At 52.1% G+C, this 123,816-nt stretch overlaps 3 protein-coding genes across 14 annotated transcripts; 2 read left to right on the forward strand and 1 right to left on the reverse strand.

Moving 5' to 3' along the window:
* The first annotated feature begins 522 nt into the window (after positions 1-522).
* Positions 523-54,205, forward strand: AIFM3 (apoptosis inducing factor mitochondria associated 3). Of its 10 annotated transcripts, XM_056325241.1 has the most exons (22): positions 523-739; positions 12,428-12,550; positions 20,542-20,755; positions 25,209-25,318; positions 27,214-27,323; positions 28,647-28,691; positions 29,984-30,080; positions 32,218-32,330; positions 35,056-35,142; positions 35,690-35,781; positions 37,716-37,846; positions 38,878-38,993; positions 39,296-39,367; positions 39,703-39,766; positions 40,709-40,785; positions 41,510-41,627; positions 42,203-42,301; positions 42,731-42,806; positions 44,690-44,749; positions 48,119-48,223; positions 49,264-49,284; positions 49,924-54,205. In XM_056325241.1, exons 2-22 carry the CDS (start codon positions 12,520-12,522, stop codon positions 49,961-49,963), a joined length of 1,878 nt encoding a protein of 625 aa, XP_056181216.1. In that variant the 5' UTR covers positions 523-739; positions 12,428-12,519; the 3' UTR covers positions 49,964-54,205. The 10 variants fall into 10 exon arrangements, 9 of the variants coding, with proteins under 9 accessions (XP_056181216.1, XP_056181227.1, XP_056181234.1 ...); XM_056325252.1 differs by lacking the exon at positions 49,264-49,284 and having other exon boundaries at positions 49,924-54,204; XM_056325259.1 differs by lacking the exon at positions 44,690-44,749 and having other exon boundaries at positions 49,924-54,204.
* A 1,123-nt stretch (positions 54,206-55,328) lies between these two features.
* Positions 55,329-64,141, reverse strand: LOC130143912 (sodium-dependent serotonin transporter-like). Its single transcript, XM_056326865.1, has 13 exons — positions 63,922-64,141; positions 62,053-62,187; positions 61,686-61,905; positions 61,268-61,406; positions 60,845-60,979; positions 60,062-60,165; positions 59,635-59,762; positions 59,215-59,327; positions 58,821-58,952; positions 58,586-58,685; positions 58,262-58,362; positions 56,967-57,134; positions 55,329-56,488 (listed from the first exon to the last, which is right to left on the reverse strand). The coding sequence occupies exons 1-13, from the start codon at positions 64,133-64,135 to the stop codon at positions 56,408-56,410; spliced, it is 1,770 nt and encodes a 589-aa protein (XP_056182840.1). The 5' UTR covers positions 64,136-64,141; the 3' UTR covers positions 55,329-56,407.
* A 7,423-nt stretch (positions 64,142-71,564) lies between these two features.
* Positions 71,565-120,770, forward strand: SGSM1 (small G protein signaling modulator 1). Of its 3 annotated transcripts, XM_056322578.1 has the most exons (26): positions 71,565-71,645; positions 71,742-71,785; positions 85,089-85,164; positions 94,137-94,299; positions 95,126-95,278; positions 95,825-95,892; positions 96,440-96,585; positions 97,072-97,203; positions 97,790-97,914; positions 99,901-99,968; positions 100,401-100,564; positions 101,097-101,226; positions 102,372-102,551; positions 103,672-103,810; positions 104,197-104,261; positions 104,653-104,798; positions 105,423-105,551; positions 106,037-106,219; positions 108,622-108,693; positions 109,462-110,046; positions 110,241-110,365; positions 111,700-111,782; positions 112,146-112,255; positions 112,553-112,649; positions 113,053-113,220; positions 113,732-120,770. In XM_056322578.1, exons 1-26 carry the CDS (start codon positions 71,627-71,629, stop codon positions 113,818-113,820), a joined length of 3,459 nt encoding a protein of 1,152 aa, XP_056178553.1. In that variant the 5' UTR covers positions 71,565-71,626; the 3' UTR covers positions 113,821-120,770. The 3 variants fall into 3 exon arrangements, with proteins under 3 accessions (XP_056178553.1, XP_056178537.1, XP_056178545.1); XM_056322562.1 differs by lacking the exon at positions 102,372-102,551; XM_056322570.1 differs by lacking the exon at positions 102,372-102,551 and having other exon boundaries at positions 100,404-100,564.
* Positions 120,771-123,816: the final 3,046 nt, after the last annotated feature.

The following is a 123,816-nucleotide window of genomic DNA, read 5'->3' on the forward strand; positions in this document are numbered from 1 at the left end:
GACGTAATTGGGGCACACAATAAGATAAGGCTCACAGAGGTGCAGACACTCTGCTGGAGAGAGATGATGGAGAAGGAAAATAATTTACTGGGGAGAACAGAAAGGTGCCAGGCAGGCAAGAGGAGGAAGAGATCCCTGCCTCCAAGGGGAGAGCAGAGGAGTGTAAAACCAAAGAAGGAAAATGTGAAAGAAGTGATCTGGGAAAGGATGAGGCAGGTTATTTCCAAGAGGGCAGGGATGACCGCGGCTGCCGGCGGCGATGCGGTCCCTGCTTGACCAGGTGGGAGCAGAAACGCCTCTTTGGTGCCCGGGGCCACCATGGCCACCCACGCCACGTGTGCCCTAGCCGTGGGACGGGCCGGCGGGGACACCCGCGCTCCGCTGCCGCTGCCGGGCCCCGCCCCTCCGCTCCCCCGCCCCGCCCCTCCGTCCCCCCGTCGCCCCGCCCCGCCCCGCCCCGGGGCGGCCGCGCTCCCGCCCACCGCCCGCCCCTGCCGTTACAGCCCAGGTAAGCGGGGGGGGCTGCAGGGACCCGTCCCGGGGGTTGTCCGCGGGGGGGACGGAGCGGTGGTTGGAGCGGTCCCGGTGTGGGGCCGCTGCCCGTAGCTCTGCCCAGGACCGCATCCGCGCCTCCGGGCAGAGCGAGCCGCCGCTGCCCCCCGGCGTGGGGGTACCGGGGGTGCCGGGGGCGAGGGGCGCCGGAGCGGACCCGGAGGCTCGTCTGCAGCGGGAGCTGCCGGTAAGGCCGGGGCTGGGGGCGAGGGGGCCGTGGGCCGCCGCAGCGGCGCGGAAGCGCTGCTTGTTTTCGCATCTCTTGGGATGCAGCGATTGCTTAAGGATTCCGAGGGGGAAGAAAAAAAAACCCAGGGGCTGCGATTGCTGTAGGGGAACAGCCGCGTTTCTTCTGAACCTCCGCTTTTGGGGTCCCTGTCCCCCTCCCCCAGCGTGTATTCCAAGTTTGTTTGTCCCAGTTTTGGGGGACTGTCATCCCACCGGGGCAAACGGCCCCGGTTTCACAGCCCAGCAGCCGCGGGGGCTGGCAAGATGCCGGCAGCCCGAGCGGTTACAGTGCAGGTGCAGATCTGCCTTCGCGTGAGTGCGTGGGTAAACGGGATCAGCAAAAGTGTGGGTAACTGCACGGTCTCCTTTGAGAGGGAACATCCAATTCTGAGTGCGGTGAACAGAAGCTGAAATTCGGTGGTGGTGTTCTTTAGCTCTTAGTCTTGGAAAGCATTGCTGTGATAAACTTCTTTTGCACTGCGTGCAGCTTCCGTAGGGAACACGGTTTTCTCTTGTGCCGTCATGAACTGGCAGTGAGAACCAGCAAGAGGAGGACTTGGCTGCCCATAATAGAGCGAATGAGAATTAAAACTCGTTTGTGTTGTGAAATGTTTTGATTTTTGCAGTCTGCACCTGGGGTGAATTTTCAGCATTTGCACTTTTTATTGCCATAACTTTGAGATCTGAATAAAATCTCATGTTTAATTATTTCCAATCGAGCTTGCAGAGGACGTGTTTGGAGGGGTGGCAATGACAGTGCTGCTGGGTGAGCCTTTAACCCGGAGCCTGTGAACTGCTGAAGCAGCAGCCAGTAAAGCAATAGTGGCTAATTGTAGGCTGACAGTGTTCCTGCTGCGCTTCTTCGGGAGCTGGCGGGGCACGTTAAATGGCAGCTTTGTAGCTCTCTGTGCTGCTGCTGACACAAACTCCTGGTGACAAGGTGACAAAGTGAAGTGTGCCAGGACGCATCCCTCTCTGTCCTCCGTGAGAGTGAGCTATGCAGCTCACTGGCGGGGCTGTGAGCGGCTCTCAGCTTCCTGCAGCTCAAGTGAGTTTTGTTTCTGTTTCTTGAGGCCATCCAAAAGCAAATCACCTGGCAAAGCCAAACCCACTGTTTGCACCAGGGGGGTGCAAAGCAGATCTTGGTCCTCGCCAGAAAGCAGCTGAAGAGGTAAAGGTTTGGTGAGGAGGGGTGTGCTGAGGAGTGGGCAAGGGCTGAGGACTCCCAAGGAAGCAAGGTGGTGGAAGGAGCAGTAGGGGAAGGAGGAGAGCGGTGGGGCACTGGTGGTGTCAGAGTCGCTGGGTGTCAGCAGCTGGGGGACCCCCAGAGTGGGGTCCAGGCAGCAGAGTTGGGTTGAGTGTGGAAACGGCAGGAACCTGAGAGCAGGAGGGGTGGGCAGAGGGTAGGAGGAACTGGCCGGAGAGCTGTCCAGGGGGAAAAGGGGGAGTGAAGACCTTGATAGGTAAAGGGGAGGCTGGGGTGCTGGGGAGGGGAGAGAAGGGGGCTCCTGTGCAGCAGTGTGACAGTGTGGGTGCAGCATTCTCGAGGTGGAGGGATGGGAGGCAGCTACAGTAAGGAGGGTGTTTTCCTCCCTGCAGGGCACCCCATGCTGGGCAGCCAGTCTGTGCAGGTGCTGGGGAGTTGTGGGAGCCCCGTGTTCATCCTTTGTAGTGCAGTTCCTTAAAAAAATGATAGCTTCAGGATGGACACCCATCTATTTTCACCCCAAAATTATTTTAAAAATACAAGTTTTCCCTGCCCTGAAAACATCATCCTCTGTCATGCTCTCTTTTGTGTGACTTGGGTGTCTTCCCACTGACTCTTTCCAGGCTTTTCTTGTGGTGGGTGAACCCTGTGCACCTCCCCCGGGTCAGGGCCACTGCATTTTGTCCTGATAACAAAGAGCACATAGCACGGTCCGTGGGGTGCGGGGAAGAGCCTTGGGGACCCTAGATGCTCTGGCTATGCCTGAGCTGTGCTCAGAGTCCCGTATCCAGAGGAGAGACCTGCTTTCCTTGGCAGCAGAGCCCAGTTTATCCTGGAGATGGGGCAGTTTGACTCTGCTGAGCCAGACCTCGCAGGGAACTGGAACTCCTGATGCTAAACTGGGGAGTTTCTCCTTGTTGTGGGCTGTGGCAGCTTGGCTGTGCCCAGGGTGGTGCAGCAGGTGGAGAATAAACGTGGGCAGAAAGGGACACTGCAGGCAGCTCAGGGTGTCAGCAGGACTTTGTGCCAGCAGCTGCCTTGGTTTTTACTGGAGTTGCTCTCTGCAGGTCGGTGGAGATGGCAGGAAGGTGCCTGTAGGCTGGGTGACACTGTAGATGCGGCTGTGCTCAGGCAACAACCAGACCACAAATGCTGTCTCACCACTGCCTGCTCTGTGCTGTGGTGAACGGAGTCTGTGCACTGTGGAGTCTGCGCTGGCTCCTGCTCTGCCAACCTGTGCTGGGATGCACTGGGACTGTTTCCAACCGGTGGCCCATGAAGACTGGCCGCTTTTGTGGAGGGAAGCATGTCAGCTGTGGGAAGGTGCTGTTGGGCTGGAGCCTGGTCCCTGGCGTGGCTAGGGAAGCATGGCAGGGGTACTGAGGGTCATGCCAGGGGTACAGGGGGCCAGGAAGGTACTGGAGCAGAGGCAGGTGTGCTGGCCACTGGGCTGGAGGGACTCTTGGGATCCACCTTAGATATTTTTATTAATGGCCTCAGCCCACAAAGCAGCAGATGCTGCTGAAACTTGCTGAGGGGGCAGAGGTGAGATGCATCGCTGGTGGCTGGAGTTGCCCCACTGATACAGATGGAGAAGTGGAGCATGAGGCTGTGCACAGGAGGACAGAGAGTGAAACAGGAGCTGATCTTCAAGATATGATGGAAGAGAACAGTCTGGATGTGCTCATCAGACACAGGGGGACGTGCAGTCACCACTCTTAAATATTTCTAAGATTGCTGCACGAGCCATGGGAGGATGTGGTGGAGGCTGGTGGCCCACTGCATAGTTCTGACAATCACCGGTGGGAATCAAACTAGAACAAATCCCCAGAAAAGAGAAACAGGCAGCCCTTACCATAGGAGGACACCAGGAGTGTGATGTGGGGGGGCGGCTGGCGGGGTGGGGGGCGGTATGTGGTGAGCCAGGGTGTGTATGTACCTGGCTGGGATGGAGCCAGACAGGGTGATGCATGGTGCAATGATGGGGCTGGGAGTCGGGTCTGCTGCTGGCTGTCCATGCCCAGGGTAAGGAGGTGGGTGGGAAATAAGGGCTCTGGGTCCCAGGGAAGTTCAGGACCCCGTGGGCAGGGGAGGTGCCCTGCGCCCAAGGGGTGGCTCTACGGGGGCTGTGCTTTGTGGGACCTGCCAAAGAGGCTGTGGTGGGGTTTGTGCTTCACTTTGTAGGGTGTGTCCGAAATAGGTCTGTTGCTGGGACTGCTCCATGGCTCCTCCTGGGCCTCATGTTAAAGACAATATTTTGCATGTAAGGAGAACTGGCAGGGAGGCAGCTCTGCGGTAGATAGGGTACGTTTTTAGGATCAAGCGTTGTTATTTTCCACAGCGGGACCAGAGCCGGAGCCAGCTCTTCCCTGCAAGTATGGAGAGTGCCACCAGATGCTCTGAGCCTGCAGCCGCCCCCTCCCCTTGTGCTCCTGCTCGGGAAGCGCAGCCTGCAGAGCCAGGTCTCACTGGCTAGAAAAGGCCCACGGTCCTCCTTGCTCTGCAGAGCAGGCGAGGCTCTGTGCAGGCAAGCAAGCCTTCCAGGAGATGTGGAGCTGCTGTGTGTCCTCTGTTCCCTGGCATGCCTGGTGTACATGGCATTGCATGCTGGTAGGTGAGAAACCAAGGAGCACAGGGCAGATTGTGACCAGGCTTGCAGATAGGAGAGTTTTGTTTTCTTATTTTTGAAGATCGATTCTGTCCAGGATGAAGCGTTCAGATGGATAACCAGCCATGTGCGACAACCAGCCAGAATCTCTCACCTGAGCAGTAAGTGTGTTAGAAAAAGGCTGTTATTGATAGACATCAGGGACCTTCCTAAAACTCCAGGTGTCTGGTTGGGATGGTATCCCCGAGTACAGGTGCCTCCATTGATGTCATTCTCCTGGCCATAGGGCCTTCTCTCAGACCTGGGTGCATTGCGGCAGCTGGTGCCATCTAAGTGTGCAGAGAGCACAAGGGTTTTGGTGAGGCCTATTTTAGGAAAGAAATGACTCTGACATGGACTCTTCAGAGACATCCATGAAGGATGTCCTGAGAAGAAAGTGATGAGTTCTTCAAACAGTGATAACATCGTTGTGAGTCCCAAAATTATCTGCAGTAATTGATAATGCTTCTGAAGGACAAGGTTCTTGAGGCAGACATAGGCATATGTTTGCAGATGACAAAACTTGAGATACAATGAAAAGAAAATTTTATTGTATGCAGGGGCAGTTAAAAAACAACAGCTCCTGTTGAGAGTGGAGCTGTAGGACATTGCCTTAGAAGACCTACGCTACAAATGTCCAAAAACTAGAAAAACAAAGCTGCCACAGAGGAGAAGTGGGAAGATCATGGACACAGCTGGACTCCTGGTCCTGCAACAGCAGGGAATCTCTGGCAAGAAATGGCCCTGAGGAGCCCTGGCAAGGGGCCATGCTCAGTGCTACAGAGGAAGGGAAAAAAAAATCCCAGGGACCTGTGCCAGTCTGCCCAGGGCAAAAAATTCCTCCTTGACCTCAGAACTGGGTATCAGCTGTTTCCTGAGCATGTGAGCAAGACCTGCTGCCCAGACCCCAGGGTTGCTGTGGCTCCACAGGACACCAGCACTGCTCAGCCCCTTCCCTCCCTCCCCTGGAGGCATCTCAGGGGCTTCCAGGCATGGCAAAATACCCGAGAAGTGACAGGCCTGGGAGAAAAGATGTCATTCCCAGTCCCTGCAGGAGACCATTGGGTGCTCCAAACTGTTGAGAGAGTGAACATCTTTGAACATTTCCACTTCCCATTTCTAATGGGTGCTGCATCTAGCAATGGGAAAGGTGTGGATGGGGAGATCTGGGGTGGTCTCCAGCTGCCAAGAATGGATTTTCTTGTTCTTTGTAGACCATCATGTCTCAGCTTTTTCCACTGATACTCATTTAAAAAGGCCTGGTACCATTCCGGACCCTCAAATGTTAGTGGGTTTTATCATGTCATGAATGGCATTGGGTCCATTCTCCAAAGCTTAGGGCAGGATTAATGTTAGATCCAGGTTGGTATCACACCCTGTGCAGAGCTGGAATTGGATTAGATGACCACTGGTGACCTTTCCCAGCCTAAACTCTTCCATGATTCTGTGGCTACACAACAGCTCTTCAGTGCAGTGCTCTCAGGTGTGGGATTCAGCCTATTGCCTGCAAGGCTGAAATGCAGCCTGTGATGCCTGTTATTAACAGCTGCAGGACCTCCTGCTGCAGGCACATCAGCCTCCCAACCTCTTCCCAAGTGTCTTGGTGCCCTTTTGGTGAATGCTGGACATGCCGTGTGTATGGCAAGGAGGACATCTTTGAACGGCAGAGGAGTGACATGCAGCTGCCTGGGCAGAAGGTGCAGAGCAAGAGGTGCCATCCTGATAGGAGATGAAGGCCAGCGGGGTCATGACCACAACCATATTGGGGCTGCCATATTGCCCTCCCCATGTTAAAAGCTGCCGAGTGGGGTCAGGTCTCTTTGGTAGGTCTTTTATCCCACTTTTCTTGGGAAGCAGGCATCCCAGGGGCCCATCGTTCCTGCCTTCTCCATTGTGGGTTTATTCAGTCCTCTAAACTAAGTTCTTCCTTGACCTTGGGGAAGGTCTCTTCCTCATCCTGAGGAAATTGCTTCCTTAGGAGGTAACTCTTGCTGACATCTGCTTTGAGATCCTGGTGTGTCCTGGAAGAGATCTTCTGCATCCTCACTCATGTGAACTTTGGCTTTCCATGAACATGCAGCCCTTTTCCTCCAGACTGCTGATGTCAATGTAGAGACAGAAGTCATCTCCTTGGGAACAGAGTGAGTCCCAGACATCCCACTTGGTCACAGTGAATTCCAGTGGCTAATCAGAAATCTCCTCAGAGATCTTCCAGGCACTCTCCCAGGTTTCATCCTAGGGCTCCCTCCAGGTTTCCTGCAGAGCACTGCAAAGAAAGCAGAGTTGAGCTGTGATGGAGATCTGTGTGGAGCAGAGAAGCCTGTTGATCCCTGCCAGCACACAGGCCTTGGAGCCTGGTTTGCTGGACCCACAGCAGACATCATGCAGGCATTTCCAGCTGTGGGAAGGAACACGTCCAGGCAGTGGTACCTGGTGAACCTGTCCCCAGCAGAAATCAAGAGAGGAGGAAGTCTGGCTGAGCACGTGATCCTGAACTGCCTGGGAGACTGGAGGCTGGTTGCTGGTGGTGGCAGGATGCTCCCATTGTTGCCTGGCTGCCTTGGATGGATGGTCATATTCTTGAGCTCTTAGAACTTGGGAACCTGAGCTGTGCCCCCGGCAGCCCCAGGGTTGTCTTGAGTCTAGCCCAAGAGGAGGATAGGGCAGTGGAGGAGATGCAGCTGTGGGAGGACTGGGGGCTGTGCCCCTGCAAAGCCTTGAGGACCTGGGATTCTAAGACCCAGAGGTCAAGATGTTTCTTGTTCTGGTAGCCACAACCAGTATCCTTGGGAGCTGTCAGCTGTTCTAGCATCTTTGACTCCTCCATCCTCAGGCCCTGTGGGCCCATGGTCCAGCCCTAGTGCAGGCTCCTTTCCCTGGGAGCAAGCGGTGAGTCAGCACCACAGCCCTTGCCTTCTCTGGCCTCACACCCACCAGTCCCTTGTGCAAGGACATCACATCAGTTTTCTTCTTGCTGACATTGTGAGCCCTCACATCACTGAGGAGAGAAGATGGGATATGATATGGGGAGGCAAGATGTGGGGGCCAGGGCTTGAGAGCAGGGGATCAGTAGGGTGAGGAGGGGGTAAAGCTGCCCTTGGAGGTGGCAGGACCCCCCTCTCAAAAGATTGGCCAGGGTGCTGGGGAGGACACCAATGGGCCAGGGGTGGGGGCTTGTGCTGGGCAAGTGGGAAAAGGATGAGAAGCAGCCCTCTCTCCCCACTTCTCCCTCTGGTGGCATGCGGGGCTGACTTGGCCAGGGTCAGCCGGCAAGGGGCAACTCGGCTCGGAACAACATCCATAAAAATTTGAGGGCGCAGCTAAAAGCTCAGTGTGGAGATCTGGAGGAGCCAGGAGGGGCCACAGTGGCAGCTGGTGTCCGCATGTACCAGGGCCTCCTTCCATAGCAGGTGAATCATGGCTGAGGTGACCCTGTGAACAGTGTCGTGAGTGTCCATGCTCAGTGCTCCAGGTGGAGAGGTCTCCAGCTGACACACCCAGCCGGAGCTAGCTTGGATTGCAAACTGGTATGTCTGGGAGATGCCCATGTCACTGGGCACAGCTCAGTGCTCAGACACGTGCCAGATCTCCAGGCAGGCAATACAGAATTAGTCACAGCAGCAAAGCAGATGCTGACTGTGAGATGTTGCCGTTGAGTATGATGGACCTTGGTAGCCAGGTGATAAAATGGCACTGTTGCAATAAACACAAACTAATGCTCAGGGGAAAAATACTAGTTTTACCTATGACATATTGTATACTTACATACTTAACCATGTTACCATTTGGAAAAGATTTTGGAGTCACAGCAGAACATTCAATTGAAATAGGAGCCTGGGGCTTTAGCAGCGAGCAGAGAGTAAATACAGCGCTGTTAATAGCACCGTCAGTACTGCGCTGTCTTTAAAAAACTGTGCAAGCTCTGGATCCTGATCTGTGCATGGGTTGCCTGAACCTGGCAGGAAACATGGGCTAGAGTCACCATGTGTCTGCCTTGTTCTTGCCTGCTTGTGGCACTGTCAGAGTGCTGCTGGCCACTGCCAGAGAGGTGGACATCTGGGCTCAGCTGCATGGTCCTTCTGGTTTTATGTACCTTACCTGCAGTGAGAACTTGATGTTGCAATATTGCAGTTTTACTGCCTTGCAGTGGAAGCGCTTGAGGTTAGTAGCTCTGGATTGTTTTCTACATTTCTCATGTTGGATCGGTTTCCATGTTTCTTCTGTGTGGGAGCAGGGTGTATGCTCTTAGGCAGTGCTCTCTGTGGGTGATGCTGGAGCCCTGTTTGCATACAGCCTGTTGCAAGGCTGATTCCCCATTCACGCAGGAGTTTTTAGAGATGGGATAGTATGTTCCTCAGCACCACAACCGTTGCCTCATATTTTGATGAATAGCTCCTTGTTGCCCAATTTGAGCAGATGCTGAAAGTGTTCTTGTACAGCTGTGAAGCACAGATCGATTTGTTCAAGGAACAGATTATGAACTGGTTTACTGAGGCATGAGCATGACCTTGTATAGGTCAATCCATTACCCTTCAAGAGCTAGCAAGGTTTTACAGGTGATCCTGGGTTCAGTTACATCACATTGTGTATGAGCTTTTTTCCCTTTCCTAGCAAAGGGGGGATTTTGGCTATGACTCTGTCAGGATCCAGCTCCAGATCAGTATCTCTGGATGCCGCTAGTGGTGACACGATCCTGTTGTGTCTCATGAGTCAGTCTGGCAGGTCAGCTTGGTGCCTTTCTGCAACCAGCTGAGTCTTGGGTGACTTTCTGAAACATCTCTATGTGCTTTCTGGGACTGAGGCTGTGGGCAGCCAGACAGCTTCTCCTTGGGTAGCAGCAGCTGAAATTCTACCAAGAACCTTTTGGCTTTTGCCTGGTTAACTCCAGGAGCAGAGGAGGGACACCCAGAAACTGTCCACCATGCTCTGCTCTGCTCTGACCTGCTCTAGGGGGTTGTGGGTGGCTCAGTCTGTAGGAGCACACTGGGCAGGCATCACCTTCAATACTTGTTAGGCTGAAGGCTATGTTTTTGGTAAACAGTCGGGCCTTGTACTTGCTAAGTTCCTTTTACAGATTTAAATCTTTCTGGTGGGCACACTTGGGTTAGGTTAACAGGGTCTATTGGAATGTTTGGTCTTGTTGGAGTTCGGACGTTAGTTCGTCTGTTAATAATGTTTGGATGTAAGCTTGTGCCCGAGAGGGAGTGGGCTACCTAGTTAGTCATTTTAGCATTAATTCTTCTATTGTTGATAGATTAACCTGCTAGGTTGTAAGGGATTCATGTTGGTTTGGGATTTTTTTGTATGAAGCTTTGACGCACTCTTTGTTGGTGGCTGCTTGAAGGCCCAGGGGGACCATCAGTGGGGAAAGTAAGAGATGCGAAGTGGGCCTGAGGGAATGGCTTCAGATTGCCATCTTCAAGGTCCAAACAAAGCAAAGGCATCTCAGGGAGGGAGCTTTGGCATCCCTCCAGAGTCCCTTGTAAAACCAGCCAGACCAGCTGGAAACCAGTCCCAGGGCCATCGGACTGCACATGAGCATCTCTGGGGGGTCTGGAGAAGATCTAGGCATCCTCTGGTGAGGCGCATTTGGGAGCAGCCCTTCTGCCATCTACCACACTGCCTGCCCAGGTAGTTAGGGGTCCTTGCTGTGCCTCCCCTACGTGTGCAGCATCCCCAGGGCTTGCTCCAGCGCTGCTTGGGCACTGCCTGCCTGAAGCATAGCCCCATCCTGCTGGCACAGCGTTCACGTTCTGCTGCAGGAAACCCACTGCCAACGGCTGCTGCAGCTTAGCAGGGGCTTTGGTTGGCTCCTGGGCTATCGTGGACCTCAGAGCAGGCTGGTTGCCTTCCAGAAGAAAGCCCAGCCCCTGTGTAGGTGACATTTCAACTTACTCTTCACTCTCCTTTGTGTGGCTCATGCTGTCTCATTGGCACGTTCCTCTCACAGCGGCACCTGATTTTAGTATGGACTTACACAGGTGCAGGTTTACCTTTCCTTTTGGCTTGAGGCTGAGAATTTCCTGGATGTGCCCTCCAACTCATCCCCCCTCCCCCACCTGCTCCTTTTTGGCTCTCACCTCCCATCTCCCTTTTTGCCAGTCTTTGCATGTTTTTTTATTGTATGTTTTACACTAAATTATTGTCCTGTATCACTGACACATCAATGGCTTGAGATTCTGTTTTTCTGATACAAAGCTGTTTTTCTTCCTGCCAGTTTTGGCAAAGGGCCATACAGCAGTTACTGCATGTGACTCCTCTGCTCCGTTTTCCCCCTGCGCTCCTAAATCTCCGTCTGCATTTGTGCACCTTCTTACATGGCATTTTTTTTGCATTTGCTCTTGCCTAAATTTTGGCGTGCTGCTTTCCTTGGATGCTCTCGTGAGAAGAGTTCTTGGCTCTTCCCTGCTGCATTTAATTTTCCCCCTTTGCAAATAAGCTTGTTTGGCAGCTCCACACACATCTCATCACTCCTTGTAGTCTGCAGGCAAGCCTGTGTGGTTTGTTGTCCTCTTACTGTATTGTCTGTCCCAGGCTGGTACCCCTCAGTGCCCATTATCAAATGGCAGGTGTCTGGTTTACAAGATGTGGTGAGGCACCACTCTCCTGTTCCTCTGTAGCCTGGGGTACTTATTCCACATGCTTCAGGCTTTGAAGGTGATCCTGCGATTCACCTGGGACTTGGTGCAGGTCACGCCATATGCAGCAGAAGGGGAGGTTGAAGGTGTGTGGGAAGGACTGTGTATGTTTTGGAGGGATGTAGTTGAAAACAGGGATGTGTCCAGATGCTTTGCATTGGTGCTTAAGTAAATGGGAGGAACTGCAGTGTCTGGTGTCTGCTTGCTGGCAGTTGTTTTTCCTTCTCATCAGAAAGATCTTGAGGCACTTTCTAAGCTGCAGAAAAGCCTACTTTGCCTGTGTTAAAATATCCTTTGGAAACGGTTTTAACTTCCTGCCCAGATCAGAAGGCTTTGTGAAAAATATACGACAAAACCATAGTAAATTGATTCGAGTACAAGTATGAATGGGTAAAATTAATTAAACATTCTATTTTGTTGCCAGTTGTGTTGTATGAATCTTTGCAGTTTTCAGTCAAGGAATATAACCAAAAAGGTTTATCCTAATTCTTGGTCTGTGCCAAAGCGGAGAGCACTACTGGTCAAAGCTTATGAGATAAACGGTTTGAAGTGGACCGTTTGCCTGTCCCACTTAAACATAAAAGAATCTTGTCTTAATAGTATAAAAAAATTGCATTTTGGTACAAAACGGCCTGACAAAACCCTTTCTCAAATCAGTAATTGTTCCAAATCGAATGGGGTTTCTGCAGGAATGAGCATCACTGGAAAGGGGGAACTTGCAGGACTGCGCAATACAGTAGGTTTCTTTTTTTCCATCACCCAATAATAGAAGCAAAAAACCTGACTGAAATGTATTTACAGTTTAATCGTCACATTTGGGCCGTGACCTGTGTGCTCAGATTCCATTCCCAAAGGCAGGGCGCTGGGAAGTTACGAGAGTCCGAACACGAATGACAGGAGGGTTTCTGTCATTTTAAACTCTGAAAGGCCGATTGCGTTTATAAACTTCACAACTGCATTTACCAGCGCCTCCCGAGCACGGTTACCCCAGCGTCACGTTTTCCCCTCGGTGTTACCGGGGGGTGCGAGGGGCCCGGCGGGCCTTACCGCCCCCAACCCCCGCCGGCGCGCGCCGCTGCCCGCCGCCTCCCCCCGCCCCGCGGCGCCCCCCCGCCCCCCGCCCGCCTCTCACCGAGCTGTTTCTGCCCGGCGCAGGTCGCCAACGACGCCTGGAGCCCGCGGCGGGGGTGCCACGCCGGGATGTGCCCCCGCTGACCTGCCCGCCGCCCCCCGCCCGCCCCGGCGCCATGGGAGGATGCTTCTCCAAGCCCAAACCAGGTGATGCGCCCGGTGCCGAGCCCGCCCCCCCGCCGCCCCCGGGGGGAGAAGTAGGTCAGAGCGGGAATGTTAATGCTGGGCTCCCGCAGGGAGGATTACCGGCCCGTTAATCCCCCCAGAGTCCCCGGCGCTCTCGCTCCCAGGCAGGGAGTTGTGCGGGGCTGCGTAGGGGAGGGGGGGGGGGGGGGGGGGGAAGGAGAGGGTGGGGGGGAAGGAGAGGCGGGGGGCTGCGGTGCCGGGGGGGCGGGTGGGAGGTGATCCCAGCCTGCACCCCACAGCCCCAGCCGAACACACGCTACCGGTTCTTTCCCGTCCCGTCTTCTCATGCCCCCCCCCCTCCCAGCAGAACTGCCCCCTCCCAGCAGAACTGCTCCCATGGCGCCCCATGTCAGGTCTGCACAGCTCCAGCACCTTCCTTACTGCTGCGGCTTTGCCACTCGCTGGCCAGCACTTAACTTGGTCCCTGCCAGAAGGGAACGACCAGGGCAGGAGCAAGACCACCTACTGCTTGGTCTGTCACAGCCCCACCACCCAGGTCCGGTCCTGGGGCCACTCCACTCTCTGGATTTTATTTCCTTCATGAAGCTTGTCCACGCGTGCTGCCTCCGGTGGGGAAAGCAGCTGCTGGCCCCTGACCATCAAGGATGCTCCCCCAGCCCTGTGCGCTCCCACCACAGCTGGGCTGGGCAGGCTCCCTGCGCTTTGCCTTTGGCAAGGGTGGGTGCGCAGAGGAGAGGAAGGGGCTGCACAGGCAAAACGGTTGATGGAGGGAGGTCTGGTGTGAAAGTGTCCATGTTAAGCCTTGTCCTGAGCTCCTGCCGGCTGCGTGGGTGCGAGCAGGCACCACTCGCCATAGCCGGCAGCACCCGCATTGCCCCAGCCCTAGTCCCCAGGGCCCGGTGCTGGTGCACGAGGGGCTGGTGCAGTCGGTGTTGCTGAACTGCCTTCCAGGAGCTGCCATCCTGCGGCTTGTTTTGGGCATCAAGCAGGGAGCTGGGGTATGACCCTGGCCTTGTTCCCTGCTCGTGCCCACGGGCAAGGGGAATCAGATAGTCGTGCTGATCTATCGGATCAGTCAGTATCCACAGCTAGGTGGAAAAATGTCTTTTGGGGACCTTTTATTGGCAATTTATCTTCATTGCCTCAGGCAATGGGGATTTCAGGTTGAGGGACCTGAAAGGTCAGAGGGGACATACAAGTCCTGTCGGTGACCCACAGAGCATCCACTGAGTGAGGTCCTCTGTCTTTGCTTTGCAAGGCACAAAGAAGAAATAAAGGTGGTTTTCTGCCCTTGACCTGTACTGGATTATTTTACAGGTCATTGCAGTGCCAGGGTGATACGGCATTGAACGCTGTGAACTGCAAGTTTTCTTTTGTGAAAACCCACGCTGTTTATATCCTTCCTTGAAATGTTTAAGGAGTGAAAATGCATCCAGGATTAAATGTCTTTGTTGACTAAACTTGTAACAAACTCTGCTGGCAGTTCCACTTTATTTTGTATACCATCAGCAGAATTGTGTTTAATCTTGGACTGGTGGAGGAATAAAAACGCTCTGCAGGCGTATTTCCTGAACTGCAGATGTAGAGTTGCATTTGCATAGCAAGGCCAAATGACTGAAAATGCCATCCTGCAATGTAGCACTCTCTCTTCAGCTCTGGTTTTGATTAGCAGTCTTCAAAGGCTTTTGACAAGCCTTTCCTCAGCCCCTGGTTAGCACATCACTGACTGTGGTGTTTCATCTCAGTGGTTATAAACCCTGCAAATGCAGTGACATAAACAGATGCATTTGCAGGTACCAATTGTTCTGGCAAAGAGGTTTCACAGTCTTTTTATGGCATTTGTCATTCCCATTTCTTGTGGGAGCTGTGCACCATCAGAGCTAAATAGTGGACTTTCCTGTTTTGAAGAATACACCTATCCTCTCTATGAATGAGAAAAAAATCGTGCAGGGACAAAACAGAGCTATTTTCTCCATCAGTGCTGTTTCAAAATGAAGGGAGTCTTTACATGCAGCTTGAAGTCAATAGAATTTGTTTAGACACTTTTGAAAGATGTATACAAACGAGGTCCTTATCTGCTCCATCATCTTATATGCAAGAGAGACCCTCAGTCCTCCCGAGCACCCTCAGCATTTCTCCAGATAACCTTGACGTTGCACATGCATTGCTGTGTGCCAGGAAAGCCTTCTGATGAGCAGATCCCCTCTACAAGAGCTTTGGGGACTGGAGTCCTGCAACAGTAAATAACTGTGCTGGTTGTACCGGAGACCAGCCCTGAAGTCTGGCTGCTGCTGCAATGCCCAACCCTGTTCTGATATTTAAGAGTTTAATTAAGAACTTACGTTCAAGCAGTGAAGTGATTGTCTGTTATCTCTAGTGCTGCAGTCCTGTGATGCTGGATCCTCTTCTGAAGGCCCAGTTCTCAATCTCCGCATAATTTTTTTCTCCTGGTGCATGATGCATATGCGATGAGCTGCCAGCTGGCAGTCTGTGTGGGATCCCAGCACGCTCTCCAGGAGCAGCAGCCAGGTCAGGATGATGGGGAAAGGGAACCACCAGTGACTGCTTGGTGTGAGCTGCAGCAGCACCATCTCTGCACCAAGCATGGGAGAGCAGCTTGCAAAACCTATAAAGTTGTGATTATCTTTCTTTGCACTCTCAGCTGTGCTCAGTGCTTGATGGTGGGGCAGGGCAGCAGCTCCGGCACAGGACGGCATGTCTGTGGGTGAGCTTTGCCCTTGCGCAGTGGGTGCATTTGGCTCTGAGCACCCTGTGTCCCCTTTGCAGGGATGCTGCTCACTGCTGAAGGGGGTGCCATGGGCTGTGTGTCCTTCCGAGCTTGGCTCTGAGGGTGCCCCCAGGCTTGGCTGGCAAGTCCTACCTCCTGGTTTGTGGGAGCGTGGCATTTGCTGAATGGGGCATCTGGAGAAGGAGGGTAGAGCTGGGCACGTTTGATGCAGCGATTTTGTCATTAGCTCTTGTCATCTTTAATGGAAATGGTTTGGTGTCTCTTTGAGACCACCTAAAGTAGTTGTCATGGAGGTCTGCACTTATGAGGCAGCATGGGCGAGCCTGGGCGGTGCCTGGAGAGTGCAGCTCCGGCAGGGCAGAGCGAGACCCCAGGACATGTCCTGCAGCAGTCGATTTACTTAGTGCTGCCTGCAGGGAAATAATCCCTGATGGGGTAAACCAGGCCTTCTGGCTGTGCTCACCAGCAGGGTATGGTGAACACATCGTCCTCCATCATTGCCACCCTTGATGCTTTTCTGGTTTCCACTGCTCTTGGAACTGTCAGCACTGTACAGCCAGTACAAGGCTGTTCCCTGCCCTCAGTGTTCATTTGCCCTATGCCTGCAGCCCCTGTGCAGCAAACCCTGAGGCATCGCAGGACTTTGTGGTTGGAGAAGCTCTCCTCTCCGCCAGCCCAGCTCCTGTGGCCAGGTGTCTTCATCTTACCCAGATTTCCCCAGATTCAGGCTAGCTCTTGGCTCATGCCAATTCTCTCTTCTCCTGCACTGCCATATTAACTTAGTATTTTCCTTGTTTCTACCATTTTAAGTATTATACTTTAAATGGCCTGAAACCCATAGTTTAAATTTAGCCTCTGGAAGGGCACTGAGCCATACTGGGAACCTAATCCTGTGGTAAAGAAGCCTTGGGTCATTTAATTGCCCTAATCTTTTAAAATAATGAGCATGGCCCTGCACTGCAGCCCAGCCACCCTCCACCTGCCAGCACCCTGCCCAGGGGTTGATGTCAACATTTCCAGCCTCGTGTCTCAGGTACCTGTCTAAAAGCAGGCAGGGGCTTTGACTTGTCCCACAGTGCTGTGAATAGTGATGGAGAAGGAATAAATTTACAGGAGGTGTAATGGGGTGTTAATGACTGACTGCCAGGGGTTAATGACATGAGGCAAAGCACTAGAGCATCATTAGCACAGTGTGAAAAATTAACCTGAGCCAAACTGATAAGTGGGGCTGGGACACAGTCCTTGGGTATGCATGTAGGAGTCCTGGCAGTGCTCCAACCTAAAGGCTAAAAACCTGGGAGAAAAAAATAAAGGGTCAAAATGTATAGTCTTGTCAAGAGTCTGTATTTTAGCAGTTCTATGATTTTGGGGAGCTGAGTCAGGATTTTTGAACACTAAGAGCTGGCAGTGCTGAGGTGTACGTGGATGTGTGCTATCAGCACCTGGTAATGTTCAACTCTTTCATCTGCTTTTTTTTTTTTTTTATATTCTTATAAAATACTTCCAGCCCTGACCTCCTGGTCCTTCATACATATGTATTTGTGTATATAAATAGAGAAAAAATACATGTATATTAAAAATGTACATGAACACACAAAACCACATACATACACATATATCATAAAATCATGGAATGGCTTGGGTTGGAAGGGGCCTTAAAGACCATGAAGTTTCAAACCCCCTTGCCCCGGGCAGGGACACCTTCCCCCCCCCAGCCCAGGGTGCCCGCAGCCCCATCCAGCCTGGCCTTGAGCCCAGCCAGGGATGGGGCACCCACAGCTGCCCTGGGCAGCCTGGGCCAGCGCCTCGCCACCCTCACAGTGGAGAATTTCTTCCTGATATCTCATCTAAATCTACTCTCTTCAGTTCGAAGTCTTTCCCCCTTGTCCTATCCTTATGTTTCCTTGCAAAAAGTCTCTCCAGCTTTCTTGTAAGCCCCCGTCAGGCACTGGCAGGCTGCTCTAAGATCTCCCCGCAGCCTTCTCTTCCCCAGGCTGAACCGCCCCAGCTCTCAGCCTGTCCCCACAGGAGGGGGCCTCCAGCCCCCTGATGTGTGTCCCACTTCTGGCCCTGCTCCAACAGGTCCGTGTCCTTCTTATTTTGGGGCCCCAGAGCTAATGTATGTAAGTGATGTTGGTCGCACAGGGCAAGCAGGCATATCTATCTCTATCTCTTATCTCCATCTTTATATCATCATCTATATCTGTCTATAGATGCATACATATATGTGCTCAGAGCGCAGCGGTTGTTCTGCTGTGGAAGCTACAACCATCACCCTTGTTCCCACCAGCCATGGCTAGGGCAGTGCTGCTGTGTGACAGTGGTGGCCTTGGCCAGTGCCCGAGGAGTTAGCCACCGCACAGATTAGTAGGCATGTGCCTAAAACTTTCCAGTTTGCTCTAAGGTCAGGAACCTTTTCTAGCAGTTAGAGAAAATGACTGTCAAAGGGATGGAGTGTGCTGGACCCAGCCACACTGTGCCAATCGGATTTCAGAATTAAACTTGGGTTTATAAATATTTCATTTAAATGTCATTTTCCCTGATGAGAATTGAAACAGTTTGCTGGATCAGCTCAGGTGCCTCTGAGCCCTGGATTCTTGGAGGGATCATCCTTTGGGAATGCAGGTCTCTGGCCAGAGGGACACCTCATGCGGGGCTGGAGGGGGTGGTGAGGAGGAGGAGGGGAAGGAGGAGGAGGAGAAGGGGGGATTAAAGGGCTGGGGAGAAGTGAATGGGAATTGCCCCCCACAGAGGCAAGGGGTGAAGTGTGGGGCCCGACACAGGAGAGGGGGAAGATTTTATACCTTTTTCTGTTCCTCTGGACGTTTGTCCAGCAGTGTTGGTGAGTGCTGAGTGGGGACGGCTGGGCATGCTGGCACACACTGGTGCCAGAGACCTGCTGCTTTTTGCATATGTTTTTCTGACCGAGAAAGAACTAAAGAGCTCAGAGTTAAATTTCTATCTTCATCTCCTCAGGTTCATACACCCGTGGATCAGCCAGCACTCCAGGTGCCCACCTGACCCAAATGCAGTTTGGAAAACAGAGCTCTGGGGCATTGGGCCAAGTGGGAGATGTGGGTTGTTCCCTGCAGGGTGAATTCACCGGCATCAGTGTCACCATCAGGGCTTGGAGCTGCCAGCTTTGCCAGTGCCAGCCTGGGCTCGTCCTGCACCACGTCAGCAGCGGCAGCAGCACATTGCCCAGCGCCGGGGTCTGCATGCAAGGATGTGCAGCAGCGTTTGCTCCAGATAAATGTCGATTGACTGCATAATTGTATGAAACAATCCTCCTGTTTCTTTGTATTTCGCAGGGACTGGCATAAATTAACATTTCCTAACTCTGTCCTTGGAAAATCCATGTCTGCTTTTCCAAATGCCATAGGAAAACTGCTTACGGAAAGCAGCCTCTTTGCTGGGTACCTGCAGGGAGCTGGGCTGCTTCTGTAGAGCTCCAGTAACAAATTTGCTCATGGCAACTTTATTATTTTTTAATGCAGGGTGCTGGGCCTATTAGTTTGCAGTAATTCCTGCAGCTGGCAGCTGCAATAATGCAACAGAAGGTCACATTTTATGTTGATTCAGCATGGATACATAGCAAATTGCTTTACTGGATCTGTCTGTCCGAGCCCATGGTAAATTCTGCTCCTGGTGAGTCTGAGGATTTGGCACTTTGGCAAAAAGCCACCCCGTCCCCTGCTCTGCTGAGCTGGCACAAAAAGCAGGAACTCGCAGGACCCCTGAAACAACTGCCTGCCTCCAGTGCCTGCATGACCATGGCCACTTGCTTTTCTCCCTTCCTAAATGAACAGCTGTCCCCCTGACCTCTTCTTCTGTCCTCCTCTCAATGGACTGTCAATAAAAGGTGTGTGGCAACAGGTGAAGCTGGGAAGACCCAGCACCCTTCTCTTGCTGCATGGCTCATCCCGCTCTTCCGGGGCACATTGTTCCCCTCTCTTTGCCTTTCCTTAGCCTATTTAGGTTGTGAGCTTTTATTTTTATCTTCTGCACAGCTTTTCCTGTTCATGACATTTATAAGGTGGGGAGATCTCGGCAATCTCCCATTTGCTTGAAATACTTATTCAGTCTCTGGCACTTACACCCTGGCTTGCTACAGAACTCTCCTGGAGCTTATTATAAATATTAATGGCTTTACTTTCATGAAATCCCTAGGAGCTAAAGTGGTGTTTTCCACTTTATGATGTGAAAGATCATCGCTGGCTTCCTCTGGTGCTCTTGTGTCCAGCCTGCTCCCCCTGGGCATGGTGCGGTGGGTGGGGGTGTGGGTGCACGGCGAGGCTGGGTGAGTGCTGCCCTTCGGCGGGCTCAGAGGAACATCTTCAGGTGGCCAAGGAGAGCCCCTGTGTTCCCTCTCCATCTCTGCATGGGGAGGACAGGACTGGCAACACATCCCAGTTGAGGCAGGAGGAGCAGGGGGACACATGGTGGGGCAGCGCCCTGGATGTGCTGGGCTGGGGGCTACCTTGCTCCATCACTGCCCCATGACAGCACCCATGGTGGCAGTGGGGCGGGGGGACCCACTGGCTCCGATGTCCCCTCTGATGGTCGGGGGATGCACTGTGCTGGCACAAGCCGCTCCTGTGTGTCCCTGGGTCCCGTGGTCCCCAGGCCAGGGATGCTTTCATTGTTAAACCTGTTCAGTGGTGTACACCTAGGTAAAATGGACAATCCTTGCTTTTCTCAACGTGGAAGATTCACTTTAGGCTGAAAACCTCATGCCGAAAGAATTTTGGATATTTCTAGTTCCATATTAATTGGTCTTCATGTAATCCATCTTTCATCTAATGTAGCAGCTTTATACACCATGCAGTGTTTGCCTTCTCTTTCAGTTAATGTTATCTACAAACCATTACTGGGTTTTTTGAAGTCTGCCTGAGTCCTGGAGGCCTTGGCATGCCTCACATCTAGCTGTTCTGAAGCTGTTTTCCACTAAACAGGACAGCAACTGTGACTGAGGGGTTCTTTTTCACTGATGACTAAGGTCTGCTTGCAAGAGTATGTACATCATGCAGAGATGCCCAATGGAGAAAGAACAGTGCAATAATGGGCTCAGATAATTAAGCCAAGTTTCATATTAAGTGTTTTTTATCTTCCCCAGCAAGCCAACAAAAAATGTCTCTTCTGATGTCTGTCAGCCCCTTTCAAAGTCCAGGGAACGAGGGAGAGGCAGAATGGCAGCAACAGCTCCAGCTTCATTTTAATGAAGATTTCTCTGTTCCTGCAGTTGAAGTGAAAATTGAAGTTGTGATACCCGAGAAGGAGAGAAGCAAGGAGGAGATGTCGCCCAATGGGAAAGCCAGCCCCCTGATCTACAAAGTCAATGGAACTGCCCGGCATTATCATCTTGAAGAGCATCCCATTGCTAGCAATCCCTACCACAACCCAAAGGATGTGGTGGAAGCGTCTGTGTGCCATGTGAAGGACCTGGAAAATGGACAGTAAGTGCCTAAAATTTTTGCAGGTGAAACTTGAGAGACCTTATAACCTAAACCAAACCCCCTATCTTATTCTTCAGAGTTTCTGGAGAGGAGAATTTAACTTAATAAAATATTAATTTGTTTTTAATCTTTAAAAATTGCTTCATGGACAAGTGACAACTGTTTTTTTACCAGAAGGTCTGCTGTTCCCTGCACAGTCTGCCCTGGGACTCATCTTAGAAAAATGTGACGTTGTGTGGCAGAATTTCTCAACAGGCTCTACTCAGCTTGCATTAGACAACCCCGACAATTTTTTATGAATTTATAGCCTTAGTAGTTTTAGTAGTGCATGGGTGGAGCTGATGGAGCAGATAGTGTGGTAAGCCTCTTCTGCAGTGCCTTGCTCTTCTAGCTGAGTTCTTCTCTTTCAATTTGCTCTTTCACCAGGGATGCAGTTTTCCAAATTTTTTGCTAACTGCAACACACTTCAGCTGTATACAGTTTCGCTACTCTGATTTAAAAGTTTTTTCATTGTGATGGGAATTTTTGTGTTAGACCGTTCTACAAAAGGATGCACCAGATTGCTGAATTAAATCTTCACATGATGAGATGTGGCTGATGCTGCAAGCTCTGCTGCAGCTCAGAGTAGTGCTGGGGGGACTTCAGGACCTGGAGGCAGATGGCCTCCTCCAGTGAGAGATGGGGGTGAGGAGTCAGTAGAGATGCACTGGATTGGAAGGCAAGCACAGTGGCTGCAGGGAGGCTTCTAGGAGATGATGGGCAACCCACTACCTCCTGCACAGTGAGCAGCAGCAGCAAGGCTGGGGAAGAGGGAACCTGAGACAGAGCACAGGCAGTGGCCTTGAAGCTGGAGTGAAGTAGAAAGGGGAGACGATGCTGGGAAATACTGGTTGCACAAGAAGAGTCCTCCTCCAGTGTCATGGCTGAACACTAAGTGTTCCTGGAGGCAGCTTCTGCTGACTTCATGTTTGAGATGTTACTAGAAGAGTGTGCTCTGCTTCAGTGCCCCAGCGCAAGAAGGATGTTGGAAAATTAGGGCTGCGGTAGATACATTGACTGGAAAGCATGCAATATAGTAGATGGAAAGATCCAAAGAGCTCTGCTGGTCATGAGGAAGGTGAGGAGGGATCTCGCTGCAGTCTGTGAGAACATACCTGGCTGCAGGTGGCTGTGGCAGGGAGTTCCTCAGCTAAAGCCAGGGCTAGAAACTGGCATTGGTCTGGAAACTGACCTCATGCTTCAACCATGTGTGCATTCAGCTACTGAAACATGCTACCGAGTATGGCAATGGATTTGCCATCACTAGACATTTTAAGTTGAGAATAACTTTTTTTCTGGCAGGCTAAGTCTAGCTGAAAAGAGAGGTGCTGTGAGAAGGGCCTGTGGCTCATGTAAGCAATGTGCCAGACCAAAGGAGTCCCTTCTCACTCTGATACCCAGAGGGATTTTCTAGGATGCTTCTCTCAAGGAGTGTGCTGGGCACAGATGTGCGTGGACACAGCAGCAGTGCAGGCCACTGGCACAAGAGTTTGGGCACTTCCACGTTGTGTTAGTGGAGTCTGCAAGCACAAGGTACTCTTTCTGCCCACCCTTTCTATCCTTCTGGTACCAAGATGGTCTCAGCAGAACCAGTAATAGATAATGGAAGATAAGCTCTGGTGCTGCTGTACCCAGCCAGCCTCCCAGCAGGCTAACTGGGGGAGGTCAATGAGCTGCAGACAGAAAACAGCCCCAGCGCTCCCTCAGCTCCTGAGCAAAGGTCTTTTGCAGGCCAGAGCTGAATTCTAGCTGGTGCTTCTGAAGTGGGGAGTGGAGTGGGGCAACAGGACAAATTCCCAACTGAGTAAATAGCTCAGTGGGGAGCAGTGCAGCATAAATCATCCTCTTGCTTGCTGTGGAGCGAGTGTGGGATTGGGAGCCTTGCAGGTGGCTGTGTGCTGCCTTGAAGACATCAGGTCTTGTTTTTGACTCTCTCAGATCACACAGTTCCTTGGGTAAGTTGTAAACTCTTCCACTTATCTTATCTTCCCATAGAGTTATGGTTGTCATTTAACCTGAAGTGCTGCACAGCTGAGGAATGCAGTAGGACTTGTACTGCTCTATTCCCTTTGTGCTGATGGAAGAACCTCCAAGTGCCAAGTGTCCTACACCGGGAGGGAGCGGAGCTGCATCACTTGGGTGTGGGGCTGCCAATTTACTGGGACAAAACAGCTCCCAGGGGCAGGCATTGCAAGCTCTGCTGCTGTTTTCACCTGAGGTAGCAAGGAAATTGAGCATTTGACCTTACTCTAGTGAGACAGTTGATGCAGGTGGAGCAGGCGCCCGCACGAAATCTTGCCCAGGGTGGGTCTGGAGGTGTTACAGGGATGCTGGTGGACTAAGCCCTGGTCTCAGCTGTGTTGCTGTGATGCAGCGAGTGGGACAGGTGTCTCTATAGGGATAGAGTTGATCTGTCCTAAAGAGCAATGAGCATGCAAGGTGAGTGCCATTCTTCTCAGACCCTGGGACCTATTGTGCATGAACAGCATTCAGGGATCACACATGCTCAGTAGCTTTCTTGAGCGTGTGGGGTTTGCTGTGTGCACAGTGGTGTATTTGGTACACAAGATGCAACATGCCAGGTTTGCTGTAGAGATGGTCCACTTCATGCAATGGGAACAACCAGGATTTCCAGATAAACATCAAATTGTGCAGGGACATGCTTTCTGGCTGGTAGAGGGGAACTTTCCATGCAACAGCAGCTCTGTGCTCTGCACCCAGCTCCCTGCAAAACCAGGGCTCATTTGTCTCTCTACTTTCCTCCATGGTTAGCTGGAAGGCTCTATTGTAAGGAAGCAGCTGCTGCTAACTGCATTGGGTCATGGATTGCACAGGGTGTATCTGGGCTGTTGGCTGGAAAGAGAGCACCTGATTGGGGAGAAAAGGAGGTGTGGACAGGACATGTTGGGATGAAGATCTGGTGGAGGCATAGTGAAAGAGCAGAGAGTAAACATCTGCTCAGTGCAGAGCAACATCAGGCTCACTCAACAATGCCTGAGCAGCCTGCAGTGCCCCTATGGTTGGAAATCTGCAGAAATCCCCTTGGCAAAGATCTGGGCAGGTGGAGGAGTGGGGGTCTCAGCACTGAAGCCTCTTGCATTCTAATCTCCACACTCTGCAGAGAGGGGCAATGCGGGCACCCTCTTGGAAATGATGAATGGTTGAAAGACTTATTTCAGTGGATAGTGCAACTGCCCAGTGTAATGCAACTGCCTAAACGCCAGTTCTGTATATGGTCTGCAGGGCTTCGAAACTCTTGCAAATAAAAGCACGTTTTTGCATTGCAAAACCTGTGCCAGGCCAGCCTGCAGCAAGCAGAGCAAGGGGGCACAGCTGGCTGTGTGCCACTGAGCACTGGGGAGGCTGCACGCCATTCCCGGGGAGACCTGGGCAGCCAGCTGCTGTGGGAAAATGCACCCATGGGAATGGGTGGGATGTGGGAAAATTTGGGATGCTGCACCCACACTGCAGCCAGTGCAGGGGTGTGTATCTCTCAGCACAACCCTGCTGAGCCGGAAGGCTGCAGATCTGCTCTCAGCCAAGCCAAGGGAGTTAGGAAGGATTTTCTAAAATGCTGCTTTCCAGTACTAATGGCATCATTAATCACTCATTTAGCAGATGGGGATGCAGACAAGGTGCATGATCGGCAAGGAGATGCTTTTGGCCAGGACAGGGCTGGCTGGTGCCTCAGGACCTCAAGACTGGCTTGGCCAGTCAAGGACCAGGTGACTGCAGCTGGGGAGTTGTGACCTGGAGAGCCTAAAAATTTCAAAGCTTTGTGTGCAAAGGATTCCTGCTGTGCTAATCATGCTTTTGTCCAGGGTACCACACAAGCAGCTTCGGTCTTTCAAAGAGCACCTGAATCTCTCCAGGGGAACGGCTCAAGGGTTAAGTTGGCTTCTAGGCAAATGCAGGGCTGAGTGCCAGCAGTGGCAGGGAGGCAAAGCCCCTCTGTGATGCAGGGCTGGGGCCAGCAGCCTGGAGCAGGCGGGCAGGTCCCTGTGTGAGCTTTACTCTGCAAAAACAGCTGAGGGAAACAGCAAGGTCACGGGTAGGTGCTCCTTCTACATGCTGAAAGGATTTATTCTGACCCCCTGGACCTGGGTGGAAATAACCAGCTGCCTCCTGAGCAGCTGAGGAGTTGGTTTGGGCCACCTCTTGTCACAGGGATGGATGAAGAAGCTGCCATCAGTGGCCCAGCTTGGATGTGCCTCAAGCTGGGACCAGTAGAGCCACCTCCAAAGCTGGCTTGGTGGCAGGAGTGTCCCAAACCTGTAAGTCACCTGGAGCCAGTGGTGAGCAAGTTGAAGGAGGGGGAGCCTGGTGGGACCAGAGCGGGGGTGCAGGACAAGTGTGCAGTGTTTGCTGCCAGGAAGGTGCTCTGCCATGTGTTTTCCTTGCTCCTCCTCCCCAGGATGCGGGAAGTGGACCTGGGCTGTGGGAAGGCTCTGCTCATCAAGGAGAGTGGTGAGTTCCACGCCGTGGGACACAAGTGTCCCCACTATGGGGCTCCGTTGGTCAAAGGTCAGTCTGCATCACATCCTAGGAGACTAACCGAGGGTATCAGTGTTGGCAAAAGACAGCTCGGTGTTCATCCAGCTGTGCTGTGGGGCATGGGGCAGTGCCAGGTTGCACACTCAGCATCATCTTGGCATGTTCCTTGGGGGAAGGCATGGGCAGAAAGCTGGGGGTGCTCCTGGGAGTGCTTTGCTGCGTGTCTGGTTTGCTGGTGACCCCAGCTTGCCACTGCTGGTCACAGGGCCGGGACTTCTTTGGGTGAGTTTGAAGAACAAAACAGCATAGGCACCATTGAATTCGGCTCTGCTTCATTCCTCAGCTGGAGCTGAACTTGTGTTGGGTGGCATGAAGCAGCTGCAGCTTGCTGTCCCCATGCAAAGCCTGGTTTTATGGGGCTTTTCATATTGTTCTGTTTATCAGTTCCCAGCCACAAAGGAATTAAAAAAAAAGTCTTAAAGCGGGGGCAGGGAGGGGAAAGGAAATCACCTTATGATTTTTCAGGCCACTCAGTCTTCAAAAAACCCACAAACCCACAAAACCACAGCTCCTTTCAAATCAAAATCCTGTTTGTGGGGGAAGGAGAAGCTCTTTGGGCTGATGGGATCCTTTCAGTAGCAAAAAGAAGTGTTGCTGGTGTTACTGATTGAAGTGGGATGAGGTACAGTGGTTTCCTATCTTGGCACTTTGCTGGAGGTGGGATCCTGGAGAAGACAGCAGAGCATCCTGCTGAGTATGCTCTGGCCGCTGCTGGCCCAGCAGCAGTGCTGGGTGCAGCCAGCCACGCTCTCTGCCCCTTGCCTGGGGCTAGCAGCCTGCTGAGCAGGGCAGAAGAGCCCCATGCTGCTTCAGTGGCCACAGAGGCAAGAACCTGCCTGCCTTTAAGAGACCTGTGGGTGCACCCCTGAGACTGGCCGCCCGCAGGGATCTCACTGGGGAATACAGGCTTTGCTGCAGAGGTAAGTGCAGGGGCTGCCCCTGTGTCCCCACGTGTGGTGGGTGATGAGATGCAGCACTGCTGTGCCTCAGCAAGTGAAGGCAGAAGCTCAGGACCGGCCTGGCATGACTGAATTGTAGCTGTTCACTCTGCCCTGGTGGTGTGAGCCAGCTCCTTCAGGCAGGGAAAGCCAAAGTCCAAGGTAGCAGCCTCTGAGCAAACACTTGCAAGGAGTGAACTCATGGCTTTGGGCATGCCCCACGCTTTCCCGACTCCTTGCTGTGACAGGATCAGGTCTGAAACACACTTGCTCTAAATTAGTCATGCTCTGCTTGAGGCATTGCTTGCTCGGGGTGCTACTGGGGCTTGTGGAAGTGACTACGAGACCCTGGGGACTGCAGCCCCAGGCCCTGCTGGAGAGCAAGATTATATCCCAGGCAGAGCAGGCAGCTTTGGAGCTGTGCTCAGAGGCACTGGAAGGGCACTGTCAGCGAGGACATTTTAGATGGGATCCGTCATGCAGGATGGGAGCAAACCCCAGTTGGTAACTGTTTACCCTCTGTCCCAAATGGCTGGACCATCCCATGTGCAAGTTAAGAGAACTCCACATCAAGTAGCCAAGATGCTGTTGACCATCCAGGCCCACAACAGCTGCCATGTGTCCTGTAGGAGAAGTGACACCTCTGGGTGAAGAAGGAGTGCCACGGGGGCATGCTCACAGAGTTCGAACTTTGAGGTGGCTCTGTGTGGAGCGGCACAGCTCCTGCTGGCTGCTGCAAGAGGCTCTGGGCAGCAACCTGCAGCCTTCAGGAGGTCAGCCTCGCTCAGATTGTGAAGAAGCCAAGAAGCCCACCGTCACCATCACCTGCCTGGTCAGGTCATGGCAGCTTGATCTCAGTGGGCTGCAGGCAAGGGTGGAGGGCAACTGTAGGGCAAAACCAACTCTGCTCTGCCATGTTCACTGTAGGGGTTTTGTCCAAAGGAAGAGTCCGCTGTCCCTGGCATGGAGCTTGCTTCAACATCGGCACAGGTGACATAGAGGACTTTCCTGGCTTGGACAGCTTACCCAGGTTCCAGGTGAGAACTTTGTTCTTGAAGCAGCAGAGGAAATCACAGAATCACAGCATGGCTTGTGTTGTAAGGGACCTTTAAAGATCTCCTAGTCCAACCCCCAGCCATGGGCAGGGACATCTTTCACCAGCCCAGGCTGCTCCCAGCCCCGTCCAGCCTGGCCTTGGACACTGCCAGGGATGGGGCACCCACAGCTTCTCTGGGCAACCTGATCCAGTGTCTTACCACCCTCATTATAAAACATTTCTTCCTTATGTCCAATCTAAATCTCCCCTCTTTTAGTTTAAAACGGTTGCCCTTTGTCCTATTGCTACAGGCCCTACTAAAATGTCTCTCCAGCTTTCTTGTAAGCCCCCGTCGGGCACTGGCAGGCTGCTCTAAGGTCTCCCCGCAGCCTTCTCTTCCCCAGGCTGAACTGCCCCAGCTCTCAGCCTGTCCCCACAGGAGGGGGGCTCCAGCCCCCTGATATGTGTCCCACCTCTGCACTCACTCCTGCCCTTCTGATGTTGGGGACCCCAGAGCTGGGCGCAGCGCTGCAGGTGGGGTCTCACGGGAGCAGAGCAGAGGGGCAGCATCCCCTCCCTCGCCCTGCTGGCCACGCTGCTGGGGATGCAGCCCAGGACACGGGTGGTTTTCTGGGCTGCCAGCAAACCCTGCCGGGTCATGTCTGGCTTTTCATCCACCAGTACCCCCAAGTCCTTCTCAGCAGGGCTGCTCTCGAGTCCCTTCATCCCCCAGCCTGTATTGATACTGGTGAGTGCCCTGGCCCAGGTGCAGGACCTTGTGCTTGGCCTACTTGAACTTTTTGAGGTTCGCAGGGGCCCACTTCTCCAGCCTGCCCGGGTCCCCCTGGACGGCATCCCTTCTCTAGAGTATCAGCTGCACCGCTCAGCTTGATGCCATCTGCAAAATGGCTGTTTGCACTGGAATAAGCATGTCTTTGAAGGTGTGGAGCACACATTTTCCTAGCAGATGCTGGGGTGGCCAGTGGAGAGCAGCACCTTACCCAGCTGTCCTTCCTCCCCTGCAGCTCCCCTTGCCACCCACTCACAGGCATCGAATGCCTCCTGGGAGCCTGACAGTGGAGGTGCGCGCTCGGAGGTCTCTTGAGCAGGAGTGGGGTGGGACTGAGAAACCAGCCATAAGCCTGAGAGAGAAATCAGGTTTTACATTGACCATCAGTGTTCAGCTGGGGTGAGCTCTGCCGCCTGGGCCACTCTTGCAGGAGACCTGGTGAGACCTGTTCATTAGTTGCAGAGGGTGTAATCAACCTCTGCACGCCAGAGACTCTCACTGTCCTACAAAACGCTGCTCTCCTGTCACCCTTAGGTGAAGATTGAGAAGGAGAAGGTGTACATCCGAGCAAGCAAGCAGGTGAGGGACCACTGGCATCCCAAAATCAAGGCCCATGCTTTTGTGTTTTGCTCTGTGTGCATGGGGTTGGGGGTGGGGAAATGCTTTTCTTTTGGTTCTCTGATAGGGGCAGCAGTGCCTGAACAGTGATGTGTGAGCATCCAACACGGGTAAACCAAAGGTCGGCCTGGCCTAGTCCTGTCTCAAGCAACAGCCCAAAGTCTGTAGAGAGGCACAAGTGGAGCAGGGCAGAGGTGTTGTGTTCCCCTCCTGCCCTGCTCATGCACCCCAGCCTCCCTGCAGCTGCCACACACCTGAGCTGGGGTGTCCATGGATTCAGGTCTTACTAGCTGTTTGTCCTGAACTTGTCCTATGTTTCCTTAAGCTCACAGCAACTTTTCATTCAGCTGGCCCATGGAAACAGGTCTCTTCCACCAGCCTTCTGACCTTGTCTGTTGGGTCTGAATGTGGCACAGCGATGACAGAGGTTGTTGTGCTTCGTCTTGAGCCCAGACATCAGCTCTTTGCTGGAGAGGAACCTGGTGCATGGGCAGGGAGGGCTCTCATCCCCCCAGGCAGCATGCAGAATGAGGCCCATTCAGGCCACTGCCATCTTTCTTTCCATGAAGAGCTGCCTTCTGATGCACATTTGCCTGTATGTGTGTGTGAATTCAGTGGCTCAGAGCCAGCTAGACCCTTACAGCACTTGGTTTAGATCCAGAGAGGTCACCTGAATGGCAGAACTTCTACTCCAGCTGATTAGGGTGGAATATGATAAAAAGGGTTGAGCCTGTTCCCTCTACCAGAAACAGATTTTGGCCTCAGATGCCTGGTGACAGGGGGTCTGTGCAGCAGACCTACAACAGCATATGTCCTCGGGTGTGCTCTGGTTGGTTGGACAAGTCCATCAGCTTCTTTGGGTATCAGAGATATACAGGCTTTGCTCAGGTGCAGGATGAAGTTCCTGATGGGACTTATGCATTTCCATCTCACCTGTTGGTTGCAGAGTTGCGCAATGACACACCTGAGCTGCTTTTTTCATTTTTTTCCCAGCTCTGTGTACCTGGATGAGTTTGCAGAAGACAATGGATTTATTTTTCTTTTGCACCTTGTAAGGGGGTGGTGGACTGGATGGTGGAGAGGTATTTGGTTGAGCGTGGGTTTGGGGTCCTTGTTGGGCACAAGGATGCAGTTGTTCCCTTTCTATCCAAGCTGGTTTATGACAGTAGTGTAGTTGTGCCCATTCCTGCCTGGCTACCCAGGTTAAAGCTGAGAAAAAATAATGACTTTTCTTCTTGTTGTTGTTGGCATAGGCTCTTCAGACACAGAGGAGGACAAAGATGATGGCAAAGTGCATCTCCTTGAGTAACTATAACCTGAGCAGTACCAACGTGCTGATCATCGGTGCAGGTATTGGGTGGCATGTGCTGGCATTGCCATGTGTCCTGTCCCAGGCGAGTGTGCAGAAAGCAGGGTGTCTGTGTGCTGTGCACCTTCTGTCACCCCTCCTGTGTCCCTCCCTGTGCAAAGGGTCAGACCAGAGGATCTTCCTGAGCCTTGTCCTACACACTGATGGTCCAAAGGTGACCTGTACCTCTGGTCTTTGGGGATTTGTAGTTCCCTGTCACAGTCCTTTGCAGTGGGTACCCTGAACCTTCTTCCCTCTACACCCTCCCCAGATAGATCAGTAACCCCTGATTTCCACAACTGATAAGTGTAAAGTCCTCTCAGTCTTGTGATGTGAATATACCTTTTCTTCTTGGAGCCTGCACATCTCTATCTCATCCCCTTGCAGCTGCCTGCAGCTCCAAAGTTCTTACCTCAAGGTGCTTCTTTGAGCATAAACTCTTCCATTTTTTCCAGAAAATATTAAATCCCTGCATGAAATAGCAAAACTGCCAACCTATCTTTTCTTATCTCTTGTCCCAGATCCATTTGTGTAATGCATTTTTTGTAGAAAGCCTGATGGAGTGAATCCCATCTACCAAGTCTGCCTGTTTCTGGAATGGGTTGGATGCCAGGCTGGACCATGTGGTGGTGAAATGGAGGGTGGGAGGAAGACACAAGCCGTCTGGTGTTGGACATGGGACTTGGAGGGAATGGCTGCTCTTGGCACATGTGTTCATACTTGATTAAAGCCCTCAGGTCACCAGATCTAAGTTGTGGAGATGGGGAGCACACTGCTATCTCTTGCTCCTGCCATATAAGTTGCAGCTCACAGCCTGAGCAGGGGGGAAAACCAGCTTGGCTGGCTTTTCCCTTGCTGCTGGGTAACATTTTTTCCCTTCCTTGTGCCCCTGCTGTTTGTTGACTGAAAGCCAGAGTGTGACACTCTTGCTCCCTGAGGTCAGCTGATCCGTCCTAGTGTTCAGCAGGGCTGGACAGTCATCAAAATCCTCAGCAAAGTCACGCCATAGGCAATGTTAGCCATTGCTGAAGGAACTTTCTCAGGCTGGACCAGCTAAATTTAGCAGTCTATTGAAGACCAAGATCTGGTCTGGTGGATGGGAAAGGAGATTTCAAAGCTGGGGTTGTGAGGAAGAGGTGTTGGGAAGAGACTACATATCCAGCCCTGCATCAAGGACCAAGATCCACAGAGCTGAAGCGCAAGTGTCCACAGCCCCTTCCTCATGTGAGGTCTATCCTGGCATCTGTGCAGCATCAGTCCTGGCTCAGAATGCCCCAGGCAGCATGCACAGGATGTCAACCCACCTGTCTCTTCTTCCACTGTCCCCCTCCTCCACCAACAGGAACATTTTGCTGACAGACCAAACCATGCTACTGTCCAGGTCCATCTTCTTTATTGATATCACAGAAACTGTGGCCCTGAAAACATTCATCATTGAGCAGGGCTTCCTTCGTTGAGAAGAGGCTCAGGACTTCTCACTTGAGCTCTCAAATTGCACCAGTCTGGCCAGGGAAGAAGAGACATGCCCATCAGGCTGCCTGGTTGCAGGGACGCAGCATGCCCCAAGACAGATTCTTGTTTGATTTATCCTTTTTTTTGTGGTTAAAACCAAGCAAACAAAAAAAAAACCTCAAAGAAATTGCATGCAAAATACTCTACAGTGAAGCACGCAACCAACACTTCAGCCATGAAGGACTCCCTGCCCTCCATGTTCGGCTGTAAATTCACCAGGAGGTGGTCGAGTGTGCAGGGGGGAAACTGTGAGACCCTTCCCTGACTAGAGGAGTGCAAGGGTCTGAGTGGCTGCCCGTGCCCCTGAGCTTGTGAGAGGTGTGTAGGCATTGGCAGCACTCCTCAGGTGTGCCCTTTGTGGGTTGTGTGAGTTAAGGACAGGCAAGTCCCGCAGGGTCTTGATGTCATGCCCCACAGACAGAGGGTCCCTCCTGCTGCCTGGTGCGCCCACCCCAGCTGGCTTCCCATGCAAGCTGCTTGGCTTGGGAAGGGCTGTAAAAGTAAGGCCAGGGCTAGCAGAGATTGTGATTTTGGAGTCAGCCCTGCCTGGTGGGTTTTAGGAGCCAAGTGTGCAGACCTTGAAATGCCCCATACACATGGCTGCGGCTGGTCTTCCTTCTCCTTTAGGGGCAGCTGGACTGGTGTGTGCAGAGACCTTGCGCCAGGAGGGTTTCTCGGACAGGATTGTGATGTGCACGATGGACAGACACTTGCCCTATGACAGACCAAAGCTCAGTAAGGTTTGTATCACTTTGGGTATGTCACATTCCTCCCCTGTTTTAAAATTTGCTCTAGGACCTTTCCCCATTGTTACTCATTGCAGAGGCACGTTTGTTCCTTAATTGTCCTGTCTCTGTTTTCCCTTGAATTTTCTTTTCTGTTGATGACTGAAATATGAAACACAACAGAGGAGTCGTTCAAACTCTGAACTAAGAGCACTCCAGCACAGAAACAAGGGCGTTCCTCCCTGTGAGGGTGGCGAGGCGCTGGGACAGGCTGCCCAGGGCAGCTGTGGGTGCCCCATCCCTGGCTGGGCTCAAGGCCAGGCTGGACGGGGCTGGGAGCAGCCTGGGCTGGGGGGGGTGTCCCTGCCCGGGGCAGGGGGCTGGAACTCGATGGTCTTTATGGTCCTTTCCAACCCAAATCATTCTATGATTCTGTGATTCTTCATACATCTAGCAATAGCTGTCTTGGCCAGCTCATACATTCCTGTTATGTTTCTGGATCAAAATCTTTAGGGCAATGAAATGGGGCATGTGAACAAACTGTATTGTCTACCAGCTTTTTTATTAGTGCATGGTTCTTACTGCCCAGTGATGCTCCATGCCATAATTACTATGATTATCGGTCATAATCACAACTCGGTAACTTGATCTCAGTGCAAAGATCACCTTTTCTGGTACACAGCCCATTTTGCATTCCAATTTGTAGACACAGGATGATCTTCTAATAACGTTTTTTATTGCTGACCCCTGACCCTTACTTGACACCAAACAGCAACTCAGGTTGGACAGCAGCATTTAATCTTGAAGCTTGGGGATAACATAAGAACAGGTGATATATGTATTCCCCTTTATGTCAGGGATGCTTATATATGGGGGCTGGTACTTTACAATCGCAGCACCTAACTCTGCTTCCAGTCCCAAGGCAAAGCGATTTTCAAAGGAAGGCAAGTATACATGCAGCTTTTTGAGAGTGTTCAAGTCATTTCTGTGCTTGGACAAGACCTGCTTGAAGTTGGGGTGAGGAGCAGCTGGCTGAAACCTACATCCAAGAGTCACAGAGGTTGTGCTGGGGAGCTTGGAGAAGCTTGCAGTCCCTGTCCCAGCCAGGCAGCTCTCCGAAACACTTACCTCTGCCGTGTGAGTCTTAGACTGCCTTTTCCACTCTGTTAAATAATAACAAGCCAGAGATGTTATGTGTGGTTTGTTAAACCTCCACTAATCACCTCTGGCTGTAGTTGCTTTTAAAAGGTGCACAAAGCCCATGGAAGAGAAGGCAGAATTTTTGGGAACAGGCTAGAAAAAAAGGCGAATTTTCTTATTTATATTGTGAGTGGGACTAACCCTGGAAACAGTCATTAGAGGAGGAGCACACAAAGCTGTAAGCAGCAGACTTCTTGCCTCCTGAAACTGCAGCTTTGCGCTTCCTCTGCCTTGCTGAACACCTGTTCACGTGTTCTCCATCTGTCCCGAGGTCCTGCTGGAGTGTTCCTCTTTGTCCTCTTTGGACCATGACCCGCTCCCTGGTGTGCTGCAATGTCTCCATTATCATAGCTGGAGCACTGAGCAGCAGCCAAACCCGTGGTGGTTGTGTACTGCTCTGCGCTGCCCTCCCTGTGCACTGATGTGGGGGCCGCCGCTTCCAAGCCATGGAGTCAGACATTCCTCTCTGTAAATGTTGGGTGTTTAAAGAATTTGCAGTAAAACCTGTATGGCTCTGCATGTGCCTTCAGTCCTAAGGCATGAGTCTCTTCTGAGCACAGCATTAACTGAAGTCACGCTAAGGGAGTGTCCTGCAAGGCTCATCCCAGCCCCTGACTGAGCCTCCTCCGCCGAGAAGGACCTTGCACATCCATCCCCAGGGGCAGTTGGTGAAGCCCTTGATTCCTGCAACCCCTGTCCCCCTTGTGTCAAGCCCGAGTGCTATGCCTGTGTGGCACGGGTGGGTGTTGCTGTTTGCTCAGTGCAGTGCGATATGTTGTAGGGCTTGACCGTGGCATGCATGTGGCCATGCCTGTCCCTGCTGTACTGCAGGCACGGAGCATGCAGCAGCCTGCACACAGGTCACTTGATGCTCAGCTTGTCCTCAGCCTATGTCTGAGCTTGTGTGCACAGGTTTAGGAGGACAGATGAACTTGGGGTCAAATGTGAGGTCAACCTTGCATGTAAAGATGATGTAGGTCTCACCCAAATGACCAGGGAAGGCTGGGAAGAGCAAGAACCTTTATCTTGCAGCTAAAGATGAGCAGATATGGGCCGCATGCCCCTGCATCAGCCTTTGAGGGAACTTGTGCTGCGTTAACTTGGGTGCTTTTGAAAGTGTTGCCCTTGCTGTGTTAACGCTGATTGTTCTTGTTGCTCTTTTAGCTTCCATTTCCCCTGGCAACTGATTGCTTTCCAAATGACATGGCTTTTCTTTTGCTCCTATGAAATTGTGTGTGTTATGAGGAGCTGCAGGTACAGCTGCTTTGCAGACACTCCGAAGCACTCACTGTGGTCCTGCCTTAGCCGGTGAGCACCAGCCCCATGCTGAGCAGGCAGAGAAGGAACCAGAGCCCAGTCCAGTGTCTTGTGATGACTTTGACTTGAACAGGCTTTGATTCCAGCTCCTGTAGGGCAACTCTCTTAACCCATGCTGTAAGGACTGACTTCAGACTACCGCTGGCTTGTGTTGGTGACAGGCATTTCTTCATTCTCCTGTTCAAACAACAGCGGTTGGCAAAAAAAATGGCTTTTTTTGCAGTCAATGGATTCCCACCCAGAGCAGATCACCCTGCGCCCCAAGGAGTTCTTCCGAACCTATGACATCGAAGTCTTAACTGAAATGCAGGTAAGGAGAGACCTGTGTATACTTGCAGGCTGTCTCCTGCAAGTGCTAGTACGCAGAGGCAGTGTTTAGCCGTTGTGGCAGCTCTTTCTGTTCTTGGCTTACTGGATGCCATTGCAGAAACCATGCGGCTCCCCCAGCCCCTCTGGTTTGTGCTGCAGCATGCAGGTTGCTGGTGTTTGTTCAAAACCACAGTTAATGCAATTCCTCCTGTGGCAGGAAGGAATCCCTGTGCAAATTGTCATTTCTTACCTGCCATTTGTGAGCATCCTCATGTGGATCTGGAGTGACCAGTTGGCCTCTGATTAGGATGATGAGCTGGCAAGCAGTGCAGAAAATAATGGTTTAAACATTTCTCCTCATTATTTTATTTATACTGGGAGATCTTCAAGGGTTTGTGAAAAGGCAACTAGGAACACCCAAGCTCTGGGTTGGCTAAGCTGTGGACAGAAACGCAAGGAGCTAAAACCTAACAGACAAGTTGGTTGGGCTGGGAGCTTGGTGAACGTCTGGGATTTCATCCCTTAACGTTATCTAGGAATGATTTCAGGTTGCGGCTGTGGATATCAAGAACAAGACAGCTGTGTTCAAGGATGGATTTAAGATGGAATACAACAAGTTGCTGATAGCGACTGGGAACACGTAAGCTATGAACAAACATTTTAAAGATCAAGAGGAACTATTTTGCCTGAGAATGTGAAGAGCTTGTGCCTGGGGATAAAGAGTCAAATATGGCAGTTGAATTCAGACACTGGATTTGTTTGCAATGGTGTTTGCCGAAAAGGCAAAGAACACCTATTAGATACATCTGTATATACCTATATCAGTCTATATCTATATCTGTCTATATCTGTGCCATATATATCTATAAAACTGTGCTAAGTGTGTCTGCTCAGCCAAAGCTGGAAAGCCTCAGCATCATTCAAGAGTCATCCAGAAAGCAGGTATCCATCAGACATAGGAGCTGGCAGGACGGCTGCAGGATTTGCTACCTGGGGTGTTTCATGGTCAGCATCAAGGTCAAAAGGGTGTTAACAAAAAGCAGTTGGGATGCATGGACTGTTTAATGTTAAAGATATTGATAGAAAACTGAGATTTGAAAAGGTGGAGTTAATTTGCCAGCAGCACCCTATTGCTGCGCTGTTCCCTGGGGGCTGGCTTGAGACTGTGTGGGAGAGACTCGGGAAATTCCCAAGGTGTTCATCATCTTAGGATATGGAAATTAATGCCCAGGACCTTGAACATACTTGTTTTAACAAAAGTCTCCAAAATAGTCTGAATTGTTGCCACACTGCTCTTCTTTTCACCCCTCAATAATACTCAACCCTGACAATCTGATAATTCATCCATCCAAATTTCCATCTTTCATTTCCTGCCAACCTTTTAAGATCTTTCTCAACAATGAAAGCTTAATATTTCTCTGTTGCAGCCTTAAGGTGTTGCTGTTGACCCAACCTAACAGATCCCTTTGTGAGGCTTGCTTCCAGGAGGGAAGTTTTCAAGACTGAAACCTGGTCCAGCCCTAGGGAAAGGCAGTAGCAATGTGCCTGTCCTGCTCCACACAGCTGCTGCTGGGGCACAGAGCATCACCTGAGATTGGCATCATCCCTAGCACCCTGGAAGCAGTGGGTCGGTTTGTTTTCAATAGCAGATTTGTCAACACTGGCACTTTAAAATGAGGCATCCTTGTTCCCTTTCCTTGGGCTCTAACACCAAGGCACAAAATGAAGTAGGAGGAATGCAGCCCTGGCAAAATTTATCATCTGGGGAAGGGATGTTGTAGAACAATCCCTTTGCAACCCTGTGTGCCACTTATAACAGCAACAGCCCCACCAGTGATAACTGCTGGTGCTGGGGTGTGCAGTGCCACAGCCAAAATACCATCTGCACCAGCCACCTGAATTAGGTTCAAAAGAGGATTAAGCCTTTGGCAATAATTTCAAAATCCTTATGCACAATCTCCAGGAACACTGAGTAAATGTTTTTGAGGTACCTAAATTATTTAGGCTAATCTGTCCTATTTCCAGATGTGAGCTGGGTATGCAGGGGCCAGATATTTAATAATACATAGGCTCCAGTAAGTGCCTGGGGAGGAGATGATTAAACTGGTACAGCATGCCCTTAGGAACAGGTAGTAGAACCTGCATCTCCGAAGGTTTATGAAAGTCCAAATGGCTCCAAAGCATCTGCTGGAGGATGGAGTGAGTTTTCTGTGTCCCATTAAGCTTCTGAAAATTTTACAACATGCCAGCAGTTAAGCACAAGCTTGCAAAGCAGTACCTGTCCTGCACTGTGCTGTGTTGCTCCAGAAGGGAGCTCAGGCCCACGGGTACTTTGGTGCATGGATGGGGTTGGGGTTGGCCACCGAGCAGACCCTGCTGTGCTGCTGTTTGTGGCTGTGCTCTGGCTATTGTGCACCAACATTTGGGTTTTTCCACGTTATGTCTCCAGCGAAGAGAAAAGTGAAAAAAGGAAAGGCTGAGGTGCTGCTGGAGCCCAGGAAAGGGGGTCTGTGGTCCCAGTTGCCACCACAGGGTTAAGAAAAGTACCTGTTCACCCTCAACATGTTTTTTCAGGCCCAAAGCTCTCAGCTGCAAAGGCAAGGAGGTAGAAAATGTTTTCAACATCCGAACACCCGAAGATGCCAACCGTGTCGTGAAGCTGGCCACGAGCAAGAATGTGGTTATCGTGGGAGCATCCTTCCTGGGTGAGTGCTCATTCTGCGGGTGTCCACATCTCAGCTGTCCACATCTTCCTGCAGATTATCCCAGTCCCTTGCCCAGTTTTTCACTGCCTGCTTAGAAGTAACCCCCCTACCAAAGTGGACCTTGGGGTAGTCCAGCCTCCAGCTCCAGGGTGGGTGATAAGGACATCTTCTTGCTAAAGAAATTGATTTTACTGAAGAGGCTGAGCTGTTAAGCTTGCATGGACACAGATATTGCTGTCCCAGTCTGAAAAACGTACAGCAAGTTGAGTACTGGTGCTTGGGTGGTTTTAAATCCATTGTGCCTAGATTTGGCTTCAATTGGGAGGGTCTTGTTCGTAGGTGAAAGCCTGTGGGTTTATTTCCCTTTTTAGCAGGGTGGTGAATTTTTAAAATACACAGGAAAAATCTTAGAGTTTCTTTGATGGTCATTCTTTTTGCTTTATATTCTTCTAACAAAATTATTGTGGGCCTGCAAGCCTTAAGCTCAAATGGTTATTAGTCAGGGAATTTATTATAAAATGTTGGTATTTGTTTTTCTTCTTTTTTTAAAAAAAATAAATCCTGGTTTAATTGTTCAATCAATCCCATCTACAGAAAAGCATGTGGTGTTGGGGGGGCAGCTGCAAAATGCAGGTCATTGAAAAGATCCATTTCCAAAACAAACCCCATAGATAGAAAGTGTCTTGGTGAAGGTTCCCATGCACTTGCCAGCACCAAAATTCTCCCATTCAGATCAAAGAAGATAGCTGGTCACAAGGGCTGGTTTCAGCCCACAGCTCATTACCTCTGCTGAGACAGTCCCAGATGTAAGAGGAAGGTTTCCCTCATCTGAGGTCCACTGCTCCAAGTGCTACGGCTTCCTGGGCACTTTGGGACTTTGTCAGGGCTGATTCCTCCTTTCAGTCTTTGAAACCTGCATCTAAGAACAAATTGCCATAAATCATAAATCTCCCTGAAATGGTGTGGCCCCTTGCGGCCACCAGGTCTGGTGGCACCCCAGATCTCCCAGTAGAGATGCTTCTGTTCCCCAGGGATGGAGGTGGCTGCCTACCTCGCGGAGAGGGCCCACTCAGTGTCCCTGGTGGAGCTGGAGGAAGTCCCCTTCAAGAAGTTCTTTGGGGAGAGGGTTGGCCGCGCTGTCATGAAGGTGACCTCTCTTTTCCATCTGGGAAGTGGTTTAGGTGACAGAGTGGGGGGGTCTGCTTGTTTCGCTTAATGCGCTAATTCATTTGTTACTGGGCATTTATTGACTAAGCTGTGATGGTAGCATTCACTAGAAAGAAAGAATGGGCTGCGTCTTCCCACTCGTGGTCCGTGTACTGGGACTCACCTTCTGCTGGAGTCAAGCCCAGAGGGTAGGCAGGGCAGTGCAGGGGGCACAGGGACACCAGGAGCAGGGATGGTTCAGGGTCCTGATGTCCCCTGCTCTGTCCCATGTCCCCCCTCCAGATGTTCGAGAGCAACAGGGTGAAGTTCTACATGCAGACAGAGGTGTCGGAGCTGCGGGAGCAGGAGGGCAAGGTAGGGTGTGGGCAGAGGCTCCCCAGGGGCACCACCGCAGCATCCCCCCAGGCTGCCATTCCCTTCACCGCCGGGGTTTTGCCCTCCACTCTTTCCTAGCTCCTGAAATTTAAATTCCTGGACTTGGCAAACCCAGGAGCTCCCAGGAGCAAGGCACTCCAGGCAGTGTGCGGTGGTTTCATGGCTCCCACCCTCCTCCTCCTGCCTGCATAAGGAGTTACAGGCAACCGGCATGGCAGCAATGACTCGAGCTCCAGCGCGGCTTGCTGCCGAGGCGGGGTGTCGGGGGGGTTTGTCCCTGAAATAACACTGATGCCCCCCTGTGTCTCACGCAGCTGAAGGAGGTGGTGCTGAAGAGCGGGAAGGTCCTGCGGGCCGACGTGTGTGTCGTGGGTGTCGGTAAGGGGCTGCCGCGGCGGTGCAGAGCGTGGGGACGTGGCACCGATGCGTCCCCGGGGCCAGGTAGCTTGAGGTGCTAGTGCTGATGTGCCACCCCTGCTTGGTTGTCACACATGAGTCTGCGTAGCAAAGCTGAAAAAGGCCTTTCTAGAGCCCTCACCCCAAAATGCAACCGAAAATATATTTGGAAAATAGTAATGGTTTTGATTTTTTCAGAAAAAAAACCCATTCAAATCAATTTCTTCCTCTCAAGTTGTTTTTTTTTAAATCCTCCCCAGTGTGATTTTTTTCCTGTTTTTTTGTTTGGTTGGGTTTTTTTTTTTATTTTTGGTTGTTTGTTTTTTTTTTTAAATTGCTGCCACTGCCATAGAAGAGGGTGGTTTTCTCCTTTACATTTGGGGAAAAAAAGATCCCTTTCTCACTTTCGAACTTTTAAAAATGTTGTGGACCAGAAGAGTCACAAAATTAGCTTAATCTGCTTTTGTTGTTCTGTTGACTACTCTGATTCGTGAAGGCTAGAGGAAAAAAAAAGATCAAAAAAGGAAAATAAAAGCTGAAGAAAAGGTAGAGGTTGTGAAGGAGGCAGAAGAGCCCTTTCTGGAACTCTGAGGGCTCCCTTTTAACTATTTCCACCCCCCCCTGCCCCCCTCCCAAATTTAAGAAGTGGATTGAAAATTATCTTCAAGCATAAAAGGTGATGGGCAGATTACAGCGGTGCACTGATGGCTCGGAGAGCGGTAGGACCCAAGGGGTGTAGAGGGTGATGTAGTGGGAGTAGTGGGGACTCTTTAGGGTGCTCCTTGCTCCGGGAGCAACCCACTGCCTTTCCCTGGGACAGACAGGTGGCCTGGGCAGGGGGAGATCTGCTGGCCTCAGGGTCAGTCCCCTGGGGCTGTGGGGACACCCAGCTACCACAGCTGCAGCCCTTGCTTTCTCCTGCAGGTGCAGTCCCAGCAACAGGCTTTCTCAAGCAGAGTGGCATCAACATTGACTCCAAAGGCTTCATTGTGGTCAACAAGGTGGGCCTGGGGGGCAGCTCCTGCCAGGGGGGAGAGCAGGAGGAGCTGAGTCTGCTGTCCTCCGAGATGAGCTTCTCTGGGGCTCCAAACTGCTGTTGCACAGGCTTTTCATCTGCCAGGATGCTGAGATGCTGGGAGCATCACACCAGAGTGCCTGGGACCCCCCTGCAAGTGAGGGGTTTGTAAATCCCAGCCCTGGATGCCGTGGCTTGGGTCTAGCTCTGAGCTGTCCTGGAACGGCATGGATATTTTTGGGGAAAGAAATGCAGAAAGATCCATCTTTTCAAGGATCCCAAAGGATCTCTTCCTTCCTCGCCACCGGCTGTGACTCCAATGGGAGCAGTGTTGGTGCTGATGGGTGGTGTGTGTTGGGGAGGCTGGGCTCCTCGCCACCCACCCCTGTGCTTGTTGCTCATACGTGCAATAAGCCAAGCTCTATTTGCAAACACTGACAGACCCCAGTCTTCTAAGGAGGGGCTCCAGGACACCAGCCCATGTCTCTTTTTACCAGGTAACCCACCGGCAGAGGGATGATACAGGTCCCTGCCTGCATGGTCTGCTTTGAAAGTGAAGAATCCTAAATCAAATCCCACCTGGGAGTCCTGCAGCCAAGCAGAGGTTGTCCATGGGTTTCTGGGGACCGTGACAGTTCTAGAGCAGTTCCCTGTTTCTGTTCGTGTAGGGTGCAAACCCCACTGACACACACTTCTGCTTCCCCCTGCAGATGATGCAAACCAATGTCCCCGGAGTCTTTGCGGCTGGTGATGCTGTCACGTTCCCGCTGGCCTTGAGGAATAACAAGAAAGTGAATGTCCCGCACTGGCAGATGGCCCATATGCACGGTAGGTGCTTTTCAGTCCCTTCATTTTGCAACAGCAAATTGGTGAAAAGAGCCTTTTCTAGATCGCCAAGAAATTTCTGAGCCTTCTGGTGAGAGAATGAGATAACTGTCAACTACAGGGTAGTTGCATTAAACATTTTGAAGCACGTATATTTTATCCTGTTCAATACGATTTCGTTTGTCAGCCTTCTTGATGTGCATGGCCTAACAACACCTCGTTACAAACACAGAGGTGCCCAAGGACAGGCTTTCCTATACAACACTGTGTACTCCCTGGCATCTGCAGTTGCTGCAGGAGCCTTATCTCCTTGCCCTGGGACACTTAGGAGCTCACATCCTAGTGTTAGCTTGGGCACAGGTCCTAACTTGGGGAGGACCCCAAGCCCAGCCTCAGATGATGCAGTGTGTTTCCTTGCTGGTGCTTGTTGCTCTGTTTGTTTTTTTAGCCTAAGCACAAGTCCTGGTTTCCCTCTGCTCTGGGACTAGAGATGTCGCTGCACTGTGACCTGAGGGCAGGCCACAACGCTTGCCCCAGCGTGGAGCTTCCTTGCTTATTCTGCTGCTTCTCTTTTCCAGGCCGTATAGCTGCGCTCAACATGCTGGCCCACGGCATGGAGATCAGCACAGTCCCGTATTTGTGGACCGCTATGTTCGGGAAGAGCATCCGATATGCAGGTAAGGGGTTCCCCACGTCTGCTGTAGAGTTTGTGCCAGTGGAGGTGTCCTGTGGTAGAGAGGCCACAGTCAGCCCCCTTTGCTGCGGACCCTCCACACCAGCCTCTGCCTTGGTTTGCTTCCCTTCCTGGCTCCTGAGGGTATTGGTATCTCCTCCAAATCCTGCCTGCTCATGGGCGTGGGGTGCATGGCCAGGGGAATGGCTTTGGTCATGAGGAATGGCCCAGCATGAACAGAGACAGTCTCCCTGAACTTGCACTTCTCTGAACAAGAGATGTGCTCTTTGGTACCCTCATCTTCTGGTGCTGGTCTCTTGGTGACTGCAGGATGCTCTTCGTGTAGCTCTGGACTGAAACACTCTGGTTTAGGGGCTAGAGCTGGATCCAGGGGAATTGTTGCTGAATCCACTTCTTCTTCTCTGCGTTCCAGGCCATGGGGAAGGATTCGACGATGTTGTCATTCAGGGAGATTTAGATGAATTGAAGTTTGTTGCATTTTATACCAAGTAAGTGTTTCTCTTCTCCATGTTCCTACACAAGCATTTGTCCAAGCTTGTTCCGCTAGGCTGGAAAATATTTTTGCCAGAGCTTCTGTCAGTCAGTCCCTCTCTGGACACTGAGGTTGTAGGACATTAATGAAAGGCCCTAGAGAAACCATGTGCTAAGCATAAAGCAAGTTAAACTGGTGTTTGGACCTAATGTCTCTGCCAGATGTAAGCACTTTGTCTATTCACGTATTATCTGAGAGCAGATAATGGCTTCTATTAATTTGTTGCTGGCAATTCCCATCAAAGCTTTCCTCCCCCACCTCATTGCTGTGTTAATGATTTGTGACCAGGGCTGGACTGGGAGCATCACTGTCTCTGCTTCTGGTTTGACAAATTAAGCTCAAAAAAGCGGTGAAGGTTAGCAAGAGTTCAGGAGCTTTCATCATACCTGTCCTGAACCAAGCTCTCCCCCGAGCTGGGAGACTATCTGGGAATATTTTCCTGAGGTGTGTTGACAGCCCAGGGTGTGTTGCCTCTGCTGTTCTTGAGCCATGCTGGCTGTTTAGACCAGCAAGACCATGCCCTGTGAATTTCTCCCAGAAATATTTGTGGCTGTTTATTCTTTTGTTGCCTTAGTTCCATCCCATCTTGAAATCAATGGCCACAGAGCCTCCTCACACCTGGAGATGGAGGGGATCTCTTGAAGTGCTTTCTAATATTAAGGATGGGGAGAATGAAACCAGGGAAGCGAAGGTCTGCCTGGCTCAGCAATCGAACTACTTGGCAGCAGCGTTCAGGCAGGGACTGGGAGATGATCTGCAGAGATCTTCTTACCAGGGCTCACTGTGCCTCTGTCCCCTGCCCAATGTCCCTCACAGCCTCCCCTCCACATCCCCCTCCCCGAGGGTGGCCACTTGCCCCCATTGCTCCCAGATGAAGCCTGGCATTAGATGTATCCATCGGGCTTGCAGAGGCACAGGGCTCGCTTTATCATCCCATGGTGCAAGCCAGCCAGGTCCCCAGTGCTCACCCTCCTCCTGGTGCCTGTGTACCCCAGATAAAAACCTGCTGCAGGCGCTAAGGCTCCAGCATCTGCCAGGACCCAGGGGCCCTTTGCATGTGGATGCACCTCTGAGCTCACTGGCACTTTGGCCAAAATTGCCTACAAGGGTGGGTTTGTGCCAAGGCACCACCTGTGCTGGGCAGAGCTGCTGCAGGGGGACATTCCCCTTCCACAGCTGCAGCCACAGGGCTCTCCCTCCCGCCCCCCACCCACCCCCACCCCACCCCCCCAGCCCCAGGGTTCTGAAATGCATTCAAATCACTTAACTGCCAAAGCGGCATTTTAAAATACACAGTTTGCTCAGTGAGTGTCAGACAGTGGAAGATAAAAACCTGGTTGTGGTGGGTTTGCTGCAGTGGTTTGCAGAGTTGTGTGCACTTCTGCTGCTGCATCCCCTGCGAAGCCGCTCTGCAGCCATTGCATTGCCCCGTCTCAGGTCCCCTGGCCTTGCTAGCAGTCCCTGGCGTCCAGCACATGCAGCAAGATGGGGCTGAGCATCCACGAGCTGCACTGACATGCATTTCTTTCCAGCATCTAATCTTCTTTGAAACCTGTATTCTTCCTTTCCATACATGAGCATTTAGCTATTTGTCCCAATCCTAATTAGAAAGGAAATGTCAGATTGCTTTAATTGAGTGTCTGTAGAGTCTGTTCAAAAGGAAAGCCGTGAGCAAGGTGCATAATCCCTGTTCTGTGCAGTGGCCTGATGCTCAGCATGCCACAGTGTCTGCCTAGGCAGACTGCCCAGCGCAGGGAAGCCAGGCTCCGTGGGCAGCAGCACACCAGTGGGTGGGCGTCCGGGGTCTGCTGTTAAGCACTGTGTTGTTCTGCCATCCAGGAGAGGCTCCTGGAGATGGTGTCTGGGTACCAGGATGGCATCCCGCGCTGAGAGCCAGAGGTACTGGAGGAGCACTGGCTGGCAAGGGGCTGGCCAGTGCATCTCCCAATGTTTTGCTTGACTGTAATCAAGTCCCCATCTTGGCTTTGGTGGGACACCACCGGGAGCAGTTCTTTTTCTTGTTTGGTGGTAGTTCTTCTAGTTGGTGCTAATGCTTTTGGACTGAGGACACTGTCCCAAATCGACCATCCCCTCCTGCTTCCTTCTGCTGTGCCCACCCAATGGTTTGGACTCTTCTGGTGCGCACTGTCTTGGTTGTTGCATGAATTGCTAGTGGTTCACACTCCTGGAGCCTGTCCTCAGCACTGACTTTCACAATAACACTCTTCTTTCCTCAGAGTTTGAAGAAAGCTGTTTACTTATCCCCATTCAGAGCTGTGTGAGCTGTGGAGGGGTCAGTGTGAGGCCCTGTGCCAGGAGGTGTATGGAATGGTGCTCTGCAGATATCCTCATGGGACACTGCATTCACTGCAGCACCTCAGCCAAAATAGACCAAAGTCATCCCACCCCTAGGACCTTGGAGATCTTGGGAGATCCAGGAAGTTGCTGTGGTTGTCTTCTTCATGGTGCCCTACTTCCATTGCGTTGCACCCTCCAGAGGAAAGGAAGACCCTGCAGACACAGTGCTTGTCCACAGTGCTCCATCTTCCCTCAGCCTTTACACCAAGACTTTTGGTGGCTCCAAATCCCAGGTGCAGGAAGAGCACTCCTGTTTCCTCTGAAGACCTTGTGAAAAAATAAGAGGGGTTCCTCCTGGCTTCCCCATCTGTCAGAAGAAATGTTTAAAAGGCACTGCTGATATGGGATAAGGCTCCAGCTCACCAGTGCCCCATGAGTTATTTTGCAGAAGGACCACCTACCCTATGTCTTGCTGATGGAAGTGTTTGGGCTGCATCCACCTTCCCAGCTGGTTGTGTCGGGCACTGGCTGGGCTTGAGGCTGAGTTGGTGGGCAGCTGGTGGGATTGCATCTCCCTTTCCTTTCCCTTACACCCCTTGGTTTTTCATTCCCTTGGAACAGCACATCTCCCCCTGGTTTTGATGGATAGGTCTCTCCAACCACTTTGTGTTTCCCAGCTGGGAGCTGACTGTACCCAGGAAACCAAACACAGAGGAAACCACAGAAGTTTCAAGACTGTGATGTGTGGTGTGAAGCTGGTGCAGAGCCACGCAGGACTTGTGAAGCCTCAGACCCTGTTGTGTGCTGAGCATCAAGCAATGGTGAAGTAGCCAAGGCTGAAGCCCTGTGCGATGGAAACAAATGCCTGTAGGGTCTCCCCAGACTGTGGTTCATGTTGGGATGGGGTTATCATTGGCTGTTTGTGTTTCTGAGCTTGGGACAACAGGAGAAGAGGAAATCTGCACTGCAGTGCCTTCAGGTACTGCTGTAAGCATCTTGGGAGGAGGCTGGCTGTCTTTTGTAAAGAAAACTCATGAGTCCTTGCACATATAATTGGAGTTACACCCCTAGGGAATGGGATCCTGTCCTGGGGAGGGTGGAGGACCTTCTTTACATGAGGCAGGATGTCAAGTGTGACAGCAGAGAAGATGCAGGCTCAGAAAGTGAAGAGCTTTTCTAAATCACAGCAGCAGCTCTGAAAGGTGACAGCCCAGCAGGCAGTTCAGCTGAACACATACATGCTTTGTAATCTTCTCGGGTGGTTAATTACCCTCGCTGCCTGCCACAGACACCTGCTTTCCAGTGGGAATGTATTGCCCGTCAACATCTGTATGTTACTCCTTATGCTCACCTCACCTGCTGGATGGAAGAGCTGCAGGCTATCAGAAATCCCCTCTGCTGTAGGTACACATCTCTGCAGTGAGCTAAGGATGCTTGAGATGGGATTTCCAATGGCAACCAAGTCTTGCTCTGCAGCTCCTGGCAGTGCAGCAGTTCCCCCCTTCCTGTGACTGCTCCCATGAAGCAGCAGCTGGTGCTGGAGCTGCTGTCGGCCCGTCTCTGGGTCTGGGTGGTATGGACTAACCAAGCTGTGGACAAGCTCTAGTGGTTCCAGAGAAGATTCTGGGCTCCTGGTCTGCTCTGCACGCCTGTGCTCATCCATGGGATGAGGAAGCCAGACCGCCGCTGTTTCTGACTTGCTCTCCCTTATTTGTAGTGAGCTTATTTAGGAATCGGAGCCTTTTGAAATAGTTAGTCTTCTGAGATGGAGTTACCCTGTGGCTTTTTGAGGCAGCTACGAGAGATTACTTCAGCTGTTCCACAGAGCTCAGCATGGCTCCACAGAGATGAAATGTCTTCTGAAACATGGCCTCTGCTCTCTTCCTCCCAGGAATGAGGCATATGTTCCCCCTGCCTCCCCACCTCTCCCCTCCGCCCAGCTGCTCTTTGCTGTGTTGGTCGCAGAGCTCTTTGGCAGTGGATTGAAGAGCAAATCTTGATTTGCTGAGTGCCTCTACTCTGCAACTTACTCAACAACATCACCAGTGTTTAATATCTTATGCACCTTCTCTGATCTTTGCATTGTCTATTCTGTTATCTATTTGTGAGTCATCTCCTGGGTTCAGTCTTCGAGGATTTACACTCATGTTGGTCTCTGCAAACATCAAAGCAGAAGACCCCTTCTTGTTTGCCTTGTGACTTTTAGCCAAAGCTCCTCCAGCATTTTTGCATCCTCTTCCCTTCTGCTTCATTTGTTTCCCATTCAGCCTTTGAGGTTGCATTGTGCCACCAGCATCCTGGTGGGTGATGGTCAGCCAGACTGGGATGCACTGCTGGACATCCCATAGATACAGGGGTTTCATCACTGGGGCTGATGGGACTCTGGCATTGGACACCCCAGATGTCCCAGTGCTTTGGGGAGGAGCATGCCTGTGAAGCAGCTTGGGGATGGGCACTCTCCGCCCCCTTGGAGGTGGGGATCAGGAATGAGATGTGGAGCAGCACAACTGAGTGTCCCACAGGGAAATCTTGACCACCCGCTTCTTCACTTCCTCGGTACAGGGCAGCAGCGCAGGGATCGCCTGCCTGGAAGGCAGCACCCATTGGGCATGCCTGCTGTTGTCTAGGTTTTTAACCACCATCAGATCCACCATTGTTGATGTTTTCCCACAGATCCCACAGATGCTGTCTCTGTGCCCTGGGCACCCCAGTGATGTTCACCATGCCAGCATGTGAGCGTTGGTTAGAGCAACAGTGGGACCAGCCTGCAGTGCCAGCTCTGAGCCCTCTCCTGTCCCTTGTCCCACACCACTAGCGCAGTCCCCATGGTGCTCGTGCCTCGGAACGGGTCCTGACCCTGGAGTGGGTGTTTATCTTTGCTTCCTGCTTCTCTCCAGCATGTTGCTTTTTGGGTGATGGAGCTGTGGCCACCTGGGCTTGTCCTAACCACTCTGCTCTGCCTGGCCCTAGGAGCGATGAGGTGGTGGCTGTGGCCAGCATGAACTACGACCCTATTGTATCCAAGGTGGCTGAGGTTCTGGCTGCTGGCAGGAGCATCCGAAAGCGTGATGTGGAGTAAGTAGACGTATTGCAGGAACTGTCAAGCGCAGCAGTGGGGTACAGGGCAGGGCTGAACACCCCAAGGGAGGACCCTGATGGACATTGGGCAACTCTTTCTTGCTGCTCCCCACTCCATACCCTTCTCGTATCTCCCTTCCTGCCTCACTCACTCCATCCTCACAGTGCTGCCTCCCAACCACCTCCAGGTCTGGCCGCACACAGGAGGTTTATCTTAAACACCAGGATCCAAATCCTTGCACAGACTTGATGGGACAGTGGTGCTCACTGCCACCAGGTGCTGGCACATCACCAAGGCAGCACTGCCTGATGCTGGGGTGCCCCTGGGCACCCCGTCAGTTGAGAGGACCCACAGAGAGAGGCTGAGTGTGCAGCCTGTGCACAACTCTCTGCAAGAGCAAAGCCCGGAGAGCTTGCAGTGCCAGGACACCGGCCCTCAGTGTCTCAGCCTCTTCTTGGTTCACTGGAGTGTAGCTCATAGGCAAAGTGCATTTCTCTCCCTTTGCTTTGTGTTTAAGACTTTCAACAGGAGAGCATGTATCCCTGCATGCAGAGAGGGAGGACAGAACATGCTGTGCTGGAAGGCAAACGCCAGAGAAGTGATAACAGCTGGTTAGGAGCCTTTAGAGTGGGAGTCACAGCTGAGGGGGAAATGTGGGTTCCTGTCCCTGGGGTGTTTCCACATCTGGAATAAAAGCAGACTTTTTCAAAAGCTCAGGGAGAAAAGCACTCCTAGCACCCAGGCAGCCCAAGCCAGCTCAGACACCCTGGGCATCCCTGGGATGGGGAGCATGCTGAGTGTCCACCCAGCCACCAGTGACTGGGGCAGGGCTGTGTCCATCATCTCCAGCACATCAGGAAATGGTTGCTGGCTGCCTGGTTTTCCGCTGGGAGGGATGTGGCATCTGCTGGGCAGCCCAGCTGTGAGGGGAGCTGCTGGCCCCCATGGTGGGGTTTGGTGAGCCTGGAGAAAGCCAGACTGCCTAAACTTGAATGTCTTTTCTCTCTCTGTCTCCTGCTGCTTTCGTACCTTTTAGGCTGTTTGTCCGTCATGGCAAGTACGTTCAATTTGGGGTCCCGGGTGCACTGGGGGTGAAGGTCTGGCAGGAGGGACAGCCAGCTCCCTGCTTGGACCATGTCCCTAATTCCAGTGTGAGGACACTGGTTATGGCTGCGTGCTTGTTTTGCAGCCCCTCCCTGCAGGGGTGCGATGCCACAGTGCTGGGTGGTGGGGCTGGGCGTGACAGGGGCCACACCGGGGGTGGGCGGGATGGCTGCTGTGTCCCCTTTGCAGGGTGCTGGTGCACAGATCTGCTGGGAGCAGGCAGCTGCCTTTGGGCTGGGACATCACTCAGATGGGAAGGCGCCTGCTGTTTGGTGGCTTTCCCTGAATTTTCAGCTGAATGCCAGAAGGGCTTGTTTTAAGTTAAAAAAATAGTTTGAACTCAGTTTTACATGGAATTGCGGATCCATATGTGAGTTTTTGGACAATTTTAGTGACATGTGAGTGAGGGCAGAGGAAGGCACACTGCTGTCCTGCCTGGGCTGGCTGTGCCTCTGCGCAGAGCAGCACAGGTGCTGGGATGGGGACCAATGACCAGACTAGCGCCAAGGGCAGTGCCCAGGCACACCGAGAACGTTTGCTTGCGCGTGCTGGGAAACATCTTACAGCACTGCTGTTTTAAAATCTTTTTTAGAACTGGAGATATGTCCTGGCTAACTGGGAAAGGCTCCTAACGCCGCTGGTGGCTGCACCCTCCTGATGCTGCACTTGCCGTGGGGAGACAGGATGGCAGCTCCACGGACAAGCAGGACCACAGCTGAGCCATTTCCCTTTGAGACTTGGATGAACCCAGTGCCTGTCACTGCACACTTACCTTCCCGGCAGACTGCCAACAGCTCCTCTGCCCCAGTGCCTGCTGGGCTGGGGCTCTGCTGTTGCAATTCCTGTAGGATGCTGGAAAAGCAGCCCCCATAGAGAGCGGGGTTTGGCACTGGCAGCGGCCGCAGGTGCCACGTGGCTGCAGATGCTGCTGATGGGCTGGGGGGGCCCCAGGCGGGTCTGCCCCAAGCACGTCCCTTGCCCCTGTAAACAGCATGAGTGCCTTTTGTTGCTCCCTATGCTTTCAAGCATGTTGCCTCTTCCCAAATCCTTTTTGCTTCTGGCAGACCTCTGATGCACATCCCTGTGGAGCCTGACATCTGCTCCCTCTCCGCATGGCTGCAGCACTTGCCACATCTCTCCCTGTGCCCACCCACCCCAGGGAGCACCTGGGGGGGGCAGGGAGACAGGGTCATGCCGGATGGTCTCTGTACAGCCTGTATTTGTGTTTTGCATTCTCCTTTCTCCAGGCTGGTTGCCCCATCCAGCCCCCCTCAGTAGAGGTGGGTCTCTGCCCAAGCCGAGGGCTCTGGAGCTCATCGGTCCCCATCCCAGCACCCAGAGCGTCTCCCCATCCCGGAGCAGAGAAGGGGCTGGAGTGCTGCTCCCCATCCCCTGGGGCTTGGTTTGGGTTTGGGTACTGGCAGCTCTCAATCCTGGGGTGCAGAGCAGAGGCTCCCTGGAGAGATGCAACAGCCAGACTGCAGCCCTGGGCTTGGTCCGTCCAGTCAGCCTTGTGATGTCTTTTTCCTTAATGATTATTGTGGCATTAGTGCTGCTGCTGACGCATTTCTCAAGGAAAAGTAGCCAGAGGAGTATTTCTGGCTGTCCTCCAGCCTTCAACACTCATTCCTCCTGTCACCTAGTGACAAGGCTACGTTTCTCATCTCCAGGTGTCATGTTTTTTGCCCCTTGCTGGAAGAAGAGCTTTATACACCTCAGAAGTGGACAGGGCCAGTCCACAGCCCTGTGTCTATCAGCCCAGCAGAGCTGGAAGGCAAGAAGCCCCCTTGGAGAGCCTCCAGCACTCTGTCCTAGGGGAGGTTTCTTCCCCAGCAGTCAATGTATTACCATGAGTCCAAAGCAAGAGGATTTATATTTTTTATTTGATTCACTCCCTCTATGAATTAAAGCAGTAATATTCTTGGATCTGGGCCATCTCTGATTCCTTCCAAGGCGTTGGGTCATCTCTGCAGGTCAGCCGGATGATGCAAGCACCTCTTCTGTGCAGGCTTCCTACTTGTGTCCAGCTCACCTGTATTCCGCATTTTCTGATCTTTGCTGGGTAGAAATGACACCAGTTGTCTGTCACATCTTTGGTTGGTCTCTTATGGTTTCACTGCAAGGTTTTTCCCAGGCAGCATGACCAGAGGGGATGGTAGGCAGGGATGTGCATGCTTCAGCACGCAGCAATGAAGAGGGGCCTCTCCTTGAGCCATTACATCTATCTGCCAGATCCACAAAGGGATGTGAACTTGCAAGTCTCATCTTAGGTCCCAAAAGGCAAACATTTATGTCCCTGTCCCCAGTGCAGTGTGGGTGAGGGCTTTCTCCGTGGGCAGGGGTGGCTGGGGCTGCTCAGCTCCTGGTGGCCCAGGCAGGGCTCTTGCTGTGCACACTGGCCAGGGAGATGTGGCTTTGCATCCCGTGTCTTGCTGGTGGGATGGTTGGATTTTGCTTTGGCAGATTCTGCGGGCACCAGGCTGGGGATGCTGGGGCATCACATAGTGGCATTCCCTGGAGCTCTGTGGTTTTCACCCTGGGATCTCCAGCACATCTTCTATGCTGTGTGAGACTGGCAGCACTTGTGCCACACCTGCTCCCCTAGCACAGCTTGGCTGAGCTTTTCCGAGGCCTTTGTCTCTCTGCTGACCTGAAGTCTTGGCACTTTCTGGAGTCCTGGGCACACCAGCAGGGTGCTTCATTTTTCAGGAAGATGCCCTTTGAGTCCTTTGCCTCGGCTGGGACCTCACCCAGTGTCAGCCATGAGCTGTGCACAGCAAGCATCACCCCCATATTCTTGGGGCTGAAGGCCGTGCAGGGGCTGAGGAAGGATCTTCTGCCCTAGCTTACAGCTGAAGTGTGGGGAACAAGTTGCATTCCCCCTTTTTACAGAGAAGCTGTTTCAGCCAGGGCTGGGAATGTCACCTCATGACATGAGAAACCCCAGGCACCACTGTGGCTTTCCTTAGGACATGTGCCGGGTCATGGGCAGGATTGCCAACAGAGCTGGGCATCCTGATGCTGACCTGCAGGCATTGCTCCTCCACATGGATGTGGGCACTTCTTGCAACCTCCCATGCCAGGACAGAAAGTTTCCAGCTCTTAAGAAACCACCTGTTCTCATTGGGAGTGGGCACCATCAGCTAAGCCCAGCTGGCATACATGCACCTTGTTAGTGATCACTGGCTGCATTGCCCCATCACATTTAGATTCACCAGATTGCCCAGGTATCTTCTAGGTTGCTTACCTGGGTTACCCACGCAGACTTGATGACCCCAGACCCCGAGCTCTCCACTGCCTCCTGCTCCTTGGATGCTGGGCTTTGCGTATTGCCCTGCCCCCATCTCACCTTGTGTGCTGGCAGGACCCAGGGAGCTGTGTGTTGAGCACAGCACACCTCCCCTTCCCACACACCTCAGAACCCATCTGGACAGCTTGTGGCATCACACCAGGTGACAGGTTTATTTTCAGTTTCTTCATGCCGTAAGCCTTTGTTTAAAAAAATCAGTGCTCCTTCACAAGTTGCTTGGATGAACATTGCCTCTTCATGTACTGGCATTTACTCCTCGCTTTGCTCTTTTTTATAGCCCCCAAGGATGTGGTGGCAACACAAATAGCTTCAACATCTTCCTTTCCTGCAGTGGCACGCTTGTCCCCCTGTCCCTTGGGCTGGCTGCCCTTGTCTCGGCTAGAGCTGGTCTGAGCTGAATGGTGGTGGCCAGCCATCTCCAGGCAAGCCTTCCCAGTGTCACTTCTGAGGCTGGGAGGTGTTCAGTGTTACAGGTGTTTACCGATAAACACCCTCCCTGATCAGCAGTGGAGACTCTTCTCACCAGTGGCATCTTCAGGTGACTTGTCCAGTCATGGCCAAAGAGACCAGAAGGACTTGATGAGCCTTTCTGCTCGTCCATCGTCCTCCCTTAGCTCGCTTAACTAAACCATCTTCTTTCTCTTGTTCATATAATTTTAAGCATCTTTGTCCTATATCACAAGCAGAGCAGCACCTTTTCAAAGACCTGTTCTTACCCTTTTCCAAAGGCAAGACAAAAGGATCACCAGGAGGTAAATTTATACCACACTCTTTTTGCCATTCAGGCTGGTTCTTTGAAGTGAAAAACATATCGGTGTATAAAACTTTGTCCCATTACTTTTCCCCCCTTAAAATCAACATCAGCTGTAACACTGCATTATAATTCAAAGTGCCATTCATTGGCCATTTTTCCTCATCATCCAGTTTATACAAACGGCCACCACTGATTACAGTATTTAACTACGTTGCTTTTAGTTACGTTTCCCACAGAACCAGTCCCTGTTTGTTTCCAGTGTCCCAAAAACACATCCCAACAAGAGATTTCTCTGAAATGCCCCTCCACTTAGACTGACTAGTGCCTGTTTTCTTTTAGTGCGCCTAAGATTTTGTAACAATCTACATGTATATAAACATGTTCAGAAGTTCAGAGTGCACTATACCAGATAGAAATCTATATCTATATCTATACTTGAGTATGTCAGGCGGAAATTTTACCAGATTGTTTCCAGGAGAGCCCTCCGTAACCCAGGCTGGTGGGGCTTTTGCCTGGACTTACGGGCAGGTTTCCTAGAGCCAAAAGGATGCCTTACATCTGACCAGGGGAGCTTTACTTTGGAGCCTTTGGTCTGGGGATCAGAGGTCTTCCCCAAGAATCCCTCAGTGCTGGCTGGAATTCCTGCAATCCCACAGATCCACTGACACTCAATAGCAGTGTCCCATCTGGGTTGCCAGAAAACAACACCGTAAAGTTGGTCACGGAGAAAAACCCTCTAAGACTTGCTTGGAAGTTTCAGAAGGCCGGCATTCTTTATGGCAGTGCTGGGGGCACGGGGGAATGTTTCCTCTGAGCGTGCTCACCCAGTTACTCGAGGGTACGCACTATGGACAGCAGAGCACTTGCACACTCAGTGCATTACATATGCATTTTCAGTCAGGCACAGGATGGGTTACAAGTTTCTTGCTTTAATGCAAACGAGCACACACCCTCAGACAGCACTGCTGAGGTTTTTTACTAGCTCCCCACGCTCCCCAAGCAGGGTCTTGCCCTCTCTCGGGGGTCTATCTGAGTCAGAGGTTGTGATTTCCCCCCACAACAATTACCTTTGTCCGACTTCCAACCAACGTTCTGCGGATCGCAGCACTCTATCGGCTTGTCTCCTCCTGTGGCCACAACGTCCTCACCCAGAGGCTCTTTCTGCATCACTGAAGAGAACGGAGATCTTTTCCCCATCCATTCTTTGTTCCCCATCCTTCCCAAGGCTGACTCCCTGGATGAGAGGTCCCTTAATTTGTCACTTCTAACAGCTTTAGAGAGTCAGCTTGGCCTAACCTTTGTGCGCAGGTGTGTTTAACGTAGAGCTAAACACCAAATCAGAGCGTGGTAACTGGGGAGCTCAGACATCTTGTCCCTTCTATGGCAAAAGTCTTTCAACAGATAAAGGTGAAGGCCTTTTGCTGAGCCAGCCACCTTCCCTTACTCTGTCATAAATGTGTATGTAATGGTATCTATACCTCATCCCCAGCCCCAGCCTTGTATGTCCCTGCATGTCCATGTGCCCCCCCCGCCCTGTGTGCATCCCCCCAGACCCATATGTCCCCCCCATTCCCATGTGCTCCCCCAGCCCTGTGTGTCCCTGCACCCCTGTGTGCCTCCTAGCCCTGTGTGCATCCCCTCAGCCCCATATGCCCCCCCAGCCCTGTGTTTCCCCTGTCAGCCCCATGTGTCCCTGCACCTCCATGTGCCCCCCCAGGTCCCATGTGTCCCCCCAGCACTGTGTGCATCTCTCCTCACCCCATGTGCCCTTTCAGCCCCATGCGCCCTCCCAGCCCCATGTGTCCCCCACCAGCCGTGTGTCCCTGCACGCCCTGTGTGCGCACCAGCCCATGTGTATCCCTCCCAGCCCCTATATGCTCTCCCCTCCGTGTCCCGTCCCGTCCCCCCCCCATCCCTGCATACACCCCCAGCTCTTGGCTGCACTCTCCTGGTCGGTTCTGCATCACCCCAAAGGAAAGCAGGAGCTGCCAGGAGGGCACGGTGAGGGGCACCACAGTAAAACCAGCACATGGCTGAGGCATGGGGCAGGAGCTGCTGTTCCGCCTCCACTGAGCTGGACCCGGCTGCTGGAACACATTCGACGGGCTAACAACTGTGGAGAAATGGCGAGAGCATCGGAAGCAGCGCAATGTTATTGGGAAACTGTGACAGGTGGACAGTGGGTGGTTTATACCAGCGCCGGGGCTGCTTCACCCTGAGCCTGTTTGTTTCTAAAATGATGTATGTGTAGGTCTTCTTCAAGATGACCTTCAAGATGACGGGATGGGGTGGCAGGAGGGACCGACCTGTCTTGCCGCAGCAGTATGTACCCGAGGGGCCACACAGTTTCTCTCCCAGACTTTTGATCTTTGCAATGGAACAAGGTATTTGTGTGTCAGGACAGTGGCAGCCCCCCTCCTCCCCCAGCCCAGCCCTGTGCTCTCAGCCGCACCACAGTACTGCATCAACACGGCACAGTGAGCTCTGGCTCCTCTCCCTCGTCCGATCTTCTAACAATTGATAGCAGCTTTATTTTCCACATCACTCACGGCACGGCTAAAGGCATGCACTACTCGTGCCAAGCAGGTTTGCACAGCAAGGATGCGAGTGTCTCTAAGCAAGGCGTGTTCACAGCTTGTACAGTCGGACAGCAATCCCTCTGCAGCGGCACTCCTCCGTCTTCACCAGGAGTCAGGGTTCACCTCCAAACCGGAGGAGTCTGGCCCCTTCCAGCCCACGGGACTCAGCGGCGGGTCCCATTCTCCCTGCTGGGGATCAGGTTTTCCTGCCTGCAGAGAGAACGGGCTCCGCGCCGCTTCCGACGAGATGCTCTGACACAACAGGAGCCGGTAGCCGGGGAGCTGCCGCCAGCATGTGCAGCCACCAGGGGAGATGCGGGGGGCAGTTGGCTGTGAGGAAGGTGATGGCAGCTTCTCTTCTGCCTGCCCCAGTGCTTTGTCAGGGCACGGGCAGGAAGCTGAAGCAGTCTGTGCCCCTGGACATCCCACTGGGCTACAGGACAGGTGACGCGCACACCACTTCTGCTTGCAGGTCTCGTGTTATTTTCTCTGGCCAAATGCAGACAGCAAGGCGCTGGAGAGTGTAAGCAGGTAGAGAAAAAAAGACAATGGGTTTCCTTCCTGCACTGGTGCCATGTGCAGGGCTGCCTGCCCAGCGTGCCAAAAGCCATCCCCACTGGAATCTCGCTCACTGTGGGGCCAGAACTCTGTGAGTCTGCAGCAGAGCACTGCAGGCAGGATGTGTCCCTAAAGTGGGCTGCAAGGAGGGGTGACAACTGGAGATGGTCCCCCGCCTACAGGACTGTGCTGACTTAGCCCTGCTGCCTCCTGGCACAGCCAAAGTCACAGCTTCAGAAATATAACTTAAAATGATCAGGTCATCGAGCCTCAAAGAGCCTCTGAGCCCTTTTCCAAGTGGCTCTTCAGGTGTGATTTAATTGCAATGTGAACAAAGATGCTGAGGATACATAAACCATCTGCCCAGCTCACTGGCCCTGGTCTCAGGCTGACCCAAGCAGGGGTCCCTGCCCACCCATGGCTCTGCTCCTAACCTGCTTGAAGGACCCTGGCGTCCAGACGAGCTTGTACACCATGTAGAAGGGGATGCAGATGAAGGACGATGCTCCTATGAGGTACCCCACCAAGATACTCCACTCAGGGTACTGATAGTCAAAGAGTGTCAGAGGTGGCTGGTCCAGGAGGGAGCTGATAACTATGAACTGTATCGAATGAAGTGGAGCCTGTTAGGGAAGGATGCTCATGGGGCCAGACCGTGGCAGGACATGCCCTGCTGCTGCTCACAAGCAGGCACAGGGCAATAGTAGGGCCATACAGCCCACAAAACCCACGTGCACATGACATGGGTGCCAGGAAAGCTCTTCCATTATGGCCAAGCATAGCCAGCAGACCAGACCCATTGGCTCCCCATGGAGAGCATATCAGCTGTGACATCTCCACAGCCCCGGCACTGATGCCAGCTCATCCCATAGGTTAACAACATCCACGTCCCACTGCCACTGCTGCTTTCCCAACCATGAAAGGTCAGTGTGGACATTGCAGTGACATTTCCCAGACTGCTGCCTCTCACTAGGTGTGGGCTAGAAGGTCTTCGTCTAACAAACCCACTGAGACAGTGGCTTGCAAAGGCTGCACGTCCCCATGCTGAAATGAAATCATCTGCTGTCTGCTTTGATGATAATACTTCTCTCTTAATAACCAGGGCAAAGCGCTTGGAGCTGTAATTAATCCTCACAAGGCCTCTTCTCCTGGAGATCCGTCGAGATTAGACCCCTCTGCCTCTTGCAAACGGCAGCCTTTGAAGTGCCGGGGGAGCTGGCATTTCAAAGGGGATGGATCCAGCCTGGTGCACAGTGCCACAGTGCTGTCAAGAGATGTACCTATGCCTGGCCATGCCAGTGCAAGCGTGGGACACTGCCGACCAGGAGGATAAAACAAGGCTGCACTTGCATCCATGTGAGCACCCAGCTGCTGGCTCCCAGCTTTGCCCCGGAGCTGCAGAAGAGGCTAGAAAATCTACTTCCAGATCCCTTTCGTGGTGAAACCCTCTGTCCCAGGGGCTGTGGGCAGCTTGTCATTGCCTGTGGCTGGAGGAGCAGTACGGGGAGCCGGCAGGGCAGGCTGGCACAAGGTCCTACAACCTCGGCCAGGACCCCGGTCTACCCTCCCAGCAGCTTGTTCACCTCATGTGAGCAAGAGGGGAGTAACCAGCACCGTGGCTGCCCAGGGAGCTGGGCAGCAGCAGCAGCCAGTGAGGGAAGAGCAGCTCCTCTGCAGGGCACTCGGGGGGAGGCTGGCATCTGTCTTTAATCTGGGCTGTAATACTCACCGCTAACAAGGCAGGGCTGATGGCGACCCAGCACACCTTCCAGAACATCCCTGGCATGAAGCCCAGCATGGCTTTCACATCGTGGGAGAACCTCTGTATCCCTGTCAGCGGAGAGAGCTGTCATGGCCCCAGAGACCCGCGGAGGATGTGGGTACAGGGAGATTTATGGCTACATGGCCACAACACCCTCTGTGGCCCATCCCAGCCTTGCCAGGAGTCACACGCTTCTGCCCCTGAATGCCCTGGCATATACTCATGAGCATAAGGTTAAACACCCACGCAGGTACCTGCAGGATGATTTTTATGAAACAGGCAGTTTCTTACCATAAAACCAGGAGACAGCTATTGTTTCCAGTAGCACCACTGCCAGGATTGAGCAGCCAGCACCAAACTCCTCCAGCAGCTTCACCACGTAGGCTCCCCCCTGGAACAGCACAAGAGAGGAGAGGGAAGCTGCAGACCTTGCAGGAATGCGAGGCAGGTTTTTGGCACCGGCAGTTGTTGGAGATATAAGCAGATGTGTGGTGGGGATGGGAGCGGAGTAGTGCCCGGTACTCACGTAGGTGAGGGTGCTCAGGGAGCCCAGGAAACAGACTGTGATGAGGCCGAGGACAAAGAGCTCCCGTCGCCCAGCCAGGACCTGGGGGTACTCATCCATCACAGCTGTGATGACGGCCTCCAAGCCCCCAAACTGCAAAGGAAATACAGTGTGGGGTGGAAAAATGAGACATGGGGATGGTTCTGCTCCCCCCATAGCCCCCTCTGCCTGTGAGCAGAGTGGGGACATCCCATCCCCTCCCTCCCTCCCTGCGCTAGCCATGCTCAGAGGGCTTGGCAGGCAGCCCTCCTTCCCGAGGCCATAGCTCCCCTTGTCACCCCACTATTAGCCATCAGACACAGACATCCCCAGTAACTGCTGGGGACACAGCCCCAGGCTCCACTGAGGTGCCTACCGTGCTGTCCAGCCCCAGCGTTATCATCATCAGGAAGAATATGATGGCGAAGAAGGTGGATCCCACCATGTTGGCGATTGCTTCAGGGTAGGTGATAAAGAGGAGGCTTGGTCCTAGGAGAGTACACTGGTTTGGTTTGCCATTCCCTGCTCTGGCACAGCTCTGGGCACTGGGGAATGCTCTTGGGGAAGATGCCCCAAAGCCAGAGTGGCTGTGCCTGGTCCCAGCTGTGATACAGGGGCTGGACACCTCGCTGCTCTCTGCCCCTGGGAATGGCTCCTGGACACAAGCCCCCATGCCCCAGCAGACCTCAGGGCTGGCCATCACCCCGGCCTCCCTCGGTCATGATGGGCTAGGGGGGGCTAGGGCAGCTGGGCACCACAGGCTGGGACTGGGCAGTTGCACTGGAGGGGGGCGAACCTTTATCTCTCGCGACATCCTCCACTTCCACATCCCTCATCTCAGCCATGTAGCCCAGCACAGTGAAGATGACAAAGCCTGAGAGGAAGCTGGTGAGGCAGTTCACTGCACTGGTGACGAGTGCGTCCCTGGAATGCCGAAAGCAGAGACATGTCCTGCAGCAGAATTCCCCCTCCAGCTCAGCTCTCACCCTGGTTCAGCTGCCCTGGTTGCCCGCACCCTTGCCAGTTCCCTCTCCTGGCCCTGCACACCAAAACCGCCAGTAAAATGGGGAAAGATGCTCAGCACATGGCTATGCGGCACAGGAGCTATCGGGATGTGGCTCCACTGCAGCCATGCTTGGTGTAGCCCCCATGCCCGCAGGCTGCAGCCCCCATGCCCAGCACAGCCCCTGTGCCCACAGGGACCCATGGCTGTGGGAGCTCACCGGTAGCAGTTGTTGTGGAAATGGTTGTAACTGGCCAGAGCAAGAAGTACACCAAATCCAGGGCCCAAGGAGAAGAAAATCTGTGCAGCAGCATCAACCCAAACCTGGCATGAGAAGCAACAGGCAGGCTGGAGAATGGGCAGGGCAGGGGTTCCCTGGGGCAAGGATGGGGCTGGGAGGTGCCCCACAGTGTGCCCACCCCATGGCACAGAGATGGGGTCTGTGCTGGCACATGCTGCCAGACCTCCTCTCTTGCCTGCCCCATCCCCCCTTGAGAGGTCCCTGGAGCATGGGACCTGCTGCAGGATGGAGGGAGCTTGTTTCCACCCTCACATCCTGCAGCCAGAATTAAGCAACAGCATCTGTGTTTGCCCATGCCCAGTGTGGGGACAAAGTCAAGGGGAGCCCCAAGACCCCCATTCCCACCCCTGCCTGGGCAGGTTCAGTGCTGGCAGCATGGTCTTTATTACCTTTAATGAGAATTCTCAAGTGCTGCCTGGTAATTACCCACAGAAAGCCTATTGTCAGGCCAGGGTGAGAACATGGCACAAACAAAACCCAGCAGCAATGAGATGGGTGATTCAATTATAGATTTACATTTCCAAGAGCCTGTCTGGGATGTCTTGTTTCTGTAGGAACTAGGGCCCCATCGCCCTGCAGCACTTTGACAGGGCCAGACCTGGGCAGGGGGGTGTGTGTGTCCTGGGGAGGGGGTCTGGGTGCTGCCACCCCCACACTGGGAGGCAGCCAGTGCCAGGGTGGTGTGTCCCACCGCACACTCACCGCGGTGCTCAGGAGCTTGCTCCAGTCCGGGCGCAGGTAGAAGACAACTCCCCTCCAGGCGCCGGGCAGGGTGGCCCCCCGGACCAGAAGCATGAGCAGGACAATGTAGGGCAGCGTGGCTGTCACCCACACCACCTGGAGAGAGGCAGCTGTCAGCCCGCAGCACCGGCAAAGCTGCTGCACCAAGAGCTCAAACCCACTGGTCGGGCATGGCCAGCTCACTTGTGGCTGCCTGGGGTGGCTCAGGGGGGGTGGAGGCAATATCCTGTGTTTAAGCAGCCAGGTGAGCTGCAAGACCCCACCAAGGCTCGGTCCCTCCTGCCATAGAGGGGAAGCGGCATGCCAGGCTGCGAGCCTCTCCATGCTGGGGGCTCCGGCATGTCTGTGCCCGGGCAGGGCTGGCGCCAGAGCCCTCTTTCTTACCTTCCCAGAGGTTTTCACCCCTTTCCAGAGGCTGAAGTACACAATCGTGAAGATGAGGAAGAGGCAGAGGAGCAGCTGCCAGTGGATCCCCCCCACGTCGTACAGACCCCCAGACTTCTGGATCTCCAGGACTTTCCTCCTGCAGGCAGGGATCCCCACGGCCGGGGAGGGGTCTCAGGCCAGCGTGGTGCTGCTGGCTCTGACCTTGCAGGCAGCCGGGGAGCTGGGTCAGCTCTGAGCAGGCAGTCCCATGCTTACCTCTCCCCAGCACACCAAGAACAGGGACAGCTCCCCAAGAGCGTCCCCCTGTGAAAGCCTGCACCCAGGCACCCCGGTCCTGCTCCCCATGCAGCAGACCCAAGTGCCTCCATGGCGATGTGCACCAGCTTAAACACATCATCCACGTATGTGCACTTACATATAAAACTCCTCAGCAGGGGACCTGGAGAAGTTGGTCCAGGTCACGTTGCTCCTCCCAAAGTAGTTGGTGCAGTTGGGTGTGTTCCAGGGGTTGTCGCAGCTTGCCCAGGGCAGCGTGCCCGAGAAGGACGAACAGAAGTAGTAGAGAGCCCAGGCGATGATGGTGTTGTAGTAGAAGGAGACGTACAGGCCAATGATGCAAATGGCGAAGCCGATGCCTGGCGAAAGAGGGGGACAGACTCAGCAGACCATGCTGGTCCAGCCCTCTTGCTGCCCCCCGGGACGTGGCTGTGGGGACCTGCACTGCCTGCACGGCCCCGCTCACCAACACCACGGGTCCCCAGGTGTGCAGCAGTGGCCCTTACCTTTAAAGATGGGGCAGATGCGCTTCCAGATGGGGATGGCACCCATCCTGTGGAACTGCCCCAGGGCCAGCTCCATGTAGAAGAGGGGCACCCCTCCAAAAACAGCCATCAGTGTGTATGGGATGAGAAAGGCTCCTGTGGGACAAGGAGCAGAGCGGCTGTGAGCACTGCAGTCCCATGCAGCACAGGCAGGCTGCAGGTGGAGGTCCACTACAGCTGTCCCTCCCAGTGCTGCGGGGATGTGTCCCAGAGCAACATGTTTGGGTTTGGTTGTGTGTTTGCAAGATGCTTCGCAAATTATCTCCTCAGAGGGGCTCACAGACATGAGGACCCCACTTGGTGCCCCAGCTTCCTGGGCTGCTGCATCAGTCCCTGCTGGCATCCCAGCCTTCGTGGGAAGGGATCGTTTGGCTGGGATGGTACAAAGATCAATACAAACCATCAGGGTGCAGGAGATGGGGCACGAAGCACCTCTCAGATCTAGAAGGGTTTTGGAGAAAATCCTGCTGAATATGCACAGCAGCCCCAAGACACAAATAATTAACACTGTAATCTGCATTATTCATAACAATGTCATCTTTACCAGGACTATGCTTGTACCCCATGGAGGTTTTGGAACTGGAGTTGCTCTCTGCACTCATCAGAACAGCCTTGCTGGGATTAGTTCGTTTAACCCCCATGGCTCCTCTCTCTGAGAGCCCTACATGTGCTGGGGCAGGCGTGCGGGATGGCATCCCCAGCATCCTCCCACAGCCCCCCATTTGCCTGACAAGGCTGCTGGCCCAGAGGTGCTACGTTCCTGTTAACAGGACTGCCTTGAGGATTTCTCTTCTAGGAGCAGCTCCAGCTGATGAGTGAGCCCACCATCAGCCTGGATCAGCGCTCCTGCTTGTGTGGCTCATGGCTGTGCTTTCCAAGAGCTGCGATGGGAACTTCTCACCTCCTGTGTGCATGGGGCTGGAGAGGAAACCATCTGCCTGAACCACATCAGTGAAGAGTGGCTAAAGTTTGCTCCTGGTCCCACAGGAGTAAATCGCAAATAACTGTGCTTCAGTGTGGGCACCTGGGATCCACAGTTTAGCCTTGAGTACGGTACTAATTATCTCTTCCTCATTTTCCCAAGCAGTAGAGGACGTTACCCAAATGCCAACTTTGGCAATTAAATCCACTGTGCTTTTGCGAACAGCACGAAATTTTCATTCCTCATTTTTAATTTCCATGCAAGAGGTTTTTCTGCTCTGCTCTATTTAAAGCAATGTATTTAAGCGTCTTTTACTCAAGGTTTTCTCCTTCATACAGCTTTTGTATCTTAACTTTCTGTTGATCACTCACAGGATTGAACACCCTGAGCCCTGTGTGGCACTGAGCTGCACGTCCCGGGGAGCCAGGATTGCTCCGCAGGGTCCGGCACTGCTGGCTGCATGGCTGGGATCTGCGGCAGGCAGATGGGATGCTTGTGAGGGTTATTTTAAGTAATCAGAAAGGGTTTTCACAAAGTCACAAGATCATGAAGTGTATGAACCTCCCACCCCAAATTTACGGATTCTTAATCCTTTCATGCAGTTTGGACCACGCTAGTTTTGTCTTTGTGATCCCAGAGCTGCTAATGCACTTCTAACTACACCAGGGAAGGAGTGAATGATGCCGGGGAAGGAGCAGGTGGAGGAGGATTTCAAAAGAAGAAAGACACAAAACAGAAAAGAGACAAATGTCAGGAGAAGTTGGGTTGGTCTCTAAACTGCCCTGTCTGGAGAGGAGCAGCTAGAGACAAAGAAAGAAAAGAAAAAACAATTTTTTCAGCATTGGAAAGATGGAAACCAGGTTTCTTTTCTCCGAAAGAAGACTTAAATAACCCTAGTGTGTCCTTACCCCCTCCGTTTTGGTAGCAGATGTAAGGGAACCGCCAGACGTTGCCCAGATCGACAGCAAATCCGATGACCGAGAGGAGGAAATCCATTTTCTTGCTCCACTTGTCCCTGGGGTGGGTTCGGAGCCCCAGGGGTGTGGGGCCAGCCAGGGGACCTGGGGCCATGCCCTGCTGGGGAGGGCTGGTGGCAGGTGCTGGGCAGGGCTGCTCTGCCATCCTGCTGCCCTGGAAAATCCTGCAGAATTCAAGCTGAGTAACTTGGGGCCGTGAAGGATTTTTCTGTTGCTGATGACAGATCCAAGGAGGGGAGGGTCAGGCTGATGCTTCCCCACCTCCCACTGGAAACCCACAGCACTGAGAACAGCCGGCGGAGAAACCCATCCTCTGATCAAAGGCAGGAGGGGGGAGAGCAGTTTTCTCAGCACAGGGCTGAGGCGTGGGGACCAGCCTCACTGCACAGCTTTCTGTCCCCTCTGCTCCCTGGGTCTGCACCCGGGCAGCTGCATGTTGAGGCTGGGGTGGAGTGGGTGAAATGGAACCGTATTTGCACACAGAGGTGGTACTCCATCCTCCCGACAAAGAGTTCTTTCTTTTTCCTTGGTGTATTTTGCAATTACTGCTCTGCGAACGGTGACCCACCAAAGGGGGTGGCTGCTCATTCTTGCAAAGGATGCTCTGTGGAGTGAGCGGTGCCTGGAAATCTCCACTGGCCAGGAGGCAAACGCCAGGCATGAACTTGACTGGTGCTCGCCGTGAGCCCACTGGCCTCTCGTGGGCTGGGGCCATCTCAGTGTTCTGCCAGAAGCCAGCACAACTCAACAGAGCCACCCAGTTTAAGTAATCTTGCATCACCCTATCTGTCCTCATGGACTTGCTGGGTCTTTCATAGCACAGGGGTGAGAGCGGTTGCAAATAAGCCTCTTGAAAGTGAAATAATTTTTGCAGCTCAGATATGATCAGGGAGGGAATGGCAGTGTACCATTGATCTCTCCAGCTGGACAATTTAACAGCAAGTTTCATTGCAAATGAAATGTGCCTGTGGCAGGCTCACATCCAGGCCAGGTCCCTGCATCTTGCCCTGGGCCATGACACAGGGACCAGTTCAGAGCGAGCCCTTGTCTGGGGCCACCGAGTGCTGCCAGGGCTCCAGGGTGCTCCAGCACCGGCTTTTGCAGGCACCCTCATCTGTAATTAAAGGAAACTACAGAAGAGATCAAACCAGGAACTGCGGTTCTTAGGGCCATGGTTAGCAGGTTGCTGTGACGACGTGACGCAGCTGCTGGGTGTCTGCCACTGGACACTGTTAATCCTTCAGGCACATGCACGGAGACCTGTTAGAAATGTCCAGTTAAAAACACTTATTTTGTTTTTTTTTTGGTGTATTTGGCCCTGGCTGTCCAGGCTGTCAGATTGGAGCCACTCGGGGTTGATGCCGGTCCCTGGTGCTGATGTCCTGGTGCTCTGGCTGGCTGTGGCAATGCATGCAGGACAGGCTGTGCCTGGTGGGTTTAGCCCAGGCATGGTAGCACAGCCACCGCGGGGCAGGGACACAGCTGAGGACACCAACCCACCGGCTCCTCACCTGCACTGCACGAGCATGAGAGCCCTGGCAACAGGATATTTGTGTCTTAACCAGCTACGCCTCCTTGCCCTCCTGCATTTGCCTGCCCCCCTCCCCCCCAGCACTGTGTGCCCCAGGTGTTCCCTGGCCAGGTGTGGGGATCACAGCAACGGACAGCTGAACTGGAGTGCCCAGCCCCAAGCTGCCCCCTCCCAGTGATGGGTAGTGGATCTGCTCCTGCCACCCACCTGCTGCCGGTCCCTGCACAGGCTGCGCTCAGCGTGGCTTCTCATTCTCTGCTTGTGGAACATGAAATTATTGTTCCTTTTAACACCTCTCCTCTGAAAATGCAACAATTTTCTGCATGGATTTATGAGGACCAACTGGTATCAGCTCTCTGCACTGGCTTTTCTCCGAGTGAAGGGGTTTAGTTGGAGTGTGTCAGGGTGGTCCCAAGCAGGGTGGTCCCTGCGCTGGGTGGGGAGTGAGTGGAGACTGGGGGTGTCCCACCACAGCCAGGCAGAGCCCCTGCTCCGTGAGTCCCCATGCACGTGGCCCTGCCAGGCTTTGCCGGTGTGGCTCTCCCGCAAGCCAAGGCCTGGCACACAGGTGAGGGACAATTAATCTCCTGCAGATTTATACAGGATTTGTGTCACTCCTGGGACTTTACAAAGCCCTGAATTTCAGTTGCAGTCCTTGCAATATGGGTATGGGCGCAGCTGTCGGGAATTAAAGACAAGGCTGTACTCAGCTGCTGGGGCTGTGGGGGGCTGGCAGTGGGGCTGCAGCTGGCCCTTGAAGGGCTGAAGGTTTGAAATCCCGGCTGCTGGTGCAACCTGTCTGAGAAGTGTGCTGGGGGGAGCAAGGTTTAATCCCCCTGACCAAAGACCATCTTAAGGGCATAAAAGACAGAACAGAGACAGTTGGCGCCATAGCAACCATGAAAAAATGATAGCTCTTTCTCTGTAGCTGACCCTTTTTCAGGTAGTTTACTTGCAACAGCTCGGCGTGTCAAGTATGGAGACCCTGCTGCTATGCCAGTCCTGCTCCCTGCTTGGGAAGCCTCAGCAGATGGGCTCGGAGTTACCCCCAGCCTGAACAGAATGAGCTGGCCATGCTGGCAGGGGGTGAGAGGTGGTCTGCAGTGGTCTGTGGGGAGCAGGTCCCGCCACAGCATCCCTCAGTGCAGGGTGTCAGGCTGAGATCATTTCCCAGATGTAAAGCAGCAGCTGTTCAAACACCAGCATCTTTTTAAAACCAAGCTACTTGCTCTCCTGAAGACTCTTTTTTTTCTCCACATTGATCTTTTAGATTATATGAGGTGGCTTTGTACTCTGCACCTTGGGCAGAGCTGGGCATGCAGGACTGGCACTAGCCAGGCACAGCTATAACTATTTCCACAGCTCCAAGCCAGAGCTGCATGGTGGTTTTGCAGTGCCGGGACGTGCAGCCTGCACGTTGCTGTCTGAAAGCTCCCTACTCCCTGCCAGTATCAGTTTCCCAGCACACAGATGCTGCTCTGCTCCAGCTGAGCCGATGTGCCACCCCGTCGGTTTGATGCCACTGCTGCCATTCCAGCAGCCTCCATCCCTGACAGATCCCACCCCCGGGGTCCTCGCTGGTGAATGAGCTGTGAATGCACCCAGCGCTTCCATCCCGCTCCTCCAGCTCCCACCTTCTCCTTGGGCACCTGATCACCCACCCATGCCTACTGCCTCTCTACACAAACCCGCTCATGCGGCTGCCTCTTCTCCAGCATTGTGTCAAGGCTGCCGCTGTCAAGTCAATGAGAAGAGAGCTTTGAAATCTCAATTTTTTTTAGAAGCTGCAAGCTGGATAAACTGTTGCAGGTTCTCAGGGCTGCTGGAGATGGGAGGAGGGCAGAGGGAGAGGTGTCTTTGGGAGATGGTCTTCATTGTGAGGAGTTGTGCTCCCCAGACTCAGATCCGGTGTTTTGGGGCCCTGCAAGCGCCAGCCTTCCAGTGTGATCCCAGCTCTGCAACCTGCTGGAGAGACAAGTTTTCCCCAGAGCTTTGTTTATTCTGGCCCCTGTGTAAGGAACTGTGTGTGGCTCCAGCCTGGCCCATCAGCTGTACTGTGTGAGGCTCAGCGTGCTCACCAGTGACATGCCAGACAGGGGTGTTTTCTGGATAAACCACTATTATTTCGCCAATTGTAGCCAAGTATTTTTGTCCATCATCTGACATTCAATTAGAAACATTTCAGAGAGGATGCTCTGGGGGCTATGTAGTATTTGAAATAATACACAGCTGAAGTCAGGGGTGCTGGATTCGAGCATTCATTTTGGCCCGTGATGAGGAAGGGGTAGCTGGCAGGCAGCTATGACAGGATTCTCTGCCTTTTCTTTACTGCAGCTCATGTTCTGAAAGCCAGCTGGTCCCCTGAGCATCACCTATGATGCTGTCTAAATCCCTGCAACATCACAGTCAGATGTACTCTCTGTGCTCCCTTCATCAGTTTACTTTTTACTGCTGTTTTCTTTACTCAAAGCACAAATCACTTTAGATTTAAAATGCAGAGTTTAAATCTAGATCAAACCAGATTTAAATTTGAATTTTCACCAAGTCAGAAGTTGTTTCTAAGCAATACGATTATTTGATTAGCAGATTGCTTTTATCCTACCTGCTCATCCATGCAATGAAATGCAGAGGAGTGAAATGTGGTCTTAAAGCAACTATCCTGTTTAAGCCACAGAGGCAGCAATAGGAAGTTTAATTTAATTAGCATGATACTCAGAGATGTAACTTAATCACATTAAGTATAGATCAACGTGCTCTCATTTAAGCTCTCCAGACTTCAGAAAACAGGGGCCAATCATCTGCCACCCATCTTTAATCCAGGGAGAAGCAAAATTTTCCAAGGAAAAGAAGACAGCAAGGCTTACAGAGAGCTTGTCACTGTGCTTGTTTCAGCTAATTTCTCCCCAAAGGAAGGTAATAAATTAGTAATAGCTCCCACTCCCTGTATAGCGCCATTGTTCCTGGGGAGAAAGCAGCCAGGCAAACTACTCATCCCCCGTTGCCTTACTTGGTACATGGTCCCACAGAAGTGCTGGCACCACCAGCCACCTGAATGTCTCTGGGTTCATTCGGTGCGTGGATGCTGCCTACCCCGTGTCAGTTGGCCTGGAGTATTGCAGAGATTGACAGGACTGAAGATTGTACAAAACCAGCACGGTTCATTAACAGGAATCAAAATGATCTTCTTCCTCTGGGCTTCTGTCTGCCAGTGCTGTGCGTTTGAGTCAAACTCACCAGCTGGTTGTCGCTCCCTCGAGCTCGGCAGAGCCCAAAAGTGGGTCCCCCCAGCATCACCCCTCGGCAGCATCCTGCCAGCACAGGCGAGGGGGAAACCGGGCAGTGCCTGGCAGAGCACAAATGCTACGGCAGAGTTGCTAAGGTATTCTGGGTGCTGCAAAAGTTGCTTGGGCTCATTTTGGCCCTTAAAATAACTGGGGTTTGTTTGTTTGTTGTCTAAGTCCTAAAAGTTGTTCCTGGCTTGGCTTGGACAGGCTTGTTTTCCTGACAAAGGTGCCGAACTGAACACTTCCTGATGTCCCCTGCCGATCAGGAGGCAGGTTGATGTCTCCAGCATCATTTTCACAATAGCAGAAGTGAGAAACGGGCAGAACCTTGCCTGCCTGCCTGTGGCCAGGTTCAAAATTTTGTCAGGCAGCCCAGGCTTTCCTGGCTGGCAGATGCTGTTGGCTTGAGTCAGGTGGTCTCATCCTGGTCTGAAGAAGCTTTACAGAGACCAGTGCTGTGCAAGGTGCTGCGCGTGACACATTCATGCTGCGCCCTGGCTCCTCGGGAACCTGGCACCTTCTCAGTTTCAGCATCTGCATGTATGCAGAGCCACAGCTCTACGCTGTCCCAGTGACAGCTCAGGGTCAGAGGAGTGAGTAGGCTGTCTCTGCCCTTGGTAATCGAATTCACTGTTGATATTTGATGGTGCTTCTACATGGTGTTTTATGAGGCTTCGATGCCTTTATTATGAATGTTTATTAGCCTGTCTTAATTGCCCATTCAAGAGCGTAGGACCTGCGGTCATCAATAAATGACAGGCGGGGTTGCAGAGCAGCAGAGCTGGGTACAAGCCCCCTGGGCTGACTGGGAGTGCAGGCGGAGCCCCTTGGGCAGGGCCGTGCTGCAGCCTGGCTCCTGGCCAGCTGTGCAGGTCTCAGGTCAGACCCCAAAAGCCCTGGGCTCCTGCCTCTTAGCACCTTTGGTCCTTCTCCTGCACCCGGGGACCCCATCCACAGGGCTCTCCACAGACAGACCCCTGGCACAGGCTGCTGGGCAGAAGAGATGCACTGGTGCCCACTGGTGAGACTGGGCAACCGGGCTTGCTGCCTTGGGGGACTGCAGATGGTGGTTGTGGGGAGCAGAGCTGCAGCCCTATGAACAAAGCAGGCGTGGAATTCCCGACTTGGCACGCTAAGTGCTGTGTCACTCGCTGGGGGCCCAACCTGAGGCCACGGGCGACTCCCTGGGTGGGAACCTGAATCCTGAGGGTCAAGTCAACACTCACTTGACTGCAGACAGTTGTGACCCTCACCAGCACATCCAGAGCTGCCCAGGCTAGATTCCCATGAAGCCCAGAATCTTTCTGGGATCCATCTGGATCAGCAATCACATACACCCCAGCAAGCCAGCCCTAATGCTGCAGTTCAGCAACATTTGCGCTGCCACCACTTCTGTTCACAGGGTATTTAGCAAGCAAGTAAACAGTCACAAGAAATAGCGTACAAGGGAACAGGTTTTCTCTACAACAGATATGGCACAACTATTCTCCTCGCCTCTGTGCCAGTGGTAAAGTACAGAAGGGACCGGATTCTGATTAATCCCAAGTCCAGAGCTCCCTGGCAGGCAAATGCCCAGGCCAGGCACCAGAAAGGAACTGTTGGGATGGATGGTTTCTGCCATCTTCAGGGCCGCTGAGCATCAGCAGGGAGCGAAGGCAGCTGTTCCGATGCAGAGGATGCAGCCCAGCTCCAGGTGTAGTAGAGGAGCAATTCCCAGGGTTGTGGAGCTGGCAGGCTAGGGAGCATCTTCCCTGCTCTCCATGCCAGGACCGAGTCCTCTCCCAAGCAGTGGCAGCAAGGGCCCCGGGCCAGCTGGGGCCGTGACAGTGGCCAGAGGCCACCTGCCGGCATGCAGCGTGGCCAGGCACTGCTGCCCTCACTCTAATGTGGTTTGTAGTTATTGGAAACCAGACTGCGAAGGAGCCGGGATCCTGTTTCTATGGAAATGTCCTGGAACAGCAAACGAGGAAACAGAAAAACAGAAGATACGTTAATGGCAGCTGCTAGGCAGGGCTTTCTCTGAAGCAGTTGTGATTTTGATGGGAGGTGTCTTGGGTCTCCTATGAATAGGTCTTCTCAGCTCATGTATCGCCTTCCCAGTGCAGAAGAGCCCACAGGAGCATGCCTGGATGGTGCACGGCTGTGAGGATGTTGCTTCTTCGCACCTCCGTGTGGCTCCCAGAGCTCCCAAACGGTGCCTGTTGCGCCACATCCCTGTGCACAGGGACACACCAAGGGCTCGCCCCAGGCTGCGGCCTTCGCCCCGGCCCCATGTCAGTCACCCAGCCCCATGGGTCGCCACCCCTGGGTACCTGGGGGCACCTTGGCCCCAGGTCGGGGGTGCTGGGGCCTGGGCTGGAGGGGGTCCGACCTGGGGGCCCTGGGAGCTGGGGGTCCTGGCTGTACTCCTCACCGAGTGGCCCGGCCTAGGTGGGACCCCCGCACTGAGGACCCGGGCCTGGTTGAGGACCCCCGGCCCGTCTGGGGTTGCCCCGCTGAGGGCCCGTGCTCGGCTGAGGTCCCCCTGAGAGTCTGGGTTTGGCCGCGGCCCCCCGAGGGCCTGGCACGGGCTGAGCCCCACCCTCGCCCCCCTCTCCCGAGGGGCTCCTCGGGGTCGCCCCCCGAGGGCCCGGGCCCAACCGAGGCGCCCCCGAGCGCGGCCCGTTGCCGGGGGCGGCCGTGGCCGTGCCGGCGGCGGGCGCGGATTGGCGGCGGCGGCGGCGGCCCCACCTCGGCGGGCGCGGGTGGGCGGTGCGGCCCGGTGGGCCCGGCCCGGCCCCGCCGCCACTCTGCCGGCGCTGCGGAGCGGAGGAGCGCGGCCATGGCGGCGGCCTCGGCGGGTAGGGCGGGCGGCGGGCCGGGGGCGCGGGCGGCGGGGCCGGGCGGGCGGGCCGGGCCACACTACACTAACGGGCCTCTCCCCGTTCCCTCCACAGAGGCGGAGACCCGGCAGCGGCTGCTGCGCACCGTCAAGAAGGAGGTGGGTGCCGGAGCGCGGCGGCCCCCGCGGGAGCAGCCCCGGAGCCCCGGTCCCAGCTCGGTGACCCCCTGCCGGGAGGGGAGCCCCGGGCCGCGGCATCCCGCTGGCTCCTGCCGGTGCTGGGGCGGCCGATTTCACAGTCCCCCCCCCAGCACCCCCGACGCCGGGCAGGGCTGGGGACCGAGCGTGAGCCCGCGGGGGCGGTGCGGGCTGCAGGCGCCGGGCGAAGCGGGGCCGCCCGGTTCCCGGGTAGGCGGAGGAGCATCCCTACAGCACCGGCGAATTTTGGCACCCCAGTGCCCTGTGTTTTTTGAAAATCGCCCTTCGCTGGTGGCAGAGCCGCGCTCACAAGTTGTGGTTTTCCGCGGGGGAAGAAGGGGCGACCCCCGGCGCTGCTGCTGCCGGGAGCCGGGCCGGGCCGCCCGCAGGGCCCTTGCGCAGAGCCGGGGCCCGCACACCTGTGTGCCCCCGTGCCCTGTGCGAGCGGTGCCGTTTGACATCTGATTGTGCTGATCTCTCCTCTCAGGCATCTTTAACTCTTGGTTTATACTGTGTTTTATGCTGAGCTGACTCAGGCTCCTTCTGTCTGCGCAGCACTTGGTGTTTATAATGTGTGTGGCATTAACACAGTGAGCTAGATGGGGAGCTGAGAGTCCCAGTGCTCTGCCACGGAGTTGGTGTGTTGCCTGTGTGTGGAGGTGGGCTGCATGAGCCAGCAGGGCCGCCTCTGCCACCCATCTGCAGCTGTAGAGCTGTCTGAAGCAGCTGAATGTTGTGGGACCCGCTGCAGAGCCTGGACTTGCTCTGCTCTGTGGTGGAGTGCTGGGTTGCCAGGAGCTGTTGTCATCTCTTGCCTGTGGCCTGTCCCTGCAGGTCACCTCCTCTGGGATTTTGGAGGGTATGATGTGGGACATTTTGTTTCTGGTTTTATGAGCATCTTGATCTCCAGCTTACCAGCTCCAGAAAGTGGAATGTCCCTACTGGAGACACTGCTCGGAGTAGGGTGAAGGAGACCGTGGGTGGTAGGGCTGAGGAGGGTGACAGCACAGTGCGTTTGACTGTTCATCGAGACTGCTTCCCACCTTTAATCCTGTGCTGGGTGTGGTGGTAAGGAATACTACTTGTTGCCTTGGCAACAGCTATTAAACCAGAAAAAGGGTATGACATTTATTTAGCATCCTGGATAAAGCTGACATCTCATTATTACTGTCTGTCTGCTACGCCTCCCGAGTGGAGAGAGACAAAACAGCAGACTGCACATCAACTGCCGCTGCAGGGTGGTAGGCAGGGATTGCCCATCAGTGTGCTGATTAAACTGCTCGGCCAGTGGACAGGAGCTTCCTTCCAGAGACCGCTGTGGCTTCTGCAGGCTGTCACTGCACATGAGCATCTTCTGCGCTGGCGTTTAGTACGGGCTTCTCTCCCTTTGCCCTTCCTCCAGGGGATATGTGCTTGAAGAAAGTGCAGCTTGTGCCTAGGGGAGGAGAGCCAAGGGTTGTGACATGCCCTTCTGCTGTTTATTGGTAAAATAAATGTATTGTATGAGGGTTTGGTGAATGCAAGTAAAGACTGAAGGAGAGAGGTGATGTAAGGGGAAAGCCCTTCTGCCCTGGTGAAAAGCTACCAGCCAACGTGGCATGGTGCTGTAATGTGGGTGTTTGACACAGTCTAGTATCTCTCCAGCAGCCCTTTAGTAAGGGCAGAGCAGGTGCAGAGCAGAGATTGTTTTCTGGTGGGTCTCATTGCTCGGGGCTCTGCCTCAGGATGTTGGTGCAGGTGTGGGTTCTTTGCCTGCGCAGGCACTAGGCGGTTGCACTTCAGGTTTCTCCCAGCTGGAAGCAGTAAGACCTGGCAGGGACCCTGGTCCTGTGAGAAGGGGCTGTCTGTGCACTGCTGTGCAGGTGGGGATGCTCCATGGCAGACCCGTGCTGTGTGCTCTCTCCACCTGGGCTTTGCTCTGTTAGGATTTAAAAAAACCTGGGGAAACATGATTCCATGCATTATATAGTTAATTATTTAGGAGCATGTCTGAAATTGGGAGCTGGTGGGGCATTCTTCTGCCTGTTGCTCCCTGCTCGCTAGGCCCGTTTTGTTCATGGTTTTGTCTTTTCTTCCCCTCCTAAACTGACTTCAGGTTAAGTCCAGTGCTTCTGCAGACTTCAGGGAGTAGTAGAAGGGGCTAACTGCAGAAGTCTCCCCCACTCCCCCCACCCCAGAATTTTTACCTTTCACAAAACTGTGTGTTCTCATTTCATTAGACCATATCTGATGTTGCTTCAGCCATGGCTCTATGTGATCTGCTGGGGTCCTCAAGTGCAGGTGAGCTCCACTGAGACCGGGGGCAGCTATGGATCGTACTCTGGAAGCCACGCCACATCTGTCATCCTACTGGAATAACTGAACAAATAAAATATTGTGAAGACAAGGTCTGATTAGAGAAGGTAGATAAAACAATAGATCAAAATTACTGAAAGCACTGCAGTGAGCAAATGGGCTTTAATATTTGGTTGTTGCCACGGTTAATGCATTTTTATTTTTAAGAAGTCCTGCTCTCCTGCTCTGCAGTAGATTTACAAGTTGAAATGAGTTGTGCTATCACCGTCATATTCCGCCCCCTTTTCCCCCCCCACCCCCCGGTCATAGCAAAATTGACTATTTGTCAGCTGACTGCAAGGGAAGGAGTAGAAGTATGCAAGATAAGAAGCATAACCAAATCTTCCCTGATTTTTTTTTTGTTGTTTAGAGCTATTATCGGTTGGAATGAGGCTTCTTTAAAAACCCACAGCCTGAAATATCGATGTTTAAAATGGCTTTGGATTTTCAACTAAAAATATTCTTGCAACCCATGCCTCTCCCCTTCTTTTGCACATTTCAGTTTTAACAGAGGAGAATTCTGAGGTATGTTTTTGACTGCCTCCAGGTAATTGCACTGCATAGAAAAATAGGTGGGGAAGCAGGTGTTACCCGTGAAATACAGGCTGTACTATACTGTGCCTGGAAAATGAGTTGTGTGAAAAGCTGAATGGAATAGGGGGAGTAATCAGTTGTCTTGCTTATTCTTCTGCAGAAACGTAGTTTATATTTTAACCTTCCACTCGGCAAGCAGCTTTAACTCTTTTACTCATCAACAGCTGCTGTGCCTGTATAGAACATGTTGCTGCCTGTTCTTAGAATTGTTTTAAAAAACTATTGTTGACTGACTACAGGCTGCTTGCTTGCTGATGTCCCATGATCTTCTATCGGATATAAGATTTATTTTTAATAGCTTGTATGGTTGTCACTGTGTAGCTGTTGACTAATTGCATCATCATGTATCATAGGGACAATAGTCAGTCTCTCTTCCTCCCACCCTTTAAATGATGTGCCCCCGCTATGCAGCCATATTGTCTAGTTCGTGGCTAAGTAACACAGAGTGACCGGTAAGAGCAATATTTTTGCAGCTTGAGTTTGTTTTTCTGGAGCACGTACATATGCCCATAGTTCCAAAATATCAGATTGCAGCTGTCACTGCCAGCTATTTCATTCTGGATTGGTAGAAAATTGTAAATTAATTTAATGTTATTAGGATTTGAAAAATTAATGTTGATAGCTTTAAATGTTCTCAAGGCCAATTTTTTTAAAAAAGGCCTTTGTGTAGCCATCAAAACTGTTCAGGCAAAATGAAGATGAGTATGATAAGCTGAAGGTTTGTAATGAAAGCTTCTATTTGCAGAGGGACCTTCTGACGTCTCTGAAGCACCCAGGTCAGCCTTTTTCAAACGTTCCTATATTAAAAGTAAACAGATGGCTTTAATGCAGCATTTCTCGATTGCCTGCATCAATCTCTTCTGAAAAGAGTATTACTAATCGCTGGGGACCATTTTCTCTTCTTTTGAAGATAAAAGCAGTGGTGTGCAGAAGTGCTTTCATGCTTCAGAACCCCTGGCTTGATGTTTTGTACCCAGAAGAGGTTTCATGCTGCTTTCCTCCTTCCTTCTCAGCATTCAAGGAGACGAGATCTGTATGCCAGAGGAGCCTCCTTCCTCCCCATCCAGCCTCTCCTCCCTGCTCCCAAAAGGTCATCCTCTTCTCCTGGTATCCTGGCCGTTGCCATGGAAATACCTGGTTTTGCACAGATTTAGGACTTCAAAGCAATTCGGGGCTGGAAGTTCCACCTAGTTTCAGTGCAGGTAGTGTCAGTCTTTGCCATGTTTGCTAATTGAATCCAAACTGCTTGTCAGTGTAGCGTTTAGCACCTCAGAAAACCGCAGCTTCATGGCATGATGGGTGCAGAACAAAGCAGGGTAAAGCTTTGAGATCAGACGTTGGAAACAGAGAAATGACTAAAGTTTTTCCTAAAATGTTTCAGTGCCTTTATTGAGCATCTTACAGCTAGTGGTACCAGCAGTGCCAACAGATGGCAGGGAAATTTGCGTTTGACAAGCACAACAGGAATAGAACCAGCTATAACATGATCTTAAATTAGTGTTGTATGTATGGATTTTTGGCCAAAAGTTGATGCCCTATGAAGAAGGTCTGTTGAAAAATACTGTCAGCAAATATGCATCACTGGGATCGTTCCCATTTCTCCCAAGGTACAATGTTGCTTTATGGACCCTTCAATGTAATGCCTTTTTAATTTCTTTTTCCAGCTAACTGCCCAAATATTCAGAGTTCTGCTTCCCCCTTACCCCCCAAGGAGACTCAGCCCAGTTCCCAGCCATGAGTACACGTGGTTCCTGGGGAAGGTCTGCTGGCTGGCCTGAAAATCCCACGTGTATCACATGGATGATATCCTAGCTGCAGAAGGTGCTGTGTTTTATTTAGTAAGCGATGATGAATAATTAAATAAGACTTTTAGAAAAGCCAAAGGTCTCAGTTGGTAGGATTGAGATCAATGTTTCTGTGGCAGCAAGAATATGGAGCTGACAAATGGCTTTAAAGGCTAGTGCATGTAAAGTGCGTGGTGCCATTAGAGCTGTCCCGGTGCTGTCCTCCTGTGGTGCAAGGGGACTGTAATCTCCCTTGGTCCATTGAAATGGCTGGTGAGAGTCCTTGAAGTCTGTGCGTATAAATAGTGCATGTACTCTGAAGCTAGCAGTATTTTAACTGACCGGAGCACAATTAATTGGAATTATTTAGTGGTCAGCTAATAAACTCTTAGGTAAGTGGCAGAGCTTGGCTGCAACTTGTGATGGTGCTGGAAAAGTCTGGCACCTGCTTTTGGAAGATAAACTGTCTTGCAACACTGAGTTTGATAATGTGAATTCTGTAAACAAGTCTGCTAAAAAAAGGATGTTGTAGCAGCAAGACAGACAATAGGCAGACATTTCAAATGAGAGGATAAATCTGGTTTGTGAGAGGTATCGGACTAAGAAGTTCCACTTTAGCTTAAAAAGTGGCTTTTAGCTGCAGCACAGGCAGTGTGATGGAAAGTGCTGTTTTTTCTATCCACCCAGCACACAGAGAGCTCTGGGGGCACTGGAGCGCACAGTCCATACACAAGTAGAGGACCTGGGGTTTGTGTCCTAGAGCTGAACAGCGATTCTGCACTTGCTTTGTCTTGAACACTGAACCACCTTTAGAATCATAGAATCACAGAGTCATTTAGGTTGGAAAAGACCTTTGAGATCAAGTCCAACTGTTTGGTACAAGTCAGCCTGAGAGCCAGAGGCTGGCATTTCTGCTGGGCAGTGTGGGCTGGCTGACCGGGTGGCAAAGCCCTGCAGCATGACTGTTGGAGCTGTGGTGCAAGTGAATCACGTTTGTCCTTGCAGATACAAATGTGTCTAGGGTTGTCTTAATATTGCATCTGCTTCACCAAGTGATCCTTTGGCATAATACCTGAGAAATGGTAACACTGTAGCACTGCATGGAAAGTCTTGCACGTGTATGGGAAGCTGCTTCCTGTGGAGCTTAACCAGAGCTTATTCCTGGAAAGAGATCTTGGTTTGGAGAAGCAATTAAAGAAACGCTCAGATTACTGCAAGGAGTGCCCACATGGACATGTTGCACCAAAACTGACATGTAAAATGGGATTTTTAAGTGCTAGAATTAACTTCCAAACACATAATCAAAGCAGCACTTGGAGACTGCAATGAGAATGAGGAAACACCAGCTCATAAAAGAATTGGAAGAACAAACAGACAAAAGCAAGTTTAAAGCCTGTATCATCAATGTGGGAGATATTTGTTAATTTTTTGTTTGTTTGTTTAGTTTTGTGAGGTTTTTTAACACAGAAGAGCAGATTAAACAAGTTTGTGGAAAAGAAACGCATTGAGATTTAGTAAAGAGACTTCACTGACAAACAGCAGTTGTGGATCCTGAACACAGTGCTTGTTTGTGCTGGATGCTTATAGGGATGCTTCTTCCTGATTCCCTGCATATTTACTTGAGGCAAGAGTCATCTTCCTGCAGTCTTGAAAAGAGTTGGGAAGGAAGAGAGATTTTCAGGGCTACTCCTGTATCTGCTGGGGTTTTTCAGAGCTCTTGCAGTGCTGCTGGCTAATTTTGTCTGGCACCATGATAGTCAGTGCTTGATTACCCTCCTAGGCAAGGTAGATTCTGAGAGGATACAGGCAGTGCAGCTTTCTGGCTCTGGTGTTGCATCATCTCATCCCACCCAAATCCTTGGCATCCCATGCAGAGGTGGACGTTCAAAGGTAGCAGAAGACACCTCAATTTCCACTATGTTTTTTACTATGAATCTTTTGTTTTCAGAATGTGGGTTACTTAAACATTCAGCAGAAGGTCTTGCTGTTTCTGACCAGGCTCGATCAATAGCAGTTTCTAAAAACACTTCTGCAAAGACCAACTCAATCACTGAAGGCATTTATCTTATTGTAGCTTTTATTTATATGAAGTGACTCTCTTTGTGGGAGGTCCCACTACAAGGGTGGAAATCAGACCTGGTTCTGTTCTCCCACTGTGTCACAACACTCTCAAAACTAGCCAGCTGCAACAAGGTCTTTCACTGTCACATACCAACGTACTCTTCGTGCCAGTCCCTCTGCTGCCTTCTCTTAGTCTCTCCTCATCCAGGGCATACGTTCTCTTCTCTTGCTTCTTCCTCGGCTGCCCTCTCTTCATTGACTCTCAAGCACTTAACAGAACCAGCCACAGCTGCACCTTATCTACACTGGCCAACCCGCCGCCCCTGAAGCCAGCCCACAGCTGTATATTATCAATGCTAATTAACCCAGCTTCATTCCTCTACACCACTGCTCTGGATGTACATGTTTCAGTGTCTGGCTGCTTTGCCCCTTTGGAGTGGGACAAAAGAGTCTGAGCACCCGGCTGTTGGCCTCACTGCTCAGTGACTTGTGTGTCTCCCTACCAGAGGCCGTCTTCCAGAATCCCGTCTCCAGGAGCCATGAGCAGGGTCTAGCAAACAGGCCCACGCCTGGGGGTGTCATCACAGCTGTATTGCACAGAGCTCGCTGTTCTGCAGCCCTTTTGGCAAAGTGACCAAGCTTCACCTTGAAACAGGACTGGGAAAAGGATGAAGCTGGCCACTCTGCATCTGGCTTGCTAGGAACAATTTCACAGAGTTATGAGCACAGCCAAGTACATGGGAGATGCTGTGCTTCAATACAAATGCCTTAATAACCAGCGAAGGGCTTTGCAAGAAGCATGGCAGGGAAAATTGTGACTGTAAACATCACTGGATAATCTAGAGTACAGGTTCTATGGTGACTTGCCTGGAAAAATCCAGCCAGGTGAAACAGAGTTCTGAGTCAATATTGCCTCAGACTAATTAAACCCAGGGTTACTGGTTTGCTTCTGATCTCTGCAGCTCAGTGGTTATTGCAACTGCTGTAATATTTGGCTTGCTCCGCCAATGTGAATGGCGGCTGGGACTGGGTACAGTTAAGAAGCACTGTTACGGGAACGTTGGATTTTGAGTTGAAGTCTAACCCTGGGAATTTTGTAGCAGAGAGACACAAGCCTCCATCCCTCTTTGGGGTCTGGGGGTTGTTGGATAGGTAAGGTTTTGTTTTTGTTCTTGAAGGGGGAAGAAAAAGTGGTTAGTCAAACAAAATTTTAATAGCAATGTTTTGACTGTGATGGAGCGGGCCAGGCCACGGAGAACCAAAGGGAAGGCTGAGACATCTGCGATCAGGAGCCTCGCTGCAGGTATGGGGGTGCAAGCTCAAATCGCTGGTCTGAAGTGGGTGTGCCAGGATTCCTGTTGCCCCTGGTGAATGCCATAACTCAGTTTTCTCAATGCCTGTGGCTTTTGGATCTGGCTTTGGAGGTGGGACGAGGAGGAAAAAAAAATGTTTTCCTTGTAATTCAGACATGCACATGAAGCCAAGGACTAGCTCACTTCTTCACGAGTCAGTGATTCAGATGGTAATGTCAGGACTAGCTTGTCTTCTGTTGTATTTTTGGAACTGCAATTAATGCTGTTGTGTTTGGGTGGAGACCTTGTTGTGAGGTGTCCCTGTGACCCTGCTCTCCTGGCAGGGGGTGACTTGTGCTGTGCTCACAGTTGGAGCCAGGAGGAGTGTTTTTATTGTTGTGTAATACTTTATAATATTCTTCTCGAGTTTACCTACAGCTAAATTATTAGTTGCTGTTTTAATTTCCTTTCTAATAGAAGAAAAGCAAACATCTCATTTTCCTTAGGCTGGCTCTAGATAAAGAGTGGGCAGCCTCATTTGTTGAGATTGTTCTGGCTACAATATGAGAATTAGCATTAAAATGCTGGAATGCAGCATGTTTAAAGGCTGTTCAAGTCTTCTCTATAGAGTGAGCCAAACATGGGTTAGCTGGCATTCTCCATCCCTGCAGTGTCACAAACCCGCTTCGCTTTCCGGAGAGGATCTGGGAGCACCGTGGCAGATGGCTGCTGCGGCATTTGTGATCTCAGCTGGCTGTGGAGGGGCTGGGGTCCAGGTGGAAGAGTCCTTTGGGACCTGCAGACAACAGCACAGGAGACCCATCAAGAGTTTTGGGGTTGTCTGGGCTGGAGCTGTCCTACAGATGCCAGCTGTGTCTGTTTATGGGCAAATGTAAGATTGTTTTGTTTGAAAACTCATTTTCTGTTACAAGACTGTATCCATCTGTCTAGCCCTTACCTGTTGGGGCTTTGTTTTTGTTGTTTAGCTGCTCCCGTTCTGCTCTAGCCCTTCATGCCCTTCTTGCAATCCGCTTTCCATTTCTATTTCTTCATGTATCTTTGATTTATTTTTAGTGTGATAACCTCAGTCAATACAGTGCGTTGTTTGTTTTTCTTTTTTTCTTTTAATGAGTAATTTTCCATTAAACTGTCTCTCTTGAAAGGTTGTTTTTTTGTGTGCCTTGAGAGTGCAGGTTGTTTGTGCTGTGTTGGCACCAAGATGCCTGGTCAGAGTTGGAGTCCCGCTGTGCTGGTTGCTCCACAGACACTGAGTAACCAGATGGTCGCTGCCCCACAGAAGGCAGTCCTGCAGTAGCTGCGACTGCAGGCATTGCATCAGAGCAGTGAGACGATGGCTTACGTGAAAGGTGGCTGGCAAATATTTGAATATACTGCTTAAATTTGAATATGTTCCTGTTTTAATCAGAAGCTGGTAATCGTGCATTGATTCTCAAGTGTATTTTGAGCGGGGGTTAAAATACAGACAATAGCAGTGTTGCCATGAGGGTACATTTGATAGCGATGTGTTCATCATTTTCTAGTAGGTGAGTTGTCTAGTGAGACAAGTGTCTGTGAACTGCTGACAGAGGAAGCTCATCCCGGGCAGGTGAGGGCTGTGAGCCATCTGGAAAAAGGCAGCCCAGCCTGCTGGGAGAGCCTAATCTTGGAACATCCCTGAAGGCTCTGAGGTGTGCATCACTGGGCCTCCCTGCCAGGGCTGCAATGAGGGTGTGATTGGTGATGGTTCTTGGACTGATTAGTGTTTCAGAAGGAGGGATCGGCATGTCTTCGTTGGACACTTGTATGTCAGGTGGAGGAAAAGGAGGAGCTCTTCTTTTGGTGTGTACCTGGTCACTCGTGGACATGAGGTGTGTGCTGTGTCTCTACTTTGCCCCTGCAGCTGAGGTCAAGGGATATGTCTCACTATAACACAGCAAATAGAAGAGAAGGACTCCTTTCCTGTCACTGGGACTTGCTCTGTCCCCATTTCTGTTTCACAGTGTTCCTTCTGTTGTTGAAGTTTAAAATAAAACACTGCTGGAACTGTGAAGCCCAAATGAGGATTGCAGCTGTCCCCTTTTGTGGTGCTCAGCACTTTTCAATGGTACAAGGAGCAAAACTATGTTGGGCATAGTGAGAGGAAGGGCTTGCTAACCTCACCTGCCTCACCCTGCTGGAAGGTGCCCTGATAAGGGACAGCTGCAATTTTTGGCCACTTGCCACAGTGGTGAGGTAGAAGAAGCAGCTTTCTTGCAGGTCTCTGGAAGCAGAGCCCTCTGCGCCTGGGGCATTCTTGCAGCTGGAGTCGAGTCGCTGCTCCAGGCACAGAGTCGGGATGTAGGAGCTGTATTGTGCTGTGCCAAGGGCAATTTCCCAGCACTCTGAGCCACCGCCAGTCCCAAGGTCCTCATCTCACTGTCAGCTCATCTGATCTTCCAGATACAGGTGGAATCACTGCGCAAGTCCTGCTCCTCCTGGGTTCACAAGCAGGCTCTGTTAGTCACCCAGCACACTGGAGCAGAGCAGTACTGGGAGCTGACCTGATTGCTTTGACATGCAGTGAGATGCTTCTGGCTTTAGATAGGACTTTTTCTTAATCCATATTCATAAAAGGATTTCCTTTATTGAGCTGTCAGCTTTGCATAATTGACCTTGATTTTATCTTGCAAAGGAGTTTAATTCCCCAAATGATGCCATTAAAGGTCTCTCATACATGCGGGGTTTGCTTGGCCAAGTCTTGACCTGTGCTTTTTTCCTTCTCTCTGTGCCTTCAGAGAGAGCATCTTGATAAGCAGAACCTCTCTTATGCGCACATCTCTGCACTGTGAACCCTTTCCCCTGCATTTTTTGAAACCAAAGAGTGAAAAGCAAGACGTTATAGAGGCACTAGAAGATGAAATCCTGGCACGCTGACAGCTCTGTATTTAAAAGGAAAACCAGTGAGGAACTGGATGTTTAAGGACCAAACATTCAGCTGGACTTTTGCTGATTTCAGCAGGATTAGGGAGGGTGACAGCTGGGGATGGAAATCACCGCCACTCTGAGCAGGGTAGGACAGGCTGGCTGTAAGAGGCACAGCACCTTGTGAGCAGAACAGCTGGGATCTGCCTGGAAAGGCTGCAGTGTTTGTACCAGGGCTGTGGAGTGATGTGGGGACAGGTGGAGGGACAGCAGATCCTGTGGTCTGATGATAAGAGCTGGCAGGGCTTAGCCGGTGAGGCTCAGCGGGCATGGTGCCGAGGAAGCAGGCTGGATTGTGCCAGAGGGCAGCTGCCAGGGCTAGGGCAGCTCATGGGGCCATCAGGCTAGGTCTGCCTCCTTCATTAATAACACCTACTTCTCTAGCACTTTCTGAGCAAGGCTCCAAATTCCTTGAGCACTAAACTCCCCATCTCATGTGCAGTGCCTGTGTCCTACAGAGGCGTGGGGACAAAGGGAGATGATGTTGCTTGAGAGCTGAGGCAGCCCTCAGACCTGCTCTGTGTTCCCTGATCTGCTCTGCCCTGATCACAGGACCATACTCCCCCACGTCATCCAGCTTGAAGGGTATTTCATGCCAAATCCCACCCTGAAGGTCAGAGCACCCTGAGCAGTATTCCCCCAACTGGTGGACACTGGGAGAAGTAATTTCTGCTGAGAGTGCAAGTTTGCATTACTGGTGAGCAGCAGCATGTATTTTGGTGTTCCCTTCAGTGTCCTCCTTTCGGAGGACAAGGGAGTTCAGCACATCAGCAAGGTGGCTCCCAGGAGCAGTGGGAGGCACACAGGTAGGACAACACACTTCAAACAGGTGATGTTCAGCAAAGGGGGGACACAGCAGTTTGATGGCAGTGCTGGAAGCTCACCATCAGAAATAGGAAGTCAAGGTACTTAAAAAAATCCTCTCCTTTGATAGTGAGTCAAGTTTGTAACGTAGTTTCTGTGAAGGGTTGAATCAAAGCTTGCTCTAGCCCAGCTTTCTAGCTCCAAAACACCAAGCAAACAGCACAGGCTGCACGGGAAGGTGGGCCGGAGAGCGGGGAGCTGGCTCAGGTGCATCTGTGGAGACTGAAGGCATGGTGGGAAGTGCTTCGTGTTGGAAGGGTGAGGATGAGCTCTGCAGGGTAATCCTGTTCAGGCTGCTCAAGCTGAGCCATGGGGAGCCAGTCTCATAGCAGTGGTTGCAGCTGCCGGCTCTGAGGGGGTGTGTAACAGCTTTAATGCACCACAAGTTCATGAGCACTTAGGTACAGGGTGACCCTGCCCTATCTCCAAAACAGGGCTGAGGGGTCTGTATGCTATGAAAGCGATGTTCTCAGTGGGACGGAAAGAGCTGGGCGTTGTCAGTGCTGACAGCAACAGGTACACAGGAAGAGCAGCAGTGCTAGGGGTACTTTGATTTCTTGCTCTGGTAGTCCTTGACTCCTCAGGCTCCTCTGACCTACTGCTGTGGATGAGCCAGGCAGTCCTGGGAGCTTCTCCGAGGCTACAGTCTGTCCTCTGCAGCCTGCTTACCTGGCAGGCCTGACCTTCCATCTTGTGTCTGCAAAAATTACACTCCTAATTTATGTGGGTTCCCATTTATGTTCTTCCCCTGATGTGCAACCTGTGTGACAGCTTCCTTTTGATTAATTGCACTGAAATGAGTGCCAATAATGTGTCATAGACAGTAGAGGCTCAGTCAGTCAGAGGGCAGTGCTGATTGCATCGCTATGCAAATGGCATTCCTGGTCACATTTGGTGCCAGGTGATCCTTGAATTTGGCATTGACAGATGGTTGGAGTCATTTGGGACAGCAATGTCACATGAAATTTGTCAAATCCTCATAAAATGAAAGAACATAACAATACTGTAAAAGCATTAAATATGAGATTTGGTTACCCTTATTAAGATCTCTTTTATGTAAATTGTACTTGATTCCTGAAGTTAATTCTCTGCTCATAGTTTTCCTACTTTGAAGTTTCTCAACAGCAAAACCACATTTATTTTTTTTTATACCTGACTTGTTGAAATAGCCAGTGGTGCTCAGCAGCCAGAGGTGCATTGATTCTCTGTGAGACCTCATGTGCTATTAGCAGCAATTAGAAAACTCAGAGAGCAGAGGAGTGTCCTTACAGACACAAAGTGAGCAGAGCATCTCGCCCACTCCTCTGCAGGTCTCCCCATTCTGCTCTGTGGCTGAAATGCAGCGTTTTCTCTAACTGGGCCTCTGTTCCACAGGTGAAGCAGATCATGGAGGAGGCAGTGACAAGGAAGTTTGTGCATGAGGACAGCAGCCACATCATCTCCTTCTGTGGTGAGTCTCTGGTGGGAAGTTGACTTGAAATGGGGGCAGGAACACCCTCTTCATGTTGGGCTTTTCCCTGCCTGGCGCTGGGGCTGTGGTATGTGGCTTTCCTGGGGACACACTGTGGGGTGTGGGGTGTGTGCTGGGGCTGGGGAGGTGGTTAGTGCCAGAGGATGAGTTGTTCTGGCAGTGGTCTGAGTCCCTGAGGCCTTTGCTCTGTGCTTAAAATATAGAGATGTGTTAAAAGCAGTAGGGGTGTTGGCAGTGTATAGTCACTTAAGAAATACCAAAAATAATCTGTTATTTTTAATTCCCTTGAGAACTGATTCAACAGAAAGTCTGTCAAATCCAAATATTTCCTTGCTATTATGAAACAGGAATTTATGGAAAGGAGTCTTCAGTCTGCCTGAGAGCAGGAGCAGAGAGGCTGGAGGCCGCTAAAGAATTCTAAATGGAATTTGTGGAAGATTTGCTCTGATACTATGCTGCTTTTGGGCTTGTTTTCTCGCAGCTGTGCTTTTCACTTAACCTTCTTTTTTCACTTGTTTTTTTTCCACTGGTGTGACAGCTTTATAAATGTGGAAGTGTTTCAGAATGTGTCCATCAAAATCTTGGCAAAGCATTTTATAAAAACCTTCCTGAAAAGCTGTTGGCTTTTATCTGTGGTATGTGGCAGGAGGACTTTGGGCAGGGACTGTGGAGCAGTAGAGGAGTATTTGTATCTCAAAGGTATACGGAGCAGGAGAGAGCAGCCGTGTTCTGGGTGGAACAAGTCATGAGTTTGAGGCCAGCTCTCAGCACCCCACCTGCTGTAGGGCTCAGCAGGCCAGCGCATCCTGGGAGGAGCATTCAGGGCAGCCCACCAGCTCCCATGGAGCAGCACGGTTTGTGGCAGCCCAAACTGCAACCACCGTGTGATAACACACAGTGTGGCTGGCGAGCTCACTTGGCGGCGGTGCCCAGGCTTGTCTTGGCAACTGCTCTACACTGGAGAAGTTTCTGGGGGCTGCAGCAGCCCACGGAGTGGTGCTGATAGTCCAGCATGTTGGCTCCCCATCTCTCCTCTGACAGAAGAAAACATAATTTTGCCCTTTAATGAGATCACTGCTGATTGTTGGGGAGAATTTGCAATCAGGGTGGTGAAATGAGATTATTTCTATTCTTTTGACCCTTTTGTGCTGCTTTCGTCACCCATTCAAAGTGGAGAGTAGTGTCTGCCGTGGACACAGTTAATGCCCAGATAAAGCAGTTTCTTCAGCAGCTTCAGCTGTCCAGTCTGCCAGGTGCTGCCAGGGTTAGTGTTTGCAAAAGTGGGGAGACCTGGCTGGTGGACTAGGGGGTGTTTGATGAATTTCAAACCTAGGCAGAAAGCAATTAGTCTGTTCATAGCAGGGCAAACATATCAGGCTATTGGATGAGCGAGGTGGTTGTAGCCCAGGAGCCCTGGGCATGGAACAGGCCCTTTGTGCTAGGTGCTGCATGGATAAGAAAATTTCTCAGCCCCTTGGGGATACAGGTGGGATAGAGCTGGAGCCAGATGGGGAGCTTCAAGGAAACAAAGGAACAGCGTTATTCAGGTGTGTGAACTGTGATTTTCATGCCCTGCCAGCCCTGTCAGTGTCAAGTGTTTACCCACTCACCCAGAGCTTGAGAGTGTGCTTTGGCAAGGCATCTGGTGCCCTCCATCTGCTTCTGTCTCTTCACTAGCAACTGTCTGAGAGATGGATACTGGTTTGGGGAGACACCAGTGACCGCTATGGAAGAAGAGCAAGTTCCTTGCTGTCCTCTGGCTTGGTAGTAGGCTTGCACAATGGTGGTTTTCCCAGGTGCCTTTGTTTTTGAATCTGTTCATAGCCCCTTCCCTTGGCAGTGTTACACAGAGTAGCAGTCAGCTTTGCAATGGACCGTTCTGCCAGATTCCTGCCAGACACTGTGGTTGTCCTTCCGGGTGCTGCTCTCAGGGCAGTGTGGATGAGAAAGCTGTCGCTGCTGGTCACTGGCAGCACCGGGGAAATGGTGGAGGTAGTTTGCTGAAAGTGGCTTGCTGAGGGCTAGTGAATCTGTCAGGCGTCTTACCCTGTTGTGCTTACCCAGTTGCATGTGTGAGATGAAGCTCATCCACCAAGATCGGCAGAATTGCCCTCTTTGGGATGCTCCCTGAATTTTGCAAGGCAAAGTTCCTACACTTGGACGCCTGATGGAAGTGGTTAGAGTTCCCTCTGCCTGCTGACTCCCGGGGCAGGATGGCTTGTCCTAGGGTGCAGCATGGGGTTTTTGGGAGGCGTGGTATGTGTGCCTGTGCCTCTGGCATGGGTAGAGGTTCCAACGGCAAGGTGGGTGCTGCCCTTTCTCCTGGCTCGGTCTGATCTCACACACTGCCTGGCCATGCACCGCTGCCGAGGAAGCGCTGCCTCCCCTGCCGTTTAGCAGCCTGTGATGCTTGCCTGCTGCCTGCTGCGTTTCACGGATTTCTACTGAGACGACAGACAGAAGAGGCATCATCGTAGTTCTGCTGGAGAAAGCTATGCTCCCTGTCTGCCCACTCACCAATTTTGCAGCCCTGGTGCCCGTGCTATACGCCACGTGCTGGCTCTGCCCCTGGCTGCCGTGGCAGTGTCTATGGCAACAGGCAGGGTGATGCCTGGCTGCAGCACCAGCAGCGCAGAACCGGAGTCTGGGCCCAGCTCTGCCGCACAGTGGTGGTGATGTGGGCTCCCTTGGCCTGAGCCTTCCTAACAGCCACGGCCTTCCTGTTCATCACAGTCCTGGGGCTCTGTGGAGAATTGCTGGGGGGGATTCTGCTCTGCAGTGTGCCTGGGTGCTCCTGGGTGCTCATCTCAGCCACCTCCCTGTCCCTTGCTGCTGTGCAGTGGTGAACCCTGAGACCAGGGGTTCCCAGGCCAGCAGTTGCCTCCGCAAAGCACTTAAATGGCAGAAACAAACTGTATCCCTTTCTGCAGGGCACAGAGCTGCTTTCCAAAGAGAGGCAGTGTTAGGGGCGGGATGCTAGCTGTCCCCTCTAAATGGTATGGCAGAAAGGACCTTGGGAGAGACCACTGCCAGCTGCTGGGAAAGCTATCCGCTGCTTTTTTCTGTGCCTTGCTGTTTGCTGCCACGTGTCCTCCCCAGGTGACAGCTAGCCAGCCCTGCGGTCCCTGCTTAAAGCCCAGCATAGCCGCAAGGGGAAGCGTTGCTCCTGCAAATGAAGGGGCCTGGGCAAGGGCAGCCAGGCTCTGCTGCTATGGGTGTCTGCTCAACATTGCTACTGCCAGGGATTTGAGACAGGGATGTGGATGGACCTCACAGGGTCCCTGGCCAAGCAAGTTTCTTTAAAGGGCAAAGGAAGAAACTCCCCTGTTGTCCTGTGGCTCAGCCCTGGGACTGAAGCTGCCAGGGAACCTCTTCGCTGCTCTGCTCCAAAACCACGAGCCCTGGCTTCCAGGTAAGGGGGTGGCAGCCTGTGCCTGCTCGGAGCCTGGTCTGCTTGCTGTGCCTGTTGCTCTCAGCAGGGGTGTTTGCCAAGTTACAGTCAGCTGTGCTTCCAGCATGCCAGGCTGGGGCCATGTGTCTGCTGCTGAGCAAATGCTGCAGGCAGTGTGTGGAGGGGGAGCAGCTCTCCTCAATTTACAAATAGCTGAAGGGCAGCTTGCTAATTTGGAGGCCGGGAAGAAAATGACAGAAGTGATGACAACTAGCTTTTGAAGAAGTTGCTCCAAAAAGGCTCGTGCAGCACTGTTGCCGCTGAGTAAGACTAGCATCCACAGACAGAGGCACAAAAAAGAAGGAGAATGGAGCTGCGAGGTCTCCTTTTCTGCTCTGAAGAGCAAAGAAGCTGCGTTCTTCCTTTTCTCCTGGGCCCTTGCATAATAGACATGCCGGTGCTGGTTTCAGGCCTATGTGCCTTTGTACACTGCTGACCAAATGGCATCGAAAGAGCAGAACAGACTTCAAGGTGTGACTCATTCTCTGCTTTTCTGTGCAGCACGAGGCTTCACAGCCTGCAATTATTTATAGGCTCCTGTGACATGGACCTGAGGCATCCAGGCACGAAGGGTTCGTTAGATCCTTCTGGCTTCTTAATGATGCTGCTGCACTTTCACTGGCTTCTGGTGTTGCCTTCTGGTCTGTCTGCTGTTGCTTTCTCATTTGAATAGTATGCGCACCTTCCTCTGTTGTGGCTCTCTGTGAGACAGGTGAGCTTATAGAGCTTATAAATAACCTCTTTCCCTGACAAGCGGAGTGTGCTGCAAGCCTGGCTCTGGCTGGGCAGAGCTGCCCTTTTCTCTGGGGAGATCCACACACAAGAGCCTTCCTTGTCAAGCCCTCCTCACCCTCTGCGTAGCCAGTGTACCGCAAACCCCCTCTGATGAAACCAGTGGTCTGGCAGGAAAAGGCAGCTGCCCCCGGCTGCCCTGCTTTGCCTGTAAGGGAAGGGTTTGAAGCAGACAAACGCGAGTTGGCATCTGTCACGTTACGCTGCCCTGGGAGGCTGATGGAGAGCCGGCGGCAGGGCTGCGGGCCTGCATGAGCTGAGGGGTTTGTTGTCCACATCAGTGCTGAGACTGCTTTCATGCTCAACCCCTGAGTGGTTTGAATCATGCCAGGCCAGAGAGCTCTCAAGATCTTGGAAATACCTTTAGTCTTTTGCCAAGAAACAGAACTCCTACCTTACCTGGGTGTAGCTGCACAAAGCCCCTGTACCACGCTGTAGATCATATCCTTGGGGATGGAGAGAATCTCTTCACAGTGTCTGTTTGCAGTGGTGACAGTAAGTTAGTTATGAACTGGGCTCAAAAATTCAGAAGGTTAAAAAAGAAACTGCCGTTACCCTTGCATTTAGTGTGGACAAGGCACTCTTAGCGTGCTCAAGCCTCCGAGCCCTTGGGAGGGCACAGGGAGAGTTTTTTCCTGTGGAGGCTGCACATTTGTGTGTAATTTTGCCTGCAGGACTTGTGTTTTGGAGAGGTCTAGACTACAGCACTGACGGATGCTGATGCCCATTCTGTCATGCTGGAGCGTGCTGGGAGGCTTTTCAGCAGTCCGGGTGTTCTCCCGCGTGCTGCTCACTGGTTGGCAGGGAGGTGCGATGCACTGGCCGTGACATGAGCAGCATGATGTGCTGCTCTCCTGCAAGACCATGAGCGCTCTTGCTCATCTGCTGGAAATTCAGAATGGAACTGATGGCACACTGAGCATCTGGTGCCCAGCAGAAGTTGCCTTTGTGCGAGGGCTGCAGGGAGGCAGCCCTGGCTGCTGGTCCGCCGTGGTGCTGTGAGCTGCAGCTGCCCCTCAGCTGGGCTGCTTTGCACAGCCCTGTGCTTGCTGGGGTGGGCTGTTGTCTCCTGGCTTGGTACTGTAAGGCACCCTGGGGGCTGGCAGGGGCAGAGGTGCATTTTGATGGGCAGCAGAGTCAGGGACACCTCGTCTGCCTGCCCCAGGCTTGCTTGCATGGCTTTTCTTTCTGGTATACGAGGGTGGGTGTGAGGCACAGAGGGGCTTTTTGGGCTCATTGCCTTGCTGGCCTCTTGTCGCCACACGCAGCTGTCAGGTAACTGGGCCCTGATAAGTTGCTGCTTGGCAGCATAATTGATTTGACAGCTGCGAATGCCACAGATCCAGCATTGCTCTTGCGCTGTGTCCGGCAGCTCTGGCACCAAGCTGCACCGGGTGACCACTGGAGCCCAGCCCGGCTGGCACTCACTGCGGAGGCTGAGGTCACCTCTGAAGAGCTGGAGATGGCTGCTTGAGACTAGAGAAATCCCCCCAAAATACTAATTGGAGGAGGGGGTGATGGTGCCCTGCCAATGCTGGCAACAGACTTCAGGGGCTGAAGTCCAGCTCCATCAGTAGAGAGCTAATGTTGGCAGCGTGGTGCCACAGAGAGCTCACCCTTGGCTTGGTCTTGGTGGAGAGGGGAGGGGGGACTTCTCCCCAGATTTTGAAGGTGCTGCTGTGGTTTCTAGTTCAGCTCTATGTCAGTATAACCTTACATTCCAAAAAACAAAACTGTGGGTTTTTTGCTTGCAATTCCACTTCAACGGGCTCCTGACCTCACTTGGCTGGGGCCAGCTCCACTGTGGGGGGCTAGCAGCGGAGACCTGCCGGAGCTTTCCATGGCTGGGCACTCTGAAACGGGCATGGCTGGGTGCAGCCTCAGGCAGATAGGGTTGTTTGTGTCTGTCGCTTTTATGTTAGTCTTGGAGCATGGAAGAAATGAATGAAGCGATGTGGGGTGGGGTGATTTGAGTGTGTGTGAGGGAGGGGTGGGTCTTCTTGCATTTGGTCCCAAAGCCATGAAGCAGCCTGGTCTTATTTTGCAGCTGCAGATAATCCTCTGGGACAGGTAGGAAGATCCATCCACGCATGGGCTCTGCTATTTGCAGCATGTCTGGGCTTCAGGAGGGTTTGTGCAGGGCTTTGTGTAAAAACTACCTATCTATCCAGTGGCTCTGAATGGCTGGTATTGGGTGAGCAGGACTTGGCTCACCCAAATGCGTTGCTTTTCTGCTGTTAGCACAGGACATGTCTCACAGCACCTCAGATGCTGCATGCCCACCGTGTCTGCTTGGCGGTGAACTCAGGCATGGCACTAAGCAGGGCAGAGATAATGAGAGCTTCTCTCAGTCCTGGGAGCTGATGTTGATGGGTCTGCATGAAATGTCTTTTTAAATGTCTCCATAGAGTTGTTCAGCTGTAGGAAAAAATGCCTTTCCAGGCAAGAGGCAAATCAGCATCTGCTGGGCTGCCGCAGGGAAGGCTCACCGTGGCTGGCTCTGCAGCATTGGGTGGTTGGGGAAGGCAGGGTGCTGATGCACCAGAAAGCTCATTGTCAGACCCAGATCAATAGCTTGCAGAACTGTGGGTCCGTGTAATTTTCCAGTGCTTTGATGAGCCTGTTTAATAAGTCTGTGTTTGACACTAGACATCCATCCTGAGCCCTCCCAGGCGATTCTGGCAAACAGATTGCCGGTGGAGCCTGTGCGTGTGTGTATCTTTCTGTGGAGTCATTGCCATCTCCCGCTGCCAGCAGAGCCAGCTCCCCGCTCACTGCATGCCCAGGCAGGGAGCCTGGCAGGAGAGGGCAGGAGGCCAGCGCGTTCTGGGCACTCGCTCTGGTCCCGTGAGTGCCTGGTGCTGCCTTTCGGCAGGGCCCAGTGCAGGGAGTTAGGTGAAGCTTTCCATGGGGACTTAACTGCCAAATACCAGCTGCAAGGAGCCAACTGAGTCACCACCAGGCTGGAAGGGTCTCTGAAGCCAGACTGCGCTGCTGGCATTGCCTGTGGTTTATTGCCAGGTTCTCTATTGCCTTTAGGTTTTTCAGGAAAAGGTTGCGTGAACACAGATTTTTTTTTTTTGTGAAAAAATTGCCCCATTTCATCTGCTGCTTTAGAAGTCCTCAGTGTGCCTGTCTCTTGCTCCCAAGCTTTCTCCTTCTCGCTTGGACCATCCCAGCACAGGGGGCCAGGAGGTGAAATCTGTTCCAGCTGCACCCATTGCTCAGACTGGGCCAAAGGGAAAACTTCAGGGAGTTGTTTGGTTTCTCTGCAATCTGCAAGAAACCTGTGAGGGGAATGAATGTCAGCCTGTTTGTCTGCCTAGCAAAGCAATTATCCTACGTGGAGAAGAGGCGACGTGCTTGTGTGTTAGCTGTTGCATGTCTGATGAAGACATTTTCCTCAGGCCAGGTGGGGATGTTCTCTGCCCTAAAATACAATCTGAGAAGTTTTACCTCCCATCCTTCCATCTAGCCCAATGATTAGTGATGGTGGCCGGACTGATGAGCATGCTGGAGAGAGAGAGACTCGTGCGCTGAGCTTGCGGAGGGACCCCAAGTCCTGAACTGATGGCAGTGCCCTGCAAAAGCCTGCTCTCTGTCCCAGGCTTGGCTGTGGTGGCTGCTGGCCCCGTAGATGGTCTGGTCACCTGAAATGGTTTCAAACCTGTTTAGCCAGGGGACCACAGCATCACTGTGCGGTGTACAGCCACACTTAGCTTCGTGCTGTTAAACCACAGATAAACTCCCACAGGCTTAACCTGAGTGACTCTGTATGAGTGGGCTCTTGGCAGCTCCTGATCCATGTGATTAGTGTCACTCCATGAACCGGTTGCTACTGTGCTGGGAAAATCACCTCTCTGAAAACAGCCATCATGCCGGCACAGACCTGGAAGCAGGATGCAACCTCTGTGCATGCTGAGAGTTTCCAGCATTAGCATCAATTTACTTGCATTCAGGATATCGTGTAGCAGAGCTGTATCCTGGCATTTTCAGAACAAAGGACTGCAAGCACAGTGGGCCCAGTCCTTTCTCCCGCTCTGTTTTTATGAATGAGCAAAGTGCCCCGAGAAATCCTAATCCAGGCTGCGAGCTTGGCACATCAGTGCAGACCGCTCACTGTTGGTGGCACAGAGGTACCACCTCTGCGGTTTGAAAGCTGCGTGTTCCCATTTCACTGCCAGTCTAGTAAGGTCTCTTTAGGCTGCCGGTTGGTCAGCTAAGCGAGTGCAAGACAAGTTAGTCTGCCTGACTAGTCCCTCTCAGGTGATTTTGGGGAGACTGTGGATCTACTTTAGCAGGCACAAGTTGACTCTCTTTTGCAGTACTTGCGTCTTGGCACACCCATGGTTCATGTTTACTTCCATCGAGCTAGTCATTTGGTTCAGATGAGCTGAACTTCTAATAAGCTTCACCAACCTCAGTCTTTCTTCTGTTTTGGGAAACTAAAATTGTACCTCTATATAGTCAGCAGATCTGATGACTGTGCGGGCAGCAAAGCTGTATCGCTGTCTGCTGTTTTGGGTCAAAAGACATCTAAGTTCCCTGATCTCTTGTCTGCTTAGATGGAAGTAGAACATGGCGCTGGTTTCCTCTTGAGAGACATTTCTCCTGTGGAGTAAGGTCATGGATCCAGCAGGAGACCGGCTGTTGTGACGTGGGCTCCGAGTTCTCCTGCCGCTTCAGTAACAACTTTGCTCTGTTGCAGCTGCAGTGGAAGCCTGTGTCTTATACGGCTTGAAGCGGAGGGCAGCAGGATTCCTGCGCAGCAACAAGATAGCAGCTCTGTTTATGAAGGTGGGAAAGAGCTTTCCTCTGGCAGAGGAGCTTTGCAAGAAAGTGCAAGACCTGGAGCAGCTCATTGAGAATGCGTAAGGCACTAGCATTGCTGTTATCCCGCAGGTCACTTGTGTTTTGGTGTGGGTGTGTAGTTCGAGTTTGGCTGTGGATCGCGATGTCCAGCTTGAGCTTCTACAGGGGGGATTAATTGCTCTTCCAGTGGAGCAGGGTCCTGTCCCGGGCTTTTGGTGTGTTGACCAACTGGTTGCTTTTATAGGAGACCGTGGGTTGCAGTTTAAGCTAGGTTGGACAAGTTCTTACTTCCTCTGCCCCTTGTCTCATGCTTCAGGGACAGCCAAGCGTGGTTGCTCCCAAGCTGTCACAGTTTATGAGCCAGGGCACTAAGCCAACTGGAACCAAATTTGGTCTGCCTCAGTGTGCAGGGCTTGAACCTGCAGTAATTCAAGTTCTGTCTGAGTGGCTTACTCATCCTTGGGCAGGAACCAGGGCAATGGATCGAGCAGCTACCTGGGGGCAGGAATCTTTATGCTGTCCTAAGATAAGCTGCGTTGCTTGTGAACTGCTGTCCTCAGGCACCAGTGGAAAAGGTGTGTGGGCTGGAGGACTCTGCTGAGGCAGAGGGTTGTTCTAGGGTGCCTTTACAGTGGGAAACTGATTTGGAGAAGTCAGTTTTGAAATGCAGATGTGCGCCTTCTGGAGCAGGGGGTGGAACAGATGAAGGGAGCAGTCTCCAGAGCCCTGTCCCCGTGTACTTCCCTGTGCATCCCCCAGCCACCACAGCCACCACCACTGAAACCCTGGCCTCATGCCCCACGAAGTGCTGTGAGTGCCCTGGGCTCCTGCGGTGCTCAGCAATGAGCCAGTGATGATGTTATTTTTGCCTTGTACTTCTAAAAGACGAAATCAAGTCCAGAGCATCCCAGAGAATGCGCGCAAGATGCCGAAGCTGCCCAACCTGTCTCCTCAAGCCATCAAGCACCTCTGGATCCGCACAGCCCTCTTTGAAAAGGTCTTGGATAAAATCGTGCATTACTTGGTAGAAAACAGCAGGTGAGTGCTGGCACAGGCCAACCCTTTGCCTGTCCTAACTTGCTACCAGCATCTGCCCCTCCTGAAGGTGCTGGAGGTGTTGCTGGCTGAGCTGCATCCAAGTGGGCCAGAGAAAGCCCTGGATGGCACAGGCCAGTTGTGCTGCTCTGTGCCCATCACGGGGACTCTGATTGATACCCTGCTGCTGGTGGCCCCTGTACACGCCCTAAAACAAAGAGAGGCCACTCTTGCTCTGCTGATGGGTTGTCAGGGTTGATGCTCTGCTGGGTTGTCAGGGACTGCATTGCCCTCGTCTTCTGGAAACTGCATGCTGAGGTGTCCTGTCCTGGGGATGTTTTGTTAGGAGATGGTGATGCTTCCGATGTGCTGCAGGAGGGCATCTATCCCCCAGGAATTTTACAGCTAGCAGAAACAGCCTGTTAAGGGCTTTTTGCCTTCTTACCATCAAGAAGTGATACAGAAAGAGCAGGGCATTACAGTGATTTAAAACCACTGTCCCAGGGGGTTGACATGCTACAGCATTCTGCTGTCTTTCATTTCTTCTAGTAAGTACTATGAGAAAGAAGCTCTCCTGATGGATCCTGTGGATGGGCCAATTCTTGCATCTTTATTGGGTAACACTGTCCTCTTATACCCTACTTTGATATTTGATAGCTTGCTTTGCAAACCTGTGTTCCCAGGTCTGTGATCTGGGATGATAAATGCAGTTATTTTCCAGTAAGAACTTCAGAAAACTTCATAGCCCTGGACAGGTAGCACTTAAAAAGATCACATGATGTGCTGCTGCTGAGCAATGCACAGAGATGGAGAGTTTCATGGCTGAGCTTGGAGATTTCCTTTTCTTGCACAGGCTTCATTAATACTGACGGGCATAAACCAGGCCAGGCTCTGGGAAGCAGTGTGGTGCTGCAACGCAGGGCTCTGCATGCATGTGGCCGGTCAGGCAGTGGGTTATCTGCTCACTGCCAGGGCTGGCTGACCCCTCTGGATTCTTCGCTGCTGTTATACAGTGCAGCAGTGGGTGCTGAGCCTGGTGCCTGCTGCCTGCTGTCCTGCCATCCCTGCTCTGAGATACGGAGCTCTGCAGATCTGAGAGGTGACCAGAGTCATCGGAACAACAGCGATGACCTCCTTATGTTTGTGACTTTCTTCTCGGCACAGTGGGGCCCTGTGCGCTGGAGTACACAAAGATGAAGACCGCTGACCACTTCTGGACAGATCCCTCTGCTGACGAGCTGGTTCAGAGGCACCGGATCCACAGCTCGCACTGTCGCCAGGACTCACCCACCAAGCGCCCGGCGCTCTGTGTGAGTCGGGGGGGGGGGGGCAGCCCTGCAGTGCTCCTCCTGCAGCACACAGGCAGTGCTTGCTTGGAGGCTCCGTTTGTTTGAAAAGGGCTGTGAAAACCCTCTGATGAGGGAAAGCAGAAGAGTGTAGTTACTTGAAGTCTTCAGCCAGGAGTGCTGGGAACTTAGGCTGTGGGGACTGCAGGCATGCTGGACTAACATGGCACTGCGTCATGTGGTCTCTGCCCTTTGAGAGCAACATGTATGGATGAAAAGCCAAGGCAGCAGAAGTCTGCTTTGTTTATTGCAAACAAAGCACACTCCTGGGGCTTCTCTAAGTGCAGAATCGAGCTTGGCCTGAGCCAGGAATCCTCTTAGAGGACACAGAGGGAAAGATTTCTAGTAGTGACTCTTTTAAGTGGAGGAGGGAATGAGCTTCCAAGAGAAGCTTTTTGAAAGCAAGAGCTGTCTGTGCTCACCTCATATTTGTAGGTGGATCTCTTCCAGATTCAGAAAAGGCATTCGAGTGGCAGTATGGATGACCGGCCATCACTGTCTGCCAGGGACTACGTGGAATCGCTGCACCAGAACTCCCGAGCCACGCTCCTCTATGGCAAGAACAACGTCCTGGTGCAGCCAGTAAGTACCTACTGGGGTACCTGGGCTTTAAAATACTGCTCTGCTCCCCACCAGGTAAATCTATACCATATTTCCCTTTGATGAAGAAAAGCACAGGCTCATTTTTAATCTGGGAAGGCAGTGACTGGACTTTGGTCGTTGAGGTGTTGGTGATACAGATCCTCCCAGTGGAATGGAAGAGCTCAGCTTCTGAGTAGAAACAGGCTGCTCTCCCTGCCCACTCTTAACCAGAGGCCACAAAACACATCTTCCTTTGCCTTCTTGCTTGTTACAGTCAAATAATGAAGTGCAAACTGCTTAGGTGGAGTTGTTAAGTTTGCCTCAGCTGGACAGCTGCTCTCGGCCCTCTTCCAAGCTGGTGAAGTGTCCTCTTGTCTCCGCTGGGAGGTTTTGCAGGGCCCCTGAGGGTTTCTCACTGTTGGTGGGTGGTGGGCTCAGGGGTAGCAGGCAGGGCTGTGTTATGGTCCAGTACTGTGCTTTGGGGGCATGGCTCAGCCTCGGGTAGCCTGAGGTGGTACTTCATGCTTCTGGTGTCTTCTTGCCTACTCTCCCCAGCTCACTTTCTCCCTGCGTTTCTCTTATCAAGCGAGATGACATGGAGGCAATCCCCGGATACCTGTCCCTTCACCAGACTGCCGACATCATGGCACTGAAGTGGACGCCCAACCAGCTGATGAACGGCTCTGTGGGGGATCTGGACTATGAGAAGAGGTGAGGCAAATGTTCCCCAGGTTCAGAGTTTGGATCTGGTGTCCAAGGCCATCGGTGAGTTTTCCCACTTACTGCAGAGCAACAGTCATCCTTGGGTCTGTAACGGGGGAAGGGACAGGGAAGGAGGCCTGAAGTGGTGGGAGAGGTGGGCTGCAGGAGATAGTGTGAGATGCATTGCTGTTGCCCATCTCTGCTGGGAAGTGTTCAGCAGGGGAACTGTGGGGGTGCTTGTTCTGAAAGATGCAAAGTGGCTCAATTTATTGCTCTCAGGGTTTTCTCAGGAGAATGCCCTCTCTATATACTACACAGTGCTTTCAGGTTTATCATCGTTACTTTAATCTGGAGAATTGAGGAGCTTATTAACAGAGGAAGAGTACCTGCAGAGAGAGGGAGCATGAGCAGTTCCCGGATCATACCTCGGTAACAGAGTGCTTGCCATTCTGTGGTGCTGTTTTGGTCCAGTCTGCTGCTGATCCTACATACAGGTATTCAGGAGTCCCTTGGATTTAACGAAGTCCCTGGAGCTTGTTCGTCCAGGAGGCCTGAAATCTGCTTAATTTGCTTGGCAGTGTGTATCACCATACCCTTTTGCCTGGGATTGCCTTATGGACTGCTGGATTTCTTTTGATAGCTGCATTCCTTTTAGCAAACTACAGAATCATGCCAGGTCCTGATTTGCCGGAGAAACGAAACAAAGCAAACAAAATCCCTTTACGCCAGCAAATGCTCCAGGAAAGCTGGGGCGTTTAGGACACTGATCCTTTGACCTAGGGTAAAGATCTTCAGCAAAAGCTGTCCTCAGTTTTATTTATTCTCAATTGTAGTTTTGGGGCTTTTGTTTACCTGTGTTCTTCTCATCTCCCCTTTCTTCGTGTCCCCTGAGCCATTCAGTTATGCCTGGTACCCTCCCCCTAAAATGCTATTTTAATATCTACGCTACTTTTCTGAGTTCTTGACTTGGGCATCAGCCTAAGCTCTAAAGCTTCCCAGTGTCAAGGTGTGACCAAGGAAGAGAGGAGTCAGATGACAAAGTCAGTATGAATCTGCAAGGAGTGACTTATGCGCCCCTTCCCATCCTTATCTGCCTTCATGAACCATTTTATAATGCCTTTATTTTTAAGTGCTGTTTTTGTGAAGTGGCACAAAATGCTGCTCAGACTCTGGAAATTTGCTTTGTTACAAAGTGGGATGTTATTAAATGCTGATAACCCTCGGAGAGCAGTGCTTTTGTTAGGCTCTCTGCAGAAACGAAACCGTGCGTGAGGCCACATGTCTCCTGGAGGCATCCTCTTCCCTGGCTTCCTCCTGTCGTCTCTCTGGCCCTCTGCCCTGCCTGATGAACAGCAGCTCTCTAGCATTTTCTAGATTTGCTCAGCACCTCGAGGTGCTTGTGCTGAGGCAGTGCAGTTCTCGAACAGAAGCAACGCAGACCAAATCTATTTTCATCTTTGAAAAGAACCCACAAACTGCAAGGGTTTGTTTCCCCATCTGCTGGGGACAGGAGCTCAGCCCAGCAGCAGCCCAGGCTCGGGCTGCACTGCGTATTCCCTTGGGGCTCCAGGGCTGCTCCTGCCAGGTTCGCGGGGTTCTCCCAGGTCTACATCGGGGCAGGGAGCCCTTTCTGGGGTGCCCAGAGGAGAGTGCTCAGCTCTGCAGGGCTCCACATCCCTCCCTGCCATTGCCAGGATCTGTGGGCACGCTGTCTGTGTCTGGGAACAGTGTGAGGGCAGAGGAATGGGCCCAGGGCAAGGTGGGACTGGACTTGCATCGATTGAGCTGTGATGGCAGGGGCAGTTGCTGGTTCTGGAGGGATGTTGTCATTTACTCAGGCTGACTTCATGCCAGTCACACTGCTGCTGGGACCTCATCCTTTCTGTAGCTTCCCCTGGTGCCAGGATAGCTGGAGGCAGGATCTGGAGCAGATGTGAACAAAAGCAGAGCCTTTTGCATCTCTGACGCTCACAACTTCCTCTCTCTCTGTTCCAGCGTGTACTGGGATTATGCCATGACTATTCACCTGGAGGAGATAGTCTATTTGCACTGTCACCAGCAAGGTAAGGCCAGAGTGGGGGGCAGCTGGAGGGTGTTGCCTCCCTGACACTTGCTTCCTTAGCTTTGGGGAGTGTGCATATGGGGATGTTTTGATTCAGCTCCAGGGCAGATGTCCAGAGCTCTGGGTGGTCACTACTATGTAAGCGCTTCTAGGAAAACCTTTAAACCAGCTCTTGGCTGTGGTGCTTGGCTGGGGAGTGCTCCTTGCAGAGCAATGCTTGGCGGTTTTCAAGGCTGTGGTCTCCCAGGCAAGCTGCCTCCAGGGCCCCAGACTTGTAATGGATTTACAGAAGAATCCAAATGAGGGAGAAAATATTTCTTTTCCATACCAGAAATACAATTCCCTGAGCTTTCTTGCCTGCCCTCTGCGTTTTTGATGCTCATGTTTCCCTCATTCATGTCTGTCTTCTTTCTGCTGTCACTGTTGCTAATAGTAGACAGCGGTGGGACGGTTGTCTTGGTGAGCCAGGATGGGATTCAGAGGCCCCCGCTGCGGTTCCCCAGAGGAGGGCACTTACTGCAGTTCCTGTCCTGCCTGGAGAATGGCCTCCTGCCCCATGGGCAGCTGGATCCACCCCTCTGGTCACAGCGGGGAAAGGTAGGTGCCCTGAAACTGGGCTTGTTCCTGAGCCCACAGCCCTGTGGGCTCTTGCTGGTGTGCCCCTGTGGAGTGTCACAGAGCAGAGCTGATGGGGAAGACCCTCTGCCCAATGTTAGTAGCTGCTGCATTTTAAACAATTCTCCCAAAACTAAGAAGGAAGGTGGACTTGAAATATGGCAGTTTGGTTTAAAGGTCATGGTCTTGACCAGCTACACAGACCCTTCTGGGCAAATCGTGAGGGAGGTGGTATGGGAGCGCTGGCCATGAGGCATGACAGGTTTGGTTCTCATGGACCTGGCCATGCTGCGTGGGTTATACACACCCTGTGTGCTAACAGCGTTCTGTATTCTCTGTGTAATTGAAAGCTTAATCCAAAAGCTGCTCCAGCACAGAGAACACACAAACATCATCCAGGCTGAAAAAACACATGCTCTTGTTGGGCAGAAGTTCGGCAAGCGAGGCAGCAAGCCCGCTGGCCTGCGTGGCCGAGCGTGGGGCGGCTTGTGAAGGGCAGGTTTTGTTCATCTAGGGGAAAGTGTTTCCCAAGCTGAGGAAGCGAAGTCCCCAGGGCTCCTCTGAGTCTGCATCTGACAAGGAAGATGATGAAGCCACAGATTACGTTTTCAGAATAATCTACCCAGGGACACAGTCTGAATTCGGTGAGTGCATTGGCAGAGTTGTTTCAGGCGGGTTTTCATGAGGTGTATGAGCAGCTGGGAATGCAGCACCGGCAGGCACATGGCACATCATACCAGAAAGTGGTTCCAGAGAAATAGGCTTTGCTGGTAACAGTACTGCCTTTTATTCAATGTCACGTATGAGTTACGGTTTGATTTTTTTGTTTTAACCTTTCACTTGCTACTGTGTCCTTCGTTTCTGCAGCTGCACAAAGGCTGTGACTGTCTTAATGGTTGGAAAAAAAATTCTTACACATAATTTCAGTAGTAAGGTTCACTTTGGTCATGTTCTTTGGGGGTCACTTTTCACCATCACAAGCCTCCAGGACTGATTCTTCTCTTTCTATCACTAGACCACCTCAACAAGTGCTGCATTAAATCCAGCTACATTCCTCCGCGTTGCTTCTGCAGTGCAAAGGAGATGTTACAGCACCCTTCTCTGTGTACTGCCAAGCTTGACCCCTGTGTCTCCGCTCCCTAGCTCACAGGGCAAGAGAGTGGATGCCGCTGGATTCACCAAACCAGAAATCTTTCTTAGTGTCCAGTTGTAAATGATCTGAACAATGTGCTTGGCTGAAACAACTGTAAATTTGTCCTCAAGATCTTCTGTGGGATACCAAGAACAATTTTTTGACCTCTGGGAACATCATAGATTACTTTAGAAGGGGTAAAACCAAAAGTATAATAGAAGACTTGTGGAGTGTTTTTTTGAAAAAGCTATTAAATTTGATTAAAAACTTGTTCCTGTATTTTTGAGGCTAGAGGGGGTCAATCACATCTCCTATGACTCCTCCATAACATCAATAAAGATTATACTTAGTTCTCCCTGCCTTTAGCTGATTAACACAATTCAGTGAGTCAGACAAAAATCTGATTGAGGCTAAAATAGCAGATAGAAATGCTTCTTTCTGTAGCTTTCTTTTGATCTCCCCCTTAAAATTCCATGCTGGGGGCCAAATTTTCAGTGAAATTAATTGCTGCAGTCTCCTCAGCTGGCATCATCAAAGCCTGTGGGGTTCCTGTGGACCTTCCCAGAGGAAGGTGGAACTGCATTAGTTCATTCTTCTCTACAGATTCTTCCTTTCACCCTTTTCATTTGTGTCCTTGTCCTCTCTCTGTGTCTCTAGTTACCATTAATGGTAATTTTCATCCATTCCTTGCATCTGTCATCTCCATCACTGCCGTGAGAGGGAAGATTGCAAGGACTCCAGCTGCAAGCAAGATGGCGGTGATCCCTAAATGGTTTCCGAGTCTCCTCATCACATCCCAACCTCCCCTTGCTGTTCTGGGGGCTGCTCGGCATCAGTGTAATGCGGCTGTCGTATCTGTCTGGTACTACTGCTTGCCTGTGTTGTCACTTAACAATTCCTGCACAGGCATCCCCGGTCGCTGCTGACTGTAACTGACCCATCAGCACCTGCTCAGTATGAGGGAAAGCGAAGAGGCTTTAATAGGAATATTTCAACTTTTTTCTTGCCAATATCAGTTATTCAATATCACAAGCAGGGAGAGTCAGTGAGACCAAGGGTGAATGAGAAAGCCCTCTCCCAGCTGGAAGATGGAATTTCTACCACAATTTAATTTCCAAGGAGGAATAAGTAGGATTATTCTTTATTAATCTTTTTTGCATCCCAGTTTACCTTTGTCATGATGGCCTTTTCCTAGGGAGGCCCAAGACTGAGGGGCAGGGGCTGTTCCAGGCCCAGAGAGAGTAGCCAAGCTGCTCAGCACGGGGCATCTCAGCTCTCGGGGCTGCACGTGCCTCCTGCATGGGCTCTGTGCCTGGCCAGTTTGCAGGGTGGCACCAGCGCAGGATCCAAGGCCGTTGCAATAGCACTTCTGAGTTTAAGCAGGGATTTAGCAAGTGACAACATGAAAAGCTACTTGTTCCTGCTGTCCCTTTCAACCTCTTCATCAAAGTCTTTCTCTCCTGTCCTTTGATTTGGATGCTCCCTTTCCCTGAATCTTGGATGGGATCCTAATGTTTGAGAGGTGGGGGCTTTTCCCTTCCAGTGATCCACTCTTCCTGGGACAACAGTTGATTTCAGTCATGTTTTTTCTCATCTGTGTGGCACTCTGTTGCAGGCCCTTCACTCAAGTTGGATGGGTTTTTTCTGCCTTGGTCGACACTCAGCAGTTTAAAATTAGCTTGCTGAAGGTGCTGTCGTTAATTAGCAGATGGTTCTCTCGCACTCACTCTCATCAATGCTCTTTGTTTCCTTTCCTTTCCTTTCTCTGGATCTCACCAGTGCTGGTGCTGTGATTATCTGGTGTGGGCCCTACCTGGTTTCTGAAGTCTCCTTGGGAAGAGCGTGGGATGCTGTATTTGCTAATCAAACTCAATTCTCTCTTGACCTCCTGTGGCTCACCTGACCCCAGGGGCAGTGCCAGACAGTGGCTGATGCTCCTCTCTCTGTCCTCCTACAGTGCCCCAGGATCTGATGGACACACCGGGTGCTGGCCTGCCTCCCATGTGGCAACCCAGCACCCGCAAGTCCTCCTGCTCCTCCTGCTCTCAGAGCGGCTCCTCTGATGGTGGGCCATCCAACGGCTGCAGCCATGAAAGGTACGATGGCTGTGCTGCTGCTTTCTTTGAGAAATACAGGTAAAATAGAACAAGGCTTACAGGTGAAAGCCCAGCTGGATGGCTGAACGAGAGCAATTATGGGTGCCAGTGGTGTCTTCAGCTTCACACTCAGCTGGGTTGTCCAGGGACCATTTGCAGGGGCTAGTGGGGTGTGTCCAGGCCGAAGTGAAGTTTGTCCCCTTATCTGGGACATCTGAGCTGCTCTGTGGCTGTGTCCTGGCAGCAAGAATTGCTGCTCTCGAGCTGAGCAGAGGGCTGGTAGTGCACCTCTGAAAGCAAAGCTGGAACAGTCAGATCAAAGCAGGGGCTGAGGGAATGCATGGGAGCGTTTCCTCTCCTCGCACCGGGTATGTTTTTATTGGCAGAGCTCCGTTGAAGCTCCTGTGTGACAATATGAAGTACCAAATCCTCTCCCGGGCCTTCTACGGCTGTGAGTACTTGTCACATCCATGATGCCTTGAGATGTGTGATGGGCAAGGGATAAGGTCCTGGGCTTTGGGCTAGGAGTGTGCTGAGGCAGCAGGGCAGTGGCCAGGGGTACTGGGACCAGTCTGTTGTATGCAAGGCCCTATGTACACGTGCTCAGGATTGGGAGCAAACATCTGAACTCTGATCTTTGGACTTCAGCCCAGTGAGCAGCAGTGCTGTGGTACAAGGCAATGAGATACTGACCTGTCCCGGGAGACTCCCCGTTTTGCCGCTTAGGCTGGATGTGGCTTTAGAGGGTCTCCTTCAGGGACCAGATTCACAGAACTTTCTCCTGCGCTTCATCCCTGTGGCTCAGAGTTCTGCAGCTGAATGTTTGCTTCTGCTTGATGCAGGGCTGGCCTATTGCAGACACCTCTCCACGGTGCGAACCCACTTATCTGCGCTGGTTAACCACAACATTGTGTCTCCTGACGTGCCCTGCAATGCCAGCTCAGGACTGACTGTGGACATATGGCAGAGATACCTGCAGGACAGCACGGTAGGGCCAGTACTTTCAGGACGTGCCAGTTGTGGTGGGCTTGGGATGTCCAGGGCAGTGTCACTTAAGCAGTTGTAGCATGGTAAGATAAAGCACGTTGTGAAGTTCCCCAAGAAGAGAAGTCAGACAGCCTGCCCCAGGCTGCACAGACCCCAGGGCTCCTAATCTTCGACATGTGGAAGCCAGGGATTGATGGCTGCTCTCCGTAATGTGCTTCTATTCAGAGCCTGCCTGTGGCAGCATCTTGAGTGCCGTGGTCTTGAGCAGGGTCCCAGCATGCTGTTACGGCAGGACAGCTGGAGAGCTGCGACCAGTGCCGCAGTCCTGACATGCTGCCAGGGCTCTGAGGCGCAGCAGTGAGCCTGAGTGATTTTAGTAGGCCACTTTCTGGCTGTGGTGAGCCCGTGTTTCCCCAAATGTCCACCTGCAGGGGCCTCTGGCTCTACTTCAGGCCAAGCAGAGATCTGAGAGATCATCTGCAATGAATGGGCAGCGAGTTTGCAGGAGGTCAGTGTCTGGACGCTAAAAGGAGGCATAGCCGGGCTGGGGTTGCCCTTCCTTCTGCCAGCTTATGGGCTATGATCCTGGCTGCATCTGTGCGCTGACTCGAAGCTCTTCCCACAGAGTTATGAGGACCAGGAGCTGCTGCGGCTGATCTACTATGGCGGGATCCAGCATGAGATCAGGAAGGCTGTCTGGCCCTTCCTTTTGGGCCATTATCAGTTTGGGATGACTGAGGCAGAAAGGAAAGAGGTTGGTATGGGTGTTCTGCCAGCTCAGCAGCCTGGTGTATGGCATTGATGTGCCCTGGATATTTCACAGCTTGAAGTGTCTGTATGCCAGAGTCCACCCTGTGAACCCACTGGGCATTGTGTCCCCTTTGCTCTGCAGCTTTGGCTAGGAGATGGGAGAAGGATTCAGGTAAGCAGGGATTGATAGGACTAAGCTCAGTGCTCCTCCCATGCAGCTTCTGGTTGCTTATGTTCGGTGCCTTGCACACCTCCGGAAGGCAGGAAGGAGATGGATGGTTGTTCTTCCATCCTAATTTTTGCAAGGTTTTGTGGGTCAGGCTCTGGCTGGCACTGTGCAGGAGATGAGTGACTTTATGTCCCATCTAGACATAGTTAATAGGAGCGGCACTTCTCTGTGCAGGGCTGTGTGGGGGATGCAGGAGATGCTGGTTTCTGGGCTTTTCCAGGGACAGCTGTTCAAAGACCCTCTGTCTCTAAACACCACAGGCTGATGACCAGATCCGCACCTGCTACGAGCACACCATGGCAGAGTGGCTGGGCTGCGAGGCCATCGTCCGGCAGCGGGAGAAGGAGTCGCATGCAGCAGCTCTGGCCAAATGCTCCTCTGGGGCCAGTCTGGATTCCCACATTCAGAGGATGATGCATAGGGACTCGACGATCAGCAATGAGGTGAGGGTGTGGGGGTGTGGGGAGGGCTGTGCCCACCCAGGCGCTGTGTTGGCCTGTGCTACAAGGAGAGATGGAGACACAACTCTTGCTCACCCCCCTTCCCTGACCTCTGCCTGCCTCTGTGCCTCCTTGCTCACTGTAATCCATGTGGAGCTGGAGCTTTCTTACCCGTTTTCTTTCATCTGCCTTTCCAGAGTGCTTAGCAGTAGGAGCAGGCATCTCCTGCAGCGTGGCCCCAGTTCCCATACTGTGTGGTACTGCACTGACCAAGAGGTTTTGGTCTGCAGGCCGTGACATATTGGAGATCTAACAAATTTTCTTTGGTTCTTGCAGCTGCAGTATCCACAGCAGCACTGAACAGCTCTACATCTGTAACCCTGGGTGGGGTTGCTGGGCATAGGAGCAGCAGGGAGAGGGCAGGGGGTCCTGGCAGAGGGCAGTGGGGCAGCCAGCACCCCAGAACTCGTTTAGGGAGCCATGTGTCCAAATCCAGACACTCACCAGTCCTGTGAAATGTTCCTTGTGAATATTCCTGGAGAAAAAAGATGTTCGTTACCTGTTTTGCACTCCTGATGCACATCAGGATTAGCTCCATGGAAGCCGGTGTTGAAGCAGGGGGAGGAAGACCGTGTTTCTGGCACTGGCGGGCTGTGAAGCAGGTCAGTGGGTCTCTTGGCTCCCTTTTCCATCAGCTGATCAGCACAGAGGAAGCCTGGGCCACTGCCTGTGGGCAGGAGGAGCTGGGTGGCTCTAGGAGGCTGCTAGGTGGCTCACAGCTCTGGCTGTGAAGGAGCCTGCCGGGCTCAGGGCAGCCATCGTGCCATCGTGGGACAGAGCTGGGCCCCAGCACCCGGGCACGTGGGCCTGGCTTTTGGCAGTGCAGCGAGGAGTTAGAGCCACAGCCCAAACCAGAGGGTGTGCAGGAAAAAGCCTGTTAAAGGAAAGGCAGTCCTTGGAACAGAGGCCAGGGAGTGTTTCCGTGTGGGCTTTGTCCCTGGAGAGGAGAACAGCTCGGCACAGCAGAGCAAGCAGTGCTGGCTTGTCTGACCTTGAGCTGCCACACCAGAGGAGAATGGAGGCCAAACTGAACGGGGCCTGCGAGGTGTGGCACTGGAGCCTGCCTTCATCGTCCTGTGCAGAGTTTGGGTGCTTTAGGAAAGAGATGAGCTCAGCCCCAACCGTGCGGCTGTGTGTGTGCAGAGAGGGAGAGATGCAGGGAAGGCGAGTCTGTGTGAAAGAGCTGGACGATGCAGCTCTTGCAGGGGATGAGCGGAGGTGGGCTGCGCAGTCGGCGTTGCTGAAGCCCTAGGAATCATTCCCATCCCCACAGTATCTCCACTGTGGTGGTTCTTCTGTATCCACGTCTGCCTGTTCTGAGAACATGTGCTGGGAGGGGAGCTGGCAGAGTCAATACATGCGGAGGTTCACCCTTTTCCCATCTCAGCCTGAAATTTCCTGTTATGAAATGCTCCCATGGTAATGGAGGAAAACCGTCCCCCTTCCTCGCTCCATCAGAGCCCTGCCCAGCAAACACCCACAGTATTAGGGTGGGGACAACAACTGCTGCTGTTCTGAAAGTGCCGTGTTTTCTTAAAACGCTATTGTTTGTGTGTGATGTCATTGCAATGCTCTGTACATCCTGGCTTGTGTGCAGCGGCAGCAGCCACAGGCTCCTGTGCTATGATCCGCCTGGTGCCGGGGCGGCTCACGTCCCAAGGAGGCTGCTCTGAAGGGAGGCTGCTTGCTTAGAGGGAGTCCATGAGGCAGAGCACCAAACTGGCTGCTGCAGAGCCCAGTGCTCCTTTTGTGCTTCAGCTGGAAGCCAGGAAAAGGGTGCTGTTGACTTTTAGAAGCACTGCCTTGACTGAGTCTGGCTTAAAACATCAATATTTGTCCTTTAAGAAAAGGAAAAAAAAACAACATTAAAACATTAATAGGCTTGGAGGGATTGTTTTATAGCTTGTGACTTCATTGTTTATGTAAACGAAGATGCAGTGAGCTGCATTGCTGCCAAATTAGGACAGAGATTTGTAGAAATTTGCAATCCAAGGAGACAGCGTGACCTCTCCAAAGGCCAGAAGAAAGCAGTTCCTTTCAGATCCAGATGTACAGTGCTTGAACAACTGGATTGGCCTGGGACTTTGTTTTTGTCGTCTTCTCCAGCAGTAAATGTCAGTGCAGGCTGAGGCAGGGTCCTGCACTATGTGACAGATCTCTGTGACAGAGATGATGTGATGGGAACATCTTTCATGGGTCAAATATGAGAATTTTGTTGGATGCATTTTCTGCTTGCTCTTTACATGCAGATGTGCCTACCTCTGATAGCATGGTATGAGTCTTCCCTCCCAGTCCAGACACCATGCTCTTTGCCTTTTCACTGGCCTTTTCCCTCTCTCTTGCAGTCTTCACAGAGCTGCAGCTCTGGCCGACAAAATCATGCCCGGCTGCAGAGTGACTCCAGCTCCAGCACACAGGTGAGCAGCAGTGCGTTGTCTCCTCTTGCTCGTTCAGACACCGGCCACCCAACAGCATATGGCTCTCTGCCCCGGGCTGTTCGCTATTTGATAACTGTAATGATTTCTGTCAAACAGAAGCAGTAGTTGGAGGAGGTAAATGACTTGCAAACCTGCCTCTGGAGCCGCTAATGTCAGAACCGCACACTGCTTGGCGATGTTTAATATTCAGCAGCCTGCTCTGCCCAGGCTTGAATGACCAGCCCCTGTATGGCCTTCACAGTTGAGGGCCCTTGGATGCTCCGTATGTTGGTAGCCATGTGTTTAACCAACCTGTTTAAATAATGTTCTGCCCAGTACATTATGCTGAGTAAAAGCATAGTCCTTTGGAGCAGGCACTGTGGGCTCAGAGTTGTGCAAATGACCAAGCACTGACCTGCCAAATGCAGGCAGGGGAACCTAAATGCTGAGAACTGTGCCCAGAAATTCCTCCAAGAGTCTGGTCAAAATGAGGCAGAGAGCTAGATGCTCAGCTGAAGCTGTCTCTCGCTATAGTAAACAAGTGGAGCCACAGCCAGACATAGCACTAGTAAGTTAAAATGCCCTCAAGTCCTCTGAGCTTTCTTCCACTGGTTTGAGCTTGTTTGAGCCCTGCACATGTAGAACAGATCTTTCTCCCTCCCCACCGTGGGGGAACGCGGACGTTCTTGCCCCAAGAGCTGCGTTCAGCTGTTAACTTTGCTGAATGCAGGGCATTTGCTCACTGTCACACAACCCTTTGCTTTGCAGGTGTTTGAATCTGTTGATGAAGTGGAACAGACTGAAGCGGATGCTCAGCTGGAAGATGGCAAACAAAGCAAGATCCCCAATGGGACGGTTCCCAACGGCACGTGTTCCCCTGATTCTGGCCACCCCTCTTCCCAAAACTTCTCCATCACATCGGGGTTCTCAGAGCGCAGCTTCAGCAATGAGGACAGTGCCCTGGAAACCAACAAATCCTTGGCCACCTCTCAGGGAAAGGCTGGTGGGTCTGACGTGCCAGCCCCACAGCACCTGGAGGGTGCCCAACAGGAGGAGAAGCTGCAGGGCCAAGACAGCCTGGAGGGTGAATTTCCCACCGGTGGAAGCATGGACTTTGTTCCTGTGGTTGAGAGCGCAGCCAGGGTCCTGCATGATCGTGATGCTGTGGCCCTGACTGTGGTAGAGAGCTGGGCAGACAGTGAAGCTGAAAAGCAGAGCTTGGTGGAGAGTGAAGATAACCTCTCTGAGGAGCCAGAGATGGAGAGTTTGTACCCACAGCTGGATTCTCTGACTGTAGCTGATCTGGCCAACAGTGAAACATCTGCTGTCTCCTCCATGGGCGTCACCTACTCTGTAAGTGCAGACTTCTTCACTGGGTGGGTTTCTTCCCGAGTGCCTCACTATTTACCTGCATTTGCCCTGTGCCAATCCTGAAGTTGAATGTACTACTCCCTTCCACCCAAACTGCCCTGTCGCTCTGTTGCCCTTGCAACTTTCTTTTTGTTTTTTATTTGAAAACAAATCAGCTTTGCTTTTGTTTTGGGCAGCCAGAGCTGCTGGACATGTACACGGTGAATCTGCACCGCATTGAGAAGGATGTGCAGCGGTGTGACCGCAACTACTGGTACTTCACCCCTGCCAACCTGGAGAAACTCCGCAACATCATGTGCAGGTAGGAGCTGTGGGGGTGAGGGTGGGGGCCTTCCGACACTCCCTGCGATGGGAGCAGGCTCCCGATGCTGCTGGGTGGTTTCCCTGAATTCGCCTTGAGGCTGGAGCCTCAAACTTTGTTGTGGTTACAGAGTTTTGCCTCCTTGCCTTCCTCCCCCAAATCCTCTCGTCATCCCCGAACTGGGGCCACAGCTCCAAGGGCCTCACACTTGGCAGTCTGAGGAGTCTGGCCATCCTGCCTTGTGCTGCTCTGCCCCGTGACTGCTGTCTGTCTGGGTCGTTGGCCAAAGCAGAGGGCTCCCTGGGGCTGCCCAGGCACACTGCCTTGCGCTCTGAACCCAGTGCAGCCCACCTGCTCTCTGGAATATGTCTGGAAAATGCTTTAATGAGGATCAGCCCGCAGAGCTGTAGTGCTAATGAGGAAGTGCCTGAAGCAACCAAGTGGTTAGTGCCTCCCCACGAACCCAGGAGACGGCAATACCTGGGTGCATTTCTCATTCTCTTTGCTTAGTCCCTGTACTAAGAGGTTGCTGTGTGACATTCACTGACTCAAATCAGCCCCAGCTCAGCAGCTGCGGCTGTTTCAGGGGCAGCGAAAGCTAAAATAATACTGCCCATATTGCAGATATGAGGAGAAGCTGCTATTTCATTAGAGCTGTCACTTTATCTGACAGCCAGCATTGGAGATCTCTGCTGAGATAAGACCTACAACACAGCAGATTTTGGAAAACTAGCGGGCAGGATGGAAAAGATTGTTCCCTTGTGCCAGCAGTGGCTCTGAGTCCTTTCTGAACACGTTTTGACTTGCTACCAAATATGGGAAGATATCTCCGCAGGACTGCCTGCTTCCTGGGACGCTGGGTCCAGGGAGGCAAAGCAGGCGATACTATGCAAAGTGCACCAAGAGGATGAATTGAGGGGGAAGGGCGAAAATGAGAGATGAATTAACAAACTCTTTTCAGTCTCTGCCCTTTGACCAACTACCCTGCCTTGCTGTGCTTTCCACCCTGCACTGATTTCCGTGCAATGGCCATGGCACAGCCCTGGATCAACACCCTGCCATGGCCATGGCCATCCAAGACTGTGCCATGCGTGGCTTACCTAAAAGCCACCACAGGAGCCTAAGCATTTACAGGCCAGCTATAGAGGAATGGAGCACAGGTGTAACAGAATAAAGAAATCTGATTTTCCCTGCTTGCTGCCATGCACTGGTGGCAGCATGTAGGAAGTGCCAGCATCCCTGGAACAGAGGCAGGGCATGGACAAGCAAGGCTGTGGCACTCATGCCTGGCACAGGGAGGGCTCACGGGCCACCTTTCCCGCTCTCTCACACAGCTACATCTGGCAGCACATTGAGATTGGCTATGTGCAGGGGATGTGTGACCTGCTAGCCCCTCTCCTGGTCATCCTGGATGATGGTGAGTGGGTGGCTCTGCTCCGCTTTCCCCTTGCCTTTGTGGGAGCATGTGGGGGGATCTGCTGGGATGCTGGTGGCCCTTTGCAGTGGGAGGGTCCCATGCTCAGAGGTGTGGAGCAGCTGCTGGAAGGGTCCCATTGGGCCTTGATGCTGTCTGACTCCCAGGAGCCCAGCCTGGGGACAATGTGTATTTTTTGCAGTGTGAGCTGTCTTTCCAAGGCTGGTCCCTACCGTATGCCCCTGACCGTGTGTGGAGTGGGGTGGAATATTCCTGCTGCGGGTGGATGGCAGGGTATGGAGATGCGGGTGCAGATGCAGCAGTGTCCGTACAGCCGAGCAATGACTGTCTCTCCTTTCTGTGCAGAGGCTCTGGCTTTCAGCTGTTTCACTGAGCTTATGAAGAGGATGAATCAGAACTTCCCCCACGGAGGAGCCATGGACACCCACTTTGCCAACATGAGATCTCTGATCCAGGTAGGGGGGTCCTGGCACAGTGATGGCAGCCTCTCAAACCAGAGGGGGAAAGCTGTTCTAGGGGTGGGGTCTCAGAGGGGCTGAGAGGAGCTTTCAGTGGTGGGAAGCAGGAGGGAGAGCAGGGGACTGTAAAGACAGCCTGGAGTAATGTGTGCTAGAATTGCAAAGGAGGGAGAAGCTGAGTGGAAGGTGGTGTGGTATGTGGAAGGAGAACGGTGGGAATGGAGGAAAGCAGGCAGAGGGAAGTCTGGTGCCTCTGGTGTGTACTTCTGAGTTTCCTTTTGCTTTTCTTGACAGATTCTGGACTCTGAGCTCTTTGAGCTGATGCACCAGAATGGTGATTACACTCATTTCTACTTCTGCTACCGATGGTTTCTGCTGGACTTCAAGAGAGGTGTGTGCTGAGACCAGCAAATGGGGAGGGAAGGCAAGGTCTGCCATGCTTCTCAATACACTCTGCAACTTCAGCTGTTTGAAGTTAACTTTTTACCATGTGTCCCTGTTTTGCTTTTCCCTGGTAGATTTGTGGCTGACTCTTTTTGTCTAGATACAGGACCTGTTGTTCCAGAGCTGCTGGTGAGCCTTTGCCAGGTTTGCATCCTGAAACCTGTGCCACCTGCTGCAGGCCAGAATATTTATCTCTGCAGATGACTGACTTACTGCTTCCAAGTGGAACAAGTTCTTGTGGGAAGAAACCACCCAGTGTGTCTTCCCCCTGCTGCTGTGAAGTCTGAGTCAGGATGGTTGTAAACCCATGGCTGGTGTAGTGACTGCTGGGCTTTTTCCTCTGTTAACAGAGCTGGTGTATGATGATGTGTTCGCCGTCTGGGAAACCATCTGGGCAGCTGCACATGTTTCCTCTGCACACTATGTGCTCTTCATCGCCCTGGCTTTGGTGGAAATGTACCGGGACATAATCTTGGAGAACAACATGGATTTTACAGACATCATCAAGTTTTTCAACGGTAAAGCTTGTGTTCTTGGGCTGAATTTGTGGCAGGTGCAGATATAGGCGGCACATGTCTGTCTGACTACAGACAGCCATATCTGGGCTATACTGGTAAATGTTTAAAACAAGTAGAGCAGTATGTGGTTGTGTGATGCTGATACTTGGAACGCGATGGTAAAGAGCCCCATTGCCCCAGACTAGGCTCTGGGGGGGACTGGTGATGCCTGGGGAAAGCCAGCCTGCCAGCCTTGGCAACAGCCCACCTTGCTGTGCTTGAAGGGAGCTGTGAGTGTAGGTTGTGCTTCCTGCTGGCTGTAATCATGCTGAGAGGAGCTGGATAACGATGGCTCTTCAGAGTCAGATGTCTCTGCGAGGGATGGTGCTTGGGAACTTGGGCAGGAGTTCACAGCTTTGTCTCCTGCACAGAGCTTGGCTGAGCAGCAGGGAGCTGTGAGGCGGGGGGCACTCCTCAAGATGTGGGACTGCTCAGGTCTAGCCCCTTTGTGGGTTCCTTCTGTCTGTTCCAGAAATGGCTGAGCGGCACAACACCAAGCAGATCCTGAAGCTGGCTCGGGACCTTGTCTATAAAGTCCAGACTCTGATCGAGAACAAATGAAGGATGTGGGGAGGAAGATGAGGCATCCAGACAAAGAGCCAGAACTCCCCTTCAATGCTTCCTCCCCTTCTCCTTTATCTTGAAGTGCCACACCTGTGGAAATAAGGTAGTTGGACACATGCTGCTGTCTAAACTGGAAGTACCCTTAGCTCTCTGAGTGCTGTGTTCAGTGTTAGGCCCAAGGGCCCCGGCTCAGATCTTCGCAGCCTTCTTCAGTGACTTAACCAAAGATCCGTACAATTGCATTTCACTGCTACGGACTTGCTTTGGAAGCAGGACCCAGGCAGTCGCTTCCTTGCCTTGCTGCAGGAGAAGGGCAGCAAGTGTTGTTACTACCACGACTGCTGAGGCAGTTGCCAGCATCCCAGATCGGAGCTCGGGGTTTGGGAGAGCAGAGCTGCCAGCCCTCCTCAGGGCTGACTCGGGCTCGACAGCCTTTGTTGGAAGGGGACGAAGCTGCTTGCTTGGACAGCCATTACCCTGTGGCATGGGGAAGCCAGCCAGCCCAGCCAGCCTGAGCAATACAGGGATGCTGCCAGTACTCGGTTTCTTACTGTCATTATGAGGTTCTGCCAGTAACAGAGAGAGACTTTGATCACAGAAATTTTTCTTTTGATCTTGTCCCTTGATGCATAGCATCCCCTTTAGTATTTTTTTAGGGCTCTGTTCTCTCCCTGGGATTTTTACATCGTTTGATACTACAGCATCTGAGCACACAAGAGTTTCATATCTGGATGGGTTTTCAGAAAAGCTCCAAATTCAACATGGGGTTTTTCTTTCAAATTCCGGCCTCTGTAGTGCGCTCTGAACACTGGAAAATCTGGTCCTAACCTCCTCTGGGAACTCTAGACTTGAGGTTTTCTTACCTGCCTTACTCTAGTTGCTTCTGTTAGGAGTCTGGTCTCCCTGTCATTCTCTGCAACCCCTGTTAGGAGGAGCTCCTTGGAAGGCAAGCCAGAGCTCCCGGCTTTGGTGGCTGTCCTGACTTTCCCTCTGAAGGTGCCTCTCTCTTCCTCTGTTAATTTAAAGACCAGCTCCTCAAAGCTAGACAGTGCAAACAGTCCCCATGGTGCCTGCAGGTTTTCTGTGTGCTTCTGGGGCTGGCTGCAAAGTCCCCTAAGTCCACTGAAAGTCTCCAGTTAGGTCTTGGTGGGCTTCTTTCACAGGCCTGTGAAGAGGAAAATAGCCCAAGGTCCCTGAGTGGTCTTTGCTTTTGGAAGATGCACTTCTGTGGCCACTTTTCCTGTAGTGGTTCTCCAGCGTTGCAGCTCCTGGAGCACACTGCATGAAGTGCCTCTCCAGCACTACCAGCGTCAGAGCTGAGCTGCTGTGTCACGCTAAGGCTGCGCTATGGAGGGTTTGGATTCATTTTTCAACTCAGGTAAAAACAATAAAGGAAAAGGAGAGGTGTAGGTTGTTGGTTTAGTTCAGCCAGGGAGGGCTTTGTCCTGGCCACAGAAAGCTGCCATGAAGGTGTGCTTCCATCAGCAGGGAAGACACTGGGTTGTAGCTTTCTATAAGGGTACTTTCTCTCAAGTTTTGCTGCAAAAATTTGTGTTCCCCCTCCATGCAATGTGTGATGTGTGTGTGCGCGCTCTCCTCCTCCCCTCTGCAAGATAAGGCACTGCTCTTCTCTTGCTGTTGGAGCGCTGCTCACCAGAAGGGAAAAGGGGCCCTTCCCTTCTGTGGAACATCTGTCCGTGCTGACTGTGTTTTGTATTTACTTGTGGCGTGTGTCAGGTGTTGCTTGCAGAAAAAAGATGCAAATCTGCAGAAGAGAAAACTGCTGTTTCAGAGAAGTTCTGCAGAGTGTGGTGGAGCAATGTGCAGTTTCTGAGCAAATCGGCTAGTCTTTCTGCAGTACAGGGATGTGGAGGCTGCAGCTAGAAAAACCAGGGAGCAGTAGTGCATCCAGAACCCTTTAGGGAAGAGGACTGCAGCAGGGGGTGAGAGCAATGGGGCGCCTTTCATGTCTCATAAACCCAACAAGCAAATGTGTACCAACAATCTAGGAAATTATTTGAAGCAATTTTCTGCATGAAATCTCTAAAGAGTGCTTGGTCTGTAGTAGCACAGGAAACAACAGCATTTGAGCTTCAAATCTGCCAGTTTACATGTGAATCTTTCATCTTTCCGCAAAGCAGAGTGAAAACCTCGTGCCCTCCTTACCAGGTTGTTCCTGTTCCCTCTCTAGGACAGGCCATAGTCTGCTTCTATCACCTTCTACGAAGGGGGAGGGAAGCACTCTGTCCTTCCCTTTCTGAGGGACAAGAACCAACAGGTCAACTGAAATACAGTCTTATCAAGCAACGTCACTGACACTTTATCTTTCAAGCTTCTGTTTTTCTTTCCTTGGTTTTTAAACAGAAACAGCCAAGAAATTCTGCACAATATTTGCTGTCTGTGTTAATTGAGAGTGTCTTTGGGCCGCTCAATAGCAGTGTATTTTGAATAACTTCTGGGGGAAAAGAAGTATTTATTTATTGATTGTACATTCCTGTGTGTCCTTGTATACTGAAGTACGTGAGCGTGTGTTGTTATGCAGATGGAGATATATCTTTTCAATGTTCTTTACGATATCTTGTAAATGTTTACCAGAAAATTGTGTCTATATATATAACATATATATATACAGTATAGACAGAAAATGTGAATTAAGCGGGTTATTTTTTGAGAGGGGGGGAGAAGAAATCTTTTGCTTCTAAGAACTGTGTGGTTTCTATAGCACCTATTCCATGATGTGCCAATCTGTCACTGTCCCTGTGCTGTGAGAAGCGTTCTGGTACGGCTGACAGGAAGCTCAGAGCAGAACCACCATCATGACCTCAGCTTGGCTTCATTTTAGTTCTGACTTTAAAACTGGAAAAGAACAAAAAAAGGAGGAAGATATTTTATAAAAAGCTTTGTTCTGGCTATGGTGCTGATTAGAGCCCGCAGGAGTGGACCTCTGCCAGGGTTTTGTCCCTGCCTTGGGATCAGCATGGGTAAGAAGAGTTGCAGAGCTGAGGCTTGGTGTGGGTTGCAAAGAAATTGGATAGTTGAAAGATATGTTATGCCATTTAAATTGGGACTAAAGTCATTCACCTTTGCAGCTGATCATGCTGTTTGGTTAGGAAGGGAGTGTTACATGACCTGTACAGAGTATTTGTGGAGCTGATCCACTCTCCGAACTAGCACCTGTCCAGACTAGCTCTGTGGCAGGCAGTGCTCCCCACGCGCTGCTCTACCCCGATTCGTACAAAAGTCAGCAAAAACCATCTGCCCCCAAATACTCCTGGGAGAACTCAAGTCTGAACTTGGAGGTCTAGCTTTGTGTTCCCATGCAGATCTGAGACAGAAGGCGCGAATGGTGTGCAGCCCCTGCACTGGTGGATGGTGCTGTTCGCTGGCTGCCCGCCCTGCCAGACCCTCGCCGTGCTGCTGGCAGGGGAGCGCGCAGGGCAGCAGCTGCTGGAGGTCAGAAACAGGCTGCGATAGCCCCTGTGCTCTGCCCTTCCGCAGACCCTGTCCACTCGGGGTCCCAGCTCAGTTTTGAGCATCTTCCCAGCACTCGCAGTGGGTAGCAGCTGTGCTCCTTGCGGAGCCCTCTGTGGCAGCCGTTGTCTGACCCACAGGTTTATGTGCTTGTGGGGACCCACAGTGAAGCACCACCAGGAGTCTGGGGCTCAAGATCTATTTGATGGTTAAAAGCTACTAAAATGTAAGCAAAGGTTTTTGTTACGCAGTTGTTTGTCGGCCACCTTCGGCCTCAGCCTCTCCTGCCTGGCTCTGCCCCTTGGCTAGATTGCCCTGAGAGAAAAGCATTATTCGGGGTGTCGAGACATCAGAGATCTCCCATCTGTGCAGCCAGAGGATCGCCTGTTTGCCGCAAAGGGAGAGGCTTGTTGCAGGGGAATGCTTGCCCATATACAGTAATCTCGTCTGGCTCCCTGGAGGAATGTCTCATCCCAGCAGCTCCGTGCAGCTCAAATCCACCCCATGACTGTCTTCAGCCTGCTGTTGTTTGCTCTGTAGGAGCAGGGACTCAAGTTGCTCTGCCTTCTGGCTTGAGACTGCTGCATCCCTCCCCTGGCTGCAGCAAGGTTTGCATCCCGCTTGCACCCAGCCCACGTTCTCTGCTCTAGGTCACTTGGAGCTGAGCCTGAGCAAAGGACTGACTCCCTGGGCTGAGCATCCGCGGCGGTGTGGGGCTTTCACTTTAGCTTTTGTTAGGGCTGCTCAGCTAGCAGATAGTCTGGGTATGCGTAAATACAGTTAACGTTTGTGTCCCGGCCCCATGTTCCCTCCAGGGAATTACTAATGGATTCTCTTTCTGTATTTGAGCTTTCTGCTAACACAACCTACCAAATAACTCTTGGTACCCGTCTCTTTTAGTGTCACCCATATAAACACTTTAGAAGTTGTCTTTGTTCCTAAATGTGTGTGTTTTATAGGAGTTTTACTGTGTTGAGTCTCTGAATTGCTTTGCTATTAACACTCTTCATGAAGACTGAGAGGTGGTTGTTTTGCATGGGAACTTGCTGCTCTCATCCAGCCTCTTAAGTTTTGAAATCGCTTGACATACCCACGTCTACCTTTTATTGTAACAAGGGCCAGCAGCAGAAGTGCAGGTATCAACCATCGTCCCTGCTTAGTGAAAAACAGATCAAGAGAAGTGACTATGCTTGATGTGGTACCTTGGAATTGCAGTTCTGCTGGGAACCCACCCATGGGCAAGCTGAGCCCATCCCAAAATCTCACCTTGGAGACACAAGCCTTGTGGCCAAGAGCAGTTTATGGGATGAGATTCTTATTTGTTCTTTATTTATTCATTCACTTAATTTAATCTGGCTGGCTAGTTTTGCTTTCTTTCCTCATTTACTTTGAGTAGCTGGCTAATCCTCTGCACTGGGAGCCACTGTGGCAAACAGTCCTCAAAACAAGTGTGGGACCAGTGTCAGGATTCTCACCATGTAAATTTGCTTTTAGAAATCTCTTAAGATATCTTAAATTGCTGTTCTCTACTGTGGCACTGCTGTTGAGCTAGTGGTAGCCTCTGAGCCCGTTATCAATAGGACCAAAATAAATGTCATTTCATCATAACTGTTTGGGAATTTTCATGAGTACTGAGCAGTTCTGGGCACGTTTTCAGCATTTTACTATCACATGAGCGCAAATTGAAAGAGCACAACTTAGAGGTGAAGTGACAATTTTCTAGCAATAGGGAAGGGTTGTAACTCTCACCAGAACCAGTTTTCAGAAATTCTTATAAAACTTTTCAGATACCCTGAAGTAGATAAAATGCCATTTACTGTTGCCAGCTATTTCAGGCACTCCAGTGATCTTCACTCAAGGTCATTATCGTTGTTGCCTGCCATGAGGTGAACACATGCTGCTGATTGAGGCACCTGAAGTCTTTGTGGTCCCCAGCGACACCACATTTATGTTTTACGGTGGCAGCGTGGGCCAAAGTTAAGGCTGTTCTGGTGCCGTAGCCATGCGTTTCTAGAGCCTAGAGTGTTTGCCTTTCTTCTAAACTTTGTCTGAATCCTGAATTTCCTGGAGAATGTACATTGTTGGAATAGTCATAGCAGTCTTTTAATATATGTCTAATTTTAGATTAGTGATAAGCATATTCAACCTTAATTTCTCATTCAGTTGTTCAATAACTTCCTTTTTAAAATTGATTTTGCACAATGGAAACTGAGCAGGGAGCCCAAAGACGGAGCTGCAGGTGACAGCTTCTGGTCCATGGCTGGGTGCAATGGCTCCTGAGCTGCTGGCACACGAAGGGTCTGTGGCCCCATCGGCTCTGGGACCAGTCCGGCATACACAGCAGTGTCTGGAGCAGGCAGGTTGTGTCCCAGCCTCTGTCCCACCAGACAGGTCTGCTGCTGGCCTCAGTGGAGGCTCTCGGGTCTCTTGCAGAAAGCCCCTGTTTTCCTCTGCCTGACAAGAGCTGTTGAGAACCCCGAGGAGCTTGGCATGTGGCAAGGGATGGGTATTAAGTGCCGCTCAAGTGGGAGATGACTGGAGGAAGACCACTTCTCATCAACTTTTTTGTAAGGAGTAAAAAGCACCATTTGTCTTTTTTTTTTTTTTTTTTTAACATATCAATGCTAAAATTTAAACTATGCACAGGATCTCAAAAAGTACATGGAAGTTTTAAGAATCAGTGTGGCTTCACTACTAAGGAAGATAAAGAATTGAAAATCCTAATACTGGATACTGAGATACATAGTCATGAAAATGAAATTTTACTATGATCTCCTTAAATTCTCAGAAATTCAGTCTCTTCTTGGACAGTAATTCCCAGGAGCCAGGGAAGGAGAAAGATGTTTTTTACAAACAGAATTAATTGTGGAATCATATAATGGGTTTGGGTTGGAAGGGACCTTAAAGGTCGTGTAGTTCCAAGCCCCCTGCGATGTGCAGGGACACCTTCCACTAGACCAGGTTGCTCCAAGCCCCATCCAGCCTGGCCTTTGTAATGAATACCTTTGTTGCAAATCAGACTCAGATGTAACCTTAGACCCATGATTGTCACCTCCCTAGTGCTAAGGTGTCTTCTGGAGAGCTTGGCAGGGTGAATGCGTGACCCTGGGCTGTCACCCTGCTGCAGCCGCTGTGGAGATGACAGGTTCCAATCCCAAGCTCTGTGGGACACGGGATTACCTCTCAACAGCAGGGTTATGAATGTATCTGATGTACTGGCATTGGACTTTTTTGTTGCCCTACACTGAATTGCTGCTTTTATATGTTGGACGCCATTTTGGTCTCTGGGAGTTGCTCTATCTGAGCTTAATGAGCACTATAGCTTTTAATATATTTGTAGAAGTGCTGCTAATGTTCTTAGATTATTTGAATTCCACACTGTGGTATAAGATCTGTTTTATATTATTTTACCCATGCTTTTGTTTTTTAGGTAAACTGTTCCTTATTGTTGTTCAGAAAGAAAAATTAAAGCTCTATTCTCTATGGTTAATGTATTTTCAAATCAATAAAATCTTGGTTGTTCTTTACAGTTGCCCAGTCCCTGGTAAGACTGCAAACGTGGACTACCCTGAAAAGGCAGCGCTGACACCTTCAGAAATGCTGCTTCCGAGAGCACTGGGGGTTATCTGTGCTGCACCCAAAAACACTTTCATCTCTGGGGGAACAGTGGGATGCTCAGGTGCTTCTATCCGTGCTTTGAGGACAGACATGAAGAACCTGTGCAGACCAGGGGCAGAGCCGGTAGGTGAAACCCGGCTCCTTTCTGTCTGATCAAGGCATGCAGGGGAAAGGGAAACCTTCCTCTGTGGACTCGGGGTTGAGTCCCATGGGTCCAGATGTGTGCAGCATGTGTGGGACAGGTGGTACCAGGCTTTGTATCTTCCAGTGCGCCCAGTGAGGCCGCCCAGTGAGGCTGCCCAGTGATGCTGCTTTCTTCCATTTTACCTGGCTGAAGCACAGCCCTTGGGGGGATGCATCTTGGAAAAACACTTCCAGGAAAAAATAGTGTTAAGCACAAAGTTTGAAAAACATGGTATCATCTGCTTTGTCGGGCTCCTTGTCACCATATCCAAGCTGTTCTGCTCCAGGCACTGCTGCTTTCACAATCTTGAGCACTGTAAACAGGCTGCTGTGGTCCTGTAGATCCTGTGTCCGAGTTCCACCTCGCCGCATGGTCGCAGCTGCGGCTGCAGCTCAGCTGTGGGCTCGCAGTGTGTCTGCAGGGAGCTGCTGAGCCTGGCTGCGTCTGCCCTGCCTTGCAGAGGTGAGGCTCCTGGGGTCCTGAGATAATGTTTCTCCTACCAATATAATCTGGGTGCTCTTTGCAGGACTTCTGCTTCCCTCCTCAGAATACCTGCTCCTTGTTGCTAGAAAAACTGCTACTAATTTTTAATAAGCATTCAAACCCACAGAAAAATAACTGGTCAACAACTGTAATAACTTTGGCCTGGGTAAAGCTCCTCTCATTGCTGAATGCACGTTGGTAAATGCTCACTGGTGCCATTAATGAAACAGTAATTCCAATTAAGTTAATCTGCACCAAGCTATTTTTGTGCTTTCCGAGCTGCTGACAAGGAATTTTTCAAAGCAAGAATCAGTGTTGGCCTGAGATCTTCTAGGGCAGAATCTTTTGCTTGCCCTCCGCCCACCTCCAGCATTTCTGTAGCAGGGAAGGCAATTTTGTAAAGTTAAGAGAGCGCTCTGTGCAGCACTGCAATTGTTTGGTTTGTGCTGTGTAGGAGCTTCTCTTGTTTCCTTGCAGCGCTGGTGAGGGGAAGGACTGGGAGCCAGTGGTGGCTCTTGGGAATGAGCAGCCGTGGAGGAGGTTGTCACAGGGCAGGCGGAGGTGTGCTGGGTTTGTTCCCCATGGGCAGCAGCTGCAGCTGGGGCACAGGCAGCTTGGCTGGAGACCTGCGGGCATTTTGGTAAAGGTCCCTCAGCGCCAGAGTCTGGCGGGGGAGAGGTGAGAAGGCTCCTGGGCTGCAGGCTGACTTGTGCAGGGAGTCCCAGTGCGGCTGTGGGGAGTGGGATGGGTAACAGCTCTGGGGATGTGCTGAGAAGCCTGGCTGCCTGCTGCTGTTCGCCAGAGCTCCAGGTCTCTGCCCGTGTGGGTGATGCCAGGCTCCACGTGGTGCTGGGGGTCATGCGTGTCTTGGCCAAGCGTTTCCTTCCCAAAATATCTCCAAGGAGAGTGCCATCTTGGACGGGCTGTGCAGCAGTCTGCTGGGAGCTACACGTGAGCAAGGCAAGATGCTCCTCAGCATCCCGTTAGGCTGGCCTCCAGCAGGGGCAGATGGAGCAGGGCAGAGCTGCTGCTCCTTCATTCCCAGGTGAATGGTGAGAGGCTCCTGGCTGTTTCCAGGCCCCTGGTTGTGCTGGCGCGTGACCAGCTGCACCACGGTCATCTGCGTGCCCGTCCCAGCACACAGGGCTGCAGTCAGCTCCACTTGCTTGCTAGCCCAGTGATTCGTTTGGGGCCAAGGCCAAGATTCACCAAGACCCTGAGAATCACAGCATGTGGGATGGAGGAGCTGAAATGAGCTGGGCCTGAGGGGGAGGTTGGAGCGCTGTGCTAATAAATCGGAGGGGTTGGAGGAGTGCTGGGAAAGGTCTGCACTGGGCCAGCGCATGCTCTGCCACAGCCCAGCCCTGCTCCGCAGCTGGGGACCTGGGGCACGGAGCAAGTGGCAGCATGGCTGGCTGGGGGGAGCTGGGGGTTGCAGCCGGGCTGGGGAAACACAACCCAGTGCTGAGAAACTGCAGCTGTCTGCGTCCCACCACCCGGAACTCGCCTGTGATTGCCCTTTCTCAAACTCAGACATCGTGGCAGCTCCATGTCCACCCAGTCCCATTCCAGAGCTAGTCTGTTCCTTCACAGGAGGCAGAGAACAGCTTTGCTCTGCATCGCTGAGGGCTGGGTCCTGGGATCCCAGAGGCAGAGGCAGCCAGGTGAGAGGCACGCAGCACAGGAATCTCAGCAGCCAGAGGGATGATATTACAACTGTGTTTTGGAGGTTTGTATTTTCACATCGCTTCCAGCTTTCAGAGCTCTCCTTTGCTTTTGTTGAGTCCCTCCTCTCCCCAGGACCTTGCTGTTGCTCTGTGTCCTTTTTGCACTTCTCCCTTCTTGCCCTTTTGCAATGCTTGTTTTGACCTGCATCGTGGTCTTTGCTTTCCCCAGTTGCATCTCTTGGCTGCATCTGTCCAGCCAGCACACGGCTTTGCTGCCTGACCCTGTCCCTCCCTGGGCAGATGCTGTGTGCAGCCAGGCAGTAACACCTCCTTGCCTCTGCTGCCTGCTGCTCTTCAGCCCACTGATACTGTCACCTCCATCCTTCCTCTTGCCATAACTCCCCTGGTAGTGTGAACTTAAACTCATGACTGTTAAGGTGAAACAGAGCAGGAGGAGAAAATAGTTGCCAATTTCTAAGGAACAGCTGGGCCAGATCCTTGGCTGCTGCATGGAGTGAGTGAATTGCACCAATGTCCAGCTGATGGAGAGGTGACAGAGGGCCCTGGTGC

Source organism: Falco biarmicus, chromosome 1, assembly GCF_023638135.1.
Source record: "Falco biarmicus isolate bFalBia1 chromosome 1, bFalBia1.pri, whole genome shotgun sequence".
In the NCBI taxonomy this organism is placed as follows: Eukaryota; Metazoa; Chordata; class Aves; order Falconiformes; family Falconidae; genus Falco; species Falco biarmicus.

Coding starts and splice junctions, on each gene's coding strand:
- AIFM3 (XM_056325210.1), top strand. CDS start 20,430: ATGTCTCTTCTGATGTCTGTCAGCCCCTTTCAAAGTCCAGGGAACGAG. Junction 28,692..29,983: donor ACATCCGAGCAAGCAAGCAG/GTGAGGGACCAC, acceptor TTGTTGGCATAG/GCTCTTCAGACACAGAGGAG. Junction 38,994..39,295: donor TTGGCCGCGCTGTCATGAAG/GTGACCTCTCTT, acceptor TCCCCCCTCCAG/ATGTTCGAGAGCAACAGGGT.
- LOC130143912 (XM_056326865.1), bottom strand. CDS start 64,135: ATGGCAGAGCAGCCCTGCCCAGCACCTGCCACCAGCCCTCCCCAGCAG. Junction 59,763..60,061: donor TTCCACAACAACTGCTACCG/GTGAGCTCCCAC, acceptor TCGGCATTCCAG/GGACGCACTCGTCACCAGTG. Junction 58,686..58,820: donor CCCTGAGCACCCTCACCTAC/GTGAGTACCGGG, acceptor GTGCTGTTCCAG/GGGGGAGCCTACGTGGTGAA.
- SGSM1 (XM_056322578.1), top strand. Junction 100,565..101,096: donor TCTGGTCACAGCGGGGAAAG/GTAGGTGCCCTG, acceptor TTGTTCATCTAG/GGGAAAGTGTTTCCCAAGCT. Junction 104,799..105,422: donor GATACCTGCAGGACAGCACG/GTAGGGCCAGTA, acceptor CTCTTCCCACAG/AGTTATGAGGACCAGGAGCT.